Below are 144,179 nucleotides of genomic sequence, written 5' to 3' on the forward strand. Positions count from 1 at the left end.
ATTTTTCTTCTATTTGTGTTTATTGGAATTGTGTTACCTCATCAGTCATCATTATATTTGTATTTATTTCTACGAATTATGTCACCTAATTACTTTAATTTATCAATAATATTACTCTTCACCAAAGAGAACATGGTTGTATTGAAGGCTAGCAATGTTATAAAATAAATAAAATTATGTTCTTCAGTTTAAGATTCCACGTTTTATTGATTATTTTATCCACTTTCCGTAATAGTAAATAATTCTGTGTGTTATTTTTAAGTGTTTTAGGCAGCGCTTCGTGGAGCCCGTTTCTATTTTCTTTTTTTTTGCTTAGCTGCAGCGTTTAACTTTTACCTCACATGTTAATTTATTAGCTGTTAGTATTATAAATTATTTTATCAATTTTATTTCGTCTGTAATATATAACAACACTGAAAGTTAAATAGGCCTTTCATACAAAATAACTCCGCAAATAGTTGTAATCACGCAAGTGAAATTTGCAACCGCTATTTTGCAATGAAGAGAAGCACTTTTTCTCGTCAATTGGCAAAGCGAAATCACTTTACTACAACGCTTTTAAAACACTCTTGGTTTCACTTTCAAAGTACGTTCTAAAATCGACTCAATCTATCTAAATTTTAAATCTGCCGCCACAAATTTGTACTCGGTACTGTACTCGGTTCAACCGAGTAATGACGTCACAATAACTGCTCCGAACCGAACCGCTCCGTCCTCAGCCCTATTTACTACTTTAGCGCTTAGGCACAAATGACCAATTTTGCAGCTGAGCACCCCATAAACTAGAAATCAACCCAGAAGACCGCAGTGTGATATCGACTTCGCGATGCAACTGGCTTTAATTTACCTGAAATGCCTCAGAAGACATGTGTTTCCCGAGATAACGATGCCAGATTTCGCTTAGACCTGGGCAATCAAGCAAATTGTGAGGAAATGACTGAACCTCCATCCCATATTTCTTAGAAACTGGGTCATCACTAAGGTCCAAACTATGTAGGTGTTTATTTAGGCGGCAGTGTCAGGTCAAAATTAGATAATAATAATAATAATAATAATAATAATAATAATAATAATAATAATAATAATAATACTTCAGAAATTCTGATAAATATACAGTAAAAATGTCATGTATTTTGAAACTAAACTTCAAAATATGTTAAAATACATAGAATAAATTTATTGATATAAATGAAGTTGCGAAATAATTCACGTCTCATTGTACTAAGTTGTGCCAAAAGAAATTGTGTTTACAAGTTATCGTGTGAAGATAATTCAAATTAGCGAAACATGTACTGTAGAACGATCATCATATTATCAGAAATGTCTCCGTATTTTTTCTATAAAATGTATACATTTCAAAATCACAAAAAGTAAACATTAAACAGAAAACATAAAATATTTGAGATTTAAGGTTTCCACGATGGTTGTGTTTAGAAAAAGAATTTTGGTTTCTCACCGTATAAGATTTAATATCACCTAAGTTTCGATAAGCTATTGGTACTCTATCTCAATGAGAGGTGAGGACGATTGTGGCTCATTTATAGTACATTTATCTGTTTTTATACGTTGACGATGAAAGACGGAGAAATGGGAGAAACAATTAAAATGTAAGCGATCACTTGTCCTTGCAAAGCAATCTGAGGAAGTAATGAAAAATATATGAGCTCCAAGCCTGCTTGTTATTTGTCTCACTTCGTTTTCACCGTTCCGCTGATAGAACTTGAGGAAGCTTTGTTGGGGCAAAAGGAGAAAGTGACGCAACTTAATAGTTACCATATGAGGGGGAAGGAATGTCGTAAGCACAACTAAACAGCAGCAGGGCGACTGAATAGCAGCAGGGCGACTGAATAGCAGCAGGGCGATTGAATAGGAGCAGGGCGACTGAATAGCAGCAGGAGGCGACTGAATAGCAGCAGGAGGCGACTGAATAGCAGCAGGGCGACTGAATAGCAGCAGGAGGCGACTGAATAACAGCAGGACGACTGAATAGCAGCAGGGCGACTGAATAGCAGCAGGGCGACTGAATAGCAGCATGAATAGCAGCAGGACGACTGAATAGCAGCAGGGCGACTGAATAGCAGCAGGACGACTGAGTAGCAGCAGGACGACTGAGTAGCAGCAGGGCGACTGAGTAGCAGCAGGGCGACTGAATAGCAGCAGGGCGACTGAATAGTAGCAGGGCGACTGAATAGCAGCAGGGCGACTGAATAGCAGCAGGGCAGAGTCGCTTTAGATATTAAAAACCTGAGCAAAGAGAGTGCTGAAAGGAGGAGCGTGACTAAGCAAGAGATATGGATATCTGAAAAACAATAAAACATACTTATCATTTCTGAGGTATGTGGGAACGGTTTGTCTCTGTGGGATTAAAGTTAAGTCACGTTGCTAAGTATGATGTCGCTACACTCACTCGTTCTGAATTATATCAAAGTGTAAGAATTGAATGAAATAAGACCAGAGGCTCTGAAGATATTTTCGTTGTTTTGTGAACCAGAGGTCGGCGAGCAAGTTCGCGTATTGACGTCGACAGCCAAGTCCTCCCTGCTCTCGACCTTCGCTAGCGGAGGGCTTGAAAGGTGCTAATTTTCCCGATGTTCTGTCAAATGTTATTGATCACCGATCAGGATGGATGTCTGCGGCTCTGTGAATGCCATTTATCAGCACGCTGATGTTTGGCCGCGAATGTCGCTCTTTGCAGCACTAAGCACAAGTAATTATTACACCCGTGCTCGTAATTTTGAAGTTGCAAAACTGAATGGTGGCCCTCAAAACGGGGGCTGTGGCTACCGCCGCATCTCGCCTCTTCTGGGGAAGCTAATTTACAAATACCTTTGTGCGGCCATTAAGTGTGTTTACATAACTTGCAGCTCGTACAACCACAGGAAGCCTTGAAACTCATTACCGCACTTCTCTAATTGAGCCCGGACGACTGGAATGTCGGTATAAAAGTCGAAAGTCGTCTGTGATGACTCAATACAACGCCGCGAGGTACGAAAGTGGTTTGAGGAACACGTCTTCAGAACTTTGGAATTTCCTGTGCATGTATCGAACTTAGAACAGGATTATTCTCTAACTTTACGAGATAATCCAGCAAAACTCTGGGATACTTTCCTTCTAAACCACGGCCAATTAAAGAACACTCTTTTCAGTATATGTTTGGTGCATTCTCATTTTTGAGTAGACATAGTAGATTTTAGCAATCACAGTAATTGCGAAAATAGGTTGAGGAACATGTCTTCCTAACTTTGGACTTTCCTGCATGTATCGATCTTAGAACAGGATTATTCTCAAACTTTACGAGATAATTCAACAAAACTCTGTGATACTTTCCTTCTAAACCACGGCCAATTAAAGAACACTCTTTTCAGTATATGTTCGGTGCATTCTCATTTTTGAGTAGACATTGTAGATTTTAGCAATCATAGTAATTGCGAAAATAGTTTGAGGAACATGTCTTCCTAACTTTGGACTTCCTGCATTTATCGATTTTAGAACAGGATTATTCTCAAACTTTACGAGATAATTCAACAAAACTCTGTGATACTTTCCTTCTAAACCACGGCCAATTAAAGAACACTCTTTTCAGTATATGTTCGGTGCATTCTCATTTTTGAGTAGACATTGTAGATTTTAGCAATCACAATAAATGCGAAAATGGTTTGAGGAACATGTCTTCCTAACTTTGGAATTTCCTGCATGTATCGATCTTAGAACAGGATTATTCTCTAACTTTACGAGATAATTCAGCAAAACTCTATGATAACTTACTTTCCTTCTAAATCATGGCCAATTAAAGAACACTCTTTTCAGTATATGTTCGGTGCATTCTCATTTTTGAGTAGACATTGTAGATTTTAGCAATCACAATAAATGCAAAATATGCCCAAATGCTGACAGAATAAATAATTTTATGTTTAAAAGCATATTAAGGGCCGATTGTATAAACAATTTAATCTTAGATCAGAGGTTAAATTGATCCTCGTTCTAGCTGAACTTGGAATTTTGTGTTGTATAAAGTCTAATCTGAGATTAATTTGTCTCAAACTAAAGTCAACTTTGACTGAAGAAATTTCTCCCATTAAGTTAGATGATCCAAGTTGAGTTATTTCTTTTCTGTTTGAAATATACGAGTGATAGATTGTGTAAATGGATATGGTAGGTACATATATATTTTTTTTTCAATTTCTTGCCTTAATATACAAACATTCTTATATTTTATAAGGCTCTGTCGTGTTCAGCAGTAGGAAATAACATAACCTATAATTACATTATGTTTATAACAACCATTAATTATTCATGGATATGATAAATTTAGTAACTGTATTACTAAACGAAAATTGTCGTTTTATAAAGCTTTTTGTTATGTTTAGCAGTATCAAGCACCATAACATGATAACAATTTGGAGAACAGTCAATCTTCTTCTTATTGTCTGCCAATATTTACAATGCACAAAACAAACCAATGTCTCCAACAGAGTGTACGGAAAGTCGCCAAAAAGTAGTTGGAAAGTAGCTAGATTTCTCATTATTAACAAAGAAAGATTAAATTTTGTCACTATGGGGTGCTAAAAAGGTCGCTAAATCCCTATTTAAGCAATATAAAAGTTAAAGGAAATTGTAGTTGAAAAGGAGTTAAAGTCGCTAGATTGGCAACAATGAACAAGCCTGTACAACATGGTCCGCGCATCACATACTTCACCTGTTTATGCGATGTTGCCAAATCCTTTTCACGTGAGCTTAGATTGCATTTGAACCAAGGTAATTTGATCGCAGGAAAGTTTTATGCAATAGAAGAAGTGTCTGAACTCGGTTCACTTTCCGATCTTCGATCAAAATTGACCTTTAGTCAGGGAGTTTTATAAAATTGTTCCTAAGTATATCAGTGTAGTTTTTTAATCCACTAAAAATACGAAACTTATTATAAAATGCGAAATTATGTGTTTCTGCGAAATAAGAACGAAATTACACTTTATGAGACATTTTTGTGTCTTTTTAATCATAATCTGTTATACAGATTCTTAATTTTTTTTTTTCAAATAGTTTTGTCAATCTCCCCCCCCCCCCAGCCACCTCGAGTATTGAACTAATCTGGTTGACGCTGGTGGTAGAATATTGGCTGCCTATGCGATGTACTTGGTCTAAATCTAGTGTTCACTCACAAACAAGTTGTTGAGTAAAAGGTGGATCGAGTCCACAGTTGTGGAGTAACGGTTAGGATGCCTGACCGTGAAACGAGGGGGTCCGGGTTCTAACCCTAATTGGACCAAGTTACCTGGATGAGGTTTTTTCTGGGGTTTTCCCTCAACCCAATAAGAGCAAATGCTGGATAACTTTCGGAGCTGTACAACAACAGTTGACAAAGCATCGTGGAATAACCCATTAAAAATGATATGTCGAGATAAAATCAGATCATATCTTTTAGCATGTTTCTTAATGTTCACAATTTCACTGTACAGTAGAGCGTCTCGTTTAGGCACAGTGAAAAAGTAAACTAAGTGCAGGTAACGTGTGGAGGGAGCACGAGCCGTACGATAAACACGAGGGATGCACAAGGTTTTAGTTACAACATTTTTATGATGGAGCAAGACATTGGATCTCTACCGTAAACTTTTCCATAAAAAATATTCCACCCAAAAACGCTAAGAAATACTAAATTCTAACATTCAAAATTCCGTAACATGCTAAATTTTCAATTTGAAGTTACTGAAATCTTCCATATCTATTGATGAGTTATGTTATAAGTAGCACGATCAGAAACATCAATTTTCGAAGTATTCACACAAATATTTATAATGTAAAATAACCTACGCTTACCTAGTTTTAACATAATTTATTTAACAATAGATTTTATGCTCGACCATGCCGAAATGTAGTAATTATACACCTGGTAGCAGACCTTTAATGCATGTCATTAAAGTACACCTACTCATTAAAGGTCAGGTGTTTCAGCCAATGACGACTCAGGTTACAACTGTTCAGCCAATGACAGGTCGGCTTTCTACCGTTATAAAACCGCAAGTATCGATTATTCTCGGATATGCAATCGAAAGAGAATTAGCGAAAAGTCACGGAGGCTGGAAATCCAATACTGTCGCAGAAGGTTATGTTCTGTTACTATAATAATTAGCGTTAATTGTAAATAATATTCAAATAAATTCAATTTGTCATCTTGGTTTTTCAATGTCTAATTTTATTTCAATGTTATCTCTGTAGGTTCTTATGGCCTAGCAGGGTCAATGTGGACATCTGTTCCTCGGAAAAAATCAATACTTTCGCGTCTGCGCACATCTCACAACATACGGGACATTGTTCCAGGTCAGATACAATAAAATTAATAATATCAAGTTAGAAATATGGTCGAGCATAAAAAGTCGTATTAAACTCGCCTATAATGGTAATTAAAAAGCTCGTATGAAAATTATGAAACTCGCTTGCGCTCGTTTCATAAATATCCATACTCACTTCTTAATTACCTTCATTATAGGCTCGTTGTATAATGTACTATTATAATTCAGTATAAATATTCGTCTGTTAGAACAAGAAATAATAATACTAATAATATAATAATAATAATAATAATAATAATAATAATAATAATAGTAATAATAATAATTTTGTTTTATTTTCTGGCAGAGTTAAGGCCGCAAGGCCTCCTCTTCCATTCAAATAGAGGGAGGAAAAATACATAATACGATATTTAAAAAATATATATTACATGCGAAATAATGAAGCAAAATATCTGTAAGTTAGAAGAATAAAAAGTAATGTAACGAACTCATATATCCCTAAAGTCAATGAGGAGGCAAAATAAATTACACAATACTTACTTACTTACTTACTTACAAATGGCTTTTAAGGAACCCGAAGGTTCATTGCCGCCCTCACATAAGCCCGCCAGCGGTCCCTATCCTGTGCAAGATTAATCCAGTCTCTATCATCATACCCCACCTCCCTCAAATCCATTTTAATATTATCTTCCCATCTACGTCTCGGCCTCCCTAAAGGTCTTTTTCCCTCCGGTCTCCCAACTAACACTCTATATGCATTTCTGGATTCGCCCATACGTGCTACATGCCCTGCCCATCTCAAACGTCTGGATTTAATATTCCTAATTATGTCAGGTGAAGAATACAATGCGTGCAATTCTGTGTTGTGTAACTTTCTCCATTCTCCTGTAACTTCATCCCGCTTAGCCCCAAATATTTTCCTAAGCACCTTATTCTCAAACACCCTGAACCTATGTTCCTCTCTCAGAGTGAGAGTCCAAGTTTCACAACCATACAGAAGAACTGGTAATATAACTGTTTTATAAATTCTAACTTTCAGATTTTTGGACAGCAGACTGGATGATAAGAGCTTCTCAACCGAATAATAACAGGCATTTCCCATATTTATTCTGCGTTTAATTTCCTCCCGAGTGTCATTTATATTTGTTACTGTTGCTCCAAGATATTTGAATTTTTCCACCTCTTCGAAGGATAAATCTCCAATTTTTATATTTCCATTTCGTACAATATTCTGGTCACGAGACATAATCATATACTTTGTCTTTTCGGGATTTACTTCCAAACCGATCGCTCTACTTGCTTCAAATAAAATTTCTGTGTTTTCCCTAATCGTTTGTGTATTTTCTCCTAATATATTCACGTCATCCGCATAGACAAGAAGCTGATGTAACCCGTTCAATTCCAAACCCTGCCTGTTATCCTGAACTTTCCTAATGGCATATTCTAGCGCGAAGTTAAAAAGTAAAGGTGATAGTGCATCTCCCTGCTTTAGCCCGCAGTGAATTGGAAAAGCATCAGATAGAAACTGACCTATACGGACTCTGCTGTATGTTTCACTGAGACACATTTTAATTAATCGAACTAGTTTCTTGGGAATACCAAATTCAATAAGAATATCATATAATACTTCCCTCTTAACCGAGTCATATGCCTTTTTGAAATCTATGAATAACTGATGTACTGTACCCTTATACTCCCATTTTTTCTCCATTATCTGTCGAATACAAAAAATCTGATCAATAGTCGATCTATTACGCCGAAAACCGCACTGATGATCCCCAATAATTTCATCTACGTACGGAGTTAATCTTCTCAAAAGAATATTGGACAAAATTTTGTACGACGTCAACAAAAGTGATATTCCTCGAAAGTTACCACAGTTGGTTTTGTCCCCCTTTTTAAAAATAGGTACAATTACTTCATAAAACTAACTACAATCTTGGATCATATGTTCCTTGAGACACTTACTTACTTACAAATGGCTTTTAAGGAACCCGAAGGTTCATTGCCGCCCTCACATAAGCCCGCCAGCGGTCCCTATCCTGTGCAAGATTAATACAGTCTCTATCATCATACCCCACCTCCCTCAAATCCATTTTAATATTATCCTCCCATCTACGTCTCGGCCTCCCTAAAGGTCTTCTTCCCTCCGGTCTCCCAACTAACACTCTATATGCATTTCTGGATTCGCCCATACGTGTTACATGCCCTGCCCATCTCAAACGTCTGGATTTAATGTTCCTAATTATGTCAGGTGAAGAATACAATGCGTGCAGTTCTGTGTTGTGTAACTTTCTCCATTCTCTTGTAACTTCATCCCGCTTAGCCCCAAATATTTTCCTAAGCACCTTATTCTCAAACACCCTTAACCTATGTTCCTGTCTCAGAGTGAGAGTCCAAATTGCACAACCATACAGAAGAACCGGTAATATAACTGTTTTATAAATTCTAACTTTCAGATTTTTGGACAGCAGACTGCATGATAAGAGCTTCACAACCGAATAATAACACGCATTTCCCATATTTATTCTGCGTTTAATTTCCTCCCGAGTGTCATTTATATTTGTTACTGTTGCTCCAAGATATTTGAATTTTTCCACCTCTTCGAAGGATAAATCTCCAATTTCTATACTTCCATTTCGTAAAATATTCTGGTCACGAGACATAATCAGATACTTTGTCTTTTCGGGATTTACTTCCAAACAGATCGCTTTACTTGCTTCAAGTAAATTACCGTGTTTTCCCTAATCGTTTGTGTATTTTCTCCTAACATATTCACGTCATGCGCATAGACAAGAAGCTGATGTAACCCGTTCAATTCCAAACCCTGCCTGTTATCCTGAACTTTCCTAATGGCGTATTCTAGAGCGAAGTTAAAAAGTAAAGGTGATAGTGCGTCTCCCTGCTTCAGCCTTCAGTGAATTGGAAAAGCATCAGATAGAATCTGACCTATACGGACTCTACGCTATGTAAAATAAGATTTTGCATTTTTTTTACTTCAAGACGTTTAAGGTCGAATACCCCTAATATCTGTAGGTAATGAATTCCAGGAACGGATAGTGTCCATTGTTAAATATGTTCTGTGAAGAGAACTTCGCAAAACTGTAGCACTGTGCCCGGGTATGCAGATATGATGTGCGGAAGGATTACGGAATCGTGAAGCAAGGAATTCAGGGGTTGATATATGCAAAATCTGATACAGAAAGAGAAAGAGGATGCAAGCTGCGTCTGTCACCCAATGCCAAGACGACCATAGAGACATACAAACCGAACGCAGGCATTGTGGACAGAGAACGTCGTATTAGTAGAACTATGGCACGTTAAGTGTCTGGACTAAGATTTATTTTAATTTCGGAGAGGGAAAATGTTGTTTAGGCGTCGAAATGAGACCAATATAGAAAATTCTAGTTTATACAGGGACACTATTTTATTTTACTAATATTTTTAATATTAACCTGGCTATACCTTTGGATCAACGCCGTTTGCTACCTCCTTCCACGACTGGAGTTCGATGATAATGGCGTAATATACAAACAAATCACTTTACTAGGTATAGAAGGGAAGAAAAGTAGTTCATCTATTTACGTAAACTAGGAAATATCGCGATTTTGAGTTTGATCATTTTCATTAGGTTTTTGTTTAATCAAAATACAGTACAGTATAACAATAAGTGTTTTTACTCACGAACTGAGCTATTCATTTGGACGTATTCATTATGCAGTGTATATTATACTGTCTACAGCACATTAGCGTACAATATAGAGAATGAAGTTAAATGGAAAAATAATCATAATATGGATATTTAAACACATTTTTGAAAATGGTGGCCGTTCATTTCGATACAGGCTTCAGTTCTAATGTGCATATTATCGCACTATAGACTATTGTACCTAATCCCAATTACCAGTTTCGTCCTTCGTACTAGTAACTCAGGTTGAAATAATTCTGTACCTACTCTGTAAAAGATTAACTTACGTAATGTAAATTCAATCTTCACTTCCGCCCGATCCGAAAAGATAAAATTACTCAGACATGCTATCTACTGTCCGTGCAAGTGATTATGTCGTAGGGTCGTAGAAAGGGAGGAAATCACATGACAGTTAATTACTTAACGAGGCCCTTTTATTTAAGTTATTTTAAACAGTTGTATAATATTACGTAGTCGTCCAATTCCTAACACAAATTAATGTTCTCAGAAAAGAGCTAAGACAGCCCAGCCACTAGCTGGCGAATAAAAGCTGGTGGGGGAAACCGGGATACGACGTAGGCAAATGGACGACAGTACCTGTGCGAAAATGATTCAATATTGAAAGCTCTTTCGTCACTGGAAAACGCGAACATATTGTTTGAACGTACTGTTTACTACGACCGTAAGGCTACTATGTCTGTATATGCGGTCTTGGATCTGTGTGCAGGACGGTTGAACTTCATTAGTAAAAGGGGTGGGAGTGAAGTACATTCAGAAACTCAGGTACAATAAAAATTGAAGTAAAAATAAAATGATGTCCCTGTAGAAGGCCTACATCTTTATTCTGTGGCCATTTTAAGTACTCATCGATATGAACAGTCAGATTTTGTCACACTTGCAATAAACGGGATTTCAGTGTTACTTACAACTACGGCAGGGACAACAGATATTTTTTTCTTTTTCACTTTCAATAGAAGTCTTTGATTCCCCGGTAAGATAGTATTTGATTTTTCATAGTTCAGAATGAATTCAAATTTATGTGATAAGGAGTTTAGGGATTTTAAATCTGACTTTTATTTAGTTATGTAGTCATTCACTGAACCGGGACTGGCGTGGAGATAGTGTTTTAAGTCGTCCGCATAAAGATGATAGTGTTGTAATGTTTCTGAGACAGCGTTTATATTGAAAACAGTGGCGTAACGTCAATGTAAGCTAAAAAGCTTAGCTTCCCCTGTTAATAATAATTTCATAACAAACCGGCAGTTTATGGAGAAAATTATTTATTAATTTGAATAGAATTTTTATTTACGCGTTAAATATTGTGATGCGGCAGCGCAGGATGATTTGTGATGCAGCAGTAAACAAGAAGCCTGCACACACCAGCTTCCAAGCAGACCGGTTTCTTCTGTGTAATCCACCCCGCAGATTTTCCATCCCTTTCTAACTAAACTACCCTGGTCTCAAGGCAACAAGAAGCTAGCTTTAACATTTAAAATAAGTAGTTTCCGAGTTATCCCTTTTCGTCAGTTGTGTTCAGTTGAAGTGTTAGTGTGCATTGTGGCTGATATAATAAATAATGAGCGAAATAACAGTTCCTGACACTAATTTATTTGATTTTTTTTTAGGACAATTTTATTACCAAGACTGACTTACGAACAAAAGTGTGATTTAAAAAACAAATGACCGACTCCCTTGCTGTCAATAAAGGACACAACCAAAAGACAGACGCATACTTACGTAATGATACTAATATTGTGATTTCTCTAAGTATGACAGGGAGTGAGCTAATCTTATACGTATACGTGTCTATTTGTTAAGAGATATGTGTAAACCGTGAAATCATATTTTACTACGTATCATTTGAGGTCATGCCTTATTGGTGTTACGATGTCCCAACCAATCTTCGACTGCTGACTTGAAATTGACTACTATTTATTTTAAGACTGTATTTTTGTAATACGTTTTCTCATATTGCATGAAAGACAAATTGAGTTAGCTTCCCCTGCTTAAAATTTCATGCTACGCCACTGATTGAAAATAGGAGAAACAAAAAAAATGTCCAGCGGCAGAAGTTGCCCGAAAGGCAAATTGGAAATGCTCCTGTAAGTGTTCCTATTAGGCCTGTGAACTGAAACATAATAATAATAATAATAATAATAATAATAATAATGATAATAGTATTATAACTTATTAGTAGTAATATATTATTATTATTGTTATTATTATTATTATTATTATTATTATTATTATTATTATTCAGTGAATATTTGTTAGATTTCTACCATCACGTGTAGATGCCAGGTGCTGATTCTAGAATCTCCATTGAATCAATAGTAATTACTTGATTCTAATAAATCCGACATCAGCATGGACAACAATTATTTTCGCTGAGGAAAATAGATTATGAGCATGAAATCTGCTTCAAAGTGAGGTGATATTTGAAATCCGGCATCAAGTAAGTATTTCAGTCTACACCAGAAATATTCGTACGCTGGGTAACTTCCGGACCCCGGAGTCATTTCACCGGCATTATCACCTTCATCTCATTCATACTCTAAATAACCCAAGATGTTGATAAAGCGTCGTAAAATAAATATTAAATATTCGTACGCTGTGTCAAATGGAAAGTTCTCTGCTTAAAATTCGATCTGGTACGAAATAACATTCTAGGCTTCTTGCGATCAAATCCTCGGGTTTAAATAGCTTATAAAAGTCACCATAGCATTTCTCAATTTTGTTTAATGCGCCAATCTTTGTGCTTAACTTAATTTAAAGTCACTTCCTAAAAATTATTCGTTAAGTGTTCTTAAATAAAGTAGTGGTCCATAAGTCGAGAAGGCATTGTGATGATCACTTTTGCAGTGTGTACGATATTATGGGATGCTCGTTAACAGATTGAAAGCAAGGGAATCGAGGCGAAGTGTTAATGTTTGAGCGAAGATCAGAGCAGTCGCGACTCCTGATGAAGAAGGAACATTGCATTTGCGATGAAAAGAGTTTGATTACAACAACAGCGGGTTCGGGGTGGAGTTGTTTGGGAGTCTTGAAGGATGCTGGTTGGTTCTGAAGGAAGATGCTGCGTCTGGGTACTTGGTGGGACCCGATAATGACATTATCCGAGTAGAGCCTACTTCTTTGTTTGCTTGTCTATCTCGCCACCCCAGTCAGCCCCAAAACCTGGCCTCTCCCTCCTCCCCTTCCTTGAACTCCTGAAGAAGACAGTGGCAAGCCGAGGCAAAAGGAAAAGGCAGACGTGGGGGCAACAGAGAGATTAATAAGATAATGCGAGCTGCAGTCGGCTCGATGCTACAATGGCGTCACAGTAATTAAAGGTGTGGTTGTGTGTATGTGTGTGTGGTTTGAGCGCCCCTTACCTATTAAATTCTCCAGGCTACAAATTCAATAAACTCGTTGTTAGTGGAAGAACAAAAATATTTGCCAATACCTTCCAACCCAGTAGCACCATCCGTAGCTGTTTTCATTTATCTACCCTCCGCGCTGCGACCCCTTGTCATCGGGGTGGCATGCCCCCGGGAGTTCCCATCTCCTCCCGTAATGTTATGTTTCAAGTTTGGTACACTCAAGTCACACATCATCTCAATCACTTGTTTAATCTAGAGCAGAAACTGTGCAGCTCGTAGTTTGATTCTTGTGACACAGACTTTAAAATATTACTAAAATATTAGAAAAAAATGCTCTCATAGTAAGACACGGCTCCTTTGTTCAGAAGAAGAATTTTGGATTTTCCTCCGTGCGCCGGGTCTTCAATACCTACTTAGTTTAGCACAGATCTTACCACTATTGATTCTTTTGACAGCTCAGAACCAACTAGTTGTATGCTGCACATTTCATAAAAAACGTGTACCGTAGAAGAGGGTAAAGTCGATCAAAATTTTGCCATTTTTTATGATATTGAGGTTATGCAATGGAGCGAAGTTCCTCAGAAAATAGCATCTTGTCGTCATATCCTTCACTTATGAAGGCACGATTCTAGAATTGAAATACAATCTATCAAAAACTGATTTTTTTTTTTGACTTGTGATCCAAGTTACCTGCTTAAATAGGGTAAAGTCGATCACCATTGAATTTTTAGTTTAAGATCGATTTTAAAATATGGCGGAGTAAAGTCGATCACTGTTTATGTTAAAAAAAAAAACAAATTAAGTATATTGCATATATTTTATTTGTTATAAGGGGTGTAAAAACAATAATAATCTTCAATATATGCCTATAACATTATATAATGTATCTTTTGTTACTGTGATCATGCTATTCGATACAATTAGGCCTATAGGTCTCCACTGTACAAACGTGACTATGATTGCTAACTTATAAAACATAAAAACACATTTTAATACTTCACATACCAACAAACAAAGATTTAAAATTTCAAAATTTACATTGAAATAACACCATTCAATTATAATGTAGAATGCAATTCAACATTATTTAGGTTTATATCAGATGTTATTTGAAATCTTCCCCTCCTCATGTCACTTTAGAAATTACATTGTTCCCATAGTTAGGTACAGAGGGGTGTACAAAATGTGTTCCTTTGGCAGTGCTTCTCTTACGCAAGAAATTCACCATAATTTCGTCTTCCTCTTTCCCCACTATCCCATCAATATAAGCTATACTATGACACTTTTCTGTTTATAAGTGTTAGTTCGAGGTATTCCGATGAGCAATTTATTCTTCCTGCTGGTCCTATCTGTTTCGAGTAGGTCGATGGCATGATCGACTTAACCCTACAAAGGTACAAGTTTTCTTAAAATAATACGTTTCAATACTAACATTTACGAACTGCAAAACTATTAATTCAGGATACAATCTCAACGAAAATTACTTACGTATACTTCCTGCCTCCTTTCACTGCTGACGATAATTTAGAGTTTGTAACACTTTGTTTTCATTTAAGAGAAAAAGTTGAAAATAACAATTTTCACTTCAACGGTAATTACACTGCGTTCCCATTCTTGGCATTCGCAGGCTTTTTGTTGTCCCTCTCGCTTACATTTGCAATGTCAGGCAATGAAGTCAGCATAACAAAATTTTAACAAGTAACTGAGAAAAATGTATAATTTTCAATAAAAATCGCAAATGATCGATTTTACACCCACTGATTGACTTTACCCACTTCTACGGTAACTCAATTGTTACAGGTTATAACTTTCTGTTCTGAAATTTGTGAAATTCACAAATTTATTATGTTAACTGTATAAAAGAACAAAAATGTTAGCTATTATATGACTCAAATAAATATACATTTTTATATTTAGAAAATGGTTCTGAAAGACCCAACCCGTGCAGATACATAACTTTTCATGACCCGTTCACTGGCGGGTTAATAATAATAATAATAATAATAATAATAATAATAATAATAATAATAGGCTAACAAGAACGACAAATGTTAATAGTGAAAATAAACATAGATCGTAAGTCGGACGTTTAAGTGACGCACTCGAGTAGATGTTGCAACGCTGTCGCGAGTCGAGTTGTGTAACAAGAACCACTGCTTCGGTAGCTTACTCGTTGCATTGCAACTCTTTCTCCGAGCGACCGTACAATATCTCGAAAAGTCTCGAGTTCAGTTGTTTAGACTGTGCAAACCAAACTGATCTGACAGTGGGCAATCCTTTTGATGAAGGAGGATTGTCATATATATATATATATATATATATATATATATATATATAGGTATATAACTAAATTGAATTATTTAAGATCACTATTTTAAAAAATTATTAGTTGTCTGTTTTACGTTGGTTGTTGAACACACAGTCAGTATTGACACAACTGAAAGTTGCGTGTGAAGGTCAATGATTCCTGTAGGGTTTAGGAAGGAAAGGGTCAAATATTTCAACTCCTGAAATTAATTATCAAGACCTTAATTTCTTGTAAAATTATCTCTTTCCTTTTTAAAATTTAATGAGTTAATATAAACGTTATAGTTGTTCAGTTTCTTCATCTTGAAATTAGTTAAAAGTTTTAACATCTCTTATCAGTAAATTTATTACGTGGTGTACCTATTATTTTGAAAGCAACGGTTTTTCGAAATCAACACATAATGGTAAAATGACATGTACTAGGATTTTTTTTTTTTTTTTTGGTGTGTTAGGGAATATTATTGAAAGCTCAAATTAGTGAATCTGTGAAGGAAAGAATATGTGAGCCGTTGCGCCGAAAGGGACCTGAAGTCGTAAAAGGAAATTTTACAGGAGAACAAAATAACTAATTTGCGGTGTAAAAGCTGCATTTCTATTTTTTGACATCTTGCGCTACCTGTAGGCTTTTTTTACACACTAAACTAGGACGTAGTTTTACACAGTGCTTCTTAAATACCGAAACCTTTCTTATAGTTGCTACGAAAACAAATGAAAACTTTAATTGCATTTTTCTTGAAAAGTACATAATTTAATATCAGCATTCAACAACTAATACAGTATATTAAAAACTATAACACCTAGAACCGTGATTTTTTTGTAAATGTTCAGCATTTCATCCTCTTTTTGAAACCACTAAAAACAAAAAATAATTAAAAATCCGACTTTAGATCCCATTTCCTGCAAATAGTCACATATTCTATTGAATTCTCAAATTCGGTTACTCGTATATTAAACCCACGTTTTGCCCTAAATCTGATCCCAAGGCATTTATTCACATAAGCTTAATAGCACTCTGCTAAACCTCTGTTAAAAATTTAATACCAGATTTAACGATTATATTGAAAACAAATCGTTATTCCAAATCGAAAACCATTGGGATGTTAGACTACGGAAAATTACGAAAAACTGAAATTGGTATCTTGGTGCAAGAAGCAATAAATTCTACTCCATTGGTGTCAAACTCAGTCACTCGCCCATTAGGCCCACGTTTTGTCCTCAACCTAATCCCAGTTCAACACTTCTGCATTTATTGACATAAACATCTTCTTCGAAATCAACAAGTAATGAAACAATTTTCGGACTATGTATGATAAGAATTCCTTGTGTTAAATTCTAATGTACCGTGTTTATATGTTTCGACCTATTATGGGTCATCTTCAAAACTGGTCGTTGCTGGTCTTGGCGCCCCTTGTTTTGTTTCCTGTGAGGGTGTGTTCGTGTGGTGTAAAGTGGCAACACACCCCAATGAAATTCTCAACACACAACTCAATTTCAGAACACACACACTCTTTGACTCCACTTTACACCACACGAACACACCCTCACAGGGAACAAAACAAGAGGCGCTAAGACCAGCAACGACCAGTTCTGAAGATGACCCATAATAGGTCGAAACATGTAAACAAGGTACGTTAGAATTTAACACAAGAAAGTCTTATCATACATATTCCGAAGTGATACAGTGTTAAAATCAAGATGTAGAAAAATTTTTTTCTACTAGTCAGTTGGGATGTTACGGAAAATTAGGGAAATCTCAATTGCAATATTCGGTTGTACTGGCGTTAAATTCGGTCACTAGGACATACGGCACAAGTTTTGCCATAAATCTGGTCCCAAGGCATTTCGCGCTTCTACCTGCAGCCCAATACTTCTACAATTGTTCACATAATAGCACAACACAAACAACCTAAATCTGTTTGAGATGTACTGAATCTATTTAATTTCTCTACTTTATAATCTGTCCGGAGAAAATATATTAGGCCTATATTCTTAAGCAGTAGTAGTAGTATTTATTCCATATTTATAAACCCTATTTTACATATAGCATATTAGGGTTATAATTTAAACTATTCATAACAAATTGAAACTTACAGACTACCATACAATAAATATACACTTGTAAGCGTATAACATATATAAATTAATTAGATTAAGGCCTTGAAATTACAATCGAAAAACATAGAGAATATAACATGAATAGACATGTTGCACTTATAGAAAATATTAAGGCAATTCGCTAACATACATACATACTTACTTACGTAGACACATAACATATAGATACATACGGTAGATAGGCCTATACATTAATTTGATTGAAGGCTTGAAATTATAATCGAAAAAACCTAGACAATTTAACATGAATAGACATGTTGAACTTGTAGATCATATTAGGACATGTCGACCTGGTTGGCGAGTTGGTATAGCGCTGGCCTTCTATGCCCAAGGTTGCGGGTTCGATCCCGGGCCAGGTCGATGGCATTTAAGTGTGCTTAAATGCGACAGGCTCATGAGAGTAGATTTACTGGCACGTAAAAGAACTCCTGTGGGACAAAATTCCGGCACATCCGGCGACGCTGATATAACCTCTGCAGTTGCGAGCGTCGTTAAATAAAACATGACATTAACACATTTTTAGGACATTTCGCTAATATATGTACATCTGTAGACATATAACATGTAGACATATATTTATACATATACACAAGCATGCATGCATGCATGCATGCATACAACAGAATAACAGATCTACATACGCCTAGAGAGTGACAGAAACGAGACATAATGTGTTATATTGCAAACATACAGGTAGCAAGGCATGTAGTATTACCTTTATTGTAATGGGACATGCCGTTCAACTAATATTAAAAAAAAATACATACATACATACATACATAGACTCACACACATACAGATATATACGTATACATACACAGCGAGATGTACCTCAGTAACAAATAATTAGAAAGAATGAACAATATTAAATATCCTGGATATTCATTATCATTTACACATGACTTTGATATACAAAATAAATTTACCAAATTTATAAAAACATAATGCAGTGATGTAAACTGCTTAATGTCAAAGTAGTTTTTCATTATATAAATTTAAATTTAAGAAATATTCTAAGACAATACACCAAACAGAATTCTTATTGTATAAGTCTGTAAATGGCTCTGGCACTTAAAGGTCAAGAGCGCGACAACATATGTTACAAGCGAAATAGAAATAAATTATTTTAATATCTGTCAGCTCACTGACGGTGGGTGGAGGGGCATCGGATCGCATGATTGATGCTGCTAACGTTCCCAGTTTGTGAGGCATATTATAGTCGACATGAATTTTCGCGGACATGAGTCCCGTGTGTTGCCTTCCCTCATCTCCCATAAGTCTTTCTCGATCTGGCAGAATACTTCAGCTTTTAACTCGCGAGGGGTGAGGGAAGTGTGAAGGGGGCGGTGAATGGACGGTCTCCCACACTGGTGCTGGCACGTTTACCCACTCCTTCACACAAACAGCAATTTGATTGGCCTTTTATATGAAATCTACATTATCCTAGCACTGCATTCAGCCTGTCATCCCATGATTCTTAAAATGCGTCCAAACTAGCAAGACAGGCACTCTACCCTCTACTGTTGCGTAAAACGTAATGCGTGTTGACATTTTGTTGAAAGCCAGTACTGAAATGTGTGGACACTTGAAACTTTTCGCTTCCCTTTTCTTTCCCCAGTTCACTTTAAAAATCTTGCATATAAATCCCACAGATTTATATTCCAGCTATATATCATAGGCGTAGGATAGGCGGTAACTCTGATCTAGGACTACACTCGGGCGTGGGTTCGATTCCTGCTTGGACTGATTATTTGGTAGGGATTTTTCCTAGAGTTTCTCCAACTGCACGGCAAATATCAGATGATCTACGTCAATGATGTCAAAGAAAGCGCATTTTTCTGACCTTGACGTCGTGCGCGGACATAAAGCTCTAGGTATGCTAGGAGGAATAAGCAGCCTGTTGGATGCACAAACTTCAAACGGAATGTGAAATTTTATGTCGTTATTTTTATATGGCTTCTTTCTGTTTGTTATTTTCTATATTGTCTGTAAAACAAAAGTACTAACACCTATTTCTTAGCCTAATATTGCAGTTGTGTTTTAAACGTTAATAACATAATAAAGAGTAAAGAAGGAATATTCACATAAATTTCATTATAACTACAACTATACCCTACTAAGTGAATTAAACACATCATTCATAAAGAAAGTGTTATCCCAAAGAAAGACATTGAATATGACATGATAAGTTGAAATTGATATTGATGGTATCTTTAGCCTTATAAAAGTAATCAAAACAATATTATAGTACAAAGCAAAGTTCTGTAGGTATATGTTTTAACTGTAACTAATATTACATAATAAAACTCTTATCGCATTATGCTTTTAGGTGATATTGGTGCGCAACTTTCTGTTATCAGGATATTAAATTATCTCGAAATCTGCTGAAGCTATAGAGCTGACGTTTTACCAACTCATAGGCACATATCTTTTGTTTGTGATGTAACAGTATTTGCTTTGTTAATTCATTTCCTTACAAACATTTTCCATGCGAATATTTTCAAACATGTTAATACACTATCTTCTGTAATACGTAGGCCTATTTACGATATATTAGATTTACAAAACATTGTTTTAGTACCTGTAAGGCTACTAAACAAACATATCTGAAAATTTCACATTTCTGTAAAAAAAAAGTATATTCAATATTTAACAGCAGTTCAGATTTGGTTCATAGTTGAAATAATGAATGTGCAACTCAATTGGATTGTTTGATGAGGTGAAAATGTTCACAAAAAACTTTCTTTCCGGCGCTACCTTAATAACAAAATGTTTATAGTTCTGCTAGAGAAAGAATCTTAATAACGATGATAATTTAAAAAGATAAAATTGAGTAGTGACAATAAATGGAGCGGCAGTGAAATAGAAATCCCTGCATCCGTATACAAATCTCAGATTTTCTGAATGTTCCCTTTAGTTAAAATTTGCGATAAAATTGACTGACATACAGTTAGGCCGTTCTCTCATAGTTTCCGGCATTAACACCATGCTATATTTGTGTAAGTAACTAGAATCATTGATGCATTTGAGCACTTTCAAATTTCTAAAAAAAAAATGTTTCAAATTAAGTTGAAAGCAGTGACAAAGTTTTGAGGTTACCGTTGTTTTGTCTACCAACCGAAGACCTGAACATCGCTTACCGTAGTGAATTTAAAACAAGGCTGAGTTATAATATTAAAAATAATTTTATTGAAATAAGTGCGCTTTTGCAACGTGCTACGATCTGCTAGTTGATTGACTCGTACTAAGAGATTTCTATTTCAAGAAATTGAACAGGTGATTGTTAATAGTTCTGCTAGAGAAAGAACCTTAATAACGATGATAATTTAAAAAGATAAAATCGAGACGTGACAATAAATGGAGCGGCAGTGAAATAGTAGTTGAAGAAATAGAAATCCCTGCATCCGTAGAGAAATAGGCCTATCAGATTTTCTGAATGTTTCCTTTAGTTAAAATTTGCGATAAAATTGACTGACCTACAGTTAGGCCGTTCTCTCATAGTTTCCGGTATTAACACCATGCTACGTTTATGTAAGTAACTAGAATCATTGAAGCATTTGAGTACTTACAAATTTCTAAAAAATTTGTTTCAAATTAAGTTCAAAGCAGTGACAAAGTTTTGAGGTTACCGTAGAAGAGGGTAAAGTCGATCAAAATTTTGCCATTTTTTAATGATATTGAGGTTATGCAATGGAATGAAGTTCCTCAGAAAATACAATTTTGTCGTCATATCCTTCACTTATGAACACACGTTACAAGAATTGAATTACAATCTATAAAAAACTTATTTTTTTATTTTACTTGTGATCGAAGTTACCTGCTTAAATAGGGTAAAGTCGATCACCATTGAATTTTTAGTTTAAGACCGATTTTAAAATATTGCGGAGCAAAGTCGATCACTGTTTATGTTTTTAAAAAACAAATTAAGTGTATTACATATATTTTATTTGTTATATGGGGTGTAAAAACAATAATAATCTTCAATATATGCCTATAGCATTATATAGTTACTGTGATCATACTATTCTATACAATTACGCCTATAGGTCTCCACTGTGCAATCGTGACTATGATTGCCAACTTATAAAACATTAAAAAAAACATTTTAATACTTCACATACCAACAAACAAAGATTTAAAAATTCAAAATTTACATTGAAATACCACCCTTCAATTATAATCTAAAATGCAATTCAACATTGCTTAAGTTTATATCAGATGTTATTTGAAATCTTCCCCTCCTCATGTCACTTCAGAAACTACGTTGTTCCCATAGTCAGGTACAGAGGTGTGCACAAAATATGTTCCTTTGGCAGTGCTTCTCTTACGCAAGAAATTCACCATAATTTCGTCTTCCTCTTTCCCCACTATCCCATCAATATATGCTATACTATGACACTTTTCTGTTTGTAAGTGTTAGTTGGAGGTATTTCGGTGAACAATTTATTCTTCCTACTGGTCCTATCTGTTTCGAGTGGGTCGATGGCATGATCGACTTAACCCTACAAAGGTACAGGTTTTCTTTATTTTTTTTATTTTAGTTGGTTATTTAAGGACGCTGTATCAACTACTAGGTTATTTAGCGTCAATGAGATTGGTGATACCGAAATGATATTTGGCGAGATGAGGCCGAGGATTCGCCATAGGTTACCTTGCATTCACATTACGGTTGGGGAAACCCTCGGAAAAAACCCAACCAGGTAATCAGCCCAAGCGGGGATACAAGTTTTCTTAAAATAATAAGTTTCAATACTAACATTTACGAACTGCAAAACTATTATTTCAGGATACAATCTCAACGAAAAATACTTACGTATACTTCCTGCTTCCTTTCACTGCTGACTATAATTTAGAGTTTGTAAGACTTTGTTTCCATTGAAGAGAAAAATTTGAGAATAACAATTTTCACTTCAACGGTAATTACACAGTGTTCCCATTGTTGGAATTCGCAGGCTTTTTGTTGTCCATCTCGCTTACATTTACAATGTCAGGCAATGAAGTCAGCATAACAAAATTTTAACAAGTAACTGAGAAAATATATAATTTTCAATAAAAATCGAAAATGATCGATTTTACACCCACTGATTGACTTTACCCACTTCTACGGTACTGTTGTTGTTTTGTCAACCATCCGAAGACAGGTCTGAACCTCGCTTACCGTAGTGAACTTAAAACAAGGCTGAGTTATAATATTAAAAATAATTTTATTGAAATAAGTGCGCTTTTGCAACGTGCTACGATCTGCTAAAGATTTCAATTTCAAGAAACTGAACAGGTGATTGTGCGTTCTTAGGGAAGACGGGCGATCAGAAATAGCTGATTACACTTAATGCCAGGCGCCGCGTCTCGTTCATCTACGTGTCATCCGCTCCTCTCCGTGTAATTGCGTGGGGTGGGGCACGTCAAGTGTTCCTCGTGTCACGCCGCCGCGGCGGAGGCGAGGCGCCCGCGCTCGCTCGGATTGGCCTAATTGTGTAGCGTCTGTCAGAACCCGACGCCGGTCCTCGTTCCGCCGGCACCCTCTCGTTCAACTTGAGTCGCTGCCGCCGGCAAGTCAACCAAATCCGCTTCTTGACACAAAGAAGTCTTTCCTTTCCTTGCCCCACTCACCTCTGACCTGTTCGACTCGACCCTAACGAAAGGAATAGTTAGTTTCAATTTTTACAAATGCTTACTTGACAAGCAGCCCGGCTCCGCGGTCGGGTTTTGGTAACAAGGTGTCTCCGACGAAACAAGGGTAGGAATCGGAAAAGAAAGCTAAGGAAGACGGGCGGAGCGGGGGGACAGGGCAGGAAGAAGAGTCGGTGGTTGTTTTATATTGACTGGGAGTGAGCGAGGGAGGGTGTTCGCCACTCAGAGTTGGATGCAGCAGCAGCCACAGCTGTACCAACTTTATTGAAACGCATTAACCCGGCCAAGGAACGTAGGACCAATCTATATGATAATGAAGATTGTTGCAACACGGCTTATGCAACTAGATACAGAAAAAAATAACTCAGCTTCATGTTACCCGAATTGATGATGGGCTCCCAACATTTTGTTTCATCTTGAAACAGACTGATCTTTCTCTCCCTCTAGTCGAGACTTGGGGTGTTCCCTGACAGCGCAACGCAACGCTTTCTAATTATTTATACAATCAATTTGACTCGCTACTTCTAATGGAATATCTCGCTCTGGAATTGATTAATTTGTTTGAAGCAATATGCGGATAATTTTCTTCGACCCTCACACCTGGATGCCCGAACTCTTCCTTCTTGTGCGAACTTTAATTTCAGCCATTCTTGAGGACTCGAAGTTTCGTTGGTAACATTTTCTGGAAGAAATTGCGATCTTCTTATGAAGATTTTTCCTTAGTGCAAACGAGATATCCAGTAATAATTTGACTTGTTTTTATCAACGTTACTGATGAACGCTTAATTTTTCTTTCTATAATAATAACACCACATAAAAAACTTTACATCTGAAACACTTCTGAAAGATTCGTGTACCTTGTCTTAATTGGCATCTTCATTGCATCGTGATCATTCAAAGGCACTTGCATTTTTTGCTTCCATATGAATTAACACGTCTCACGTTCGTAGCAGCTCTGTTCGCATCGTTCTCTTCTCGCTCCTTAGAAAGTGTTGAGAAACTGGTTACTGCCCTGCAGTGTCTTTTCCATGAAAGGATGTGTTCTATTTCGTCTTCATTGTCTCCATAAATTCTGCTATCACTGTTCAGTATTTCAGATGAAAGTGACTTTGAATGTTTCGAAGAAATTTGATATTACTTTCGGATGTGTCACCCTATACTCAGTCTTCACGCGCTATTTCACTACACAATACAAGAGGTTCTGCTTCCCCTCGCTACATTTCAAACAAGTGTTTTATGCCTGTTATCCCTACATCTGTAATTACTAATCATACATTGCTTCTTCTGATTTTCTCCGTTTTCCCAGACTAGTAGCTGTGTATACACAGAATCTAATGACTAAGGGCCGACAGCGGTGACATATCCATTTCCACGTCTTTTGGGTCGAGTTGTGCTTCAATTGACGGCCGGGACTGGAATGGACAGCACAAGCGATCTCTCCATTCCTGCAATGCATTCTGTCTGTCATGGCAACATGACAAATCTAACAACTACCTCCATAAAAGCCTCAAGGATCTCTCCTTCCCCTCGATGATATGGACAGAATAGCCTAGCAAGCAAGGGGAGAGGGAGAAATATGGAGGCGGCTTGGAGCAGTAGCGAACAAGATAGAGTCCTTCTTGCATCTGATATCTTGTTTGCGGTCGGCACCATTCACTCGCCACAAAAGAAGATAAGTATTACTTTAGGCTGCTGTGAAGCCCCTCTCTAGACATTGTTGATATATGTCTTACATTTTTGCATAAAGAGGTACATTACTGAAGCGTTCTAGCGCTAATCCAAATGTAATCAAAACAAGACAGACAGACAGACAGGCAGGCAGGCAAGAGGGTGAAGGATAATATATTGGTAGATGCTGCATCACTTGACACATTTCCGAGCCTGGCCTGTGGTTGGCATTTGGAAGTTATCTCGCTGGCAAGAGGAAGATGGAAACGGGGATTTAATGGGGGAATCTATCAGCTATGTCAGCCCGAGTGCGGGTGGGGGGGGTGCCTCATCCGGGCTCACTGGCGGGGTGCATTGAATGAGCAATGGCACGGGCATAATGCACAGGTGCAAGTGATGCGGTAGTGCCGTGTTGTTGCCTGTCTGTTCAAGTTTCCTAAACAAAAGGACAATTTATTAGGAAAATTTGCAATTCCAGCGCGGCTAGAGTAAAGTCTGAAAACACAGAGCTAGCTGACCTATTCTTGTCTAAATTTTGACTACTCTCTGTTTTCATTGCAGACTGCCAGATGCGCAATGTTAACGTGAGAGCAGTCAACTCGAAACGAAGGAAAACACCCTCCTCTTCGTGCTTGTGAGTCTCTTGAGTTGCCACAACTCTCTCTCTCTCTCTTCTCTCTCTCTCATAGTCTGGTTGCGCTTAGTACCCCAGTCCCTTAGCAACAGTTTTGACTTGACATGCCTTGATGTCCAGTGGCTTTTTACTTTTGCATGAGCAATCCCTTACGTTCCTCATGTGTTACCCTTCGTGGCGTGTTGCATCGTGGTGGTGGTCGTACAGCTCGAGCTGGTGTTCTGTCGTGCGTGGGGCGCATCCCTCTGCATCCCAAGACGCCGTTGTTCCGGATGCGTGTAGGCCGACCCTGCGCCGCGCTCCTCACTGGTCGATCCTTCCCAAACGATCGCCGCCGTGCTATCGCGTGTGTTCTGCGCTGCGGAGCGGACGGGCGGGGAGGTGCTGCTTGTTTATCGATAACCCGCACCCCCGCCCCTCCATTCTATACGGGGGGGAGCAACGGAATCGGTGTAATAAATTTTTTCGACATGAATTTTGGCTGGTACCGGTAATCAATCTAATTCCTGGAGGGTCTCCTCGTTGTTGCTGTTGTTGTTGTTGATGTTGGCTGTGTATGGTAGTTCTACCCGCCCCCCTCCACCCAATTATAACTTGAAAACAAGAAAAGTGTTGGCGGTCCAGCGCGCTCAAAGCCCAGCAAATTAAACATCACGGACAGCTGGTGGCAGGCGCCCCAAGCGAGCACTTTGTGCTACAAGACCTGCCCACCTGCCCACCCGCTCGCCCGCCTGCCTGCCTGCTTGCCTGCCTGCCTACCTCAATGCCCCATATACTAGACCTCTCGTAATTGTCTTGGGGGCAGATAAATATTGACAGCTAAATTAGTCGTGTAAAAATGCGATATGCCTATCGAAACTCCCGAACGACCAAACGAGTTGTTGCAACACGACGCAGTGAGCGCTTGGTGCGTCCGATCCATGTGCCCTCTTGCACTCTTTTCCGCATCTTACTCTGTATTTCTATCTGTCTCGCTTCCCTTTCCAGTCTCTTGCTCTTTCTTTGACTCACAATCCAAAAGAGGAAGGGGAGTAATTGACTTTATTGAATCTCAGAGCTATCATATGTATTTTACGTTGTGGGATTTCAAGCAGAAGGTAGGTGTGGACGTGCAGTTCTGGTTCTCTTGTTGCTTACATACAAACAGGACAGTCCTCAGCCTAATTAAAATCTAATTAACCGACCGACCTCATTACCTTCACATTTATTTTGAACATATTTCTTATATTCTTTTCGTTTGTTTGACGTTGATTTGTAGATGTGTCGCAGACGCAAAAGGCTTATGGAGACGTATAAATTGCGACGGGTTTTAAAGACAAGTATATAGGGCTACAATAATACTTAATTTATTTTGGAATTATTCTGAAAATATTATCTGTGCTAAGGACACAGTAACTTTTCCATACGAATGCGATAATATCTTGCACAGATCTCAAAGTAATTTCTAACCACATAAGGAAGGAAATACCGTGGCATAATTAAAAAATAATTCGATGGAATAAATACATTTGATTGCAAATGTTAGTTTTTAGATTAATTCCAAATTATTAACGAGTGTTCAGATTTGAAACTGCTTGTGACGCAGAATTGCTTTCCTATGTGCAAATAATACAAAAATAAATGTGATTATATAATTATACCTTAGGTAATTACTTCTTTGTTGCTATAAATTCATTAATTTTAAATTAATTTCACAGTAAATCATTCTAGTTCCTTTTTTAATTCTTGGAACTGAATAAAAAGCCAAATTGACAAATCGTAACAAGCAGGTCTTATGTACAATTACTGTATTTAAAGTCCATATTTTACATGAGCTAGCTATCGCCCGTAAGCTTAAAAATGGATAGGTCTACAGCGACACGCCCATTTTCAGCCTCTGATATTTTCGGCGATTTTGACGCATGTATTTTTTGTTTATTTTATGTATTTCTTATTTCTTAAATTACATTATTATTATTATTATTATTATTATTATTATTATTATTATTATTATTATTATTATGCTATTAGCGGTGTAATGATACGTTCAATTGCTTATGACATTATCTCTGGAGCTAGAGTACGTGCTTTTAATTTAATTTATCCCTTTGAATCACGGTGATTTTAACGTCATGTACTAATTTAAAAATCATTTTCTGACCGTCTGAGGGCTCAAGATAATTTTGAAATAGTTTTCTATATTATAATACCTTGAGCTATTTAATTTAAGATTATTTTGCATCTCACGTGCTCAGAAAATGAGTTACACTCCGGACAACGTTAGGAATGACATCGCGAACACGGTGGAAGGACCTTCATTTCTCGCCCCCTCCATGTACATTTGATAGTGAGCTAGTGTAGTGTTCGTGCACAGACAATAGTCCTTAGGAGTTATACATGTGTGTGTCGTACGTGATGGTTGGTTGGCAGTTAGCTGGAGCTATGTTTAATGTGTATGTCATGTTAGATAATGTCCGATGTTTTTGAAAAGACTTGTTTTCTGTGTTAAAGTAGTTTGATAATTATTTTTGTTGTTTTTTTCTGTATTGCAACTGTGTGATGGGACTTTAGCCGATGGACGATTTGTTTGTTTTCTTTCAGCTGCACAGATTCCACAACGAGGAAGTAAGTACCCTTCATTTTTCATTATTATACGTAAAAGTTCTGCTTCAAGTAAGTTGAAAGGTATATGTTGTCTTGTAAATAGAATGCTAGCAACATTTACAAAAATATCTGCAATTTTACAGATAGTTTCTGACGTTTCTATGGTGATGGTGAAATATAACTGGACTGAGATTTTTGCAAAACAAAGGTTCTATAAAAATAATAATTTTACATTAAATTAAAAGTATTTTTCAACGTATCCTTGTGTTTATGTTAAACCTGTTGTTAATCGAATATTTTTTAAGTCTTTAGTTTTGTAGTAAACTATATGAGGACATTGCACACAATAAATAGCATTAATCACACAAATATACGTTACTACAGTTATAATTGTGATTTCAAACAACTAAACCTTCAGGTAATTACTGAAAAATGGTACCGAAATTTTTAGGATAAATTATGGATTGAGCTCCGAAATATTTCTATTAAATCTGATAACATAAGACATGTATGATATTACAGCGACTTCATTGGATTGTTCTTCACGGACAGATCTTATTTATACTCTAACAGTCTTACCAATAAACCATGTATAGTTTTTATACGAGACTTAGGCAGAGTTGAGACAGAAAACGTTACTAATAAACCGTGAATAAGCTATGGACGTATAAACAGGCTGTAACTATACAATGGGAATTGCTTTGCAGTAGTTATATACACGAAACCCCTTGTTTAAGCGTTGTATATAGGGAAAAAATGACCGCCCCTTTAACAGCTGTTCGTATCGACTGTCATTTTATGATGATGTTTACCTTGTAACCACAGAAGAACAAACCAAAGATCATAGAATTATTAGAATAATATTGCTGTAGCTTGTACTCTTTGACCAAAATGTAGTGTGGTAATCGATTAGAGCCAGTTGTACTATCGATATTTAACACGCCACACTAAAGCGCTCTATCGGATCCAGTAGAGAACCTCAGATATTCTATTACCTTTCGTAACGAAGTAATGACGAAACTATGACGTAGCTGTGTAACAGTTATACTGTTTTACACGACGTATGTAGTGATTATCAGTAAGGAATTTACACACGACTTATAAACGAGCTACTCATTGTATAAGTATAAGACAGTTAAATGTCTGTATATAGAGTTTTTATTAGTAAGGCCGTAATGGTCTTACTAATAAAAACTCTATATAAGCTTATACACGTTTAACTGTCTTATACTTATACAATGATTAGCTCGTTTATGTCATATGTAAATTCCTTACTAATAATCACTACATACGTCGTGTATAAAAGTATAACCAAAGAGTATGTTACAAAGCAACGTCATAGTTTCGTCATTACTTCGTTACGAAAGATAATAGAATATCTGAGGTTCTCTATTGCAGCGCTCTAGTGTGGCGTGTTAAGTATCGATAGTACAACTGGCTCTAATCGATTACCACAATATATTTTGGTCAAAGAGTACAAGCTACAGCAATATTATTGTAATTATTCTGTGCTCTTTGGTTTGTTCTTCTGTGGTTACAAGGCAACCATCACCATAAAATGACAGTCGATACGAACAGCTGTTAGAGGGGCGGCCATTTTTTCTCTACATACAACCCTGAAACAAGGGATTTCGTGTATACAACTGCAAAGCAATTCCCATTGTAGCTATAATTATAGCCTGTTTATACATTTATTGCCTATGCAAAGTTTTCTGTCTCAACTCTGCATAAGTATCGTATAAAAACTATACATGGTTTATTAGTAAGACTGTAACATTATAATTAAAATTAAACAGGATGATGGCGTAATTATATGAAGCTATTTAAATTTTGTAAGACCAACAAGTATTAAGCTGCGATAGGAATTACTGTCTTAGTCTCGAATATTGATGCCCGAAATCAACACTAGGCCTAAATCCCCTTTCATAATCTATATCTGTGATTTGAAATCTTTCGAAAAATGTTACGACTATATTAGTTACATTTCTATTTTCGAAACTAGAACTCATCATTGATATTTTAAAACCAAGGGCGCAAATAGCCAGAGTATCTGACGCGCCCCACTAACAATTTAAAAATTGATTGCTCTGTATTTTATTTAAAAACGCCAACCTATTTCATATAGCCTACTACTGATATATACAACATGAAAATACTAATTTCATGTGCAGTATAGGATGTGTAGTGAGCGTGGTTTTATTCGCAATTCGCTGGAAAATAGTGAAGTCTTGGTTTTTCTGAACCGTCGGATCCGACGTGCGAGATGGAGGCCCACCTCGCACGTCGCATGCGTCGGTTCAGAAAAACCAAGACTTTAAAGCTACTAACAAGAACGGTTCCCGTATTGTCTACTTACATCCGATATAGGCTCTGCGTTTATCGTGTCAGTACACCTCATTGGTTCCATTTCTGAGGGAACGGGTATAAAATTATTCATGTGTGAGCGATATAAACGGCTACTTCAATCACTTAAGAGAAATTATGGTTCGTTACAATAAGCTATCTTTAAAAATAATAAGATATTAACTTGTTAGGATACAGATAGAGGTAGTAGTTGCAAGAAAAATATCAAGAAGTATGTAGAAACAATATTCGTATCAAATATTATGTAATATAAATTTTAAAAATTACAATTGTAGGTTATGTTGATAAAGGTAACTTAGAAATTTACTTAGTGTTCCTCAAAAGATAGTACGAAGAGACTCTAGCTTCTTTTCTACAAAAATCAATTATTATATAATGTAGAATTATGTTTCAAATTGAAAACCCCACTTAAAGCAAATTTTAGATCTTATCACTCGGATGAGTATGTAAAGTTCACATAATTATAGAGCGGAATGAAATAACTTCATCCTCTGTAAAATATCACTTTTGTGAGTAACTGACTTTCTCGACACAAATAAGTCAAACAAGATCACAAGGGGCCATATCTCAAAAGGAATATTGAATGTAACTTACATTCAAAAAATGTAACAGATCCTACTCTGCCAAGTCAAAATCTGTAAGACATTCTTCGTAAAAAAGAAGAACGAGATAGTATTTTTCTCTCACAATAATAATCCCAGTCTTAGATATTTGTCATGTCGATAATATGGCAATCTCATTATAAAATTAAAAAAATATATATTTTAATATATCTATAAAATTAAAAATGTTCTGATGTTTGCAGATGAAGAAATAATATTAGGAGCGGTTCCAATATAGTATATGAATTTCTGCAACAATTAAATAAGTGTAGTACATATATTTAAACCGTAAAATTTGCAGATATAGTAAAGATATCTTGATTTTTAAATTGAAATACCTGTGCGGTACGAAAGAATTGAATTGAATTGAAAGAGGTGAATTGGGAGGACAAATTTAAGAGGTACGCAAAACGCGTCCTTGCAAGGGGTTCGGGGCTGCAAGAAACTAAATATGTGAGCTCCAAGCCTGTTGGCCACTAGTCTCACTCCGGGTTACGCTGCTCCACCGGAGCTCTAGAAAATTTTGAAGGGGAAAATCGAAAATGAATGTAACGTCTTAGGTATCACATACGCGAGGGGACGGAAATGTGATCAAAGTGATCACAGGACGGGACGAGGAAGAAATGGCTGGTGCAAATCTGCACATTGAAATGAACTATTTCATATCGCAGTGCAGGAGGGGTCGAGAAGACTCTGTCGTCTGTTGTTCGATGACAAGGCAGGTGAAGACCGCCAGGACAGACGCCGTGAATTCTGAATCTGCAAATTGAAAGGTTCCCTGTCCTTCCGCATTGCGACTACATGAGTGACGTTGCACATGTACGTCATAATTTTATATACTCTGAACTAGGGCATTAAGTTGTTTGTTAGAAAAAAAAGGGGGGAGGGAACTTATGGGGAAGGGCATATAGGTCCATGGCCCATTTCTCTTAGGACTCATCCCGACATTTGTCTTAACGCCTTAGGGGTACGAAAGAGAAAGTTTGGTCTTATTTGAGCAAATATAAAACATTCTGACTTTAGGTGCCTTGTTAATCAAAATTTAATACAAATTACAAATAAAAATGATACTGGTAACGTGATAATGAAAAAAAAATACTGTATTTTATATTTGCAATCGAAATTAATATTGTTTTGTTACTGAAGTATTACTTCAGTACGTCTTGACATAAACAATCACTCTATTTGGAAACATTAAAAAACTGTAGATAAAAGACGGTTTTCTAAGCTTTCGTGACGTCACATCGTGTCTCCACGCAATCCTGGTGGCCGTCAAATTAGTTACACAACCTGGAGGAATCCTCTCCAAGCTAGGATTTCCAATTGATTTCATTCCTTACAAATGATATTCCATGGAGAGCAAAGGAAGTTTTTTCCTCCCCTTCCTTTTAATACATTTTTAGTTATCATGCGATTCGTAAAGCTACTACTTCGGACACATTTTATCTCTTAATTGACTATAATTTGCTTCTATTCGGTTAGAAACGGATGTAGAGGAAATGATTTCAAGTGTAAAGAACTTGTAACCAACCTCTTATCGGCTGCCAAATTCCAAACTTTTGCTAACGCCAGACTACAGGGAATCTACCGCCACCCCATTCAACCCCTCCCTAACTCCATTTTCCATTCGACTTCACATAGAGTGAGGATAAACCTCTCCATCGTGCACAGACCTGGGCATTGTGCGATGTTTCACATAGGAGCAACTCTCTGCGGTATGCAGATCACAGTCTATGGAATAAATTCAATTAGCAAAAACAAACAGTTGTCTGGAAACGTAATATAGTCCATTACACATAGTAGGCCTATATATTCCACGTTTCATAAATAGGTATTTAGTTCTTTATCATCCCATCACTGGTGTTCTCGAATTAGCTTTTTCAGGTTACAAGAAAATGAAGTCATTCCCGTGCGTCCAAACAATTCCTGCGGTTGCTCTGTGGTATAGACCATCAGTCTGTGACACAGGCGGTCTGGATTCGAGTCACAGTTATCCTAGGATTTATTTATTTATTTATTTATTTATTTATTTATTTATTTATTTATTTATTTATTTATTTATTTATTTATTTATTTATAAGTATGATAGAAGATAACTCATAAGTTAATCTCTCAATTAATACCGGTAACTTCGGTTTATTAATATTAAATAACAAAAAAGAAGACTGGGAAGTTACTTTATATTTAAAAATAGTGGTAACTTCCCATAACGACATGTAGATCGCAGGATAATAATAATAATAATAATAATAATAATAATAATAATAATAATACTAATGAGAATAATGAGAATAATGAGAATAATAAAAATTATAAATCGATATTCGAACAGTAGGCTTTCGGATCGATAAATGCCACATTTAGGTGATAAAAGCCAAAATATTTGCTATGACTAATCAAAATATCAATTCAAATACGCCTCTTGAATGAGTGGTCAACTCTCCCGGAAAATTGTATGGTCATCTCTTCCATTTGTAGGGGTGAGATGGCCATAGCGATTAGTAAAAATACGAGAGGGATTATAGAAGACTGACACTTGAAATGAAACACACATGGTTCATTTACTCAACAGAGTACATTTCCATTAAATCTCACACAAGAACATAGGACTTCTGCTCATTTCCCTCACAAGACACAAAATAACTGACCGGTCACAGACAATGAGGAAAAACTCCGGAATTTGTAACATCTGTTCAACACTTGACGCTATGTTCAAAAGAATGCCGTCTACGGAGCTCTATGCGCAATCGGTCAGTCCTAGAAGAAATACAGACCATGGCGATCTCCCCCGGGCTTACCCTAGAGCTGAAGCAGGTGGGGGATACACACGTAATCTCGAAAAGGGGGAGAAAAAAAGTTTTTTTTTTCTGTGGACATTCGAACCTGGTTTCTATGAATTTGTATGTGGAAATGCTACCGATCGAGCCATAGGTGAGGAACTATTGTTGTAAGTTGAAAAATTTTTTATATAGAAATGTCAGTCAAATAAATGTGAAGTTCGTTTCTCTACCGCTCATTAATATCCCCTACAACCGCCTATACAAGACCTTAAATTCAACAGCAAATACTGTAATGGTTTATACAAGCACTAACTGGTGAAATTTATCGTAGTTTTGTCTACGGAAAATTCTAATTGACGTTATGTTATATCGGAGTTAATGTGATATTTTAGTTAACATTTTTAAATTAAGTTCTGTTGTCGTTGATTTTGATGTGATTAGGACAAGATGAAATCCCAAAATTGAACCGACTGTTGAAAACTGTAATATTAATCATAATAATAACTTTAATTGCATCCTCGATGTTGTAGTTAATTTGCCTAGCTGTGAACCAAGAGGTACCGGATTCGATTTCCAGGTATACCCGAAAAATTTTTCAGAGGTAGTGTTTCAGGAACGGAACGTGGTCCACCCACACTCGTGATCGAAAAATAGGGATGGGAAACCAAAATGGCGGCAAAGACCTATTAATAGTCCGTGTGAGAATTCGTAACGCTGTCCATGCAGCACCCCTGTCCCAAGGTGCGGTTTGGCCCTTACCCGTAGAGTGACAGTTGCGACATGAAATAATGTAACTCTTATTAATTTTTAAAAATTAAAAAGATGCATGTAAAATTGCAGTTAGATCATACCCAGTTTCACATTACGTAGGCCTACACTTTATTACGGTGTACAGAGAGGTAATATGACATTTAAAAATTCTAGTCTTACATTTTATTTAAATAAATGTTTTATTCGTTAAACGATAAAATTCTTCTTACTATTAGCGTACTATATTTATGTTCGTCCGTTAGTGTAGAGATATATAATTAACCTATTGAAGAATTTTATTCACCTTCATTAAAAACGAATAATTTGCACTAAATATAACAGTTCCCATTAAAATAATAATTAACCAAGTATTTAAGAACGTCCTGTGCCGTACTTGTGTGGTCTGAGGCATGATGCTTTGGACTGGCGACACGGAATGCACTCTGATTCGAATCTTGATATGAGAAGACATTTTTACTAGAAGTTTGGATAGTTAATCGTACTGATGCCCTCCAGCATTCTGATAGAAAATGGGTAAATACAATGAGTAGCAAATCACGTCTAGCGAACCAACTTCAATAGTTGGTGGGGATGAATATGACGACCACACCTTACCCAAGTACTTCTACATCTAGTAAGCCTTGTGGACGTAAAGCCTGCAGAAGGCTGGAGAGCTTTGGCCCTCCATGGGCTGTAAATCCACTAATTTTAAATTAAATAACACCCACTTTTCGATAATAGGTTAGGTTATTTACTGAAGAGAACGTTTAACGTCACTGAATGAGATGTTACGATTATTTGAATTTAATATCGAATTAGTAACTAATATGTATTATTATTATTAGCCAAGTTTTGAGAATGGGCACAGTTACACAGGTATACATTAACAACTTCAGCTATGTAAAAAAACTGAGAGAGTTAATAGAATACAATTTCAACTACGAAATAAAGGAAACTTTCCAGGGAATTTAAAGAATGACACGAGCAATTATTTAAAATTTCAACTGATTATAACATGAAAAATCCAGAATAGAAAGACATGAGAACTTATTTATACAATTTCAATTACGTAATAATATGACAAATTCAGAGTTAATAGAATGACACGAGAAATGTATTGAAGGGAGAGTTGGGTAGTATCGGACTTCGGGTAATATTGGACAGTGAGTTTCTTTCATCTACCACCAGATAATAGCTGAATAACATGGTTACGTTTCTGTGGTGTCGCATACAGAAACGTAACCATGTCAATCAGGTACTACCATCTGGTGGTAGATGAAAGAAACGCACTGTCCGATATTACCCGATGTCCGATACTACCCAACTCTTCCCTACTATTCTAAGTACGTACATAACAAGACTAAACATCCAGAAAGTTAATAGAATGGCAAGATAATTTATTAAAAATTTCTACTACGTAACTGTATGAAACATTCAGGGACTTCCTAGAGTGACACAAGAATTTATTTACAGTTTCAAGACAGTAAATAGAATAGCAGTAGAATTTATTTATAGTTTTAAGTACATAACAAGATGAAAAACCCAGAATTTCAATTGTGCTGATATTGTTTTCCGAGATAGTATTTTTATTGAACCATTCATTCTCTGAAATTTATTTATTTTGTTAGTGACGTTTTATAGTGTATTATATATTGCAACTCATATAATTAAAGTCGACCTGGTTGGCGAGTTGGTATAGCTCTGGCCTTCTATGCCCAAGGTTGCGGGTTCGATCCCGGGCCAGGTCGATGGCATTTAAGTGTGCTTAAATGCGACAGGCTCATGTCAGTAGATTTACTGGCATGTAAAAGAACTCCTGCGGGACAAAATTCCGGCACATCCGGCGACGCTGATATAACCTCTGCAGTTGCGAGCGTCGTTAAATAAAAACATAACATTAACATATAATTAAAATTACTCACTTGTCCGATTATTTCATCATATATTACAATATTCGTTCTCAAATTTCTTCCCTCCCTGAAATCCTTTTGTTTTGGTTTATGTTGTGGAAATTTCCGAATTAAACAATCCCCCGAAGCGCTAGAAATCACGAGAGGACTATTTCATAAACGCTAAGGGCTGTATTCACAGACATTCTTAGCGCGGGCTTCCGGTGGATGATCAGCGAACTAACGTTTATCGTATTCATAAACCAGTGTTAGCGACATGCATCCTGTACAAGTAACCAGTCGATAGCCGGGGCTAGTTTAGCACGCTCGTAGTGCGGTCTAGCGAAATGTCTATGAATAGCACCCTACTAGTCTTATAATACCAATGCCTGACTTGGTATCTTGGTTAGTTTTACGAGATTGTTTTTCATAAAACTACTGCTGTACATTACAAGTAGGCTAACAAGTTGCATCAGCTAATGTCACAAATATTTTCAGGCCAGATTACAAGTAAATAACTACTACTTGTAAGAAGTAATGATAATAATAGTGAAAGCGTACAAGTCCGAAGTTGGGTGTCAAAGTAGATACAAGTTCGCTTTAATTTCTGAATGTGGTCTAGTGTTTCAGAAAGCGGTAGGGAGTTTGATGTTATTCAAGTGCGACGTGGAAGAGTGTATAGATTAAAAAAAAGCTTTGGATTCGTTACTTAAGTTATATGAATTTAATGAATGAACGATTTGTCTTCTTTTGTAAAAAGTTGTGACTTGGGGTGTTTTCTACAAGCCATATTTAATTTTCTGAAATTTGTATAATAATAATAATAATAATAATAATAATAATAATAATAATAATAATGACGATAACAATAAATTTACAACAAACCTCTCAATGTGATTATCAAAGTCAAATGTAATAAATCAATATATATTAACCATGTCAGTATAAAATTAATTCAGACATGTATAGGGTAAAACATAGCCCACATTTTGCCTGTGATAATTCGCACTTTGCGTTGCAGGCCTAGGAGGATATGTACGTTTGCTGCTTGAGTGAGATATTGCAGTAGGTTCTGTATCTTGAACGTCAACATTATTTTCGTTGTCAACAATTAATTCCAAGGAATCAGGCATCCTCAACCCCTTTTACTGATTGCGAACTTTTCCCCACAAGGTTCGAAACCAAATTTTAAATTTCATTCCACAGTTTTCTATTCCGTTTTATGTTTATAAATTTATTGTTGTAAGGATAAGCTGTTTTACATATCTCGGCCTCAAAGCATCTCTACGGTATTGCCAGTCTTTATTCCTTGGAACCAGTTCTTTACTTGAAGTCAGTTCATAGACCTCTTTCCACTTCGTTATGGCCATATTACAGGCCTCAAAAAGAATGTTTATAATTTCATTTACTTTGTGTAGTAATTCAACATTCACTAGTTTTGAAGCGATGTTGGTATGGGATGGAATTTTCGGCTAACCTTCAAGCTAGGTGCATTCCCAAACCCATACCGGTTGACTAAATTAAAGCTTTAGTTTTTCTGAACCGACGCATGGGAGTTGCGAGGCCCGCCTCGCACAAACCCGGACTACGCGAGAGATAGTGAGTGGTTTCTATAACTGCGAGGTACGCAGACCTCGCACCTCCCAGCCATAGAAACCACTCACTATCTCTCGTGTAGTCCGGATTTGTGCGAGGCGGGCCTCGCAACTCGCATGCGTCGGTTCAGAAAAACCAAGGCTTCAGTTTTGCTGCGTACTCAGGTTTCGAGCAGCAACTCCACTCGTCCCTAGGCCAGCCCTCTCCTTGCGTCATCGGCCGGCGTTCGGGAAATGCTGTGGAATGATGACGAAATGGAGAAATGTTGACGGAATAATGTTTATGTCTAAAATGGGGAAACTGAAGAACTCTGAGGAAAACTCCAATTGCGAATTTGCCCCCCACGAGTGTCACTATGGATTTTCCAAAGATAAATCTCGGACCGCCTGTGCGACAGGCTGAAGGTCTGCCCACCGCTGAGGATTGCAGCCATGTTAATTCGGGTTCCATGACGTCACGGTTGTTGTAATACTGCTGTAGTCATACGAAATTACGGTGAATGTTTATGAAATAGAAATTACAAGAACGTGTTGCTTGTATCCCTTACACTTGTGCTTAAATGCTATCAACAAATTGGGGTAAAAGTAAATAAAGTAAATCCATGGCGCAACAGTCCTGAAGGGCCAAGATCGACCAGCCGGCTGTTGGCCTCACGTCCACATGCCGAAGCAGAAGAGGACGATCATCCAACCAGGATGGAGGTATCGTGTGGTTAGCACAATGATCCCCCTAGCCGTTATAGCTGGTTTGAGAAACCGGATTTTCGTTACCTATCGTAGCTCCCCAAGTGCATCACGATGCTGGGTGAGCACCGATCCCATACATTGGCCGAAATTCCATGAGAAAATTTCTTCCCCCATGAGGACTCGAACGAAAGATGATGTAGGTACAATGTTGCCAAAATGATCTGAGAAAAAACTAACCGGTTGTGTGTTCCAATGGTCAGCAGTAGATAGTTGAAACCTTCTTCTCAATGTCCCGAATCGGTGAAGGGCCTGAAAAGTGGGGGTACGTCATTCCCCCGCAGAAAAAAAAAGTAGAGGTACGGTGTGTACCAGCGTTCACCCTCGATTTTAGCCCTCCCTTACAGGCTTACACTATTAACTTGTTGCTTATAACTTTGTACTTTTATGAAACAGACACCTGATTGTCAGTAAATAAAAGATTATTTATATTTACGTCTGTAACTTCAAAATTTTCTGTTAAAATATTTTGCCGTTCTTGGATGGTAGGTGAAAATGAACACAGTTGATTTACTCCTTGATTTATCATCCCCTTTTTTTACTGTAAACATATTTAAACTGCCTCTGTAAGCTTGCATGGCTTGAGGAGAGAGAGACCTGTCAATTGCATTTTCAAAGCTGTAATTAAATTTTGAAGTTATGAGCGGTTGGTTACACAAATTCATCTATTTATTTATGACGATACGCGTAGTATTTGAGGACACCCTCCTTGGGCGCGAGAGAATGATTATGTACCGATGCTGGTGAGGGAGCATCGGGGTTGAGAACCGCCATCCACTGTCTCAAGTGGGAGAGAGTCTGATCGTGGCTGTGGAGATGCGGGCAGGAAAATGATGTGAGGGGTGGAATTATGCAGTATTCCTTACCTCAAGCCGAGGACGCGGCCAACCGGAAGAGAAGCTCGAAGAGCGCGTCAAGTTGCTGATTCATATTCGGTAAAATAGTGTAATGAAACCGAGACTTCCTTTACCCGCTTCGAAGTGTTCCCTCTAGGTTCGCAACTCCCACAAACCCATATTCTAAATCCGTCCTTTTGAGATTTGTATGCTTCATTATGCCATATGGGCTGCACCATCCAGTGATACGGGGTCCCCACATCGAATTCCGAGCTCAATTTCACAGTCCCTGACGTGTGAGAAGGAATTAAAGAATAGATCAAAGGGAATGAACACTGACAAGAATTGGGTGAAAAATAACCATGAAACGCATGTCTTATACAGTCCGCATTTCACGAGAAGATCCGAGCAAGGAATGCGAGTTTCCCCCCCACTCTTATAACCTGAACCGGCCGGCCATTGACCGAGCCTTGTTTGTACCAGCCGGCCAATGATATCACTCCCATCCACCTGCTCCTTCAAGAACGCGGAGTTACTGGCTTACTTTCCTCTTACCCCGCAAGGACCATACTCCCCTCGCAGGGATCTTCTCTTGAAATTTGGACAATACTTCGTATTTGCAAGAAGTCTTGTTACTTACTAGATGTCCGCGTACGTTGCAAGACATTTAGACACTTGTCTCAGTCTATAATACCCAGCAATACTGTATTCAATATCTACTTGGAGTATTTAGTAAAGAACTGTTTTCAGAATAATATGGGAGGAGTGATCGTAGGAGGAAGAATGAAGTGCATAAGATTTGCTGATGATATGGCATTGTTAGCAGAAGAGAAGATGATACTAAAGGATATGCTACTGGAGCTAAATGACAGCTTCTAAGCAGTGGGATGAAGATAAATGTAAATAAGACGAAGAGCAATGTCATAGGAAGAAAACTACAGAAGATAAACTTGAGAATTATAAATGAGGCAGTAGAGCAAGTGGACAGCTTCAAATACTTGGGATTTACTGTAAGCAATAACATGAGCTGCCGCCAGGAAGCCAAAAGAAGGATAGCAATGGCCATGGAAACTTTTCATAGGAAAAGGAGCATCTTCTGCGGACCTCCGGAAAAAGAACTAAAGGAAAGACTATTGAAGTGTTTTGTATGGAGTATGGAATTGTATGGGGCAGAGACATGGACATTACGACAAAGTGAAGAGAAGCGAAAAGAAGCATTTGAAATGTGGAGAAGACTGGAACGTGTGAAGTGGACAGACAGAATAAGAAATGAAGCTATGTTGGAAAAAGTGAATGAAGAAAGAATGATGTTGAAACTGGTCAGAAAGAATTGGTTGGGTCACTGGCTGAGAAGAAACTGCCTACTGAAGGGTGCACTGGAAGGAATGGTGAACGGGAGAAGAGTTCAGGGCAGAAGAAGATATCAGATGATAGACGACATTAAGATATAGAGATCATATGAGGAGACAAAATGGAAGGCAGAAAGTAGAAAAGATTGGAGAAAGCTGGGTTTCCAGTGAAAGACATGCCCTTGGGCAGAACACTAAATGAAATGAACTGTAATGACTTTGATAATTTTTTTAATGCAAAAGTCAGAATAACGCAAACACGAGTCACAAATTGGACACCATGCAACTAAGGTTAAGACACTGCAAACACAACATACCAAACCGTAAAACCGTGCCGAAATGAGCGACTGTATTTCTCTCTCTTTGAAAATTTCCATCATTGACATTCTTTGCTATTTGGGCCAGAGGACTAGAAAGAAAAAAATTGCAAGTATCTTCTTTATAAAGGGCTGTGATTCTGATTATCCCTGTGTGAGCGCCAAGCCAAGTGATCATTTGTCTCACTCAAATCTTTGCTATTCCATTCCAAAAGAAAGTTTGAGGAGAAATGAGAAAGAACAGATCGTGAAAGTATCTGATGTAACTGCTGAATTCGATGTTGAACACTTTTTCTGTTTTAAAATCAATTCTATGTCCCTTATTGAATCATGTGTTCAAAAATGTCTGTGCTAAATAAAATGTCGTTTACTATATTATCTGTGAGCCATATGAAAACTGGTATCACGTCACAGTACAAATAAGACTTTGCAGGAACAGTCGAACAGAATCTGGGTTCCAGTTCATCGTGATCCAATCTGTATTACTGTAGCGTTCGAGTGTTCATTATTTTTTTTATCCAAAACTTAACCGAAGTTTCTGAAGGATACTCGATGGCATATTTTATTAGTCCACCACGGGTTATTCATTTGTGGCAGCTTCCTTCGTAAGAGAGAAAGACATTTTCTTCAGAGCCACAATTTGCGGCGTCTGCATAGGCTATTCCTCAGCCTTAATTGTGTCTGTAATAAAATGCGATTAAACACGTTTTCCTGTAATTTTGTTAATAGTCCTGGTCGACAAAATTGTGTACTGTGAAGTGTGAAATGTAGCTTGATCGCAAATGAAAAGAGCGATGAGTTTTATGTACATTGCCACAATATTCCCGCTGTTATAACGTCTGACAAACAAGCAACAGGCAAGAATTCAACTCTTAAGCAGTTACGCCTGACTTTGTAACATTAAAGCCTTGGTTTTTCTGAACCGACGCATGCGATGTGCGAGGTGCGAGGCCCGCCTCGCACAAATCCGGACTATACGAGAGATAGTGAGTGGTTTCTATAACTACGAGGTACGCAGACTTCGCACCTCGCAGCTATAGAAACCACTCACTGTCTCTCGAGTTGTCCGGATTTGTGTGAGGCGGGCCTTGCACCTCGCACGTCGCATGCGTCGGTTCAGAAAAAACAAAGGCTTAAGAGTCGCGCTCGGAGTTGCTGACATCCCAATATAAAATGGGTTCTGATGGGCTATTTTTGTAGTGAACAATTAAAATATCACTCCTTTTTATTTATATAACTATATTAAATACTTTAATACCTATCACAAGTGTTGTAATTAATGTACAGAAATGGTAAAATATTCATATATTTGTTGACATGTAATACAAGAACATCAATTCACTCCTAATCATAATTTACTTTTTATCTTCTTCCCAGGCCACTTTCTTGATATTTCTTTGCGTACAGTCACTACTTAACATCCATTGTTATTATACAGGGTGTTTCACGAGGATTTACCGTCCCTTACGCAGCTTTTTTTAAAAGACATTCTGAGCAAAAAATGGCATATAAACATTTGCACATGATCTCAATATTTTCAGAGTTACACTAATTTGAAATTGTTTGTAAAATACCATTACTCTTAGAGTTTTAAGGCTAAAAGAAAATTAGAGATAAAGAATGAACTATTCAGGAGTATAATTTCTTTAATTAGCTGATATGCTGAAGCTAAAAATGTGTTGTGAATTCCATAGTTGTTTCGTACAGAATATATATATATATATATTTTTTTTTTTTCGATTTTAACTACAAAATTACATTTTCTTAAGAATCTATCACATCAATTGTTACAAATAACTCCACTCTTGTAAATTCTTTAAGACTGTACACTAGGGTGCATAATTAAACAGTAAAGAATCAAGTTCCTAAAACCGTTGCATAAGTGCGTATGATGTCTAATTAAAAATTGTGAAGACAAAATATCTGTACAAAGCAACTGATAACACATTTTTAGTTTCAGAGCACTAGCCAATTAAAGAAATGATACTTCTGAATAGTTCATTCTCTATTTGTAATATTCTTTTACCCTTAAAACTATAGAAAGAAAGGTATTTTACAAACAACTTCAAATTAGTGTATATCTGAAAATATTGAGATTAGGAGAAATGTTTATAATGACATATTTTGCTCAGGTCTTCGGAAATAAGCTCAGTAAGTGACGGTAAATCCTCGTGGATCATCCTGTATGTTACTCAAGTATGATAAGTTTACAGTAGACCATTGTTTTAACATGTCATCCCACATTACTTAATTATCTCGAGTATGGGAATTCTGATTTCAAACATGTTTACGGTTATTGCTACCTTACCAATTCTAAGAAAGGTACTGAAAGTTTCAGAAGTACAGGCTTAATCAATATGTAGTTAAGTGCTCCGTATATGTGACTGGGGTGTTGACAACACCTAGCGCGACTGCTTAAGCGTTACATACGAAGGCTAGAAAAGATTCACCACATAGGCTATGCATTGCATAAAGTGCTGTTGAAGAAGCCTAATGTTTATTTTGACGCCACACCGATGAAATGGTTTTCTCAGATCACTCGGCATTTTACCTATTTCCTGTATTTGTTTAGGTTATATATTAATTGAAATAGAAACATTATTCAAAATCTTCCTAACTAATAGTTTTTATTGTATCGTAATTCCTTCTAAGAGAACCACTCATGTTCCTTACTTAATGCTTCAAAGTGAGTTTCTTCTTTATGTGTAATTCGAACTAAAGACATATTATGAGTGACAAAATTCCCCGAGAAATCACATATTTACGTCACGTTTCTCATTTGCATTGATCGAGATTGGTTCTGGCGCCTTTAGGGTAAAGATTCCAAACTTGTTGAGTTTGTAACTGTACCGTCCACAGTATAATGTTGAAGCCCTCATTAAACATTTGTGCAGATGTAAGCCCAAGGAAAAAATTATCAAAGAAAAAAGAAGCTTTTACAGTTTTTGCTGTCACTAAAGGCTAAGCGTTGTACTTTTTAACACCGGATAAACTTCTTTAAGTGCGAACATATGCAAAATGAACTTGTAATGAAGACGTTGTTGTGGCAGATCTCAACGGTATATTTTCATTTCCTTCTGCCCCAGAATCATAATGTGTCCTCTGAATTAAATTGTAATATATCGTGATTATAACTCGACCGAGGCCAGTGGAGTCCTGCAGTCCGGAGCGCCACTTGTAATTCTCCTGCGTTCGTATAGCGTCATCGCGTTAGTTCACATTACGGCCGCGTCTCCACTCGCCTCGGTCGAGTAATACCGACATCGTTATGTGTGCCTGTCTCGAATTCATCTTTTGTTGTCATAAGCCATAGACTTACATTGCACTAACCACATAGCCTGTGAAACTCCCTACATGTAGGTCTGTCTATATTGTTTTCGCTGTAAGAAAAATCCTAATGTAAACATAAGCACGTTGCTGTCATACCCGTGATTGGCTCCCAGTCGAAACACTCACATGATGCAGGAAAATAGTTCGTATTTGGAAACTACAATCTTGTATTATTTCAAAATAAAAAAAAATGAATTCTAGTTGTTAAATACGATGAAACGTTTAACTTCACTCGTATGTAAAACGCTATGCAAAAGAAAAGCTACTTTTATATTTTGTTATGTACTGAGAACGCGGATGAATACCAACAGTAATACCGAGGTAGTCTGTTCTTGTAACAAGCTGGCGTCATTTCAGCTTGTAGTTGTGTATTTAAGCACGTGGTACTGAAGTATTGCTTCTGCATCCTCAACTGTCCATTGTGAAGACGTAAGACTTAAAAATAATTTAATTACAGTAATTATAAAGTAAATATTTCCTAAGAAAACGAATGCATGATAGTGAGGTTAGACCTACTTGACGAGTAACGGAAAATGTTTAACATGAAACAGAATGTACAACAGTAGGCGGGAACACGTACTGAGAATCTATGGCGCCAAACAGCGGCCAATGAAGCCTCACTTCAGTCACGTGCTATTGTTTACATTAGGATTTTTCTTACAGCGAAAAGATTATAGCTGTGATTAAAATCTCTCACAAAAGTGCAGACAAAAGCGGTCAATAGATTCGTCCATTGAAGTAGAAATTGGGCCGATAAATTGATGGAATTTTGGCAGTCGATCTCATCAGGTTTCTTAACTCGTATTTACGATTGTAATTAAAAGTGAAATTCATTATGTTTTCCTACACTGATTTTTTTAGAAATAATTTATTTATCTGCTACATTAATTCTTTACTTTACTGTTAATTTTTTATTCGAAAACTGTTATATGTAGAATTTTTGTAATACAGGCCTTGCGTAGCATTGTTGCAAATAGGCCTACGACAAAGGGACTCTGGAACGAATTACAAATTGTAAAGTAGTAATGTTATAATTGTTTATATTTTTCATTCATTTTGAAAATAGCATATTTCGGATAAAGTTTTAACTTACTTGAAATTGTGAAGAGAAAGCCTACTGAATTCTGATTTACTATTTACACTTTATAGGACACGTGGATTATAATTTCGAATGTTTTAGTAGCATCATTTTAGCAACGGGAGTTTTCTATACCGTTCTGAAAGGAAAAATGTACTATAATTCATTAATTTTCTTGTAATCAGTAATTAATTATAAATTTGTAAACAATACTGGTCTAAGAATAAAACTAGATTTTTTTTTACAAAAGTAACAATTTTTTTTACAGAAGTAACAAAGATATTTATTATTATTCTGAAATTTAAAATTTAACTTACAAGCAATAATGAATAAGGGCTATGGTAAACAATTTAGAACATTCATCCGCTCGGGTAACCAGAACTTCAAAGAGTATTTTACCGCAAAGACGTTTGTGCAGTTCACTGACCTTACCAAGAGCATTTTACGCTTTGGCTGTTCGAATGCGTCGCTGTGTACATAGAAATTATGCACTGGATTTGATTACAGTCCAAGGGACTCAATAAAAACTGCGGTTATTTCATAATAAAATTATCTTCTTTTGTTTTCTGTTTCAAAACAATCGCTAAGTTAGGATTTTAAATATTACAGCGTTTTATATTACACCTCACTTACCCAGGCGAATATAACGCTGTTCCTTAGAGCTAAGTAGATTTATTATTCATGATGGTATAGCCTACCCACGCATTCTTATTGTTTAGAATAGCTTATATAATATTAACGATGCGAAGTGAGTCACTGATAAAACACTAGACGACTAGACTCGCATTCGGAAAGTCCCGAGTTCAAATCCCGAAGTCAATTTGATCGTGGCTTGCAGTATTATCCTCCGTCATAAATAACTGGAAATCTAGTTCAGAATGACAAATTCTGTATTGATTCTCACTTTCACTAGAAACAAAGACACAGATATTGATTCCCAAAATCTGAATAGGTAGTTGTGCACGGTGGACATATCTGCAGACCCTTCAGGTATGACCAATATATGACAATACGAGAATGGCGGTTCATGAAATGTAACTCCGAGTACATAATACCGGTAGATGTGTTGACGTGTCTGCTGACTGTCCGATAGATGGCAGCAAAATAGAAAATGAATCTGACAACAATATACAATTTCCAACAGACATTCGCGATATCACCTCGCAGTTAAAGGCGCTATAAATAAAACCTTAAAAAAGAAAGTTTTGTCACAAAACGTCTGAATTATATTTGAAATCATCAAAGCATTCAAGTGATTATCAGTTGGTTCAGTTTCCTTGTTTCTTATTTTGGTAGACAATGGAGCAAATTTGATATATGATATGATGTGATATGATATGATATGATATGATATGATATGATATGATATGATATGATATGATATGATATGATATGATACGATACGATACGATACGATACGATACGATACGATATTATATATAATATATATATACATATATATGATATGCATTATAGGTGGAAGTAAAGAAAAGCCCACGTGAATTTGGGCGACTTGTATGGACCCATTGTACTACTTTCAAATTTCGACACGAAGTATAAATGGTATAAAATATTGTCAGCAATCCTCTATCAGAGACAAAATTTTTACGTACCTTACATCTACGTCATGGATGGATATCCCACCTTTGTTTCCCCTCCGGATGAAACCGTGAAAAGAAGTTTATCACCCGTTAAGAACCATTGCGTTAGACAGGGTTTGTTTTCCCGAATTTCGATTCAGACGGCTACTGCGGTAATCGCTAGAATCTTAGACGACCTAGCACAAGTTTAATTTATGATCAGTTATATCTTTACAAGAAATTATGTTTGAAGTTACTTTGGAATATAGGAGCCTAAAGAGAAACATAATATAAATTTAATGTAATATAATGCCGAAATTTAGTACTCCGCAAGATTTGAAATATAATTAGGCACTAGTTCGTAATACTACGTAAAATTGCAGTATAATTACTCCTTGAAAATACTGAAGTATTTACTCAGTTAAAGCTATTTTAAGACTTAACTTGTATTTTTATGAGAACATAATTCGAAATATTACGCTAAAATATATGCAAATAAGTTATGTTACGTTATTTCACAAAAAGAAGGTAATCGTTCGTTTTATTCACACCTAATGTTACTTTAAAATTGTTTAGAAGCGATATAAATATAAAAAAATATCAGCAATGTATGACGATAATCTGAGTGCATTACTTGCTTGTCAAATAACCAGCAGCATTGTGAAAGTACATCAATGCAGGGCAAGTTGCAAAAATATATGTTAAATATATTCCGTTCACAACTCCGGGAATCGATAAACAGACTGCTTATACGGAAACCATGTTCGCTATCCACGGAGCGAAGGCATAGTGTTATTGATTTGTGTATAAATGGATTAATAAATGTACGAGAGGTTATAAGATGAGTGATATTAACTCCAAATTTACAGTTTCATTTACGTTGGCCTATTCAGAGTGGAAATGAAATAATCCTGCAAATTGAAAGTGACGATAGGATACACTTAAATGAATAGAAAACCTATATTACGTTTTATGATTCAATGAAAATTAAGTTGAAAGTTTCAGCAGTCTAACAACATCGCCGCTAACACATTGCTGTTTCTTATCGTAATACAGATGTAAGAGGTCAACGAACTCAGGTCTGTCTCCCTAGACGAACCTCTCCCTCTCAACGTTGCAATCTGTTCACATCGCTGGAAATTAGTAGTTTTAAAATTAAATTTACACGAAAACCGTCCACGCTATTGAAATACGCCAGAGGGATAAATTATTCGCTATTAAATTTCCTATCGATATGGACAAAACTCACGATTTTACTCCCAGTAGTTACCGAATAAGAGGGTGTTAAACATTTGGGGAAAAAATTCTGAGAAAACTATGAACTTCCCACCAATATGGTATTACACTTTTTTGTTGCATACAAAATGAGCTATTGGCTTTGAAATTCTGCAGGGCTATTTCATTTCCACTCTGAATATTTCGTAATAACTTTTATGTTTTCCTTTGGTATGATGACATTACACACGATGACTGTCACTAACAGATAGGTCGGCCTTATAGGCTTTGACGTTAACAACTTTTGTCAGGTTTACTACGCTGCCATCTAGTTGTTACATAAGGAGTCACGTCATAATTCCCATTTGAATTGCATTAGCGACTGTACTGCCATCTCGTGTTCGTTTACGCCGGACGGGTGGCGATCCTGGCGGTTGTTCACTTCAAAGTGCTGCCGATTTTAACATAGCGATGAGTTATCTGTTACATATATGATCTAGGCCAGAGTTGGGCAGAATTATGCACTCTGTGCTTGCACGGTGTACTACGAGAGAAGTGTGCTTATAGAGTGCACGAAAACCAGTTTATTCAAGTTGCGGTACATACTGTATGTTTCAAAAGAAAATGTTATTCTGCCAAACTAAATAAGAACACAAAGTAATGAAACACTTCCTTAAACACAAAACAAAACATTTCTTTGCACATTAATTCATATTACTCAATTTCTCAAGATTTGGAGAAACTGTATTAGCACAAGCTGTGCGAAGAACTGCCGTTAAAAGTCCATCATTTCTTGCTTGACATTTGTTTATTTTCGTAATAGAAAATAACTGTTCACATCTATAAGTGAAACCAAATAAACACAAAATTTTCTCACACAGCTTATGCATATTGGGAAAGCGTCCTCTTCGGAATCCGTCATAAAACTGCATAAGACTCGACCTTGAATCATATTTCGCTCGCATCTCTCGATCACATCGCAGGTCAATCAATTCACACTATAATGAAGGGGGGACGTTATCAATAATCAGTTGGAATCAGAACATGTAGCAAAAATACGCAAATCTATTTCCAGGCAATCTAAATCGTGGAAACTTGATGTAAATTCCTCTAATAGACCGGATAGAATACATGCGTACATTTGGAAATTTTCATTCAAAATTCTATGCCAGGGATGTCAAAGCGCCTGCACTGGGTGCTCTCAAGAACCTGCAAAACATTTCCTTAAGATCGATAATTGCACTTTATCTAGCTGAAAAGTGAACATTGTTGGATTTGTATTGCTTGTAGTATCAGCACGTAATGCAGGCGATTTAACATCCCTGTTCTATGCGCTTGGATAAGGATGGGAAATGATATATTTCGCCCTTTTGCAATTTCTCCTTAAAAGCTGCAATTCTATCTGCAAATTGTTTATTAAGAATTTCTTTTCCCTGAAGTCCTAAATTTAGCTCATTTAAAAGCTGTAAGATCCGTTATAGCTGCTGGCACACTACAGCACTTGGAATTCCCCGTGCGCACGGAGGGCAAATGCACTCAAATGCCCATCGCTGATCTAGGCTGTCACGTAGGGAATATAAAAAAAATAATTATTTCCTTGAAGGCTTATCTATTCAGGAACGTCTTCTGAAATTACGTTCTGTGTGAATATTTCCTTCAATTTAAAATGCTACGTCGTAAAATTCTCGTACTTTCCGTTGATAGAAATAACAGAATCTGACTGTATAGTGCATGACGTTTGAACGTTCCACGGCTGTTATTAAGTAAACAATCCCTCCAGAGGCAGTCCATCTGCCACATTGGTATCGGTGGAACAATTTGGGATTGTGGGGTGTTCAAGTCAATATCTGGCCTTCTGATGGGCAGACTTCCTCCTACAGTCTTCTTATTTTTTTCTCCTTCCCTTTTCCTTCCCTCGGAAATCACTCAGAAAGCTATTATGGAAATCAGTGTAAGATATATAGAACACTGCCTAATGGGTGTCCAGTGATGGCTTGCCCTCTGCACACGTGTTCTGAACAGGTGGCGCCCTCCCGCCCGGCACACGTCGTGTCACTCTGTGGTACTTTTGATTTGTTACACAAAATTGTAAAATGATGGCCATAAAATAAGAGTGAGTTCTTCTCGGCGAAATATGCTGCTGAGACATTACACTCAATTCCGCTTTTGTATTACTCTACTCGTATGTTTAGCATTTTATTTAACGACGCGTTTGACTATGAACGTAAAACCTACACAACAGGTAGTGGGAAAGTACTCATGTCCTCTTTGCGATTATAACTCTATCTGCCATTATCATGCTGAGACGTTATGGATTGGCAATTAATAATAATAATAATAATAATAATAATAATAATAATAATAGTTTTATTTTCCCTGGCAGAGTTAAGGCCATCAGGTCTTCTCTTCCACTCAATCAAGATCAAATCACATACAGAAAAATACAGGGACATCATTTTATTTTTACTAACATGTTCAATATTAACCTGGCTATACCTTTGAATTAATGATTGAGACCCGGAAACACCGTTTGCTACCTCCTTCCACGACTGGAGTTCGATGATACTGGCGTAAATAAAAACAAATCACTTTACTAGGCACAGCAGGGAAGAAAAGTAGTTCATCCATTTACGGAAATTAGGAAATATCGCGATTTTGAGTGTGATAATTTTCATTAGGTTTTGTTTAATCAAAATACAGGACAGTATTAACAATAAGTATTTTTACTTACGAACTGAGTTATCCATGCGAACGTATTCATTATGCAGTGTATATTATACTCTCTACAGCACATTAGCGTACGATATAGAGAATGAAGTTAAAATGAAAAATAATCATAATATGGATATTTAAACACATTTTTGAAAATGGTGGCCGTTCATTTCGATACAGGCTTCAGTTCTTTTGTGCCTATTATCGCACTATAGACTATTGCATCTAATTCCAATTACCAGTTTCGTCCTTCATACTTAGTAACTCATGTTGAAATAATTCTGTACCTACTCTATAAAAGAGTATCTTACGTACTGTAAATTCAGTCTTCACTTCTCCCGACCCGCACAGATAAAATTACTCAGACATGCTATCTACTGGCCGTCCAAGTGGTTATGTCGCAGGATCGTAGAAAGGGGGGGGGGAGTCACGTGATATTTAATTACTTAACGAGGCCCTTTTATTTAAGTTATTTTAAACAGTTGCATAATATCACGTAGACGTCCAATTAATTCCTAACAGAAATTAATGTTTTCAGAAAAGAACTAAGAAAGCTCAGCCACTAGTCTTTACAGTGGAGCGAGCAGAAGCAAGTGGGGGAAATCGGGATGCGACGTAGGCAAACGGACGACAGTACCTGTGCGAAAATATGATTCAATATTGGAAGTTTTCGTCACTGGAGAACGCGAACATATTTCTGAAACGTACTATAATCACTAACTCAGTACTGCGGCATTGGTTCTGTCTGGAGGACAGCTGGAACTTCGTTAGTAGAAGGGGTGGGAGTGAAGTACATTCAAAAATTCAGGTACAATAAAAGTTGAAGTAAAAATAAAATGATATCCCTGTACATACCAGCATACAATTACGGAGTTGTTTTGATAGAATGACTATCCTGAAAATTACCTTAGGGCGAACAAATCAGGTCCGGCAAGTTTACCTACTACTCGGTTTTTCACTGTCACTATAGTAGTATAGCTTCATTATTGCCCTATTCCACGTAAACTCTATAGACCTACCTGAAACAACAGGCTACGTTATAAAGAAGGAATAGTATTAGAGACACCGATTTTTTGACCCGTACGAAATATGTGATCACAGACACTTCTGCCGATTTCTTCCTCATATGTAACGTGATGAATAATTTTCAAATTGGTTTTTTGCTTCTCTAATGCAGCTGATCATTTCTTTGATATGAATGATTAATTACACAGAAGTCATAAAATTTGGGACAGTTACTCTGAAGAATAGATTTTGTTTAAGAACTGCTTTCTTTGTTAAAAGCATTCGGATTAATTTTAATCAGTTCTTCTTTAGTAGGCCTAATTGATGTAAATAATTTAAATCACAAGATTACCATAATAAATAGTCCATTCCCACACCAATTGGTTATGTAGGTTGTTGTTGTTTAGTCAATTGTCCGAAGACAGGTCAGATACCAACAAGGCATCACTTATGAGGCAACTAGGCCAGAAGATAATGGGGGTAGGGTGCCAGTTTCTTTCCCCCTTCATTGCATACATCGCCGAATAGCTACATGTTACACTAATCAGATGTCAGATGCTTACAAACAATTGTTCTTCCTTTGACACATATCGTCAAGTGAGATGTAGTGCCTGATAATATATGTACTTATCAGCCAGAACCTCAATCAGAAGTGTGGTTATGTATAAAGAGTTGAAATATTTATCTAAGCCAAATTGTTAAATATTGAAAGTTTCCCTTTCATAAAGTCACTTTGTGATCCCGTAGGTCATGCGAACTAATTGCAAGGATAAGGTGATATAAAGCCATAAATAGCAGCGATGAACTTCGTTACAATACAGTGCGTGCCACAATAAAACTTGAAAAAAAAATCATAGAATTGTATGAGATGCCAGGACAATACAATAAATCTGAGGAAGGATCCAACGGCGGCAACCAACAATTTTGCGCCTTTGGATGTTATATCGAAGGAACTGATAAACGTGTAATATATTATGTGTGGTGTATGCGACTACAATTTTAGTTGGTGGTCAGTAGTAAACTTGTAATGTTTGGGACCGATTACAAATGTTGACTGCAGCATGGTAAATAGGCCGGAGACGTGAGCTAGTACGAGGACATTGACTTTGTTCTGCAATCGATTACGGGAATAACAATGTGAACATAAACAAATCTGGACAGCTCTAAAAGTAAATATAAGCTACATAACATTACAAACATATATTTTTACCTACCTTTCGTTATGTGCAGAAGAATTATCACAGAAGTATTCGTGGATTTGAGTTTCCTCCTTTCCTTCAGGATCCGTACAATTACAATACACAACTTCTCACATCTTCAGTGCCTCACCAAATTCCGCTGCAAAAATATACGACTGAGAACCTTTAGCTTTCGGCACTATTATTCAGCAGGTACACTGTTTACGCGTGCTACAGTAGTGACTGGCGAACGGACAGTAAACTTGAAGTCACCGTAACGCACCCTATCGGTCCCTAGTAATCAGGCTGGGCTTCCTATACCTGAAGAAAACAATCCTGAATCGTCGAGTAAGGTGATTGTGGTGGCCTTGGACAACTGTTGTATATCATTTTAGACAGATGTTGAGGGACTGCCTATATGCAGGCGCCGCCGAAAGGACGCCAATGATGTTTCAGTGGCACGAAAATCGATCATTTTGTCAAATGTTCAAATATTATTTCGACACTCCCAACAGCTCTATAAAGTTGCAAACGTTTGTTCTGTTACGCCTTAAATATTATGTAGATTAAAATCATTTCATATTTTAAAATGTAGTAAATATGTGTTATACAGGGACATCACTTTATTTTTACCAACATTTTTAACATTAACCTGGCTATACTCGGAAACACTGTTTCCCCCTTCCATTACAGGAGTTTGATGTTACTAGTGCAATATGTAAACAAATCATTTTACTAGGTATAGGAGGAGAGAAAAGTAGTGTATCCATTTATGTTGTAGGGAAATACGATATTACGATTTTCAGTTTGATCATCACTTTAACGGAATTTATCAAAATACAGTAGAGTAGTAACATTTTTTTTTTCAAAAACACAACTTTTCAGGCGGCTATGCTCGTTATGTAATGTCTACTTTATTTAGCATATTAATTATTGATGTTATCATACAATATAGAGAGTGCATTTAAATTGAGGGGGTCATAAGTAACGGGCTGTAAGTGCACTTAAGTTACTTTTGAGAAAATGGGGTTTAAATATTTAAGCTTTCGTAAAATCGGTGAAATTTTTTATTTAAATTTTGATGTGTGATGCGATTAAAATATCCCTTTGCCACTAAAATTTTAGATACTTTTGCTTACACTGGATGCACTTAACTCATGTTATTACAAATGTCACTAGCATTCCTTTGCTTCTAGCCACCTCAATTGAAAAAAAGCTAATCTGAATTTTTAAACAAGTTGCTGAAAATGGTTGCCGTTCATTACAATGCAGGCTTCAATTCAGTACGTATATTATTAAAAACATTTTGAAGCATATTCTCTGAAATTGAATTTATCGTTTCTTGAATATAATTTTTTAGTACGAGGTTCTTTCTTCTATAGAAAACGCAATCATATTTATGAAACACACTATACACTGCAGTGTTTACTTCACTGCTTGAAGACTTCGAATGCAACAGCGGCCGTAAGTTTGTGTGTCTGACGGGAGCAAGGACATTAGTGAAGGGGTGAGAGTTAAGTACATTCAGAAATGCAGGTACAATAAAAATGCAAGTAAAAATAAAATGATGTCCCTGTACAACATAACGGAAGCAATAGACCCTATTGATTTTTATCGTATAGATCGACCTGATCGATGAATTGAAACTTACACTGAGAACATAAGTTTTGATATAGGCCTCATTTATTATGAACCTATTAGTGTAACACACTTTGTGCGCTCGGGCGTGTGGTTAGGTTGATTTGGTTAGAATTTTTCTAGGATTTCCCAACTGTTAAGTGAATGTCAGGTAATCTACGGCGAATCCATGATCTCATGACGAAAAAAAATTAATCTATCAACAAATTTCACCGACACTAGATAACGTGGGCGTAAATCTCACTAGACCCTTCTGAGATCGAAAATGGTATGCCTATTTTTCAGTGAGAATGCATCAGCTGATGAAGCGACTACAGTCTACGAAATTATGAGAACTGTTTAAAAAAAATAACAGTTAAACTAGTGTAATATTTATTTCCATATCTGGGGAAGAAAATAGTGGTCTAACATAAAAGTATTATAGCTTAAAGTGGAATTGTATATGTGAAGCTGCTTGTGAAACCCCACCTTAAGTCAGCAAATATCAATTTTCTGTTTTTTTTTTTTTACTGTATTGGAAAGAGGAGAAAATGCTGAACATTTTTAACAAAATATTACATTTTTATTGAATTCTGAATACTTCACCTTTAAGATACACATTTTGAGTAAATTGTATTTAAAGTTTAACTTGCAAAATTGGATGCTAATATAACATGTTTCGATATCGTTGGCATCATTGGAGCTGTATTTTATACGTAGTTCATGAAACAATCTAACAGAACTCAAAATCGAATTCTTTGTCCTGATTTGTTTTATTTTGCTGTACTGAAAAATTATGTCTGTCGATTTAAGGTGGGGTTTTCCAGGAAGCCTCACATATTATATGAAAATTGAGATAGGATATAAATATCTTTTAAATTGGAAGAAATTGAGAAATAATACCTCTGAGGATGACGCGATCCTTCAAGGGCCCTCTCTCCATATTTTGAGAAACCTTGCTGTAGGCTTCGATAGACAGCTTTGTAAAATTTTGTGAATTACATGCCAGTTTGTCATCAAATAATTAGGCCTACCGTAAAAATCTAATCTGTGTTATCTTTCCTTGTAATATTGCATTGTACTAATTTGTGACCTTTTCTTTGGCAGTCCATTTAAAATAACACAATCTAATTGAAGTAGAATTATTGATAACATTAGAATTGTATGTTCAGTGGCCCGGTTGTTGCATTTTTATCTGATGAATTCTCACCGGAAGAACACACTTGACATGTGAATTTCCGGTGCACAAAAGTAACCACGACACAGATTTTGTCTTAGTACTCAATTTCTTAAGAATCTGTCAGTTCATCGTTACTTAATTATCAACTTAAAATATAGAATTAGCTACTTTAAGAGTCTCGAAAACAGAAAAAAAGAACGAAATGTATTGGGAATTCGTAGGTCGCGCATCGGAGGAGAATAGGACGACGATGGCTCTGCTACAGAAGTTCAAATACAGGGATTCGATTAATTGTTTTGATTCTAAAAATCTAAAAATTGAATTGTGTTTGATGTGTTTTGTCTCGGGTAACTTTACCCCAAAATACTTCCCTCTTAAAGATAAGCCTACCATAATTTAGGTAGGCCTACTATGAGAAACTTCCGTTTTTGTTTAAATCCTTATTTAAAATATGTGGAATGATTATTTAGATAGTGGGATGAATACATTACAATCTTAAGAAAGAGATATAACTTATGGCATATGATTTGAAAATATGAAGTTAGATTCTCTGTAAAACATTGGACCCACTCCCTCAGATGGAAGTGGGTATGTAATTATAGTTGGAGCCAGTAAAGCGCTAACTGAGGAAGTACAGAAATAGAGTGACATGGGAAGTTAAAATAACCAGCAACACAGAACTTTTATGTGCAATAAAATTCTCAGAGGCTATATAGGGTAATGAACCCCGCTTCTTTTGGTGGGAATCCGACCGAATTGGAGTTAGTACTGCTAGTTAGAATATAGGAATATAATAATCAATATCAGCTGGCAGTCTGCGAAGGAAGGTAGTAGAACAAGGAAATACATCACTTGTCACAGCACGCAAGAATTAGTAAGCTGATAGTTAAATAATCGATGAATATCGAGATCGAAACCCGAATTCTTTGTTGGAAATCCTTCACGGCCCCACGACTAGCACGATTTTATCAAAAATCAAAATATAATTATGATGACTGATTATTCCGAAAGAAGAGCAGTGGCTCGCCACTCTCAGCACGCAAGGCGTTGCAAGTTGATGTAGCGTTGTTAAATAATCCATGAGTGTACTGGCTGCCCTTGTTCCCGGCTCCCTTCGCGTGCTCAGCGGCACTCATTCTGCTTCCTTGCTGTAGTGTGAAACTTTAGCCATTGCCCTCTTCTCATAACGAGCAGCCGGGAAAAATACGTACGAGTAGGTCTAATGGGAAAGTAGATTACTTTCTTCCCGTAATTCCATTTCCGGACCAAGATTAATTGGTAGACTTTACTTACATCCCTTTATTTTACGTGAAAATCAATAGAATGTCTTGTATTCTACGTAGAATGTATGTAAGCTTACATATGGTAACAGAACGATCACTTCAACATGTTATTCTTTAGTGTCGAAACTGAGTTTCGTCTGAAATCAATTTACTCGAATGAATTCATAATAATGAGACATATAACAACAAGAGACATGTAAAATATGAAATTTAATTTAATTTAATATTTGATGTTCTAAACCATCCCTGTTAGTGGTTTGGGAACAAAGATTTCCACGAGTCACGATGTGTAAAATACAATTAACGCCAACGATTTTTCATATTCCATAATATGTTGGTAAAATTTTAATATTTCACATTATGTATAATTTCCCCCACTCCGTTAACATTTCTATAACTACTACCAAACCGGTTTTCCAGTTTAATATTTCACATTCTGTATAATTTCCCCCACTCCATTAACATTTCTATAACTATTACCAAACCGGTTTTCCAGTTTAATAGTTCACATTCTGTATAATTTCCCCCACTCCGTTAACACATCTGTATCTACTACCAAACCGGTTTTCCAGTTGTTATAAGGAGACAACAGAGGTGTTTTCTAGGAAACGATCGAAAGACCAAGCTACTCCGACATCATTCCGGGATACTAATTGTAAGTGAAACCTGCAAATTCTCCGTCAGAACCATTAAATCTCAATGAATTTGTGGAGACAGAACAGAATAAGTGGTTCGTATTTCACCTTTGCTTATTTGTCGAATTCAATGAAAGTCTTTCCAGTGTTGCAATGCTTTACTATACGTGTAAATTAATATTTTAAACGGGCTTCAACCATCTATTTAATTTATATTTTTGCAGCTTCATGGATTTTTCATCGTACAAAACAATATAACCGACGAAAGGTGTAATCCTTTGCCACAAAACATAGTAAAGTCACGTGTAGTTTTGTATCTTGTGTGGAACCCAGATAATATAACTTTTTTGTGTTCAGTTTAAAAATAATTGTTACCTAGTTCTTGCATCCAGGAAAGCATTTGATCATACTAAAAAACTGTTTACATATGCAGATTTATTTGGTAAAATATTAAATATAAGCAAAACTGTTAATCTCTAAAGGTTTATTTTGTAAATAAAGATGTAAACCTGCTGCAAATAGTATAGGAACGAAAATATTTAGGATTTACGTATATATTTATTTATTTTCACATTTTGACAACATTTTCTTCATATTCTGTCGGTCTCTACTTATCACGTAACATCAGTCGATATGCTAGATCGCAAGATATTATGCAACGAGCCTATAATGGTAGTAATTAAGACGCGAGTATGTTTGTTTATGAAACGAGCGCAAGCGAGTTTCATAATTTTCACACGAGCGTCTTAATTACCATTATAGGCAAGTTTCATACGACTTTTTATGCTCGACCATATTTCTAACTTGAAATTATTCATAAGTATTCATGTTATGGTTATGTAAGTAAGGAGCGGAACTGGCCTTCTAAATTGTGAGATGTGCGCAGGCGCGAAAGTATTGATTTTTTTTTCCGAGGCACGAATGTCATTGACCTTGATATAATCTAGAGAATAACATGAACATTAGGCTTGATATAACCTGGAAATTGATTTAGAATTGAAAAACGAGATGAGAAATTGAATTTATTTGAATATTATTTACAATTAACGCTAATTATTATAGTAACAGAACATAACCTTCTGCGACAGTATTGAATTTCCAGCCTCCGTGACTTTTCGCTAATTGTCTTTCGATTGCATATCCGAGAATAATCGATACTTGCGGTTTTATAATGGTACAATGGTGATTTCTCATTGGCTGAACATCTGAATTGTAATGAATAGGTGTACTTTAATGAGGTGCATTAAAGGGCTACTACCAAATGTATAATTACTACATTTCGGCATGGTCGAGCATAAAGTATTTATAAAGAGTAAAAGCATTAAGCTTACACATTTATCACAATACCTTAAAGCAAATGTTCTTAATTTTAATAATGGATGACGAATAAAATCGTTGTAGTCCATCCACTAGGGTACGCAACGAGCATCTTCGATGCAGTGTAAAAGCAACAACGTCCACGAGCTGAAATTCCGCCTAGGACAGGGATGATTGTCTGTTGTCAATTGTGATCATGTGTTGTTCCGCGAGGAGGTCTGCCATCGAGTGGAACTTACGTGATGTGATAAGACAATTACGGGCAGACGTGGTATGTTTTAATTAGACAGTTACCGACAGATGTGGTGTAATTAACATGGCCACAGAAGCCGGCTATTTGTGAACGTTCAGTTTTGATTCAATCCTCATGAGAATACGAAAGAACGAAAGAATTAAGGTTGCTTTTAAATAGATGATGATGATGATGATGTGCCTGTATAGTGTGAGATTAGAATAGGGAAAATAATATATTGTAGTCTAAAACCTGCTGAGATATCGAGAAATATTTGTAAGTATTGTTCGATCATTTTTAAGAAAACATAGTGTAGTCTATTCTTTCACAAAAGAAAAATCTCGCCAATTTTTTTTCAAACAGCTCAGTCCACTACATTTGAAGTTGGAGCAACAATATATACTGTTCAAAATTAGCTTGTCTTAATTTCACTTAATAAGAAATTACTTTAGGTTACATCAAGTGGCTTCAAGATCATTTTCAGTCATATATACCATCATCAGCGCCACCTTTAGTGTACTAAGTCGATTGAGTTATTAAATTATCATATACTAAATTCATTCTTTCAATTTTCTCGACAAAAGCTCTTGCAACGACTACCGTCCAAACAGAGATTGTGTTATTAATTGAGTCTTAGAATTCTGGTGTAGGAATATCAAGTTGTGCGAAAATTCTGTAGATATTTGAACAAATAAAGTATTATATTTCCGCAACGGCTATAATTGGAATCAAATTAGAGTAAAAAAATAATTTTGTGTTATCTTTTAAAATCAAAAACATATTAACCTTTCACAAAAACAAATACAATTTATACTTGCTACTGAACTGACTTGTGGATATGAAGCAAGAACAAAATCCGTTTGATAATTTAGGAGACATCGCTGTTCATAAAGTCACGTTATCTGGTTGAGGTTTTTTCCGGGGTTTTCCCTCAACCCAATATGAGCAAATGCTGGGTAACTTTCGGTGCTGGACCCCGGAATCATTTCACTGGCATTATCACCTTCATCTCATTCAGACGCTAAATAACCTAAGATGTTGATAAAGCGTCGTAAAAAACCTACTAAAAATAAAAAAATAAAGTCACGGACAAAAAATAGCATGCCGAAAATTTTTATTTCCGTCAAAATCTCGGGGAAAAAAAACTTGCAATGTGACACTACTTTCCCTTTATAGCTACTTCGTGCAATAAAAAATTAAAAAGATCAACTTCAGCTCATGGGAATGAGAACACAGATCTCCGACTTTGAAATGGATGCTCTAGTAAGTCTTAAAATTTTCAACAAATCTGTTCGTGATTATTCTTGTATTCCATATCATTACGTAATGTTCATTATTCCTTAAGTACAGTATATGTTACACAAATGTTTTCTATAATTTTGTTGTAATAAATGGATCAATCACTTCGCTGCATTAATTCGAAAGCGAATCTTCTTAAAGCAGTGGTCGTCAGCACTCGCTGAAATATGCAAAGGGTAAGCGGAGCCGTCCCGTGTGCCCCGTCGTGCAACAGGAAGAGTTAGAGAGCATACCCGCTAGCAGCTACGAGTGCACCATGGTACACTGTTTTCTCCGCGGGTAAGAAACGCTAGCTCCAGGGCGCTCTGTGCTGACGACCGGTTTTAAAGGGATTAAGCCTACTTCACTGCAGAATATTTTCCGTAAATGATGTAGAATTTAGCCCACTAATCCTGAGGTTTCCCAGAATAATATCTGCGACATGACTAATGTACTTCTAGGTTAAGTGCCTTAAAGCTGTACCAACATGGATAAATTATACAGAACTTAATTACTTACAAAATGTGAAATTATTATGTCCAGTATTCACCATCGCCAGTTACAAAATATATTACAAGATACTCTAAACATGACATTTTAGAAATCAAATTGCAATACACTGGAATATTTAAGAATTTTCAAAATTCATATTATTCCCTGCTTGTTTGTAGATGTCACTGTCTGATGCTGCTTTTGTTTTAAAATGCTTTGATGTTTAACGATTACTGAATCCGTGTAGAATGCTCATAAGTTTTTTTGATGCTACATTTCTGCATGCTTGAATATGACTGCACGATATTTCCTTGCATGAATAAATTTGTGATATTTACATGCAGTGTGTCATTGTTTAGTGTCTTGTTCACATGTTAAAAATAAGTGTTCTTATTTCTGATGTCAATAACTTGCAGTTGTGCTACATGAAAATAGTTCCTTTTTTGCGCGATCCGTCACAATTACCTGTCATTTCGACTTACACAAAAGGGACTGATAATTAAAATTCATGGAAGGCAGTGAAATAACCATGACATTAACAGAAATTTGTGTGAGTCTAGAAATTATTTTAGTAGCGGTAACAATACTAACACAATAAAATGTCAGATCAAGTAACTTCAGTTTCAGGGATTTAAATATTGGGCAGTATTTGTTGCAATATTAGAACGATCTTTAAAAGATACTGTCTGATTGAAAGAAACAAAAAATTTACGTCTCGGAAAGTATTAATTTTACCCAGTTCCCATTTATGATATTGCAATGGGAATCTCTCAAAGTCTTATCCAGACTCTTTTTCATTTCGAGTAGCAATTGATAACATTCATCCGGACACACTCTATTCTTTATCAGTATATTGATGGTGTTTTTTGTATCTAATAAAAACTCTTTAATAGGTTTATAAGATCATTATGTACAACACTGAAATTTACACTTCTACGAAGGATAAAAGACAAACTGTATAGGGTATATGTAAATTGGTGTCAAATATTTTAGGACGTGTTCCTAACAAAGCATTTAAAAACTTTCATAAAACATCTTCCTAAAAATGCTCAGTTCCACATTTAGTAAGGCATTTTTCCTTAAGTTGACTACTGAAGAATAGCCAACATAAATAATTTTCTTGATCTAACTTTTTTTCTGGTATAGGTCATGAGATTAGTTGTTCTATGTTTCACTGCCATCTTGTTGGTCCCTATTTCTTACATCTGACTGAAGCCAGATATCGCCGGTTTCTCAGAAACGAATTGCACCATTTAGTGGATGATATACTTCTGGTCGTTTTCCGCCGAATGTAGTACCTACATGATGGAGCTTCAGCTCACTTTAGTCTGAGAGTTCATCGTCATTTGAATTGCCGTTTTCCGCAAAGATGGATTGGTCGAGGGGAATCCATTGAATGGCCTGTCCGATCGCCAGATTTAAATCTAATGAATTTTTATCTCTTGGGACTTTTAAAGTCCATAGCTTATGCAATTTATTTACCTAATGTTGACGTTCTGTGAGAGAGAGCGAATCCTAAATGGATTTGAACAAACACGAAACATTCCAAGAGTACGAGAAATCATTGAGTAGACGCTCAGGGGATATATTGACAGTTGAGGTCACCTTGAGCGATTTTTGTAATAAGTTGCTTAGTTTCAATGTACTATGGGCTTGTTTGTTAGCAATAAAGTAGCGTAACTCTGAAGCTAAGCATTTTCAGTACCATGTGTATACGAATGTTTTTCAATGTTTCATTTTTAGGAACACGTCCCCAAAATATTTGATATCAATTTGCATACACCCTGTATTGAGCGTGAAGTAGAGCACAGAAATCTTGTTCAAGAATTTTCGACATAGTTTTCTTGTATTGAGTAGTCAAAAATTAACCGGGAACCTTTCACAGCATCATCGCGTAAATACTGTTACAAAATAGTTACTTGTAAAACGAAGCTGTCGTTATAAATGTTAGATAAAAATTTTCGAGTTAAGAGTGAAATGTTACATTTTAGTAGTACTTGATTGTCTTTACACAGATGTAAGTTGTATCATACAAGCAGATTGGTAACATAATTCACAATTAAAACCAAATCAGCGTCTGCTAACAACTCAATGTTATACCGTCTGATCCAGTAATCCAGGGTGATAAACAATGTCCAAGACAGAGTGCTTATAATTGGATTTAGAGCAGGTGTTTTCAATCTTGTGAAGATTTTCCAAGTTTCGCCACGTTAGGTGAATTCGTAAAAATAAATTGATATGTGTAGGACTACGGCTTCCTCGAAAAGAACAATAACTATACTGTGACCAATCCGTATTTCACAACAGAAATAGTTTCGGTTGTGGCACAACTGCATGTTAGTCAATATTTGTCTAATTATCGTTTCATCTTTTCAGCACTTTAAATTATAACAATTTTCCTTTATGCATACAAGGTTTGGAAATGCAATTTATCTCATTTTAAATTAAAATTCATCTACTGTACACCAATAGGGATCTATGCAATAAACGTTTAGATTAACGTAAACTGAATTATATTTCTTGTTCAAGTAAGTATTCTTTAATGTTATACAAAATGCACAGCGTGTATAATGTTCACAGCTAACTTCTTTGATTTATTGTATCATTGGGTTAATTCAGTTTTGAAGTTCCGTGTCATGAAAAAATGATTTTGAAAAATTGAGGATTATTTCAAACCACTGCTTTTTAAATCTTAATACACAAACCTAAAGAATATTCAACGGAAATGTCTCTTACTGTCTGTTACTTTAAACTGAAAAGTGTTCTGGTATTCACTTTGTGGTTAGTGTATTAGTCATTGAATTTGCACAATTTTTTCTCGGAATTGCGTTAGTAAGAATTTCTATTTGACCAATTCAGACCTGTATAAGAACAACGGCTCGATGCTAAATCAATTTCTCCAGACAGAAATCTGTATAACTTTCAGCCCAAATTTGAGAGAAACGTTTCCCTTAATTGCCATTGTGCCTCTTCCAATTTTCGAAATTACAAATTCAGGTGAGATCAGAGGCCCTTAAACACCTTTATCACAGAAAGTATTATAGATATTCTATTAAAATTTTACTCCTCATTCCTCTTGATCTTAAAAGTGCTCGCCCTTGTTTACTAAATGTAATTTGTGAAATAATAAGCTATGATTTTCTTTGTAATCAAAATTAATTTACCTTAAAGTTCACGCACAACAATATTTTACCCAAATGGTCTGAAACAGCAATCAGTGTAATACTGTAGGTAAGCTGTAAAAATGTCATGCTTCTACCTGTCTTTGTTTCAGAGAAAATGGGACATATGTTGTGAATTTTTAAGTTCCCAGAATTTGAGCGACGGAGTAAACATTAGATATGTTGTGAATTTTTAAGTTTCCAGAATTTGAGCGACGGAGTAAACATTAGAAATACTTAGATTTCAAAGCAAGTAATGCTAAATTTGTTTTGAAAATTCAGAAAAAAAATCGGCCATTATAGTCTTCAACAGTGCCGCCAATTTATGAAACAAATATTCAACTACGAAATACGCCAAACCACAACTATTTTTACCAAAGAGTTTGACATATTTATGTTTTCATGTAACATTGTGGCATGGAAATAAAAAGTAGCTTGGTACATAAAACTTATCAGTAATTAAAAGTAGTTACAATTAGAATTTTTCAATAAATTATATACCAATTACTGCAGAAAATTCCAAATAATGAATTTGGGACAAGTCCAAATTTTGAATTTTTTTAAATTTTATATCTGATCCCACCGTAAACTATTGTTTAAGCACTGTTCATTCATCGTGTTAATAAACATTTAATTTAAAAATGCCCATTAATTAAAATTACACGCGAAAAGGCTTGCTGTATTTAGGGGAGAGTTGGGTAGTATCGGACATCGGGTAATATCGGACAGTGTGTTTCTTTCATCTACCACAGATGGTAGTACTGTCCGCATTTCACGAGAAGATCCGAGCGAGGAATGCAAGTTTTCCCCCCAGTCTTATAACCTACTCCCAACACGGAACCGGCTGGCCATTGACTGAGTTTTGTTTGTCCCAGCCGGCCAATGACATCACCCCCATCCACCTGCTCCTTCAAGATAGATAGATAGATTTATTCGTTCTATAATATTCTTACATTTGCTTTATAGCATGGAATAAAGAACATGTCCAATTCTTATGTTTAACAATAAGATGCAATACATATAAAATGCAAATATGAAATATGTACAGAATTAATACCTTAATAATAGTAATATTTTGCACAATGTAGTATGTTTACCATTTAATAGTATTATAATATTTACACAGTACTGTGAAATGTCAAGATTTCATCTACAGAATAGAAACTGTGAGATATTAAGTATTTTTTTAGTTTTACGCTGAGTTACTGGCTTACCCTCTCCTCTTACCCCGCAAGGACCGTACTCCCATCGCAGGGATCCTCTCGTGAAATTTGGACAGTACCTGAATGACGTGGTTACTTAACTGTATGCGACATCACAGAAACGTAACCATGTCATTCAGGTACTATCATCTGGTTGTAGATGAACGAAACTCACTGTCCGAAATTACCCGATGTCCGATATTACCCAACTCTCCACTAGATTTTGAAAATTGATATGTAATAGTAATTTTTTAAACGTTAAAGTATGTTAGAGATGTTTGTTTATTCATTTAAAACTTTAATGAAATATGTTGTCTTGTTTTTCAGCCTGCAAGAGGAAAGAAGACCCCCAGAACCAACCCGAGCACACGCCCGCGCCCAAGAAGCCCCGATTGGTTTTCACAGACCTGCAGCGCCGTACTCTACAGGCTATTTTTAAGGTGGCCCAAAGCGTTATACGTATTGTTTTGCCTGCAGTCGCCCTCTTTTCTAGAAAGACTATAATCAGAGTAACCGAGAAAGAAAAAAATGATACACATAAATATAAGTTTTATAAAAATTCAACAATGGAACAAGACTCACAGGAAACTTGTTGGGAGTTGAAAACGATGAGATAATGCAGCGGCTCCGTGGAGGAGAAGGTCAGGTCAGGTCACAGAGTTCGGTATCTCCAGCATGTCGCTGAAGAGGCCTTCGGTGAAGAATGTCCTTCCCTATAAAAACAAAGAAACAAAGATATGTCAAGCACTGGACTATTTCGATATCGAAAATTAATTCCGAAATAAGTAACGTAGGTTGCATATATATATAGGTTGAGCACAACTTTTCATTAAAAATAAAGAAGCACAACTCAAGATACTTGGAATTCTCCAAAACTTCATTAAAAGATCGTTTGTAAGAAAGAAAAAAATAAAAGCACCTGAGAGCAGGGGTTTAGAAACGAATGGAAGAGTATCTCACATTATTTTCGAAGGTATTAAATCATTTTATCTCTTAAGTAATGTATGGAAAAATTGTTTGTCTTGAACGTGAAACGTCCCACCAGGTTTTGTTTCTATAATCTACTAGAAGTGAAATTCATGACCAGTTTTCATATTTTTCGTAATTCTGGAATGGATTACATAATACACACATGAATAGAAAAATTGAAGTATATAATGGAACAGTAAGCACAGTGAATATACGAATGTTGACATGCATCCCTAAAGGATATGAATCAATAAAAAATGTGGCCATGGGCGAGAATTAAAATACAAATAAATATACCTCACCGTCTTTACAATGCAGTACAAAAAAAAGTATCGAATTGCCCATTCTATATTTAATTAAATGTAAACCAAACTTTAACCCCTCTTGAAGTGTTGTCAATCAAATTTCAAAACCGAATTTAACAAAAGCGAATTACTTTCATTTAACAACGATTGAAACGTATCTCAGTTGCCTTTAAGCAATATTAAAGGGAAATGTATATTCTATATTCTATTTAGCAACAATTCAAATATATTTCGGTTGAATTTCAGCGTTATCGTGATCTGTTTGTGAGTACTGGAACAGTAATTTTCTGACTAAGTAACCTTTATTGAATATAATATTATTGCAAAGGATAGATCAAAACAAAGTTCACATCGTAAGCAAAGTCTGGATTGGAATAACATAAGAGGAAATGCCAAGACAAAGTTACAAATTCGTATGTTGCACACCAAAACAACGTTGTACGCATTTTTGAAGTTAGTATTCAGTGAATTTAGTTTGATGTAGCGTCATTAAAGTTAATTTCACACACGATTTGGTTTGAAATATGTGGATGTGTAGACGTAATATTCAAAGCAAATCAGAACAAGGGAAAATACGGAGAAATATAATTTTTAATAGAGTATTATACAGATTTCAAAGCAGCGTAACTTCCAATGTCAATATGGAAGTTTTACATTTTCGATGTGGTGCGTGATCAAATTTAATATTCTGAATGTTTTTTTCAGTGTTGATATCTTGAATTTCGGCAAACCGAGTGATGTATATACAGTGAATCAACGTTTGAGTTACTGACCCTTGGTTCAAAAAATAACTACTAGTAATTATTACAAATATTTAACAGCGGTGAAGTAGGATTGATTAATTAATAATTTTAATACTTAATATTTTATGGTAAACATTTAGCTTACATCCTTCCGACTCTAATTCCACGTCAATTCTGAAGGCAAATACAAACTGAAGGAAATGTGTGAAGATTGAATTGTTATGATAGGACACTGACGCTCGAAGAAGATTAGTGGTAAGTTTGTGACGATATTTGATTGTTCAACACGGAAAATATATGGTGTGAAAACATTCAGCCACCCCTTGAATACTTTAGTGAAAATATTTGAGAAATACTTCATATATTGGATACAATAAAATATAACATGATGGACTCTCATATCACAAGGAATATTGCAACGTCGAATATTCAGTTCTAATTTTAGTGAACGCCTCACACAGAAGGAAGACGTTTCAGACGCACAAGATATAAATGTCAATTTAAGTATGTGCCTTAGAAAATCTGTGATTAATTTGTGATACAATAAAGCAGTGCTCTGATAATATAGCTTGAAGTTGGTACCTTGCTACACTTGTCACGTAATTAAGAATTTATTAAATGAGTTGCAAATGCAGAAATGTTTATTGGAAACTCTTAAGCCATGAAGATTAACCTCTTATATGGAAGATGTTGAAACAACGAATTTTCTTTTCCAATAACACTTAACGACAACAATAGTGAATTATAAATAAGAACTCTTATGGAAGAGAGTTCTGGCAAAACGTTCGACTTTGAAGATGTATGTATACTGTACAATATTCAGTACCGTCCAACCAATTCGCTTTATGAAAATGATAACGTCGAATACAAATAATGATTAATTAATTGTTTATTATGTTCGTAATACATTTAAAGTGATGGAAAGAGTGTAAAAAGTGTTTCCTATACATATACATCAGTTAAATTCATCTGTGAGAAGATCAATGATTAATCTCCTAATATTATCTAGTAACCTATTTATGTTTTGACTAAAATAATTGAACAGTGGAAAAATTTACATGAATTTGACTGTAAGCAAAACAGATGTGTCGTTTGGAAACTCAAGAACCTTTGAATTTGTTTATGAATACAGCAAAACTTAAGCGACGTAATAATTTCATTTCCATAAGTATTTAATTCACAAGTCAGAGATATTTTGGAACTCGAAACTCAAGATGCTTGCTGTTTACTAGAAAAAAATAATGCTCCGTTTCATATTTTGTGGTGCAAGTAAGAAGTGACAAATTTTACTTACAAAATTTCTGTAGGAGGATTTTTGAATTGAGAAAACCACTTTTGTTATGATCATCAAACTTAAGTTTATATTGACAATTTGGAAATATGTTCTTAAAAGTAATTTTGTGAAGAGTGAAGATCATAAGTCAAAACCAAAAGCAACAGTGATGTTATTAATTTGAATGAAGAAACAAGACTTTTATATATTTATGAAGTTCTTGTTTTAAATTTAACAAGAACAGAATCGAAGGTGAGGTACGTTCTTCGTAAAATCCAATACAGTATTTTGGCTCCTTTGGAGAAGTGAAGTACACAGAGAAATCACGATATACAGCGTTCACGTCAATATGTAGAGATATGCGCTATCACAACTGACAGTTCCGGTATACGAGAAAGAAAGTAAATATAATTTCAACGCACGCTGTTGTATTCAACAAATGGAATGATTGAATGTTTCCGTTTCGTTGGCAATTCAAATCAATTCACATCAAATCAATAGACATGTTGGTTCGCTGTAAGTGTTCCACACTAATAAACACTTGAATAATACAGAAAACAGAGAATGGACAATTTGCCGTCACTTGGATCCAGTTTTAATAAATTTGTTCCAATACAATAAAGTCCGTACATTTACAGAATAGTTTGGAAAAAGCCTCTGGTTTTGTTCTCAAAATATACACTCTAAAGTACACTGTGATATTTAAGTTAAAGTTCCGATTTCATCAAGTAGCAATTCAAATTGAATTGGATGTAATAGATGGACCAAATCATAAACAGCAATTGGCGGAACAAAATCATAAGCATTGTTACATAATCTTCTAGAAGAGGTGTACATAACATTAAATTACTCTACTACATTTTGGACATAAAAATTAATTCGAGAGCAACTGAGAAGTGAATAAAATTACTGTGAAACTTTCACCGCACAGAGAAACATTAAACGTAGAAATCTGCGCGTTTTAACAAGTTCTCTGACCTTTGTTAAAGACGGAAAAAATTCTTCATGCAGGAAGCAGAATTATTTGTACAATTTAATTCATTGTGTTGCTTCGACAAACGATATATTAAAGAACTTTTCTCAGTTAACTACATCAGAGGAAAGTAAATGTTCGTGACATAACAGAAACATAATATGCATCAGAAAGAATGGACAAGCTAGTGTCATGCCTAATGGAGAACTGCTTCGTCATACAGGTTTTCTTCAGTGATTCAAGAAATATTCGTGTACATCAGAAAATTAACCTTTTTATCAAGAAACATGGAGTGATCTGTAAAGTCAGTAAATGATAATGTAGTATTATGTTAAAATCAGTAATCATATTATATGCAAAGCAGAGAAACGACTATTTTCTTCATCAGAGAGTGAAATATGGTTTCAAAATATTTATGCGTAATGAGGTGAAATTCTTTACATCTGTCATGAAATAAAAATTCATTTTGCTTTCTTAATATAAACACAAGATAATTGATCAAGAAACAAAACGTCATTAAAATTGACTAATTACAGTATAGATTTCTACCTAGAAGAAACATGTGGACGAGTATGTGATATGAAAATTAATTTTACAGAAGCTGTGAGGAGTTCAACGTCACGAAATATTGCAAGAATTTATATGTAACATTATTTTTCTTTTCGCACAAGAATGTTATTTTCTACATCAAACTTGAACGGCAGATAAAATGTTTTGTGTAACAGTTATTGTCTACGTCAAAAATTCAGCGGGTAAATAAAATGAGATTTGTGTAACAGGAAATATAAAATATGACTCTTTGCAAATGACGAACACGAAGCACATTACTGAATTGCATCAGGATCTTCTATCAAGCCTCAACGAAAATAAATAAAAGAAAATAACGTAAAGCGAGAGCAATAATTCGGAATCCTGGATATTGGACATAATTTCATTGATAATTTACAATTTTTCCATAATCATTCAGGTAGATTATGATAAAAGCGTCAGGATAGTCAGAATATCGTCGAGTTATACCAGCTAACCCAAGGAAGTCTTCTGGGAAGAATGTTATATTTACTCCTACAAATATAATTGCAATTGTGCTTTCAATCATTTTGGGGTTTATAGTTAAACCAGTAAATAGTGGATATCATTGTATGAATCCTGCTATAATAGCAAAAACTGCGAGAAATATGAAAGTCTGGCTCAATTTTTAAGATAAAAGATTCAGAGACAGCTACTTACACGCATTACGCCATAACTGAAATTAAATTCTCTCTTTGTTCGTAATTAATATTGAAGAAAATTCAAACACCGAGCAAAGCGTCGAGGGAGCAAATGACGAAGAAGACACTGAACAAATCAAATTTAAACTCTGCTAAATGTACAAGCCTCGTCGAATCCGTAATTGCTGTGTATGAATATTCCGTTTCTAAACTGATTAGAAGACTTCTACAAGAATTGCAAATGTCATCGATGTGTTGTGGAAGTTCTTCCCCCCCGACAGTCTCAGTCTCTCGCAGCGGACTTAATGAAAACCTCCACGATACTTTTGAGCCGCTCAATGTTTATTCATAATAAAAATAAACTAGATGTGTTTCTGTTGGAATAACTTGACTTGGAGATGATGCAAGTAACATGGACCAAGATTCTTGCACAGTTCAAATCAAATAAAGTGACAAACGCGCGAAGACAAAATACATTTAGTGCAAGGCCTCTGAAATAATGTTGCTTGTGTTTATTTCAATTGTGTCATATTCGAATGAATACAGGAGGTTCATGTGTTCCTACAAGTTATCACTCTTCAAGAGATACGTCTTTCAGGATTACAGACTACAATTCATTCATCGTGAAGCGGGAAAGACATTGTCTTCACTGAACATAGGAATCGACTCATTCGCATTCTTGCAATTATTTATTTTATGTTGCATTATAAGTAATTGATTACTGGAAAATATTGGAATTGTACGTTATCAAAGTCATTGCAAACATGTATAACCAAGGATTACACCTAATTTATCTGGATAACTGGGTAACATGAAGAATTTTCACATGTGTAATCGGTAAGCGCGACTATATGCAACATCACAAAGGCACAGGAGCATTGGATAACGTGGAAATTTGGTAATTGAAAGGAACAAGAAGCAAGAAATGCGTGTAAGACGGAGTATCACATTGAGTCGCGCACTCTTAGAGACAGACTCTAATACCGGTAAGATGTATCGGACTCTTTGGTCTATTATTCAAGTCTGAGAGATTTTAAAATAGTTCATATTTTTATTATCGCAGTCTTTTTTAATGACTGTGAGTGTAATATTTATTTTTGTACTATTAATAAATACTGATATTTAATCGAAGCTGAGGTTTGAAGAGTCTTATGCAAAAGGAGAGGTTGATAGCATTAACGCAAAACAAACGTGTTTTTATGCAATGTGTGCATGGTTGAAGGCACTTCTTGGGTGGTGATAGTTCTGAGATCTTCCTCTCGTTGCAGAGGACTCTTCAACCAGTGTCCACAAGCTGTGTCAACGACCACCGCCGTCTCCTGGAGATACCGAACTCTACACCTGAATTCCAAACTCTTGGACTCTGGGTGCCGATTTCAAAATCGCGAGTTCCTCGGTTACCACGATTATCAGAACGTAGCAATTCTGTCTGCTTTGTTCTCTAATTGGGCAAGTCAGTGCCGGATACAGGGTGCTACTCCAACAACTCGTCCGAAACGTGGACAACATTCACACAACCACGTGAATATTTTAACTCAGTGCTTGACATTTCATGTTCAGAAAAATATATGCATAAGCATTTCAAAGACGAAATCCACGGTCGTAACGCTAGGTTATCTTTTAAACCAAGATCTAAGAAGAACTATCATAGTAAGTATAAGACTTTTCGTTTCAGTTCAGAAACATCACTGTGTGTGTTATACTTTCAAAACAACCTGACTAAGCCAGAGGTATAGATGAACAAAATTTGCCAATATCCCTATTTACGGAAGGTTTTTATCCCTGGATCTGGCACTGAACTCGCTTACTTTCAAGTATTTACGTGAGAGGCCAAATCAAGATGAAGAATCCACAGTTCACGTGCACTGGAACTCAGGTGAAGAGTTTGTGACGGTGGTTCAGGCCAACATAGTTACATTCCAATTATTTTGAGCATTGCACAGCATCATTGTATGACACATCCAAACGTCATTACAATTTGAATATTAAAAATTTAAATTTACAAGGGCTTTCGATGAAATTATACATATTTTCTTTCGTCCAGAAGAACGTACAGGAGATTGAGTACGAAGAAGTTGAATATATGCTGAAAATTTATAATATACCTTAAGCCAGATCTAGGAACAGTTACAAAATATTTACTTATATTGGTAGATCGATGACAAACCATAAACTTCTTGACGCTGAATTCAGTTATAGATTCCGAAGTGTAACAGTGCCTCTATAGTTCGTCGCTTTAATTTAAAATCAATCTTTTCATAAAATTATTCATATTTTTCTAATGTATTTGTTTCAATTCAATTTTACTTATGAGTATTGAATATTTCGAACACTAAAATACTTACTGATGAAAAATTTATAGAAAGAAAAAATATACAATATTTGAGTCGTTGCCAAACGCAAATTATTGACGTAAAAATATATTGTCAAAGTATATAGTGGAAATGTTAAATATAAAAGTAAATCTTTTTATAGTTGATTGTCTTTATATGGAACTAGAAAGCAATGACTTCTAAGAATTTGCATTGCAATACGCTTCGAAATACTTAATATAATTTTAAAATAAATCTTACATCGTTCATCAAGTTCCACAAAATTCTATCGGCTCTACTTTAATATATACATGATTGTTAGTAAAGGAACAGTATAATCGTAAGCAAATGAAGCATGCATAAGTTTGTAATGACGAATAGCATAAATGTTGCTATTGCAGAAAAAAGAAAGATGACATCCTGTGTTTGCAACTATGTAACGTTTCGCAACTCAGTACAAGTGTCTGTAACATTATTCCTATGTGCTTCTCTGACTTTTCATTACAAAATGAAATCTCCCTAAACAAAATAGATCGTATGGCCACTTATTTCTTTTAATTGTCCGCAGCAAGTCAGTGCAATTACAACCACCGCAAAATCGGTAAGCCATCACTTAGTACTTATTTCCTTACATTCATCGTGTACATTTCAGTACACAAACCATAAAAATCTTTACATATTTTTAATATCCTTCATGTATACAATATGTTATAGATAATGTAACAAGATACTTTATTATTTAATATTCTTGAAAATATTCCGTTACTTCAACATTTCCATATAAAGACGCTAAATTTTTAGTCTCTACTGTAATGTTATAATGTTTTGAATGACGAAACCTATATAAAAGGAATAGGCGAAATATGCGCCTTTGTCTACTAGCACGAATGTTTTACAAAGGTTCGAAATCCTCAAAAGAGTAAGGTCCCAAAATTTGAATCCGACAACTAATAATGATGATGGTTGTCGTGTTGGTGGTGGTATTAAGTACAAAGTAATTGTAATATAATAATATGCTTGTGATAGTGATGGTGAATATGGACTACTGAAGAATTATGTTGGTAAAGAGTTGTATTGAACTTATTGAATTTATGTCTGAATTCCACATAAACTTTTAAGACGTGAGGTACTGTTTAAGGAGAACATAGTATGAAATGTATTTCCGAAGTTCAAGGTTCGATTAATTTCAGGGAAATAATATTGTTTCCTTAAACTGGGGTTACTTTGAACATAGAGGAAACTTTGACCATTTTTTTTTCAGAAAATCATATTTAGGTTTCTACGTGCTGCACTTGTTATAGATGGAGGTAAATTTGGTATGAGAATGATTTTATGATAATTTACCTCCATCTATTACAAATGCAGCATGTAGAAACCTAAATATGATTTTCTGAAAAAATGGTCAAAGTTTCCTCTGTGTTCAAAGTAACCCCAGTTTACGGTTCTCATTAAAGAACGGAACGATATTCAGCTCTAAATTCTCATCCTGAAAACTTAGTTGAGTTCTTTTATGTAAATCTTCAAGTCGGATTAAAATTCTATCAATATTGTACATGCCTGAAATAAAGATAATTATTGTAACAATTAAAACATTTATAACTGAATAATTTGTTCAAGAATGAACATGATATTCTCCTTTATGATCTTTGAAAAATAAAGACATTCTTAAGGCGTTCATGAGTTATACAACTTCTAATATATAATTCAGAAGAGAGTAATGGCTTGAAGTAACACAAGAATAGCAAACATCGATCAAATAGTGGCCTGCAAAATAGGCCTAAACAATTCTAGACGGCGTCTTCGATGAAACTTTACTATAATATAATCACAACTTAATTTCAACACTGTAAATGTATTGAAGACACTTAATTATTTAAGAAAAAAAAAAGTTATAATTAAATGTAATTGTTAAGGAAGACTCTGTAATGCGCATTTGTATCTGTGAAAGACAATGCTCAAATTATCTGAAGCATTTGCGAGTTTCTTCATCATATATTCAACTTCGGAGAAAGATAAGTACCACATACAGTCCACGTTGAGAAGAATTTTCTATCTCTCTCGGAAGTAGCCTATACGATATTGATTTCTCTGAAATTATCTTGAGGGAGTTTGTTTTAACATTACCCAGCCCTTGTACAATCTACCGAAATTACTCGTGCATGCAGTGATGTTGTGTCTAACCATGTTGACTAGGATGTCTGGAAATGCGAGTTCATGTTACAGCAGTCTGAATTATTTACACATGTGAGACCTACCCCAATAACATTAACGTGATAAAATTAATTCAATATTATAGTCATAAAAGAAGCGCTTCGAATTTTTACCACGCAATACAACTTAATCATACTTTTTTAGTCAATTTCGTTGTCAGTTCGGTAGAGTTATGTTTCATTCACAGCTATTAAATAATTTATACCAGAACAGTCATATTACATTTACATGGAACCTGATACTTACAGAAAATTACTGATTCCAAAATTGGCCTTCCAATTCAGTGATATAGAGGCATTTTAATTTCTGAATTGGTTATAATTGTTTATTAATCGATCAGTTTAAACATAATTATTTTCACTGACATCATAGTATGTAATATTTCATCTCTCAATATAATTTCCGCTCCTCATGGGAACCCTGACTCGCTAGTACTCCTATATGGTTGGCTATATGAGGGGTTCACAACCATAGTGGACCAAGTCCTTCTGGAATAATTTTGAGAAATTGAGTCTTAAAAGTTCCTGGCCCATGCTTAGCAACCTTCACCTTCCATAGTGTTTTCCCTCAACCCAATATGAGCAAATGCTGGGTAACTTTCGGTGCTGGACCCCGGACTCATTTCACCGGCATTATCACCTTCATCTCATTCAGACGCTACATAACCTAAGATGTTGATAAAGCGTCGTAAAAAAACCTACTAAAAATTCACCTTCCATAGGAAATACTGCCCTCTGTGGTGTAACAAATGAGTTATGGACTTGGTTTGTTATGGCAGTTTTCTTCATCTGAGATTGTATTAATCCACGAACTGACCACTGGTGGACTCTGTCCGCTCTGTTCGTGAGCCCCTCATATATCACTGAACACAATTTCTGACTAGTAATGAGTCATTAATAATTATTTTACCCAAATGTATTAATCTTACTGACCTGGGAAATATGGCACAGATCGTTAAAAGTAAACAGGACAATCCACTGCTCGATAGCAATCCCAAAGCAGTAATTTACTGCCCTCATTTTTCTCAGAGAGTACAACAAATTTCCCATCAAAATCTCGCAAAGTCCTCATAGTGTTCGGATATTTCGAGTGTCTTCATCGTGGGAAGGAATAAAATGCTTACATTCATTATTATCAGAACGACATTTCGACTAACGACTTGCATTACATGGTGCAAATAACCATGATATTCGTGCCAGGTACACTAATCTATGGTAAAAAAAATCAATTCGTTATTTTTGTTTGCGCGCATTTGTGACTAATAAAGATATAATAATTATCTATCTGTCATCTCGTATAATGGTTGGTTTTGCAAGCATGAGTGACGTCACGCGGTGGGTAGAAGCAGTACTATAGTACATGCTCGCGCATGCGCACTCTCTGTTTTACAGACGAAGCTAACGGCCGCTATGATTTCAGCAGGGTTGCCATACGTACGCATACGACTATAACTGTACGAGGTACGACCGGACTCTGTGTCGTACGCAATTTTGTACGACTATTTCACTGAAAGAAAAAATAATTGGGAACTTATAATGTTGGTTTATAATTAAAATAAAATTGATAGTTAATTCGTACATTTTAGACAAATTTTCATTAGTATGTCCTGGATTAATATGAAAGAAACATGCTTTTAAGGGGGGGGGGAAGCTTTGAAAATCGATCTGGTAACTATGCTTGTCATGCGAGTCAATAATTTGTCATCTTTAGCTCTAGGTTTAACGTATACGGCGCGGTTATATCAAAGTAATACAGGTTCAATTTGATTAACTTCCTTATTTCTTCGATAAAGGAAATCTTTTATCAATTAAATAGTACCGCAGTAGGATTAAGAAGGCTAAACGCGGCGACATTACAGAGGTGTCAGGTTTGAGTCGACTGTAGATGAATTAATTTGATATAATTTTCAGCCGCCGCATTGATTGCCCTATCTGCCGCCTCGCCGGCCAAAGATCAAATTCAGCTGACTTTAAATATAAGAAAGTTGTTTCTAACCAAGCTTCATCGTGCACGCCTTACTGCTATAACAATGTTGATGATGAAGAAATGGGTGGTGATTTGTTTCAATGCTGAATGTCATTGTGGATGTGAACTATAATTAGTAGTATTTTTATTTGGAACTAAAATTTACTGGTATATATATTTATTTTGCGATTCTTTATCAACTGCGTAATGACATGAAGGTGATAATGTCAACGAAATGACTCCAGCGCAAAGTTAACCAGCATTTGCTCTTAATGGGTTGAGGGAAAGCCCGGAAACAACGTCAACCAGATAACTCGTCTCACCCGGGATTTCAACTATGGCCCACTCGTTTCAAAGTCAGACGTGCTAACCATTACTACACATCGGTGGACTAGAAGTATATTAGGAAGTTGAGAAATGTACGACAATTTTATGCTGAAGTACGACAATTTTCATAAGTTAGTACGACGGTTTCGATTCCTTTATCTGGCAACCCTGGCTTTCAGATTCCAGACGACTAGTGTACTTGGTCTCCTGAGAAAAGCTTCTAGTCTCTACTACACCCATTGTTGCTTTTCGTATCAACAGAAAAAAAAACATTTCATATCTACTGTAACTGCTTCATATGATGAGGCTTTGATACATATAAGTTCCAAGCGCTCATACACATTTCGAATCGTTACAGTTCTTATAGTGCACGGATTAGAATGTATACGAATTTGTCTTACGTTGAAATTTGAAAGAAAGGACTTAATATTTACACATTCAATCTCACAAAACTCTCACAGATTCAGCTGCTGTTAGCATAACTTTCGCAACGTTATATTTCTGAAGACATGGATAATTTTATACAGTCAATTAGAGTAATCATATCGCTAACACGTCATTTCATCTTTAAAAACAATTAATTCACATCTATAAGTTCAGTTAGATAAGTACATGGCTTTGCTGTTATTTTAAAATTGGATGTTCATTAAACGACACGACAAACATTTCCTGAATTTGCTTACGGTAACAGTGAATTTAAAACATACAAAACTACACTTTTTCTATTCACTTTCTTCAATTAAAATATATTTAATTTCCCTATTATATATTGTTCATGACCATCGCATTATCCAGGCTCAGTATCATGTTTACTTGAGGTTAGGATTGTATCTATTGTGCAATGTTTCAGTAGGCAAGGAAGGAAAAGGGAAGCAAAATTATTATTTTCTAAATATCAAGAGATAAAATTGACAAAGTTGGAGATTGTATTATATTTCGTAAGTATATATACAAGTGGCCTCTGTCAAATCTTCATCGGTGTATGGAAGAAGTAAGTATCTATAATTAAGGACAAGAAGACTTCATCTGTGGCCACCCGCTGGGACACTGGCTCATTTCAAGAAAGTGAGTATACATATTTGTGGGAAACAGTTGTACACTAGAGTTACGTAAGTTGTAGGCCTATGGAGTTGGCGAGAAAGTGGAATTGGGGACAGAAGTTATCGATCCAACATCCGCTTCAAAAATATTCTCGTCCTCGCTTTGTAGCTACATCACGTGGTGCTTCTCCAAATTAACTGACGTTACCATTATTTTCTGTCTAGTACAATTTTGTTTTGTTGCTGTTAGTATAGAAGTGTCGATAAATTATGGTTTTATCCAAGGTGATCCACGAGTATTTACCGTTACTTACGGAACTTATTTCCGAAGACATTCTGAGCAAGAAATGTCATATAAACATGTCCTAATCGCAACACTTTCAAAGTTACATTAATTTGAAGTTGTTAGTAAAATATCTTTTTTCTTTATTTTTACGGGTAAAAACATTACAAATAGAGAATTAACTATTCAAAAGTGTCATTCCTTTAATTGGCTAGTGTTCTGAATCAACATAAAACAACCTAACATTGAAAAATATTTTTGGACACTAAGGCCCGATTGTATAAACCATTTAATCGTAGATCAGAGGTTAAATTGATCCTTGTTTCAGCTGAACTTGGAATTTTGTGTTGTATAAAGTCTAATCTGAGATTAATTTGTCTCAAACTAAAGTCAACTTTGACTGAAGAAATTTCTCCGATTAAGTTAGATGATCCAAGTTCAGTTATTTTTTTTTCTGTTTGAAATAACGAGTGACAGATTGTGAAAATAAAATATCCATTATTATTAATATTAATAGATATGTTAGGTACATTTATATATATTTCTTTCAATTTCTTGCCTTAATACACAAACAGTCTTTTATTTTATAAGGCTCTATCGTGTTCAGCAGTATCAAATAACATAACCTATGTTTATAACAGCCATTAATTATTAATGGATATGATAGGTACATTCATAAATGTTCAATTAACTGTATTACTAAACGAAAATTGTCGTTTTATAAAGCTTTATTATGTTTAGCAGTATCAAACACCATAACATGATAACAACTTGGAGAACAGTCAACCTTCTTCTTATTGTCCGCCATTATTTACATTGCACAAAAAACCCAGTGTCTCCAACAGAGTGTAATACGGAAAGTCCCCAAAAAGTAGTTGTAAAGTCGCTAGATTTCTCATTATTAACAAAGAAAGATTAAATTTGGTCACTATGGGGTGCTAAAAAGGTCACTAAATCCCTATTTAAGCAATATAAAAGTTAAAAGCAATTGTTGTTGAAAAAGAGTTAAAGTCGCTAGATTGGCAACACTGAACAACCTGTATAACATGGTCCGCGCATCACGTATTTCACCTGTTTATGCGATGTTGCCAAATCCTTTTCACGTGAACTTAGATTGCATTTGAACAAATATAATTTGATCGCAGGAAAGTTTCATACAATAGAAGTGTCTGAAATCGGTTCACTTTTCATCTTCGATCAAAGTTGATCTTTAGTCAGGGAGTTTTATAAAACTGGGCCTAAGACATCCATAATACAGTAATTTTGAACAAGCACTCAAGGCAAACCTACAAGATATACACCACGATGCACACATTCTGGACAGTGGAAAGCCGTGCATCAAAAAGAATATAAGAACACGAACATAAACAAATTCACTAAAATAGTTCAAATACTGTAATTGCAGCTCTTCACATTTTACAATATGCAATTCATTCCATTTTTATTTTTTATTTTACTTGTGAAGACTTGCAAACACACACACACAGATATATATATATATATATATATATATATATATATATATATATATATATATATATATATATATATATATTGTAATTTACATGTGTACTTTTAACTATTTGATAATAAGGGCAGTCACACAAGAACAACTTTTGTATCCTAATTATGTTGGTTTTAGTATGTTTTATTACTCTGTATGCGATTTAATATGCATTGTATATGTAGAGACTAATGATATTGCTAGAGTGGATGTCGTATCTGATGATGTTGGCTTAGTCCAACGAAAAATTCATACGATTTTTAAAACATGTAACGTAAAGGTTTTGTACCTTACATATATTGCAGTAAAGTCAGTGACTGAAAAATAAATATTCCTAATATTCCTAATATAGTGTTCTGAAGCTAAAAATGTGCTTTTAATTGCTTTATACAGATTTTATTTTTAAATTTTTAACTAAAATGATATCATTCTTACGCATTTATCACAAAAATTGTTACAAATCATACGACTTTAGTAACTTGATTCTTTACAGTATAATTATGAACCCTAATGAAGAGTCTTAAAGAATTTACAAGAGTGGCGTGATTTGTGACAATTGTTGTGATAAATGCGTAAGAAAATGTAATTTTGTAGTTAAAAATCGAAAAAAAATCTGTACGAAGCAACTACGGAATTCACAACACATTTTTACCTTCAGAATACCAGCTAATTAAAGAAATGATACTCTTGAACAGTTCATTCTTTATCTGTAATATTCTTTTACTCTTAAAACTCAAGAATAATAGTATTTTACAAACAATTTAAAATTAGTGTAATTCTGAAAATATTGAGAGTAGGACAAATGTTTATATGACATTTTTTGCTGAAATTGTCTTCAGAAATAAGCTCCGTAAGTGACGCTAAATTCTCGTGAAACACCCTGTATTACATTTATTAGATTCTATCTTAAAATATTGTTGTTGTTTAGTCAACTGTCCGAAGACAGGTCTGAACCCCACAAGTGATACCAATAAGGCAACACTTATGAGGCAACTAGGCCAGGAAATAATGGGGTAGGAGGGTCAGTTCCTTTCCCCCTCCATTGCATACATTGCCGATTAGCTGCATATAAGTTATATTCATATATTGGCTAGGCAGGAAGCACTGTGTGCCAGGTTAGCGTAATACTACTGGGTAGCAAGGACAACGATGATGTGTAAATGGTGTGTTTGTGTCAAGGGAAATAGATGTAGGAAACTTAGATGTAATCAGAAAAATTATTTTCCAACAACGTTTCTTCCCAACAGAAATTGAATTTGGACTTAACGGGTTTTCACTCTAGGACTCGGACATGGAAACAATGCGTTTGAAGCTAGGTGTAATCTCTATTGCTAGGTACAAGGTCATAATTTATAAGACTAAATAAATTAATCATATTTAACATCCAGTTATTATCCCATCTACTTTCCCTTCGGAATCAAGGTTTCACTATTCATTTCGTTGAATCTTTTTACATAATACTCTTAATGTCTCGATTTTTACAAAGAGCTGGATTGTTTTACCCACCACTTTCAGAATACTGAATATTGATTCTATTCCTGACATGTGGACATGGGGTTATACTTTATTTCCAAGGAATATTTTTAGTAAAACTCGGATTTCTAAATTGTCTTCTGAAGAAATTCAATGGACGAAACGATCATTGCACGTCCGTAATTCATAACAGACAATTCCGGAAATAATAAAGCTGTTTTCTTGACTAAGACATATTTAAATATTGTTGCTCTCTCCATTGCCTTTCACTTCACTGTAATTCTGATTTATATCTGGTATGTGTATATGGGGTTGTATTTTATTTCAAGAGAAAATTTTCAGAAAAGTTTGGAGCCCTGAAATTCGATTCTGAAGGAATTAAGTGAACTCAAACGATCACCACATGTCCTCTATTCATAACAGAAAATTCCCGCTATAATCAAGCAGATTTCTTGCCTGGGAATATTTAAAAATTATTTTTCCTTTTCATAGGGTTAGTTTAAAGGGAAATCTTGAGTTTTTGCTAAGTATTCAAGTCTGTAAAGCATGTGACACTGAAAGTTCTCAAGAACCTCTGTATCATCTTCTGAGAAGGTATGTATGTAAAATTATGAACCTACATATAATTGTTAGGTTTAACGATATTTTTAGTTTTCTTGTTTTTTGTTGTTTTAAATGTCCTATGAGAATATCTTTCGTTTTATAACTGTAATAACGTATTTTTTCTAATCATGTTGGCATTTCACATTTCTTTGCAGTCTGAAATACAGTATATCACCTCGCGAATTCCTTATGCTCCACCTGTATTCACAATTCAATTACGTTTTTTTGGATTGAATCGTGTGCTCTTGTTATTATTTTCAAATGCATTTACCGTAATAAAATTATTGTTTTCGCCTTTTCTTAATTTGATCGTTTTAAAACGAAAATCTTTTGTTGGAAATAGCATTCGTAGACCTGTGTTTAAGTAAAAATAATACTTATTTCGTAACAACATTTAATATATTTACAGCGGAACTCTGTGTAAAATCTTTTTCTTTTAAGCAACAATTCCTTTCCTGATACATTGATCAAATTTATCTCACAAACTTGAATTTTGTTTACAGTGCACACTTATTGCTGGTACTGTGTAATTCAAGTACACTTACATGTTTTTCAAGTCACATTACAATAAATTATAATAGTGGAATTCTCATAATTATGCTAAGTCAAACTCAGAATACAAATTTAATTTTCAAAATAGAGGTTTTTAAAGAAACGTCTTCATAAATCTGCATTAGACTGAGATAAATTGATTTAAAACTAATGAAGTCTTGATCATGTGTTTCGTATATTAGATTAAACTTCAGTTTTTAATTTCTCAATAAATCAAAAATATGTTTAAAACCGCCCTTGTCACATATAATTTTAACCTTTGTCTGTAATATTCTGTTTAGTTTTTCATTTTCCTTCAGTGAGTGACTTGCCAACATTTTTGTAGAATATATTTTAAGGGCCCACTGCAAGAATGATGGATGTCATTTGGAATACATTTTGCAGGAGAAGCAATTGAAAGTTTCAAATGCTTAGCGCTCAAAGCTTAACTATGATTTTCCCATCATTACTGGACAATGACTATCAGTGTTAATGCCATGTAACTCTCTATGTACATTGTATATGTCTTAAGCTATGCACTGACAGTCTTGGTTCATTTTCGACAAGAAAGTGACCTCCATCATTCTTGCAGTGGACTCTTCATTTTATTACGTTCCTTAAGTTGAAATTTATCGGAGTGAAATGACGTTGTCAGTTGAAAAAATCAGGTAGAGGATCTTTCTTTTTGGAGAACGCTAAGGTATATATGAGTTTATAGGTAAATTGACAAAAAGTATACATTCTTTCCCAAATATTTCCCTTTTTGGTGCATGCGTTTTGGATAACTTTGTGACTAAATTAAGAATGTTGTTTTGTTTGGTGACCATAAGTCTTTGGATTAAGATTTATTTTTTAATACTGCAGACTCTTTGAGTCCCTCTTATGTATGCCATTTGCGAGCTATTAAAGTCTCACACAACTGACAAGTCGTTGAACTCGAGAGGACGCGTCCAGCTGGGACTCTGTGTTATTTGGAACTGTTGTTTTCGCAGGAAACAAAACGACCATCGAAGGAAATGCAAGTGACCATCGCGCGACAGCTGGGCTTAGAGCCCACGACGGTAGGCAATTTCTTCATGAATGCGCGTCGTCGCTCCATGGACAAATGGAAAGACGAGGACCCGAACAAAACGACAGTAGTACCGCACGAGCCATCGGAGCACTCCCCTGGCACCGCCAGTGTAGTGGCCAGCCACGGTCAGGCGCTCCCGCAACAACAACAACAGCAGCAACAGCAACAACAACAGCAGCAGCAACAACAGCAACAGCAACAGCAGCAGCAGCCTCAGCAGCAACAGCAGTCGGACGTATTGTGACATCATGCGAGTTACCCCATGCGAGAACAACAGCATCACCACTTGGTGTTTCTGTGAGAACAACCGCAACAGCGGTTCTGGATTCATAACCTGATCTCGGTAATTTGCTTCACATGGGGGAAGGCAAGTAGCATCTGTGTTGTGTTGTGGGACAGATCTGTTATCAGGAACCGATGTTCATAGCAATTTTGATATCGATCGAAGACTCCCACCCCTCCTAGTATACATGGAGTAACTAGACGTTTTATGACAATTAGTGAGAGTTGTTCGCTTTGGTAGCGAACGGGCGGAACGGGGCGTGGGCCGCGGCGGAGGGCGGTCGTCCTGCGCTCGCGAGGAGACATCATCCTCGAGGACACGAGGCCGACACGAAAAGTTTTAATTTCTACTCTCGGTGAGAGATTCGTGACAGCTGTCGGTTTCCATACACAACTTTGATGATGGAGAAGTTTTGTTTCTTGGAGGTAAAAGAAAAACTCGGCGGAGGACGCGCAAGTTTTCTCCGGAGCAGATGTTGATTTAAACAAGTAAACAAAATAACTTTGATCTCAGGGGTTTGGATGCAAAGGGACACCCCCGCACGGCCTCCAGGAACCAACACTCGAGTTTTATTAGGGAAATCAACTTAGCCTGAGTGTATGTTAAACAGTGGTGGTAGCAGGGGAGTAGGGATATTTTGTAATACCCGTATTCTTGACCAATTGACCATTCCACGATCTCAGCTTGGAAACATGTTCAAATAGTAGTCTAGTCAATTCAAAGAGTCTTTCTTACTTATATTCTAGTCCTGTTTTCTTTTGCTGTGTTCATGTTAACCAGAGTAGGTTGAGTAGGTTCCTTTCATCGAGTTACGTTTGTTGTGATTTGTTACCTAGATCTAGTCTCGCGTCTACATTCCAAACAAGTACTGTTGCGTTCACACGATATGATGATTTGTTGTTATTTTCACGACTGTCAAGTCTTTGCTCACTTGTGCTATGGATCGGCGCGCCAACTCTCTGAGCAATAGCCAGCCTTTCTTGTGTGTTGCTGTTTGTCTTGGTGTTTAGTGAAGTTGCACTCGTACCTCGATCTGCTCTTGACATTCCAGGCCGCTGGAGAGGTCTTTTCGTTCGGTTCTTAATTTATTCCGTTGTTTAACTTGTCGATGTACAGTAATTTATTTGTAATTTATTGAGTTGCGCGTGGTTTGGCGGTAGCAGAATATCTATTAGCGTGTGATTGCTTTGGATTGACCCATCTCTTCTTCTGCGTCTCCTGTGTTGTAGGCTAGCTCGAGTTTTTCTAGGTTGTACATAAAGTGTCGGGTGGACGGGCCCGTTCTCACAATCTCGACCCCTTTCCAATGACTTGCTCTCAACGGACTACATCTCTTGCAATATTTCGAAGGACTAGATCACGATTATTGAGTCAAGCTAGTGATTTGTCTAATAGATATGCACAGTTTTTACATTTTTATAGAATACTTCATTTGTAGCAAGACAACTATATTCTTCTTTTCTACTCATTACAGAAGGGCTCAATGTGTAAAGTAAAAGATTGATTTCGATTGCCGTCTTTTGTTGAACTGTGTTCTACCTTGTAGGCCTAGGCACCGGTGCCAGTTGGCGGACCAATGAGCTAATCCGTTCTGTTTAGCTGTTCCTTCTACCGTTCAATCAAGAGTTATTGAGTAATGGTGTTAACTAATTTAGTACTGTACTATGTTAATAAGTGCACAACTGTACAAGCGTTCCTACAGTGGCAAGCACCGAAAGCACAGCAGAGAGGTCTAGTCAGTCAATACTCCACACAGAATCCCGCCTTCCGGTCCTTGCCATGTGCATTAAGTCTGTACTGTGCAATAATTCTATTGGGTTTTGGTGTGAATTGTATCTTGATAACATATCATTGTGAATTTTTGTATGTGTTAAAGTAAGATGCCGACGCTTCCCTCTGGGCCCCGTCTCGCTGTGACGTCCCACGGGGTAGTCGCCAGCGTCTTACGGATCACACCCGCTCTCGTGAAGTGCATTTAGTAATTAAGTGATACATTCCTTTTAGTGACAGGAAGTTGTGAATAAAAAAACAGGTACAAGTGCAGACAGTGTTGTAGGAAGATAATTTCTTCAACCTAAGTAATAAAACTAAATGATTATGATTACTATTATTATGATTATGATTATTATTACAAACTCCACTTTGAAATTGCCGGAGCAGTCATTGTGATCACACATACATTTATAAACTGTAATGAGACAAATAATAATGTTTAGTGACATTTTGGTGGGAGATAACTGCAGATGGTTAATTTCAGTCGGATGCATTAGTTGTTCAAGCAGCCCTCCACCCAGTAAGTAGTTCGATACTATGCAAACAAACTCGCGCTGTACGTCGGTCGCCGTCGTCGTCGTCGTCCTCGTGCCGTCGCGGCGGCGGCGGCGACCGACGGCCAGAGTGCGGTGCGTCTGTGATCTTGGACGTTTCGGGAGAGCAAGGGGCCAGCAGTCCAACTCCACTGCCCCGAGCTGGTTGGAACACATACCTAAGACTGTAAAGGCAATCAATAATTAATTTGTGTATAATATTACAAGACAGGGTCGCGGGAGTCAGAGTTGACTGCTGCTCGCTTGCTAACTAGGCACTGTACCACTCTGCTATCTGCGTCTCGCATCACACCTGTAAAATACATTTCGTTGTGACAGTGAATAGAACCATAGAGTTAATGAATAGCAGTTTCTGTGTGTTCATTATTAACTCCTTCCCCTCTACGCACGTCCTTGTCCCTATCCTTGCAGCGGTTAAGTTCGTCGAGATCCAGGTAAGCGTTTGAGGGTGAATTACCCAAAAGTGTCAAATTCAGATTATACACCAGGGATGTCGAACAGCGCTCTCGAGCTGTGAACTGCAGAGCCTTCACTCCTCCCTTACCGTGCAACGGTTGAACACAGGTAGCAGGCAGTCCGGGCGAATGATAGTAAACAAAAGCGAAACTGCGGCGGCTGGTACTTGGATAACTTTTATACATCTTACCAAGTGATTAGGAACTCCGTTTAGATTTGCACTTGATGAACTCTGATAAACAAAGAATGTAGCCTACACGAGGATGAATGATTATGCTGATGATGATGATGATGATGATAATAATAATAATAATAATAATAATAATAATAATAATAATAAAAGCCACCGGCGTGGCTCAGTCGGTTAAGGCGCTTGCCTGCCGGTCTGAAGTTGCGTTCGGGCGCAGGTTCGAACCCCGCTTGGGCTGATTACCTGGTTGTGTTTTTTCCGAGGTTTTCCCTAGCCGTAATGTGAATGCAAGGTAATCTATGGCGAATCCTCGGCCTCATCTCGTCAAATATCATCTCGCTATCACTAATATCATCGACGCTAAATAACCTAGTAGTTGATACAGCGTCGTTAAATAACCAAATAAAATAATAATAATAATAATAATAATAATAATAATAATAATAATAATAATGTTGTTAATATAATGTTTAAAATATCAACTTTTTTGTGTATGTGTTGTAGCAGATTAACTTCAAGTTCAGAAACGTAAACTGCTTTGATGTATAAAATTAATTACTTTTAGTGTGACCTGAAATTTCTTCATAGTTTTTGTTACAGATTCAAAAATATCTCCTCCTCGAGTTCGATCCTTTAGTGAAATGACATCTACAAGATCCCCATGAACATTGAAATCTGAATCGACACTCCTTATGAATATACTATAGCTAGCTGCGCCGTAGCTTTCCGGTCGGTACTTTCATCAATAGCTATAGTGAGTGACAAGTGAAAGTTTTTATTCTTGCTATCAGTTGTTCCTCCAAGTTATCCCCCATTTCTGATACGCGCTCTGCAACAATATTACGAGACAAACATATAGATTTAAAATCATTAACGTATACCGGACATATCCCTTTTGCAAGAGCTATGAGACAGCCTATCACAAATTCTCCGTCAGTAAATTGCTTTGAAGCCGTTGCAATAATTTCACAAATTTTGTAGCTAGCACAAACTAAGCTTATTATACTAATACCCGATGATGATGGAAGGTTTTCTGAATTCAATCTTGATTTTAATTCTTCTACGGCCTTTTCACGAGTGAAATCGGATAAATTTTCTGGTCCATAAGCTTCAGCATGACGTGTAGAATTAAAATGTCTTTTAATATTATGATGGCCAATGTATCCAAGTTCTTTTCTACATATTAAGCAATGTGCCTTTCCGTCCTTTAAGATAAATAGATATTTATCTGTCCACTCACTATTGAATCGTCGTTCCACATCCATACCAGCCGCCACAGTTGATCAACACACTGCGTACAGAACACTGCTACAGCGAGCTGACTGACTGTCGTTTCAGCTCAGCTACGGTAGGAAACAGTATTAATCGTTTCACAGTTTGAGAGCGCTGTTCGACATCCCTGTTATACACGATGGAAGTAAAATAACTTTGCACATTGAAAGGAGCGATAGGGTACACTTAAATTAATAGAAAACTTATATTACGTTTTGTGATTAAATGGACTGTTAATTAGAAAATGAAGTTTGAAGTTTGAATGTTATTATTAGGGACCTGACTTTTATGTAATATCAACGTATGAAATATGTACATATTTATGTAAGAAAAATAAGCTGAATATGTACCAAAATATGTAAAATCATGAAAATAATTAATATCAATATCTGGCAGGTATAGCAGTAGTGTCAGAGTTGTAAGCTCCGAAACCGGTTGTGGAGTAGAGACGTCCAGTCGGAGCGTGAACTTGCTTATGTCTGTGGAAGCACCGGAGCACGCAACGAGTTACAGTGGAGCGCTCCACTCCGTTTAGGCTCTGTCTGACAACGCTGAGGTATAGGATAGGTAAGACTCTCCAGTTGTGATTTCATAGAGCACCCAACTTTTTTTAACGCACACTTGACATATTACTGTTTTTCCATCTGTAGTGAAAGCTTCGTCCATCGCAATCCAAGATTTTATTTATTTTTTTTCGTTAGGGTTGAAGATACAGGGGTCATTTTGTTAGTTAAAAGCAGCAGATAAACTCACTTGCACTTTATACTGTAAGTACTAAAACTTGAGAACTAAGTGAAGTGAATGACACAACAGTAATGCAAGCACTGTTTCGCTTTACTGGATTAGGAGAAAATAAGAGGAGATGTGAGACACATGCATTTTAGCTCCCCCCTGTAAGAAATAAAGTACCTACTAATACCTGAAACTATAGGCATTTACAAACTGTTGTTTGAAAAGTGACATTCCTGTCTCATTCAGAAAGGTAGAATTATTCCAGCCGAGAACCATACTTTCTAATAGCTCGGAAAATCCCATTTCCGTATAGGTCTACTAAATTTGAAGTAAAGAGGTCAAGCAATAACCTGAAAAGCCACTTATTTTAATCTTTCAACATATTTCCAGTTTGTTCCTTTACTCCAGCTTCTTTTCAAATGTCTGCTACTTTATTGCAGCTCATGGAAACGGCTTGTTAAGACGTGTGCAGAACAATTGTATTTCGAGAAAAATCATGTCGTCCTCGTTCCACTCTACTGCATAAAGGCAACGATACTTTCAGAGTGATTTTTACAATATAAGGTAGTTGTATGAGAAAGGTTGCCTTTTCTTCGCTCATATTTACAATGGGCGGTATAGGGTGAGTGCTTTTATTACTTCCTGGAACTAAGGATGTTATGTTTCGTCCCGAAATATATATTCTTCCTTGGGTAGGTAAAAAGGTTTTTTAAATCTGTGCATTTCAAATTGTAAACTTCCCCAACAGAAGTGTCCCCCCCCCCTTTTAGAGAAGTAAAAATGAATAAAACCCCTACATGTGTATATTTATGTAATACCAAGCCATAATATGTAATGTGGGGTATATATGTAGAAATATGTATCAAATTTTAATATATTAATGGTAATTACAAGATTCGCAAAGATACGGTTAGGTTGAAAGGAATATGTGTAATTACATAAAATCCGGTCCCTAATTATTATTATTATTATTATTATTATTATTATTATTATTATTATTATAAAAATTCTAGTAATTTACTGATATATTTTAGAGCAAAATCCCACAGTAAATGTCGTTTCCATGTTTAGAAAGAACCATATAAGTATCAGTTACATACAATGTAATTTATGGCGCAAGGATTTTTTTTACATACGAGTAAAACGATACAATATTTCATTGAGATATTAATGAAATGCAAACCACATATCATAGAATGATGAAATTTTAAACATTTCTCATTATTAACCCGATATACTAGTGACCACAATTTGGTGACTCTGTCTTTACAAATAGGCCTATGGAAATAATTTATTTCACTAATGAAATGGGCGCAGTCGGTAGAGTGCTGGCCGTCTGTGCCCGAGGTTGCGGGTTCTATCCCGGCCCAGGTCGATGGCATTTAATTGTTAAATGAGACAGGCTTATGTCAGTAGATTTACTGGAATGTAAAAGAACTCCTAAAGGACAAAATTCCGGCACACCGGCGACGCTGATATAACCTCGAAAATTGCGAGCGTCGCTAGATAAAACATAATTTACAATTTTACTCTACAGTGGGTCCTTAAAAATATGGAACATGGAATTTTCTGTGTCCCTTTACGCGATTATCACTGGGATGGAAATGTAGTTTGTCAGACATCCACAAAGTTTCAATAATGTCTTCATCTTCATCTATAATATTTAAAATCTCCCTTCTGTTGAGAATATCGCGATGTTTTAATTGATGTGCCACATGATTGAAAACTTAAATCTTACCAGCAGATGCGAGGGCATGACGGCGCCATGAATTAAAATGACTAAATTCACGCCAAATAGCCTCAAAACTATCCTTGTTCTTGTAAAAGCTTTTGTGCGAGATCGTGCGTATTTGCTTGGTTTCCGCACAAAACCAATCTGCGGAAAGTCTACAATTCCACATTCAGTATTCCCAACCTCACACACATAACAATTTCCCTCTTCTTACCGCTGAAGTAACATATTGATTTTACTGCTTTAGGCTTTTAACATATTATTTTTAGAGACGTTCAATATAGTAATAATTATAAATTGGAAACTTATCACTGCACTTTCACCTAAATTGCACTGTTAATTATTGTTTTTAAATATTTGCAAAAATTAAGTAAACTCTACAACTCCACTAAAGTTACTGCATTCATAATGCAAGTAACATTAAGGAAGCCGTGAAAAAATCAACAAGATTCCAGACGCATCATAGACTTGGGGGGGGGAAGACAGACGTATATCACGGCCTGCTGGAGTATAGTAAACACAGAAAACATTTTAAAGCAACAATGTTGAAGATAGATATTTTTGTTTTGCAAATTTGCCGTCATTGAACAGAAACCAAGATGGAGACTTCATTGCAACTAATTAGAAATTCCTCTTTCAGGTATGTAATAAACGATCTTCGCACAAAATAATGTACGATACACGAGCGGTATGTTTTCTTTCAATTTTCTGAAATTAAAAAAGCTCAACTACGTTTCGCTTTTTCAAACTTTTCCTCGAACATGAAAACTTCAACATACCGCTCTTTAACGCATATTACTATTACTTGGAAAAACAAGTTGTGCACCGTTCCACTCTTCCATGATGACTAAATGACATTGTATTAAAAGATTTATTAAACACAATGTGTACAGATTAGTATGAGGTTTCGTCCTTTGCATAATGTGAGATCGGCAGATTTTTTACTATGCACTCGAATATGTGATATGAACACTCGAGGCCACAAATTCTAACGCGCATATGTGGTGATGTAAAACCTTATATTCCACACGTGTAGAGGTGGCGTAGATCGCAGTTGGCTGCTTTCCATTTCTCGCTATCGTAACTGGCCTGTGGAAAAATTTTGAGTCTATTTCTGAGTTTTTCTGAGAAACTTTTTACTGGCTGGAGCTGGTGTTAAGTTGCATGTTAGCATCAGGTCTTCCATGAAAGACGTTTTTTCGGCCTACTCGCATACAAGCCTGGTTGGAGCAAACTTTGATGTGCATAATGTTCTTTTTATGTATCAAGCTTTGACTCGGTCTAATGGCATTGTGTTGGCAAAGGAATGTGCGCGCAGTTTATCGCCTCTCAACTGTGCTGTAAAAGTTATGCGCTCCTCAAAATTGCCCGTTCCTTTGCCGGACCTTCTATTTGTGTATTTGATGGACTACTTAAATTTTTAAAAATTCTTGGTAATGACTGAATGCTTCTAAAGTAATAGGCATCTAGGAATAAAGGAAATTAGGTTCAGAATTTTAATTTTGAGGATAAAAAATGGAACATTAAGTACTTTGATGTCCAATCAAGATAATTATCCGAATTACACATTTAAATTAATCACCATGCCAAAGAAAATTCCTGTTAATCTAACTCTAAGTATTTAGAACAGAAAAACGTCATATGAAATGTCAAAACGTGAGTTCCTGTCAGATTTTTATAACATCTTAATGATGAGCTTGATAATGAAGAAAGGTGAGGTTATAGGAAATGATATGGAAGGAGTTGTAACTGAGGCTAAGATTTAATTCTTAGACTATGAAATTATCAACAAACTACATAATCTATATCTGTTAAAACCTCTTTCCTATTAGGTGCTGTATAAGTGTTTGGTAATGATGAATTCAAATGCTACACTTGTGATTCAGTGTCTTGTACGAACAGTGAAACATCACAGGGACACTTTCCCTAATGCCTGTTGAGCATGAGTCGTCAGTTTAAATAGACTGTTTAATAAAATGTCCCATTACCCTTCCGATAATGTCAAAATAGGTAAAAAAAAAAATACTGACTGATGTTATACAAATGAATAAACATAAAATTGCATAAAAACTCCAATAGATTAATAACAGTACTACTAGCAATGTGATACTTACAAATGGCTTTTAAGGAACCAGGAGGTTCATTGCCGCCCTCACATAAGCCCGCCATTGGTTCCTATCCTGAGGAAGATTAATCCAGTCTCTATCATCGTATCCCACCTCCCTCAAATCCATTTTAATATTATCCTCACATCTACGTCTCGGCCTCCCTAAAAATCTTTTCCCCTCCGGTCTCCCAAGTAACACTCAATATGCATTTCTGGATTCACCCATACGTGCTGCATGACCTACCCATCTGAAACGTCTGGATTTAATGTTCCTAATTGTGTCAGGTGAAGAATACAATGCGTGCAGTTCTGCGTTGTGTAACTTTCTCCATTCTCCTGGAACTTCATCCCTCTTAGCCTCAAATATTTTCCTAAGAACCTTATTCTCAAACAACCTTAATCTCTGTTCCTCTTTCAAATTTCACAGCCATACAGAACAACAGGTAATATAACTGTTTTATAGATTCTAACTTTCAGATTTTTTGACAGCAGACTAGATGACAATAGCAATGTGATAATTAACTTAATTAGCAAACGAATTTTCGTTTTAGTTTACAAAGAGATAGCTGCAAATAAACCGACACTTTAAACCGACACTTAGCTGTCATTCTGACAGACTTTGTTCTTCATTCTAACTAATTTTACTTTTCATTCAGTTCATATTTGGCGCTGTTATGTAGGAGGAAAATGTGTGTGGTAGACCTGTATAGGTAGTAAGGATATCGATAGCACAGTCTACTATATACAGTCACGAAGCTTGAGTTTTGAGGGTGCTAGAAACAATAGACTGTGATGGTACTATTTTGCATTGCCTGTAATGAGGCGATATTAGCGATCCTAGTGGTGAGCAACTATCTAATGTTTGCATGTTTACTACGTATTGAGCTTCGCGACTGTATATACTAGACTGTGTCGATAGTATGTATCATATGCATGCTGTACTTGATACTCGTCTCGATTTTCCAATTTTCAACATTTAGTTACATTCAAAGTGCTCAAATGAATGCAGTTTTCCTCCAATTTCAGTGAAATTTTGCACAGAAGTCCACAAAACAATGTGAAGTAAACTGACACATGTGTTTTCTTCTGCTATTGAAAGTATTCAAATCACCATGTGTTGAGTATGTGATGAGTTTTAAAAAATTGAAAAATTAACAACTGAAAGGGTAAATATTTTTTTCTCAAAAGTAATTAGAAAAATATGGAAAGCATGTGTCATATTTTACATACATATATCGGAATATATTACATATAAATTTAAAGAAAAATTTGTAAACTTTGAAAATTGGGAAAATTATAATTCAGTTAAAAATATCAACAATAATTAATTATAAGTAAACTAATTGGAATATCAAGGTGAAAATTTGTGTATTACATGCGCACATTGTAAGAAATATGTGTTAAAAGTTTCAGATTAATTGGCGTAAATATGTAGAAGTTAATAATTTCAAAGTTCCATATCCTTAAATGCAACAGGTTAAGAAACGAGCAGATGAGCGAAACACCCTGTTTTGAAAAAGCCAAACAGTTCTGAACAGACATGAAAGTGGTTGTAGAGCAGACTTCACCTCGAATGTGATAATTGTAGTAGTAGTAATTTATTTAACGACGCTTTCAATAGCAGAAATATTTCAGCGCCAAAATTCATACTGAACGAGAAATTACAGAAATTTTGCCTGACGTCCTCCATCAGTTGTGTGCCGTAAATCTAGTATATGGGCTTCCCAGCTCTATTTGCCTCCCACAGAAAGCCTGCTAAGGATTTATACCCCTCGGCTAGCAAACCTCGCAGTCAACGAGCAACATGGTATTTTCTTTTTATGCGCAATATTCAAACAACTGTATTTCCAAACACACTGAAAACTGGACACATGTTTATATTGACTTTTTTTACTCAGAAAAGTCCATAGTAACATAACCTAAAATAGTTACTGAACGCTCTGTATATTAGGACTGTCCTTAAATGTATATTGTGGAAGAGAACGTAAAAGCGCGCCCATAGGTACGAATGTGGCTGAAATCGATTCTGCGCATCACATGATCTCTTGAATCAAACAGGTTTAGAGCACCGCCGTCTGGATCCCCTCGCCTAGCTTATCGAGAAAGAGACGGATCCAGGCGGCGGTGGTTTAGAGTGATTCACATTATACGTAACATTTCCTTTCCGTTTCGCTTCCATTCCTGTACGTTGAAGTTTCTAATTTTAAATAAAGTTATGTAACTGACGTATGCGGAACGCAAAGTGTGTAAACATGCATTTTTAAAACTCTAAAAACTAAAACTTACGGATATGTAATGGAAGGTAAATGTAACGTGGATCAACCCCTATTCGACAGCAGGATTTTCAAGTTGCCACATCAGTTGGCTTGTGCTTCATTATAAGTTTGTAATACTCTTTTAATTAATATTCTTATTGGCGTGGACAAACAATAAAATGGCATTCAATAACTTAAGGTGGAAATTGCATCCGATTTAACCACACGAGACTACATAAACAAGATGACGTGATCAGGCATGCGCACAAGCTCGAATCTGATCGTCTCCCTTGCTGACAGTACAGCGACTATCATGGTATCGCTACTACGACTGCTAATGCAGTAAATGTGTATTTACAATCTTCCAACATCTGTTCCAGACGTCGAACGTCATGTAGCTGATACAACAAAGGTAAGAGAAGCGCCAGATATTAATATTTTAAACTCATATACTCATGTAAATATTTGCATCATGATTTCGGGCCAATCTTCGATATCGTCCTACACCACACACGGGAATGACGTCTGATTTAAGCTTATTTATGGGTTAGATTAGGGGATAGCTATAAGTCGAGGTATGTGACACAGTGGGTTAGTTGAGGGGATTATTTAAGTGACATGAGACTAAGGAATGTGAAAATTATTTAAGTACGGTTTCTCTCCCGTGTGTAATGCGAGGGGATGCCGAAGTTTCACCTGATTTCGTGTTTTCCAAGTGTATGAGATGAGATATGTTCCATATTTCAGAAGAAAATTGCATTTAAAATCATGTATATTATACTTATGGTGGACAGCTTGTTAAATTAAGTAAAGTACCACTAATCTTAAAATGAAATTACCTACCGAATAAGGGTTTAATGTTTACATCGGCGGATTATTAACAGACGAACCTAATCTTGCCTTTAGTTTTACTATATCAGACAGAAGTAAAAAATGATAAGTTTAAATATTAGGGATTGAAACGTCAATCATAAACTTGCGTGCTTTCCAACTGTGTGATTAGGCCTATATATGATCTTTCTCAATATTTCAGAAGAAAATTGATACACGAAGAGCAACAGGGCAACTTGTAACAATAGATTATCATCTAATGTCTTGATAGTTGGCGTCAGGGTATTAAAAAGCATTACAAACTTTTGCTATCTCTCTTCCCCCTCACCGTATTCTTTATCTCCCCACACTACAAACGGGACTGACGATTAGACGAGTTAAATGAGGGGATAGCTAAGTGACATAAGGCCAAGGTATTTGACAAGGATAGGTGGGTTAGTTGTGGGGATATCCAAGTAGAGTGAAGCCGAGGAATGTAACAAGGCTTCAATTATTGTGGAGAGATATCGAAGTTTCACCATGTCGCATTAGACTAAAGTCAGAGTATAAGTAAATGTTGGAGATTAGAACGTCTATCATAAACAATTGCTTTCCAAATGCATGATTGTATATGACATTTCCGACAATTCACAATAAAATTTCAGTATTACATACATGATACAATCTATTATCAACTCCGAAATTGTATAATTAGAAGAAAAGTATTACAAAATATGATATAATTACCACTTTTCTTGTAATCCTGGCATCAGGAACCATGACAATACTGTTCTCCAACCAGGAGATCAACCGTGAAAGAAATGTGCTTACTATTGCGTCATCTATTGGAGCGAAGTAGATAGATAATATTATCGTTATAACTTCAGTTTAAAAACCATGCGCTCTCCTGCATTTGTTATTTTCTATATGGAGGGATTAAAAGACCACGAGATTAACAGTGATCTAATTTTGTAACTAGGGTAGTATAAATATGTGTGTAACAATGTTATTGTTTGTGCTGTGAGAGCAAGCCAATAGAGATAAGAGTACCCACGTGGGAACCTTATGACATCAACATTCATTCACAGCATTACCCCGCTCCGTTTCATTCCGCAAAGACTTTCTCGTGGTTGGAGCACAGTAACTACCAACTAATGGTTTGGCGTTTACATCGACGGATTCTGAACAGAAGAAACTGGTGGAACATACTGTCGTCTTTCATTTTATTGTACCAGACCGAAGTCAGCGAATTATGAGTAAAAATTAGTGCTTAAAACTTCCATCATGAAACTACGTATTTTCCAACTGCATGATTATACATTATAATTTGTCCGATATTTTAGAAACAAAGGAACAGTTAATGTAATATATTTATGAAAGAAAATTCGATAAAATCAATTAACATCCCAAAGTTTAAGATTAGAAGAAAGCATCGGTACCCGTAATATTACTCTTAATTATTGGCACCAGAAAAAAATGAACATTAACGATTAATGTCGTCATGTTTACATCGACGTGTTCTCAACAGACGAAGCTGATGGAACATTTTTAATTAATTATTTTATGACGCTTTTTCAACTGCTGTAGTTATATATCGTCTGAACGAGATGAAGGCGATAATGCCAGCGAAATAAGTCCAGGGTCCAGCGCCGAAAGTTACCCAGGATTTGCTCTTGATTGGTTGAGAGAAATCTCCGGGAAAAACCTCAACCAGGCAACTTATCCCAACCAGGATTGATGGAAGATTCCCTCCACTTTAGTTTTATTGTCATATGAGACCAAAGTAAGCGAATTATAGATAAACAATAGATTAAAACGTCCATCATACGCTAAAATTTCTGTGTAAGCATGTAAACTGGAACTGTTGTTACTCGTTACCGTGAGCTCTAAAGCACGGATGCGCAACCGCAGTTGCAAGAGGGGAGGATGAGTTTACCTCTTTCCACCAGCTGCGAAGTTGTTTTGATCGCGTACTGTGCTGAGTTTCAGTGGTGGCTTGTATGCACTATGATATTCTTCAACGAAATTTAATTCAATTATCTCAGTATGAACGCTGAACATTGTACATTTCGTGACGCTTGTACTTTTATCTTGGTGACTCTTCTGGCAACTCTTATTTTTAACAAATTTATCTGTATTTGACACAAATGATGACGTACAAAGTCTTAAAAGATATAACAAGTGATCGTCGTGTATCCTATTATGATACTGGATTTTAATATAATTCATTTCAGAAAAGGTTTGCTCGCAAATGTAGACCTATTTATACCTGGTAAGGTTTATCTTGTCTCAGTAGCAATAAAACTAAGTCCCATCAAATGAAGGTGGAGATTATAGGAAGGTTGTAAATTTTCAGGATTCCTTTCAAAACCTTGATATTGTGCAGGCTACCGGAACTCAGTTTCTTGAAAGACAAGCTCAGTGACGGAACTACACAGTACGAAGAGAGATATTTTGTAATTTTATTTTGCGCTACAGAATGTATCAGCTGGTCCTTTCCGCCACTGGATGGACGGAAGGCATCGCTCCATTCCCCCATTGCCATAACAATACAGACGAAGTAAGACATATCTCCTTTCTCTCTCTTTTCACAGTGAGACAAGATACATCACACAGACTTTAGCTCCGAAGATTGCCATTACATATGTTACAAACACAGGCAACCGTGGAAATCTATCTACGTATTGAGACGTAAACTTTAAATATTTAGAGCAAATGAGAACTTTACTTGACAGTTTTCTTTGACACAAAAATATTGCAATTCCCATGATTCCTGAAATATCTATCTGGACGTCTTTGCATATGTCGTCCACCAGAGGTCTGCATCGGACGTTTTCGCTCGAGCGCCATGTAGTTCATAGCATAATCCGATAGGTAGCGCACATGCATGATGGGTATAATTGTCATGGGCGATAAATCCTCGAACGATATAAGCCGAGCGTTAGACATTCGTTCTTGTTACAGTGATGAACTGTGTAGTAACTTCATAGATGTTTATCATTTCAGAACTTTGCAGTGTTTAACTAACCTCTCCATAGTACAACTACAAAACTTGCTTTAAAGTGTAATATAAATGTTGTAGGTAAATGTTTCCCCCCCCCCCACATAGGAGTGATTTTGTTTTTGCCACATCTGATAGATGTTATTGGGTGTAAATGTAATTATTATAAACGGAGAACACAATCACGATAATGCAAGAACTGTATCAAGTTTTCTAGTAATAGTAATAATAATAATAATAATAGTAATAATAATAATCTCTAATAATTAGTGTATCAATCTTTCCGTCTGTAACAGTTGTGCAGCATGATTATTCGTTTTATTATATTTTCTGTGACGTTATCTCTGTACCAAGATTGTTATTAATCTACTCCTATATTAATAATATTTTGTAAAACGTTTCTACATTGTTGCAATATATAGGCGGAACACTACGTATGGACCTATCATATTATATATGTGGTAACTCAAATATTGAATGATTATTAATTAACAATAATAACTGTATATCGAAGTTTTTCATACTATTTTATTTATAACTTCATGTTCCTGTTTTGGTACGTTCCAATGACTGTTCCATTAAACGTTTGTCATAAACGCAGAAAATAAAGCCTTATTTTTACCGTGTGAGCAGAACATATGTGTATCTTATCTGCCGCCTTCCATAGAAGATAAGACATGTCAGTGAGATGACCTTGTACTGTGCTTCTATTTATTACGAGCGTATCACGACCGATCGTATCTCAATCGAGGGTGCGACACTCGACCGAGTTCAAGAGAGCGATTTAACTCCAATGCAGCACTCTGTCGTCCACACCTGTGGCGTCTGACCGCGAACTCAGGTGGCTCGGGTTCGAATCCTGGTCGGGGCAAGTTACCCGGTTGAAGATTTTTTCCGGTGTTTTCCTTCAACCCAATACGAGTAAATGCTGGTTAACTTTCGGTGCTGGACCCCGGACTCATTTCACCGGCATTATCATCTTCATCTCATTCAGACGCTAAATAACCTGAGATGTTGATACAGCATCGTAAAATAACCTAGTAGTAGTAATAATTAATAATAATTGGATAAGCCATTGAAAATTACAATAACTCTCACGGTCGCCGTCACTGTGAATGTTGTATTAACGGACGCAGGGTTGCCAGATTTGTATAACTGAAAGTAGCAAAAGCTCGCTGGAAAAGTAGCCAAAATTCAGAAAAAGTAGCCCAATATAAATGGCAAATTTGTATTTCGCGGATTATATATATTTAACTGAATCGAAATGTTTTTTTTTTCAAGTCTCTTATATCAGCCCTAATTTGAACTTTATGAACTTTACAATCACCTTTATTGCTGTCGTCTTTCACATCCTGAAGACAGTTTGAGAATGAAGTAGCATTTAACCACTGCCTATTAAACGTTTTGGTATACTTCTCCTATTTTCAGCAATTACAGAACGAAATAATAAATATTTCCATTTTCAGTATAATCACAAAACAAAATAAATATATAAAAAAATTATTCACTATCACAATTTAAAAATTTTACTGTATATCACTTCTACAGGGACATAATTTTATTTTTACTAACATTTTTAATATTAACCTGTCTATACCTTTAGAGAACCGGAAACACCGCTTGCTCCCCCCTCCATGACTGGAGTTCGATGATACTGGCGTAAAACACAAATCACTCTACTAGGTATAGGAAGGAAGAAAAGTAGTTCATCCATTTCCGTAAACTAGGAAATATCGCGATTTTGAGTTTGATAATTTTCATTAGGTTTTTCTTTAATCAAAGTACAGTACTGTATCAAGAATACGTGTTTTTACTCACGAAGTGAGTTATCCATGCGAACGTATTCATTATACTGTCTACAGCACATTAGCGTACAATATAGAGAAAGAAGTTAAATTGAAAAATAATCATAATATGAATATTTAAACACAATTTTGAAAATGGTGGCCGTTCATTTCGATACAGGCTTCAGTTCTTTTGTGCATATTATCGCACTATAGACTATTGCAACTAATTCCAATTGCCAGTTTCGTCCTTCGTACTAGTAACTCATGTTGAAATTATTCTGTACGTACTCTACGTACTGTAAATTCAATCTTCACTTCTGCCCGACCCGAAAATATAAAATTACTCAGACATGCTATCTACTGTCCGTCCAAGTGGTTATGCCGCAGGATTGTAGAAAGGGAGGAAATCACGTGACAGTTAATTACTTATCGAGGCCCTTTTGTTTAAGTTAAATTAAACAGCTGTATAATATTGCGCAAACTTCCAATTCCTAAGAGAAATGAATGTTTTCAGAAAAGAGCTAAGACAGCCCAGCTATTACAGAGGGGCGAGCAGAAGCAGGTGGGGGAAATCGGGATGAGACGTAGGCAAACGGACAGTACCTGTGCGAAAATATGATTCAATATTGAAAGCTCTTTCGTCACTGGAATACGCGAACATATTTCTGGAACGTACTATACTCAGTAACTCAGGACTGCTTACTATCTGCGGTCTTGGTTCTGTGTGGAGTTGGAACTTCCTTAGTAGAAGGGGTGGGAGTGAAGTGCATTAAAAAAATTAGGTACAATAAAAATTGAAGTAAAAATAAAATGATGTCCCTGTATAAGAAACACAGTTCTCTTAAAATTATTTCACTATAGGACTCAGAATTGAATAATTAGCCTACATTATAATTAGGATACAAAAAAGTAAAAAAATTAATTCTCTAATATAACTTAAAAACTGTATATCACTTTTACAAAAGATCCTAGTTCCTAATTTAAGATCATTGAAATAAACTACATCGGCATTCACAAAAATACTAACGCTTGAATTGGAGGACAAAGAGCAATTGATTATTATGTGCCTGCAGGCTGCACGTCGCCACTGCATTTCTGCTGGCACTGGTCATGGTAAAAGGAGAAAATCCCCTTACACTGGATTGGTCATGTGACATGTACAATAAATATATATTTCGCATAGGTACGTCGTTTCTCGTGGTTAAGGTGGTGGTGAAATAAAGCGAGACGTACGCTGTAACAGATTTTTTCATGGAGAGGAAGACTGTTACTACACCTTACTTACTTACTTACTTACTTACAAATGGCTTTCAAGGAACCCGAAGGTTCATTGCCGCCCTCACATAAGCCCGCCATCGGTCCCTATCCTGTGCAAGATTAATCCAGTCTCTATCATCATACCCCACCTCCCTCAAATCCATTTTAATATTATCCTCCCATCTACGTCTCGGCCTCCCTAAAGGTCTTTTTCCCTCCGGTCTCACAACTAACACTCTATATGCATTTCTGGATTCGCCCATACGTGCTACATGCCCTGCCCATCTCGAACTTCTGGATTTAATGTTCCTAATTATGTCAGGTGAAGAATACAATGCGTGCAGTTCTGTGTTGTGTAACTTTCTCCATTCTCCTGTAATTTCATCCCGCTTAGCCCCAAATATTTTCCTAAGCACCTTATTCTCAAACACCCTTAACCAATGTTCCTCTCTCAGAGTGAGAGTCCAAGTTTCACAACCATACAGAACAACCGGTAATATAACTGTTTTATAAATTCTAACTTTCAGATTTTTGGACAGCAGACTGGGTGATAAGAGCTTCTCAACCGAATAATAACACGAATTACCCATATTTATTCTGCGTTTAATTTCCTCCCGAGTGTCATTTATATTTGTTACTGTTGCTCCAAGATATTTGAATTTTTCCACCTGTTCGAAGGATAAATCTCTAATTTTTATATTTCCATTTCGTACAATATTCTGGTCACGAGACATAATCATATACTTTGTCTTTTCGGGATTTACTTCCAAACCGATCGCTTTACTTGCTTCAAGTAAAATTTCCGTGTTTTCCCTAATCGTTTGTGTATTTTCTCCTAACATATTCACGTCATCCGCATAGACAAGAAGCTGATGTAACCCGTTCAATTCCAAACCCTGCCTGTTATCCTGAACTTTCCTAATGGCATATTCTAGACTGTTAATATACCTATTATTATTAATTTTCCACAAATTCAAATCAGAAAAGAATAGCCCAAAAAGGCCCCGAAAATTTTTGAGTAGCCCAAAAAGTCGCAAGTAGCCCAATGGTAAAAATCAATAGCCAATTAAAATTTTAAGTAGCCCAATTGGCTACTTGTAGCCCAATCCGGCAACTCTGAACGGAGGGACAGCTGAAAAGTCATTTCCCCTTCAAGTCAAGGAGGTGGGGGTGCCCATAGCTGAAATGCCACTAACACGTACGAGTTGCGGTTGAACATGGCCGCTCTAACCCAAAGCATGTGTTCGGACAATCTGAAACTCGTAACGGTACAGGAACAAGACCACCGCAGCCGGATGAAGTCTTTGCATTGAGACCCTTGTAAAGAAATTGTACTGCAGTGATTTCTGTCTAATTGGGCACGTTGTCATACGTAGATGACACAGCTTTTTCACGGGGCCTTTAATAAAATTCTAGGTATTAATTCCACTATTACTACACCTTATTGCAGTGACGTCAACAAAATAGCGCGGCAGTGACCTTCAATGCCCCGCGCGGATATATGCTACAGTTAGAAGACTGTACAAGCAGGTTGAAACTCGTAACAGGAGTGACAGAACATTAACGCAGTCTCGTTTCCCTATTCTTTTAACTTACTTACTTACTGGCTTTTAAGGAACCCAGAGGTTCATTGCCGCCCTCACATAAGCCCGGCATCGGTTCCTATCCTGAGCAAGATTAATACAGTCTCTATCATGATATCTCACCTCCCTCAAATTCATTTTAATATTATCTTCCCATCTACGTCTCGTCCTCCTCAAAGGTATTTTTCCCTCCGGCCTCCCAACTAACACTCTATATGCATTTCTGGATTCGCCCATACGTGCTACATGCCCTGCCCATCTCAAACGTCTGGATTTAATGTTCCTAATTATGTCAGGTGAAGAATACAATGCGTGCAGTTCTGTGTTGTGTAACTTTCTCCATTCTCCTGTAACTTCATCCCTCTTAGCCCCAAATATTTTCCTAAGAACCTTATTCTCAAACAAACTTAATCTCTGTTCCTCTCTCAAAGTGAGAGTCCAAGTTTCACAGCCATACAGAACAACCGGTAATTTAACTGTTTTATAAATTCTAACTTTCAGATTTTTTGACAGCAGACTGGATGACAAAAGCTTCTCAACCGAATGATAACACGCATTTCCCATATTTATTCTGCGTCTAATTTCCTCCCGAGTGTCATTTAGATTTGTTACTGTTGCGCCAAGATATTTGAATTTTTCCACCTCTTCGAAGAATAAAGTCGACCTGGTTGGCAAGTTGGTATAGCGCTGGCCTTCTATGCCCAAGTTTGCGGGTTCGATCCCGGACCAGGTCGATGGCATTTAAGTGTGCTTAAATGCGACAGGCTCATGTCAGTAGATTTACTAGCATGTAAATAACTCCTGTGGGACAAAATTCCGGCACATCCGGCGACGCTGATATAACCTCTGCAGTTGCGAGCGTCGTTAAATAAAACATAACATTAACATTAACATTAACATTCGAAAGATAAATCTTCAGTTTTTATAGTTCCATTTCGTACAATATTCTGGTCACGAGACATAATCATATACTTAGTCGTTTCGGGATTTAATTCCATCCCTATCGCTTTATGTGCTTCAAGTAGAATTTCCGCGTTTCCCCTAATCATTTGTGGATTTTCTCCTAACATATTCACGTCATCCGCATAGACAAGAAGCTGATGTAACCCGTTCAATTCCAAACCCTCTGTGTTATCCTGAACTTTCCTAATGGCAAATACTAGAGCGAAGTTAAAAAGTTATAACAATAATAATAATAATAATAATAATAATAATAATAATATTAATAATTAGTGGTTTGTAAGACAGAAGAGTATTTTAAATTAATTTTCAGTATTCAATAAATATTAATGCAAAGGGTTGTCATTCAATTTTGTTTACCATAGGAGTAACAGGATTAGGTGGCCTCTCCGTACATTCAGTGACAATAGTTTAAATTTATGTCAGCAATGCTGACAATGCTGACACCTGGAATGTATTCGAATTTTTCGAAATTCTTATTACTCAGATTAAAGCACCATGGTCTTACTTTGCTAACAATTAGTGATTGTAAATTCTTTCGAAAAGGCGAGAATATCAATAATTAATGCACACTTCTGCATTATGTGTTGCTTTTGAATAAAAGGGACCACAAAAATTCATTCCAACTTAGATATTACCAAATACAAGATTGAGATAGCTTTGCAAGCCGCATTATTCTCATTACGTCAGAATCCAGGAAGCTTGTTGCTCAGACTGGGGCTATTTTTCTTTGGTATGGATTTCTGAATAATAAGCTTACTTTAAAGGATGCAACACCTGCGCCCATTTATAAAATTAGCCGCGTCCCCTATTATTTCGCAACATTCCACCCTACATAGCATTCCTCCAGGTTTGAATTCACTTTATACAGGGTGATTGAGGAAGAATACTGAGCATTTTAAGGAGTGGTAATATGGGCTGAGTACAAAACTACTAGTATTAAATTTCATATAAAAATTTGTCTTACGTTTTACTCCTTTGAAAAGAATTGTTCGCATTTACAGTAGGTGTACACTGGTGTTCAAAAGATATCTGACCCAGGACTGTCTTATTATTAGGGCTAGGATTTTGATGGCCTATAAATCATAAAAAAATGTCTTCAATACAATGCATTGATGACCTAAAAATCATTCAAAAATATCCTTAAAAATGACCCAAATATTGATCTTACATTCTAAAACTGGCTTAGTAGGAAAAGGAGTTTCGTGCTGCTTAATAGGCAAAACACGGGAATTTTACTGGAAGCAAGTAAAGAGATAGGTTTGGAAGTAAATCCCGAGAAGACTAAGTATATGATTATGTCTCGTGACCACAATATTGTACGAAATGGAAATATAAAAATTTGAAATTTATCTTTTGAAGAGGTGGACAAGTTCAAATACCTTGGAGCAACAGTAACAAATATAAATGATACTCGGGAGGAAATTAAACAGAGAATAACTATGGGAAATGCATGTTATTATTCGGTTGAGAAACTTTTATCATCCAGTCTGCTGTCGAAAAATCTGAAAGTTAGGATTTATAAAACAGTTATATTACCGGTTGTTCTGTATGGCTGTGAAACTTGGACTCTCACTCTGAGAGAGGAACATAGGTTAAGGGTGTTTGAGAATAAGGTGCTTAGGAAAATATTTGGGGCTAAGCGGGATGAAGTTACAGGAGAATGGAGAAAGTTACACAACGCAGAACTGCACGCATTGTATTCTTCACCTGACATAATTAGGAACATTAAATCCAGACACGTTTGAGATGGGCAGGGCATGTAGCACGTATGGGCGAATCCAGAAATGCATATAGAGTGTTAGTTGAGAGGTCGGAGAGAAAAAGACCTTCAGGGAGGCCGAGACGTAGATGGGAGGATAATATTAAAATGGATTTGAGGGAGGTGGGATATGATGATAGAGAATGGATTAATTTTGCTCAGGATAGGGACCAATGGCGGGCTTATGTGTGGGCGGCAATGAACCTCCGCGTTCCTAAAAAGCCAGTAATTAAGTATGTAAGTAATTTTGCATAATTTTTTCTAAGTGGTACACTTTAATTAATTATTTTACATGATGTAGTTTCCATGTAGTCCACCACAAGGCCACTCTTATACGGAATTAGCAAGTATAGAGGAGTCTATATTACAGGGATGGTTGGATTGATCCATTACATGGGGTGTACTACGTTAAAAGGGCAATATTTGTTTAGAAAAACGATTAAAATATTATACAAAATAATGGGTATTAGCCACCGGCGTAGCTCGGTCGGCTAAGGCGCTTGCCTGACGATCCGGAGTTGCGCTCGGGCGCGGGTTCGATTCCCGCTGGGGCTGGTTATCTGGTTGGGTTTTTCCGAGGTTTTTCCCAACCGTAAGGGTAATGTCAGGTAATCTTTGGCGAAGCCTCATCTCGCCAAATACCATATCACTATCACCAACTCCATCGACGCTAAATAACCTCGTAGTTGGTACAGCGTCGTTAAATAACCAAGTAAAAAATAAAGGGTATTAATGGACAAAATATGTAGACAAAATATCAAAGGAAATAAACATTTTATATTAATAATGCGGATTTGTGGCCAAATTTAAATGGAAATGCCTAATAAAAGTCTGAATAGCACAAAAGATGCTCTTATGAGTTGAAACAGACAAAAAATGCAAAAAGTGCCCTAACAAATTTGTCTTAAAACACTCAGTTTATCACATAACATATAAATACTAAAGCGACTATGTTTCTGGCTTACTAGAAAAAAGATGCAATTTCATCAAAATCCTAGCACTACATACTTATTATATAAGCGAACGTTTTAACCACGAAACAAATAAAAAAAAACAAACAAACAAATATTATATAGAAATGAACACATTTTTAAATATTTCCGCTGGTTCTCGATAGGTGTCACTATTATACATTCGATATTTAGCTCTGAAACAAATTATAGAATTAGAACGCATCCTCAAAATAGTGTATTTCCGCATATCTAAAATTTTTAAATACGCTTCATAAATAAAGTAACAAAAATAAATTGATTGATTTACTCGTATCATAATCTATTTTACACACACACACACACACACACACACACACATATATATATATATATATATATATATATATATATATATATATATATACACACACACACTAACCAGATGTCTGCATTGGACGTTTTCGCTCGAGCGCCATGTAGTTCATAGCATAATCCGATAGGTAGCGCACATGCATGATAGGTAAAATTGTCGCGAGCGATAAATCCTCGAACGGCATAAGCCGAGCGTTAGACATTCGTTCTTGTTACAGTGATGAACTGTGTAGTAACATCATAGATGTTTATCGTTTCAAAACTTTGCAGGATTTAACTAACCTCTCCATAGTAGGCCTACAACTACAAAACTTGCTTTAAAATGTAATATAAATGTTGTAGGTAAATGTTTTTTCCCCCCCACATAGGAGTGATTTTGTTTTTGCCATATCTGATAGATGTTATTGGATGTAAATGTAATTATTATAAATGGAGAACACAATCACGATAATGCAAGAAATGTATCAAGTTTTCTAGTAGTAATAATAATAAATAATAATAATGATAATAATAATAATAATAATAATAATAAACTCTAATAATTAGTGTATCAATCTTTGCGTCTGTAACAGTTGTGCAGCATGATTATTCGTTTTATTATATTTTCTGTGACGTTACCTCTGTACTAATATTATTAATTTACTGCTATATAATAATATTTTGTAAAACGTTTCCACATTTTCGCAGTATATAGGCGGAACACTATGTAAGTTATGGACCTATCATATTACATATGTGGTAAATAAAATATTGAATAATTATTAATTAGGAATAATAACTGTATATCGAAGTTTTTCATACTATTTTATTTATAACTTCATGTTACTGTTTTGGTACGTTCCATTGACTGTTCCGTTAGACGTTTGTCATAAACGCAGAAAATAAAGCCTTATTTTTATGGTGTGAGCAAAACATATGTGTATCTTATCTGTCGCCTTCCATACAAGATAAGACATGTCAGTGAGATGACGTTGTACTGTGATTCTATTTATAAAGAGCGTATCACGACCGATCTTATCTCACTCGAGCGTGCGACATTCGACCGAGTTCAAGCGAGCGATTTAACTCCAATGTAGCACTCTGATATATATAACAAACCTAGGTCTACCCGCGTAAAGATTTGCGAAGAGGAAGAAAGGATGGGAGATGTTTCAAAAAGTGAAAGAATAAATGACCTCATGTCAACAGAACAAAATAAATAATAAAACAAATGTTTCAATACATCCGTGCACAATCCATTTTAATAAAAACCCACTGCCAAACTGAATGTCTTATCTTATCAACTTAGGCAAGAACCGAGTGGCAGCCATAACTCCCCCCCCCCCACCTTCCAGTTTAGTTGTCGACCATATCATGATTTTTTTACTTCATTATCTAACGACGCTATTTAGTATTTATTTATTTAACCTGGTAGAGATAAGGCCGTCAGGCCTTCTCTGCCCCTCTACCAGGAGATTCCAACTATAATATGAAGAATAAAACTACAATTAGTATTAAATTTACAATTACAATTACAATAATAATGAAAGTACGAAAAGATTACCTGACTAATTAAAGCTAGAACATTTATCAACAGTAATCTCACTAGACGTTTTGATTTATCTAGAGAAAATCAAAACTCGAGTGGGATTTAATTGACTATTACACGATTAGAACAAAGTATATAAAGATTACAAGTAACAAAGTACTCCAATACAATAAAATATTAATTGACTTACGAAAATACAACTGTCTTCAAAATGTATTATTGTACCATCTCAGCATTACAAATATTACGCTAGATGCATGCTAGATGGCAGTAGTGTCTTTATAGAGACACTGTAATGATTACTATTCAATAAATCTTAATATTAAACAATCTCTGATACGTGACTAGCCATAATATCATATAGCAGAAGTTCTTTTTATCCTCTCAGAGCAGAAGCTATAACATAACCTAACTAATATACACAAGTGTTAGAAAAGTTTTAATTAACGACGATGACATAAAAACTAAACATGAATAATTTTAAAAGGAATAATTATTGAATGTACAATTTTCAAATTTTAATGCGGTTGGTGGTTCAATTGATGTTATATTGGACGTGTGCGTAATAGAAGTTGAACGCGTTGATTTAGGCCTACATGGTGTATTCAACTTATTCAGAATTTCCGAATTAATAATTTTAAAAGGAATAATTATTGAATGTACAATTTTCAAATTTGAATGTGGTTGGTGGTTCAATTGATGTTATATTGGACGTGTGCGTAATAGAAGTGGAACTCGTTGATTTAGGCCTACATGGTGTATTCAACTTATTCAGGATTTCCGAATGGTGCTCTTCATTTATTTGTAAATCGGATTTCAGAAGATGCACAGGTATGATCAGTGATTTTTATTAATTATTGTTCTTGAATGCCAATGCGAGTCATATTTGAAACTGCTGTGCATCGACTGGAGTGGTTTGTAATTTTATATATATTTTTGTCGTCCATACCAGCGCAGTTTCAAATGTTGGCAAACAAAGAAACAAATGCTAGGGACGCGATAAAATTAAACAAATGCTAGGGACGCGATAAAATTGTGCGATAAGCAGCCATGATTGGTTGAAATACGTCCTTTCGTACCGTTTTATTGGTCAAAAGTAGTATAACGTAGTAAGAGTGTAATAGTCATAGAAAAACAAATAATATTTTATATTTACTGAACTACAAATTAAACCTAGAATAACAAAATTGTATAGTGATGAAATTACTGGATATTGAAATATTTGTGATAGATTAAGGAAACTATTTACAAGAAATCAATTACTGACCAAGTGCCTAGTAAGTTTGCGTTTCAATTCAATTTTATTTCGACAGTCCCTGATGCTAGCATGTAGTCAATTCTAGAGTCTTGGCAGGGCTATTGTGAAAGAGGATGAGTATGAGGAGGTGCGATGGGGTGCTATTGTTAGTATTGTTTCATGACGAGAGCGTGCTGGGATATTTTGCGTTGACGGAATTGGTGATAGCGAGATGAGGCGAAGGATTCGCCATAGATTACCTGACATTCGTCTTACGGTTGGGGAAACCTCGGAAAAATCCCAACCAGACAATCAGCCCAAGCGGGAATCGAACCCACGCCTGAGCGCAATTCCGGGTCAGCACGTAAACATGCCACCGCCTGAGATATATAGGTGGCTATCTGACAGTCATACGAGCGGGTCCGGGTTCTAATCGTGGTTGGGACAGTTTACCTGGTTGATAATATCTCCAGGGTTTTTCGCCAACGCATTGAGAGTAAATGCAAGGTAACTTTCGGCAAAGGACCCTGGACTAAATTCGCTGGCATTGTCACCTTAGCTAGGTAACTATCGCAGTTGACAAAGCGCCGTAAAATAAACCAATAAAAAATAAAATATTTTCGAAAAAGTACGTAGTTCTCTAATGCTCGGAGCTTTTTACATAGGCCTACGGTACATTTTAAGCAGTAGTGTACTCATATTATGCCATTAGGAAAGTTCAGGATAACAGGCAGGGTTTGGAATTGAACGGGTTACATCAGCTTCTTGTCTATGCGGATGACGTGAATATGTTAGGAGAAAATACACAAACGATTAGGGAAAACACGGGAATTATACTGGAAGCAAGTAAAGCGATCGGTTTGGAAGTAAATCCCGAAAAGACAAAGTATATGATTATGTCTCGTGATCAGAATATTGTAAGAAATGGAAATATAAAAATTGGAGATTTATCCTTCGAAGGGGTGGAAAAATTCAAATATCTTGGAGCAACAGTAACAAATATAAATGACACTCGGGAGGAAATTAAACGCACAATAAATATGGGAAATGCGTGTTATTATTCGGTTGAGAAGCTTTTATCATCCAGTCTGCTGTCAAAAAATCTGAAAGTTAGAATTTATAAAACAGTTATATTACTGGTTGTTCTGTATGGTTGTGAAACTTGGACTCTCACTCTGAGAGAAGAACATAAGTTAAGGGTGTTTGAGAATAAGGTGCTTAGGAAAATATTTGGGGCTAAGAGGGATGAAGTTACAGGAGAATGGAGAAAGTTACACAACGCAGAACTGCACGCATTGTATTCTTCACCTGACATAATTAGGAACATTAAATCCAGAAATGCATATAGTGTGTTAGTTGGGAGACCGGAGGGAAAAAGACCTTTGGGGAGGCCGAGACGTAGATGGGAGGATAATATTAAAATGGATTTGAGGGAGGTGGGGTATGATGATAGAGACTGGATTAATCTTGCACAGGATAGGGACCGATGGCGGGCTTATGTGAGGGCGGCGATGAACCTTCGGGTTCCTTAAAAGCCATTTGTAAGTAAGTGTACTCATATTGTGTCCACAATTATCCGTAATTAACCTATTTATTTGCAATATTAATTAAAGTACAAGAAAAAAATAAATAAATCCATATCCGACATATGTTCAAATACAGTTCTCTTAGTAACAAGCACATAGCAACAAGGGTTCCCGGACCACGTAGGAAATGTACGTTCAAGCAATTGTTTACGTGCACAATGGCTCATGTTGTGCGATAAGAGTACAATGCTTTATTCTTTGATGTCTTTTTTACTTGTGCATTGCAATGCGTTTTTTTATTAACAACGGCTCACTACTGAAGCCTAGACGTCATAAAAATGTTATAGCCTTAAGAAACAACGGTCCAGTGTAAATTGAGTCGTAGCTCATTCGTAAGGGATAATCAAAACAACGGTCGCTGGAAATCGCTTTGAAGCAAGGTTATGGGGGTCACATGCCTTTCTTGCAAAGTTCACGTCCCTTCTGGACCCTGAGAAAAGAATTTGGTTGAGGTCTGCCTGCAGCGGCTGAGGAGCCTTTAGGGTTAACAGTTTTGCAGTGAACTCTGTCTAAAAGCTGTAGAAGACACGACTGCAATTTTCATTTTCTAACTGATAAAGTAGTTCAGTCAATTATAATGAACAAGTCCTCCATTTTGAATCTTGCGTACACCACTTTTAACACTTGGATATAATTAATTGATGAACTAGTGGACTTACTCGTGTTAAATATGAAATATCTGTCCGGCTTACAGCTGTTTCAGTGCTTCACGCACCATCATCAGAGCCTACTAGATCGCGGCGTCATCTCGAACTTCTCTGCCTGTTAGGAGGGTGTGTTTTATTGTTGGAAGGTGTTGAATTGTGGAGTAAGCTGTGAAACAGCTGTAAGCCAGACAGATATTTCATATTTAACACAAGTCCACTAGTTCATCAATTAATGAACAAGTATTCATATTAAAGTTACAGATGTTCTGAGTCTAGATTTGATCAGTCCAGGTCTTTAAAAGGTTTAATATGAAAGTTCACTACATTCATTTCAAACAATTAACATATTTAAAAAATAAACCTATTTATTTTTGCAAATCAAGATTTCAGGTACAACTCCCTGTAAAGTTGATTTGAATAATTTCGAGGGAAAAATTGTTCCGGAGCCGGGTATCGAACCCGGGACCTTTGGTGTAACGTACCAACGCTCTACCACTGAGCTACCCGGGAACTCTAACCGACACCGATCCAATTTTTCCCTCTATATCCACAGACCTCAAAGTGGGCTGACAACCGTCAAGCAACCAACTTCGAGTGCACACTAACTCCGTGTGACTTAAATTGTGGTTTTCTGTTAACGAACAGTAACGTGTATTATGCAAATCAAGATTTCAGGTACAACTCCCTGTAAAGTTGATTTGAAGTTGGTTGCTTGACGGTTGTCAGCCCACTTTCAGGTCTGTGGATATAGAGGGAAAAATTGGATCGGTGTCGGTTAGAGTTCCCGGGTAGCTCAGTGGTAGAGCGTTGGTACGTTACACCAAAGGTCCCGGGTTCGATACCCGGCTCCGGAACAATTTTTCCCTCGAAATTATTCTCTTTATTTTTGTTATCGTTAAAACCCGAAATCCGACAAAACCAGTTTTAACTACTGCCGGAGAGAATTTTTCTCCGTTCCACTCATCCTTCATCATATGATGACGCAGAATTTCTGCACAGATATATCATATGTACTTCGGTACATCGTAATAATATACGATATGCGAAAAATAATCACTTAGTGATTTAAGACGGCGCTTATTCCGTCGGATCCCGGCCACTTAGTCACTCATAACGAGTGCACCTCTGCACATGTGTGGACATTGTGCCACTGTCATACGTCTATGACGCAGTACATGTGGGTAGGACACTAGAGGAACCCAAGAGGTTGAACTTAAACTGAGAGGATTCGACCCGACATGGGATGGGAATCCGGTGTGGCTCAGTGGATAGAGCGTCAGCACATAAAGCTGAAAACCCGGGTTCAAATCCCGGTGCCGGAAAGAATTTTTCTCCGTTCCACTCATCCTTCATCATATGATGACGCAGAATTTCTGCACGTAAATATCATATGTACTTCGGTACAGCGTAATAATATATAGTAAAAACTAGTTTTAAAAGTTTAGATAGATGGAAAGCGAGTTTTCGTCAGATCTAGAATCAACGACAGGTTTGGTTTGTTTAGGTTTTTGGTTTGATTAGGCTTTTACCAAACAAAAATCTGAACAAACCAAACCTAACCTGTCACTGCTTTTAGATCTTACGGAAACTGGTTTTCTATCTACCTACATTGGCTTAGATAATTTTTTACTACGTAGTTGAAACTGGTTTTGACTGATTTCGGGTTTTAATGGTAACATTTTCACGGAGAATTACTTGCCTTTGTTCGGAATTATAACAAATAAACAAAATTAGTCTTCACTTCTACTACAGTTCTTCTGTATAAGAGAGCAATGCAAATATCGCTGAAGAGTGAAAGACCTATTAAACCGCCTCGATACTGTGAGTATTAGACGCTTTATCGCTCGCCAATAAACTACTGTCAGAGCTAGTGATGCTCGAGATGAGCGACACGCACTCGTGAGTTTTTAAGCCAACCATGCCTGAGGAGGGACTCGAACCCATGACCCTTCAGAGCGCACCCATAAGGGGAACACGACTTAGACCGTGCAGCAACCCGACCAGGCTAACGGCTAACTTTCGTATGTTGTTGTTTGGTCGACTGTCCGAAAACAGGTTGCAACCCCACAACTGACACCAGTAAGACATCACTCATGAAGCGAATAAGATACATATAGAGGGACATCATTTTATTTTTACTTCATTTTTTATTGCACCTGAGTTTTTTAATGTACTTCACGCCCACCCCTTCTACTAATGAAGTTCAGCTGTCCTCCACACAGAACCAAGACCGCATATACAGTCATAGTAGCGTTACGGTCATAGTAAACAGTACGTTCCAAAAATATGTTCACGTTCTGCAGTGACGAAAGGGCTTTCGTTATTGAATCATTTTCACACAGGTACTGCTGTCCATTTGCCTACGTCACATCCCGGTTTCCCCCATCCGCTTCTATTCGCCTCTCTGTAAAGGCTAGTGGCTGAGCTGTCTTAGCTGTTTTCTGAAAACATTAATTTCTGTTAGGAATTGGACGTCTACGTAATATTATACAACTGTTTAAAATAAATGAAAGCGTCTCGTTAAGTAATTAACTGTCACGTGATTTCCCCCATTTTTACGACCCTGCGACGTGACCACTTGGACGGACAGTAGATAGCATTGAGTAATTTATCTTTTCGGATCGGGCAGAAGTGAAGATTGAATTTACAGTACGTAAGGTACTCTTTTATAGAGTAGGTACAGAATTATTTCAACATGAGTTACTAGTACGAAGGACGAAACTGGTAATTGGAATTAGGTACAATCGTCTATAGTGCGATAATATGCACATTAGAACTGAAGCCTGTATCGAAATGAACGGCTACCATTTTCAAAAATGTGTTTAAATATCCATATTATCATTATTTCTCAATTTAACTTCATTCTCTATAGTGTATGCTAATGTGCTGTAGACAGTATAATATACACTGCATAATGAATACGTCCACATGGATAGCTCAGTTCGTGAATAAAAACACTTATTGTTAATACTGTACTCTATTTTGATTAAGAAAAACCTAACGAAAATTATCAAACTCAAAATCGCGATATTTCCTAGTTTACGTAAATGGATGCACTACTTTTCTTCCCTTCTATACCTAGTAAAGTGATTTGTTTGTATTTTACGGCAGTATCATCGAACTCCAGTCGTGGAAGTGGGTAGCAAACGGTGTTTCCGGTTCTCAGCCGATCCAAAGGTATAGCCAGGTTAATATTAGAAATGTTAGTAAAAATAAAATGATGTCCCTGTATCAATAAAATTTATTTTCAGTTAATTTAGAATGCATATTTAATATTTCGTCTCATACTTTTGCCTTTAATACAAAAACTGCAACCACTGGCCCTCTAGTAGTCAATGAAGAATGTAAAAAAGTGACTTGTGCTTATCTTAACAGCTCTGCACTAACTGTTACTCTTGGTTGCAAAGTACTGTGGCCTCCGGAATATCAGGAAGACGACGAATGTATGATTCATGTATTGATACTGCTTTGGGAAAATCTTGTGGGCGTTCGTGACCATGACACAGAGAAATACCAGCTGCGTGACGGGTTGCCTCGCTCCTAACAGACGCAAGAAAACTTTAATCTAGCATTTCGTCTGTTTCGCTACTTACACAACTTAACTGCAAAGCAGCGAGTATGTAGAAACTTCGACGACGTTTAACTACAAGTAATCTACTTACAAGTTGTAAGTTACAACTGGGTTTTAGAGGACCTGGAGGTTCATTGCCGCCCTCACGTAAGCCCGCCATCGGTCCCTATCATAAGCAACATTAATCCAGTCTCTACCATCATATCTCACCTCCCTCAAGTCCATTTTAATATTATCCTCCCAACTACGTTTCGGCCCTCCCAAAGGTCTTTTCCCTGATGTATTCCATCTAACACTCCATATGCATTTGTGGATTCACTCTTACAGACCGATTATTTAGTCCTCACAACTCAGCGACGCGAAAGAGGGGAAGTAATCGGAGGAGTGGGGAGAGTTCCGGAGTAGAGATAAGGACGAGCAGTCGGTAAAGGCAAGCGAGTGAATAAACCAAACACCCCTTGGCGTAACTAAATGTACTCGCCTGTCCCACGCGCACATCTCCGGCGACTGTCAGGACTAAATAATCGTACTGTACGTGCTACATGCCCTGCCCATCTCAAACGTCTGGATTTAACGTTCCAAATTATGTCAGGTGAAGAACACAATACTTGCAATTCTGCGTTGTGTAACTTCCTCCATTCTCCTGTAACTTCATCCTTCTTAGCCCCAAATATTTTCCTAAGAACCTTATTCTCAAACACCCTTAACCTCTGATCCTCTCTCAAAGTGGGAGTCCAAGTTTCACAACCATACAGAACAACCGATAATACGTATAACTGTTTTATAAATTCTAACTTTCAGCTTTTTTTTTAGAGCAAACTGGATGATAAAAGCTTCTCAACCGAATAATGGCAGGCACTTCCCATATTTATTCTGGGTTTAATTTCCTACCGAGTGTCATTTTTATTTGTTACTGATACTACAAAATATTTGAATTTTAAACGATAAATTTCCAATCTTTATATTTCCATTTCCTACTATGTTCTCGTCACGAGACATAATCCTATACCTTATCTCTTCGGGATTTACTTCCAAACTTATCGCTTTACTTGCTTCAAGTAAAATTTCCGTGTTTTCCTCAAGAGTTTGTGGATTTTCTCTTAACATATTCAAATCTTCCGTATAGACAAGCAGCTGATAAATTAGAGCCTACATATAATCATAAGAATTAGACTGTTATATTTTAGTGTTAAATTAAGACAATGAGAATAGAGAGAACGATTAAAATAATGTAAGAAAAATCATATTCTACAAAAAAAAATATAGACGAGAAGCAGTCTACTTGCCATCGGCTTTTGAAAGTAGTTGGTGTCCAAGAGCTCCTTTGGGTGTGATGTGAGGAATTCCAATGACGAGCAACTGAACCGTGAACGATGAATAACAAATCAATTTTAGCTGACGGAATGAAATTTAAAATATTAAAATACATGTCTTATTCGTGAAGATGAAGTTTTCCAAAAGTGGCTTTACTTTTGTTATTTATTATCCGTAATTAACCATTGTATTGTCAGTATGGGCTATTCCATCTCAAATAGAACGAAATATAGAGAAAATTGGCCTCGCAATTTTTAAATACAATGAAACTTTTTCTGTCCGTAGAAAACTATGATACAATGCTTTGTGCAAAGTTTGAGGCATCAGAACTTCATAGTTTTTAAATTAAAAATATTTTAATTTATCGTATTTTCATAAAATTACTTACTTACTTACTTACTTACTTACAAATGGCTTTTAAGGAACCCGAAGGTTCATTGCCGCCCTCACATAAGCCCGCCAGCGGTCCCTATCCTGTGCAAGATTAATCCAGTCTCTATCATCATACCCCACCTCCCTCAAATCCATTTTAATATTATCCTCCCATTTACGTCTCGGCCTCCCTAAAGGTCTTTTTCCCTCCGGTCTCCCAACTAACACTCTATATGCATTTCTGGATTCGCCCATACGTGCTACATGCCCTGCCCATCTCAAACGTCTGGATTTAATGTTCCTAATTATGTCAGGTGAAGAATACAATGCGTGCAGTTCTGTGTTGTGTAACTTTCTCCATTCTTCTGTAACTTCATCCCGCTTAGGCCCAAATATTTTCCTTAGCACCTTATTCTCAAACACCCTGAAACTATGTTCCTCTCTCAGAGTGAGAGTCCAAGTTTCACAACCATACAGAAGAACCGGTAATATAACTGTTTTATAAATTCTAACTTTCAGATTTTTCGACAGCAGACTGGATGATAAGAGCTTCTCAACCGAATAACACCACGCATTTCCCATATTTATTCTGAGTTTAATTTCCTCCCGAGTGTCATTTATATTTGTTTTCATAAAATTAGAAACTTTAAACTGTTGTGGCTCAGAAACCCTTTCACCCAATGATCAAAATCATGGATTATTTTGATGCTGAAAAGTTAAAAGTTTATATTGATATGTAAACAGTTTTTCTTACTTTTTATGGAAATTGAGAAATTTAGATTTTTCTTAATTAAAACACCTTTGCCCAGGAAAAATTATTTTAAAAATATATGGTTAGATTCCACATTGAGTGTACAAATAAACAGGTATTTTTACTGGTGCAACGTTAATAATAAAGTATTGAAAATATCAAATAAAGAAAATAAATAGTAAACGCGTGAACTAACCAGCTGACTGTGAGGCGGTAGCTAGCCGAGGTAAGCAAGGCCAGGAGACATAAACACGTGATGTGTCGTCTAGCAGTCATGGCTGTGCTAACTTTATCACAGGTTTTCATAAACAAAGGAGTAAAATGACGCCCAACGCTCGCTTATCTTCAGCTCTTGGCCAGTGCTTGCGGTACTGCGCCGTTCAAGTCTAGGCGTGTGAAAATAATCTATTTAATACCCTCGAAACTTATTGCCGTGACACTAAGCAAACAATGCCGAATCCCTTTTAATAATGCAAGGTTTTTTCTCAATATTTTTTTACATTTTTACAAATTGTCACAAAGCCTAAAAGTAAGTAAAATTAGATTATCTGTCTCTCTGTATACAATAAAAATAAGGATTACTTCTTAACATAACCTACCAAATGTCAGCTTCAAAATTAGCTCTCGTTCAATGTTCTACAGTAAATGGTTCCAGAGTTCTGAGCGCTGAAAAAGGCTTTTTTTTTTCTAAAATGCGCTAAATTTGTCGCTCAATAATACGAAAACCGTTTGACTTTCGATAGTATATTTTTGAAAATGCACTCTCCTCAGCACCTTGTATAAATAGGGAAAAAATTAGAGTATAAAAAATGCGAGGTTTTTTACTGATCGATTTCATATGGAATAGCGCACATATTTAATTGCCGTGCATAGAAATGAAAACCAAATTAATTAAAATCAGACTTGTGTTCAATATTATACCCTAAGCAACAAAACTTGTTAGAAACAAGCAGTAACGTGTGCTTTATGCAATTAATTTTTAATACTAGTAATGATTCTTACTGCGTTTTAAGTTTACAATGCTCTATTGTTTTAAATCGCTCACTGCAACAACTAGAATTAGTTGTACATAGGGTCCTGAAGTCTGGAAGTCTTAAAATTTTATAGCCTTATTGTGACATACGTTGAGGTATGCTGGACTACGAGTCAGGACTCGAGTTTCATGCTATGTGCCGCGACATTAAAAGACGTCTGCGAGAGAATTGTGTACTCTGGTGACCTGAGCTGGACGCATTCCTAGGCCACAAAACATGCGACTTGCATCATGGGAAACTTGTATCGTGACATACCTCTGCTTGTGTGGCCTGTTAAAACAAACAATGGATGTATGATCTTGTTACTCACCAGGCATACATCGACCCTAGATATCAGATTTCTTAAAAAGTTTGGTAAATAATATTTTCGCCTCAACTGGAAGCTCATTCTAACTTAGGGCTATTCCATATGAAATCGATCAGTAAAAAACCTGGCTTTTTTATACTCTAATTTTTTCCCTATTTATACAAGGTGCTGAGGAGAGTACATTTTAAAAAATATACTATCGAAAGTCAAACGGTTTTCGTATTATTGAGCGACAAATTTAGCGTATTTTAGAAAAACAAGCCTCTTTCAGCGCTCAGAACTCTGGAATCATTTACGGCAGAACATTGAACGAGAGCTCATTTTGAAGCTGACATTTGGTAGGTTATTGTACACACAGAGACAGATAATCTGACTTTACTTACTTTTAGGCTTTTTGCCAATTTGTAAAAATGTAAAAATAATATTGAGAAAAAAAACTTGCATTATTAAGAGGGATTCGGCATTGTTTGCTTAGTGGCAAGGCAATAAGTTTCGAGGGTATTAAATAAATTATTTTCACACGCCTAGACTTGAACGGCGCAGTACCGCACGCACTGGGCGAGAGCTGAAGATAAGCGAGCGTTGGGCGTCATTTTACTCCTGTGTTTATGAAAACCTGTGATAAAGCTAGCACAGCCATGACTGCTAGACGACACATCACGTGTTTATGTCTCCTGGCCTTGCTTACCTCGGCTAGCTCCCGCCTCACAGTCAGCTGGTTAGTTCACGTGCGTACTATTTATTTTCTTTGTTTGATATTTTCAATACTTTCTTATCAACGTACCATCAGTAAAAAATATGTGTTTATTTGCACTTTCAGTGCGGAATCTAACTATACATTTTTTAAATATGTTTTCCTTGGGAAAGGCGTCTTGCGAGCGTACTAAGCTAGCCCCGGCTATCCACTGGTTACTAGTACATAATTCAAATCATATCCTATCACTAACACTGATTTATGAATACGAAAAACGCTGATCATCCACCGGAAGCCCGCGCTAAAAATGGCTATGAATACGGCCCTTAATTTCTCCATTTCCATAAAAAGTAAGAAAATCTGTTTATATGTCAATATAAACTCTAACTTCTCAGCATCAAAATAAACCATGATATTTGATCATTGGGTGAAAGGGTTTCTGAGCTACAACAGTTTAAAGTTGCAAATTTTATGAAAATAAGATAAATTTAAATATTTTTAATTTAAACACTATGAAGTTCTGATGCTTCAAAGTTTGCACAAAGCACTGTATCACAGTTCCCAACGTACAAAAAAAAATATTGTATTTAGAAATTGTAATGTCAATTTCCTCTACATTTCGGTCGATTTGAGATGGAATAGCTCTTACTTACTTACTTACTTACTTACTTACTTACTTACTTACAAATGGCTTTTAAGGAACCTGGAGATTCATTGTCGCCCTCACATAAGCTCGCCATCGATCCCTATCCTGTGCAAGTTTAATCCAGTCTCTATCATCATATCGAGGCTTATTGTATGGTTTCGTAACAAGCTGTTTTTTACTGTGATGGGTTGTTAGCCCTTCACCCAACCCCCAAGCTGGAGGACCATCCCTTATCGGCTGTCCACAACTGCTTATTCAATATATTCGCAGTTGGGAGGTCGGAGGGAAAAAGACTTTTGAGGAGGTGGATACGTAGATGGGAGGATAAAACTAAAATGGATTTCAGGGAGGTGGGAAATGATAGTGGAGACTGGATTAATCTTGCTAAGAATAGAGACCGATGGCGGACTTACGTGAGGGCGTCAATAAACCTTCCTGTTCTCTGAAAGATGTAAATATTAAAATAATTAGTCCGAGAATGATGCATGTGAAATATGAACATTTCACAAAATCTTAGTGTCTGTCTTGGCAAGTAAAAATGAATACCTAAGTCTATTTTGCGCTTCGCAGCAATTTCAATCAATTGTACTGCATATCGGTTCAGGATAACAGGCAGGGCTTGGAATTGAACGGGTTACATCAGCTTCTTGTCTATGCGGATGTCGTGAATATGTTAGGAGAAAATCCACAAACGATTAGGGAAAACACGGAAATTTTACTTGAAGCAAGTAAAGCGATCGGTTTGGAAGTAAATCCCGAAAAGACAAAGTATATGATTATGTCTCGTGACCAGAATATTGTATGAAATGGAAATATAAAAATTGGAGATTTATCCTTCGAAGGAGTGGAAAAATTCAAATATCTTGGAGCAACAGTAACAAATATAAATGACACTCGGGAGGAAATTAAACGCAGAATAAATATGGGAAATGCGTGTTATTATTCGGTTGAGAAGCTTTTATCATCTAGTCTGCTGTCAAAAAATCTGAAAGTTAGAATTTATAAAACAGTTATATTACCGGTTGTTCTGTATGGTTATTAAACTTGGACTCTCACTCTGAGAGAAGAACATAGGTTAAGGGTGTTTGAGAATAAGATGCTTAGGAAAATATTTGGGGCTAAGATGGATGAAGTTACAGGAGAATGGAGAAAGTTACACAACGCAGAACTGCACGCATTGTATTCTTCACCTGGCATAATTGGGAACATTAAATCCAGACGTTTGCGATGGGCAGGGCATGTAGCACGTATGGGCGAATCCAGGAATGCATATAGAGTGTTAGTTGGGAGGCCGGAGGGAAAAAGACCTTTGGGGAGGCCGAGACGTAGATGGGAGGATAATATTAAAATGGATTTTAGGGAGGTGGAATATGATGATAGGGACTGGATTAATCTTGCACAGGATAGGGACCGCTGGCGGGCTTATGTGAGGGCGGCAATGAACCTTCCGGTTCCTTAAAAGCCATTTGTAAGTAAGTAAGTAAGTAAGTATGTACTGCATATCGAATTGTTGGTGCTGCAGGAATATTTCTATTTGACCAGTTCGAGGATTGAATTTTTTTAATGAAAGTAAATCGTAACTAAATGTCTTGACATGCCGAATTATCTCAATTGTAGAATTCCATTCTCTTCAGTAACTTCGTGACATCGTTTTGTGTCTGGCTATCGCTAAATTGGAAATGTGAAAACGTAAATAATAGTACTCTACTTTTGGAAAATAAGAGCCAAGTTCCAAAGATGCTCGCAAGTACTAATTTTCTGGCGGGCAACGTGACATTTTTGTGAATTTATCTGTTACACATGCTAGCGTATTAAACGCATTTGCTTTATAGTTCTTTGCATTTATTTATTAATATCTATGAATTAATTCATATCCAAACTGTGAGAACAGAGAAAGTTCCGCTTTAAAGTAGCAGATACATAATTTGTGTGGATAATTTCCTGCCGTACTACTATTACTGTCAGTTTCAAAAGTTTTTGAACAACTTCAGTACAAAGTTACTTATTCTTCACATATTTTCTACATTGTAATTCCTAACGGATTATGTCATACAATAACTTACATCTACTATGATATATCTACAACTATTATGGCATAGTCCCCCTCTGTAAGGCAAACTGTGTTTCTGTTATATTAGTAGTATTACCAGACATAGTTTGAAGTAAAACATAAATCATGAATTTTAACCTCGTCCGTTCAATTTTCTCTTCTTAGAACGTTCAGTTGAAATGGAAGTCGCTGCTGAGGTTTGATTCGTGCCCAGGAATTCCTTTCTGTGTTTTTAAGGCTTTCCTTCTGACTTTGTTCATTAAAGTAGTTTTCGCTTTTCTATCGTCTCTAGAGCTTGCTTTGGGTTGACTTGTCGAGGGTTTGCATTTAGACTTCAATCTTGTAGATTGAATGGGACGATAGCATACACTGAAATGAATAGAAAACCGTTATTACGTTTTGTGATTAAATGCACGGTTAATTAGAAAATTAAGTTTGAAGTTTCAGCAGTCCGGCAACATCGCCGCTAACACACTCGTCTCGTGATACAGATGTAAGATGTCAACGAAGAACTAGGAGAAGACAAGGAGAACTAGGAGAAGGCAAGGAGAACTAGCTGAAGACGAGTAGAACTAAGTGAAGACGAGAACGAGGACAACTAGGAGAAAACCAGGAGAACTAGGAGAAGGCAAGGAGAACTAGAAGACAAGGAAAACTAGGAGAAGACGAGGAGAACAAGATGAAGACGAGAACGAGGGAAACTATGAGAAGGCAAGGAGAACTAGAAGACAAGTAAAACTAGGAGAAGACGAGGAGAACTAGGTAAAGACGAGTAGAACTAGGTGAAGACGAGAACGGGGGGTCCACACCTGTGGAGTAACGGTCAGCGCGTCTGGCCGCGAAACCAGGTGGCCCGGGTTCGATTCCCGGTCGGGGCAAGTTACCTGGTTGAGGTTTTTTCCGAGGTTTTCCCTCAATCCAATATGAGCAAATGCTGGGTAACTTTCGGTGCTGGACCCCGGACTCATTTCACCGGCATTATCACCTTCATTTCATTCAGACGCTAAATAACCAAAGATGTTTATAAAGCGTCGTAAAATAACCTACTAAAAAAAGAGAACGAGGGCAACTAGGAGAAGGCAAGGAGAACTAGAAGACAAGTAAAAGTAGGAGAAGACGAGGAGAACTAGATGAAGACGAGAACGAGGGCAACTATGAGAAGGTAAGGAGAACTAGAAGACAAGTAAAACTAGGAGAAGACGAGGAGAACTAGGTAAAGACGAGTAGAACTAGGTGAAGACGAGAACGAGGGCAACTAGGAGAAGACAAGGAGAACTAGAAGACAGGGAAAACTAGGAGAAGACAAGGAGAACTAGGAGAAGACGAGTAGAACTATGTGAAGACGAGAACGAGGGCAACTAGGAGAAGACAAGGAGAACTAGGAGAAGACGAGTAGAACTATGTGAAGACGGTTTTTTCCGAGTTTTTCCCTCAATCCAATATGAGCAAATGCTGGGTAACTTTCGGTGCTGGACCCCGGACTCATTTCACCTGCATTATCACCTTCATTTCATTCAGACGCTAAATAACCAAAGATGTTGATACAGCGTCGTAAAATAACCTACTAAAAAAAGAGAACGAGGGCAACTAGGAGAAAACAAGGAGATCTAGGAGAAGGCAAGGAGAACTAGAAGACAAGGAAAAGAACTAGAGGAAGAAATAGCGACTAAGGAGACAACAAGGAAAATAAGGGGAATAAAACGTGAAAAGTGTGTAGAAGAGGAACGAGACAAGGAGAACAAGCGAAATAGAACAAGGGAAAGAGAAGGACAGAAGAGGAATACGAGGACTTCATGGAGAGCATGAGTACAAGAAGCAGAACAAGGGGAACACAAAGCGAATAAGTGGACCGATAAGAACAAGTGAAAATAAAGGAGAACAAGAGGATGCCAAAGAGAACGAGGGGAATGCGAGAAGACGAGGACGGCAAGAAGAACAGTAGGAATATAAGGACAAGGGAAAAAGTGAAATACAAGGATAAAAAAGAGAAAGCTAGGATAAGGAGAACAAGGGGAATACGAGAAAAAGAGGACGAGAAGGAGAAGTGGGGAAAAAAAGAACAAAGGGAATGGTAGGAGAATAAGGGGGACGACGAGAACAAGGGGATTACAAGAACACTGAAAATACGTGGGCGAGGAAAGGTTGCGTTTTTATGTCGGTGTGAAATCCCAGGTTACCTTCCTTCATACCGAGTGAGGAAGAAAACATAGTTACATGTTACATGAAGTAAAACAGTAAAAGTTCCAGCACGTTTCTGAACAGAAGCCTCCTGGAAAGTTAAAATCTTGTGATATCCTAGCAATTAATGACTAATGTTATACTGTATAGGTTTACATTAAGTCATTCGTGTCTTTGTTATTTCCTATTGACCGACAGGCACTTATATCTACTTTCCCAACAGCTCTCGTATTGTTTTTCCATTCTTTCCTAATCTTAAGTTATGAAATGACATGTAGCGTATTTTGTTTGCAAGACGACATGGATTCAATTAAAAGAAAATATAGTTTCGGACCTTGTTCTTGTTTGACGCGGGTTTAATTAGGAACGTAGATGAAATTGCACACTCAGCTTCATTAAAACAAAAAGCTTGCTTTCCACCTTTCTGATTTTTACTATCTTTTAGATATTTTAAAAACTTCAAATCCCAGAACAGTAATATTGTTACGTAGCACATTATTGCACCAAGGTCTTTAATTATATGAGTTATCTCTGCAAATAATATTGCTACACCGCAAACTGTTTTCCTTCGACCGGATTCATATTGTTTCTCTCTTATTATCCATGTTGAATCTTTCGTACACTACTTTTAACACATGAATATAAATAATTGATTGAATGGCGATCTTACTCGCGTTAATTGTGTAAGCATGTGCGGCTTACAGCTGTTTCGGTGCTTCTTCACACCATCCTCAGAGCCTACTAGATCTCGGCGTCATCTCAAACGTCGCTGCCTGTTGTGTTGGTGCGTTCGATTGTTGAAAAGTGTTGAAATGTGGTGTCAAATAGTGTGTGTTCTGAAATTGATCTGTGTGTTGAGAATTTGATCAGGGTGTGTTTTGGTGTGTCTGTATATTTCATATTGTTCTAGTGTGTTGAGTTTTTGGTTTTTGGGTTGTATGTGTAGGATTTTCATGTCTCTACAAGAACACATACAAAGAACACATTAAAGCAATAACCAGAGGACACAATACATCTACATATGCCGAACACATAACCAATGCTAACCACACATACAATAACATTAATACAGACATGGAAATCCTACACATATAACTCAAAAACCAAAAACTCAACACATTAGAACAATATGAAATATACAGACACACCAAAACACCCTGATCAAATTGTCAACACATAGATCAATTTCAGAACACACACACTATTTGACACCACATTTCAACACTTTTCAACAATCGAACGCACCCACACAACAGGCAGCGAAGTTCGAGATGACGCCGAGATCTAGTAGTCTCTGAGGATGGTGTGAAGAAACACCGAAACAGCTGTAAGCCGCACATGCTTACACAATTAACACGAGTAAGATCGCCATTCAATCAATTATTATTATTATTATCCCTTCAGCTGAAGTCACTGGATTGATGTGAAGTGTCTAATATTTTCGTTAATATGCCACAACGATTGGTGATATCAATAAGAGAAAGCATTTTGTGTTGGTGCGAAGATATTTTAGAATGTATCCATAGTGCAGGCTCGCGGGAGGTGAAGGCTCCCAAAGGGCAAACCACTGGCACTCCTTTCTGTTTAGTCTTCGGTGCAGCCGAAATGATGTCAATTGGAAAAATTCACAACCACATACAGAATCGAACCAGGAAAAATGGAGACGAACACGTGCACGATGACGTGGAATTCCAACACGTGACCAAGAGGGATGAATGCGAGCACGAAAAAACGACATTTAGAATTGGGAGCAACGAAGGCTGAGTAAAATGTGTAGGTATTTTGTGAAGAACAGGTGTTCCAGCTGACGCTATCCACAATGTAACTAAATGTATCAATCTCCCGTGATGTTCCTTATTGAATTACTTGAAGGGTTATTTTATGTAAGAAGCTGTTTGAAGTTCAAAGTTTACAACATTAAATATAGTCTACTTACTTACTTGCGTTTAAGGAACCCGGAGGTTCATTGCCGCCCTCACATAAGCCCGCCATTGGTCCGTATCCTGAGCAAGATTAATCCATTCTCTATCATATCCCACCTCCCTAAAATCCATTTTCATATTATCTTCCCATCTACGTCTCGGCCTCCCTAAAGGTCTTTTTCCCTCCGGCCCACAGTGGTCTAGAATACAAATTTAGCGGGACATATTAATAACTTTTCAGCTACCTAACAGATTTTTATGAAATTTTACACAGTAGTTACACGTAGCATATATGTTTTGTATGCAAGCTCTCGTTACGTTGGTATAAGGGGAACTACCCGTTATAGGGGGGCGCATTTAGACAAAATTAGAAACTTTTCTCCTATCTGACAGATTTTTATGAAATTTTACAAAACTGTTACAAGTAGCATATATGTTTTGTATACAAGCTCTGATTACGTTGGTATAAGGAGAACTACCCCTTATAGGGGGCACAATTAGACAAAATTAGTAACTTTTCTCCTATTTAACAGACCTTTATGAAATTTTGCAAAGTAGTTACAGGTAGCATGTATGTTTTGTATACAAGCTCTCATTACGTTGGTCTAAGTGTAACTGCCCCTTATAGGGGGGCGCAATTAGACAAAATTAGTAACTTTTGTCCTATCTAACAGATTTTTATGAAATCGTATACAGTAGTTACACTCAGTACATTTGTTTTGTGTACAAACTCTGCTTACGTTGGTATAAGCAGAAGTGCCCCTTAGGGGGGGATGCATTTAGACAAAATCTTGTGGAGGGGAAAATGTAACATTTTAGGTATTATTGCACCTTTTGGACACTCGGGAAGCTTATTTGGTACATAATTAACAAGATGTCATCTTGAGGTCCCTGAATTATACTGCAGAAGCAGATTCGGTTCACAGATATTGAAATAACTGCAACCGAGAAAAATTGCACTACTGCAACTCGAAAGAATAGTGCTCATAAATTATTACTTCCGCAAATCTGCGCACCTTAAGACTAGATTTAAAATAGAGGTAAATAGTGGAGGAAGTGAAAAAAAATCATTTTTGGACAAACCAAAGGGTTTTTTTCTCTACCTTAGCAAAGTCTGCACTCAATGGTTATATTTATATTTTGTCCCGTGTCCATTCATGCTAATTTTACATACTATAATAACATTAAATGTAACAAAAACAAACGGTGTTACATACCTAAAGAACTACTTGACATGTTGATACCAAATATGAATGGAATCGACCACTTACAACAGAGTTACAGCACAAGGAAAACGGCAGACTCGCGGCGCTTGCTGAGTAAGAATGCTAGGTGGCGAAATGTGGCATGTTACCGGCTTATCTCGCTATGCAGCCACCTCCGCTGATTAAGATAATCAATTGAGTGTTACTCAGTTATATAGGAAAAATAATTTAAGGGTTTAATTTAATTTTTTTACATGTCATTTTTCTGCATTTGACCTCTTAATATTGATTTTAGACCTCTGTGCGGCCTCCCAACTAACACTCTATATGCATTTATGGATTCGCCCATACGTGCTACTTGCCCTGCCCATCTCAAACGTCTGGATTTAATGTTCCTAATTATGTCAGTTGAAGAATACAATGCCTGCAGTTCTGTGTTGTGTAACTTTCTCCATTCTCCTGTAACTTCATCCCCCTTAGCCCCAAATATTTTCCTAAGCACCTTATTCTCAAATACCCTTAACCTATGTTCCTCTCTCAAAGTGAGAGTCCAATTTTCACAACCATAAAGAACAACCGGTAATATAATTGTTTTATAAATTCTAACTTTCACATTCTTTGACAGCAGACTGGATGATAAAAGCATCTCAACCGAATAATAACAGGTATTTCCCATATTTATTCTGTGTTTAATTTCCTCCCGAGTATCATTTATAATTGTTACTGTTGCTCCAAGATATGTGAACTTCTCCACCTCTTCTAAAGATAAATTTTCAATTTTTATATTTCCATTTCGTACAATATTCTCGTCACGAGACATAATCATTTACTTTGTCTTTTCGGGATTTACTTCCAAACCTATCTCTTTACTTGCTTCCAGTAAAATTCCCGTGTTTTCCCTAATCGTTTGTGGATTTTCTCGTAACATATTCACGTCATCCGCATAGACAAGCAGCTGATGTAACCCGTTCAATTCCAAACCCCCTCTGTTATCCTCGACTTTCCTAATGGCATATTCTAGAGCAATGTCAAAAAGTAAAGGTGATAGTGCATCTCCTTGCTTAAGCCCACAGTGAATTGGAAACGCATCTGACAGAAACTGACCTATACGAACTCTGCTGTACTTTTCACTGAGACACATTTTAATTAATCGAACTAATTTCTTGGGAATACCAAATTCAATAAGAATATCATATAAAACTTCTCTCTTAACCGAGTCATATGCCTTTTTGAAATCTATGAATAACTGATGCACTGTTCCCTTATACTCCCATTTTTCTCCATTATCTGTCGAATACAAAATATCTGGCCAATAGTTGATCTATTGCGCCTAAAACCACACTGATGATCCCCAATAATTTCATCTACATAATATGGAGTTAATCTTCTCAAAAGAATATTGGACAAAATTTTGTACGACGTCAACAAAAGTGATATTCCTCGAAAGTTACTACAGTTAGTTAAATATAGAAATATAAAAAAAAGAAAAACAAAAAAAAAAGTATTTCAAGCTTGTCTTTGAATTAAACAAGACAAAGATGTTGTGCCTTACAAAATGTTCAACTACAGTTAACTAAACGATGAAGTCGCAAATAAAATCTCAGATATGCACGAAATCCAGAATGGAAGTTTGTTAGACGTTTTATAAACACATATACAGAGTACAGAGAAACCAGTAAGTTCAAAATAAAAATTATATCATAATTTTCTGTCGCTGTAGTAAATATTACTATACCCTATATTAGGCCTAGTATATTCGTTTCCCTTTCATTTTCATTTTTACCTTTACGTCTTGCATTTATATCTGTATTTATCTCATTTACCATCTTTTTATTTATTTTCTTTTCATTTTCATGTATAAGTGACTATAATTTTGTACTGCCTGTTGTAATTTGGGTTTTTCCGTGTTATAGATACCTAAACAAATAATAAAAAAATAATAAATTCTTATACGCAAATTCATCTATGGAAATTTTACTTGAAGCAAGTAAACAGACAGATCTGGAAGTAAATCACGAAAAGACAAAGTATATGAGTATGTCTCGTAGCCAGAACGGAGTATGAAATGGAAATATAAATACCGGAATTTGAAGAGGTGGAAAAATTCAAATATCTTGGAGCAACAGTAACAAATATAAAGATACTCGGGAGGAAATTAAACGCAGAGTAAATGTGAGAAATGCCTGTTATTATTCGATTGAGAAGCTTTTGTCATCCGGTCTGCTATCAAAAAAGTTGAAAGTTAGAAATTGTAAAAGTTATATTACTGGTTGTTCAATACGGTTGTGAAACTTGGACTCTCACTTTGAGAGAGGAACAGAGGTTAAGGGTGTTTGGGAATAAATTGCTTAGGAAAATATTTAGTGCTAAGGAGAAAGTTACACAACGCAGAACTGCACGCATTGTATTCTTCACCTGACATTAATTAGGAACATTAAATCCAGACGTTTGAGATGGGCAGGGCATGTAGCACGTATGGACAACTCCACAAATGCATATGGAGTGTTAGTTGGGAGGTCGAGGGAAAAATACCTTTGGGGAGGCCGAGACGTAGATGGGAGGATAATATTGAAATGGATTGGAGGGAGGTGAGATATGATGGTGGGAAATGGATTAATCTTGCACAGGATAGGAAACGATGGCGAGCTTATGTGAGGGCGGCAATGAACCTCCGGGTTCTCTAAAAAGCCATAAGTAGTCTACGTGACTTCATGGAAAAGGCGACATCATTATAGCAGCTCGTTTCATTAATCAATAAATACTAGACCTCTGGATATGGTAAGTTACAAGATCACGTCTATTGTTTTTGCCATAGGTTTTTCAATTTCTACATTTTAAAAATTCCATAAAAAAATCGTACGGTTTGAAAGACAACCACGAAATGAAGCTTGTGCTTCTTGAAGAATATACTAGTTTTTATAATTTAATGAAAATTCCATTTGAAAAATTGTATGATCTGAAAAGACAGCCACGAAATGAAGCTTGTTCTTCTTGAAGAATATACTAGTTTTTATAATTTAATTATGATATGATGGTGGTGGTGGTGGTGGTGGTGGTGGTTGTAATAAAGTAATAATATGTTTTTATTATTATTATTATTTTTTATTGAGTTATTTTACGATGCTGTATCAACATCTCAGGTTATTTAGCGTCTGAATGAAATGAAGGTGATAATGCCGGTGAAATGAATCCGGGGTCCAGCACTGAAAGTTACCAAGCATTTGTTCGTACTGGGTTGAGGGAAAACCCCGGAAAAAACCTCAACCTGGTAACTTGCCCCGACCGGGATTCGAACCCGGGCCACCTGAAATATGCTTGATCTGAAGCTGAAACACCAGACGGATTAGGAAAATATGTTTTCCGGTAATTTCTTACTTTCAAAAAAAAAAAAGAGACGAGACAAAAAGTTATAATCACAAAATCATTAACCTTAGTTAAATTTGAATGTTTTCCATAAATAAAAAAAAATTAAGAGTTTGATAAGGAATTGAACCAATATTATCACTGTGCACATTTTGAACATTTGTAAGTTGAAAGATTAGTGTTTTTCCTTACGTTTCCACACTTACCATGTAAATACCTCTTACAATATGAATATAAAAGCAATGTAAGTACTATTAAAAAACTGAGGACTATCGTTAAACAAATGAGTACCGTATTAACATAACTTCAAATTTTATCTGGCGTTAAAGTGCTACTGAGTACTAGATAATATTACACGCTTGTTTCTCTAACATTTTCAAATTTTATAGATAGCAAATATTTTCGTGTTTAAGGATCACGAAAATATATAGTTTAGTATAGTTATTATTTGCTCAACACCCAAAATAAAATATTTTTCTCTTATCTTGATATAAGAACAACCTTTCACTATCAACACATAACAGCAAAATGGTGGAATATCATGTCACTCGTAAATGTCAGCGGACAGCTAGTAACTCATTTCATCACTACATGGCAAGCGAATGCAGGCTAAAGTAGTGCACTACCGTAATCAGGTGTCGTTAACAAGAATTAATAGAGTGGCGTTAAAGATATACATGGCGTTATTTGTCTCAGGGATCTTATAGTATTTCATTTGATAATTGAGAGTGTGGATATTAAAACATGTGCATATCAAAGATCAAAACATATAATCTTCAGTTTTTTAATGCACATTTCTTCCATAGAATCAAATGAAAGCCAAAAATTCATCAGAAGTCTTGCATTTTCTTCAAATCCTCAAAAGTTCCCTCTTTTTTAGAATATTTCTCTAATCTGGCAACTCTGCTTCCAGCATAGCATTCTCTCGCAAACGTAAGAGATGCGTGTCCCGTCTACGGTCTTTTGATGTCGCAGTACATGTCTCAAAACGTAGGATGAAATCTGAACATACCTCAGAGTTTATGCCACTCTGAGGCTATAAAATTTTACGACTTTAAAGTTTCAAGTAGCCTACAGCACAGCTGCATGCAGTATGATGCAACGAATAATTCAAACAATAGAGCACTGTAACCTTATTACGCAACACAAGTAATTTTGAATATGAAAGATGAATGTCTTGAAAGTACCCGTTCCTGCTTGTGTCAGGCAAGCTTCGAGCAACCTTTTGGCTAAGTGTACAATATTTAAATACACTATTTGTCTAATGAAAGTGGTTGTATTTTTTAAGCATGGGAATTTGAAGTATTGCCAATAAAATGGTTAATTATGGATAATAAATGGACACAATTCAGAGTTCACTACTTAAAAATTGGATTTCACGAAGGCGAAACGTATTTTCATATTGTAAATTTCACTTCTGCAAAAACTAAGAATAAATTTCCTTAATATTAATATTAAGTTTATTTTTCTCGTGTTAGTTTTGGGTTGTATACGTGATTTCTTGTATAGATTTGCTTTTGTTTTCTCAGAATAGTTTTAATTTCTTTAGGTTAGTTTCGTTTTGTAGATGAAATTATAGGTAGAGGAGCAACGAAAAGAAGAAAATAATATGGACATACATCATGTAGCGTCCACACCTGTGGAGTAACGGTCAGCGCGTCTGGCCGCGAAACCAGGTGGCCCGAGTTCGAATCTCGGTCGGGGCAAGTTACCTGGTTGAGGTTTTTTCCGGGGTTTTCCCTCAACCCAATACGAACAAATGCTGGGTAACTTTCGGTGTTGGACCCCGGACTCATTTCACCGGCATTATCACCTTCATATCATTCAGACGCTAAATAACCTAGATGTTGATACAGCGTCGTAAAATAACGCAATAAAATAAAAATACATCATGTAACTCATATCAACTACTTACCTACTAACACTCAAGATAATAATTTGATCTCTTCTCAATGCGAATTACTAATTATTGAGTATTAAAATTATTTCAAATTTGTTATACAGGCTGGAAGTGAAATAACCCTGCAGATTGAAAGGGCAGATAGGGTACACCTAAAGAAATAGAAAACCTATGTTACGTGATTAAATTCACTGTTAATTAGAAAATTAAGTTGGAAGTTTCAGCTGTCTGGCAACATCGCTGTCTTTTTTCTGTAATACAGATATTAGAGGTCAACGAACTCAGATCTGTCTCTGTACGCGAGCCTCGCTCTCTCACTACGACGTTGCAATCTGCTCGCATCGTTCAGTGGCTTGAAATTGGTTTTAAAATTGAATTTACACGAAAACCGTCCAAGCTATTGAAATACGCCAGAGGGAGTAATAATTCTTTAATACATTTTCTATCGATATGGACAAAATTCACGATCGTACTCGCAATAGTTACCGAATAAGAGGGTGTTAAATATTTGAAAAGAAAAAAATTCTCAGAAAACTATGAACTTTCTACTAATATGGTATTACACATTTTTGTTACATACAACATGAGCTACTCCCTCTGAAAATATGCAGGTTCATTTCACTTCCACCCGGTATAGTTTTCTGTAACACAAACATTAATCTATATTTTCTCGAGTGGTTCATTTGCCTCCTCTAGTCTCTATAACTACAGGGACATCATTTTATTTTTACTTCAATTTTTATTGTACCTGAGTTTTTTAATGTACTTCACTTCCACCCCCTCTACTAATGAAGTACAACCGTCCTCCACACAGATCCAAAGCCGCATATACAGTCATAGTAGCCTTACGATCATAGTGAATAGTACGTTCCAAAAATATGTTCGCGTTTTCCAGTGACGGAAGAGCTTTCAATATTGCATCATTTTATATTTGCTTACGTCGCATCCCGGTTTCCCCCACCTGCTTCTATTCGCCTCTCTATAAATGCTAGTGGCTGGGCTGTCTTAGCTCTTTTCTTTTTTTTTTTAGTTGGTTATTTAACGACGCTGTATCAACTACTAGGTTATTTAGCGTCGATGAGATTAGTGATAGTGAGATGATATTTGGCGAGATGAGGCCGAGGATTCGCCATAGATTACCTTGCATTCACATTACGGATGGGGAAAACCTCGGAAAAAACCCAACCAGGTAATCAGCCCAAGCGGGGATCGAACCCGCGCCCGAACGCAACTTCAGACCGGCAGGCAAGCGCCTTAACCGACTGAGCCACGCCGGTGGCCTTAGCTCTTTTCTGGGAACATTAATTTCTGTTAGGAATTGGACGTCTACGTAATATTATACCCATACAATTGTTTAAAATAACTTAAATAAAAGGGCCTCTTTAAGTAATTCACTGTCACGTGATTTCCTCCCTTTTTACGACCCTACGACATAACCACTTGGACGGACAGTGGATAGCATGTCTGAGTAATTTTATCTTTTCGGATCGGGGAGAAGTGAAGATTGAATTTACAGTACATAAGGTACTCTTTTATAGAGTAGGTACAGAATTATTTCAACATGAGTTACTGATACGAAGTACGAACCTGGTAATTGGAATTACGTACAATAGTCTATAGTGCGGTAATATGCACACTAGAACTGAAGCCTGTATCGAAATGAACGGCCACCATTTTCAAAAATGTGTTTAAATATCCATATTATGATTATTTTTCAATTTAAGTTCATTCTCTCTAGTGTACGCTAATTTGTTGTAGACAATATAATATACACTGCATAATGAATACGTTCGCATGAAAAGCTCAGTTCGTAAGTAAAACACTTATTGTTAATACTGTACTGTATTTTGATTAAACAAAAACCTAATGAAAATTATCAAACTCAAAATCGCGATATTTCCTAGTTTACGTAAATGGATGAAGTACTTTTCTTCCCTCCTATACCTAGTAAAGCAATTTGTTTGTATATTACGCCAGTATCATCGAACTTCAGCCTTGGAAGGGGGTAGCAAACGGTGTTTCCGGTTCTTAATCGTTGATCCAAATGTATAGCCAGATTAATATTAGAAATGTTAGTAAAAATAAAATGATGTCCCTGTATGTGTGTCCCAACACAAGATCGCTGACTAGATGGGCAAAATCATTAGTTTTACATGACTGGAACATTTTTGGGCAACTGAAATGCTTGGGAATTTTTGTGCGATACGAGTTTCATTGCGTTAGTAGAATTTAATATTTCAACGTGACGCGCGCCTTGAAGTGTCTCTCAGTTCGTGTAGTTAGCGCTCTTGTATTGAAACACATCGAGAATTTAAAAAATCGACTACTCGTTTCGTCTCCGTTTATGATGTGACGCCTTCGATATCATACCGCCGCGACGTTCCTAGTTCTGAGCGTCCTCGGAAGATGTCTCTTGGTTTAGATAATGCAGCCCCTGACTTACCGACCAAGTATACTACCGGAAATACATGTGTAGTACGAAAATCAATGAAACTGTTATTCGTTGCCCTCTAGTAACAAAAGGTGCAAACAGCACTAGTTGAACTCTGACACGTGACATTCCTTACGTAAAATAATTGAAGTGTGATTTAATTTGAAGACGCAGACTTTTTTTTTTCAACATTCCAGGGAAAATAAATAGTGACGAATTGCTAGTAAAGTAGCAAGTTGAAGTGTAAATGTGGTTTAATTTCATAATGTTGCATTTTTAGTTGTCTTTATTATAAAATGGTTCTATTTGAACATAATCGTTCAGATTGTAAAGAATTATTCCTCTTAAACTGTTAAATCTATACTAATAATAAATCTGTAGCCGAAATGTTTCTGGTAATTTTAGATTTTCCAACCATAATTGGTCCTAACATATATAATTAACCACCCTGAAACCGAAAATCGCTTTTTTGAAACTGTTGTTTGTATGTTTGTCTGTCTGTCTGTCTGGATGTTTGTTACCTTTTCACGCGATAATGGCTGAACTGATTTCGATGAAAATTAGAATATAAATTAAGTTTGTTGTAACTTAGATTTTAGGCTATATGGCATTCAAAATACGTTATTTAAAAGGGGAGTTATAAGGGGCCCTGAATTAAATAAATCGAAATATCTCGCTTATTATTGATTTTTGTGAAAAATGTTACATAACAAATGTTCCTTTAAAAATCATTTCCGATAAGTTTTATTCTTTGAAAAAATTTGATAGGACTGATATTTAATGAGATAAATGAGTTTTAAAATTAAAATAACTGCCATCTAAGACGGTGTAATGAATTAAAAAACAAATGACTTCGTCTATAAGGGGCCTTGGACAACAACAATCGAAAGCTATGAAACATAGCCTACAGATAATGTTTCTGTGTTTGTATGAAGTAATATCGGAAGCTAAATTAACCGATTTGTATAATTAATTATTATTTCACAATTTGAAAGTGTAGTTTCTCTAGATGGACATAATGCTATAATGTTATTACAGTAACTTCTGAGTGAATTGAGGACAGGTAAGATTAAAATAGCTTCTTATGCACAGAAAACTTGATTGGCTATTCTGTATATTCGTTTCCTGTATTTCTTAAAATAATGTTTATGTAAGTTGCACATTCATTTTAATCTCAGAGAATTAACGAACAACGAGAGTGTATTAATTTAGTATGCAGTAATAATATGTTAGCTTAGCATTCCATTTTATAATCCAAATTTTAACTATGCTCAATTGAATCGTGATAAAATACATATGCATTAAATGCAATGCAAAAAAAATTGGGTAATGAGCCAAGCAGATTATGTTGCGCTGTTGTAAAAGTTGTTCCTACTGAGATTCAAGAGCCCCCATAACAAATTAAAAACTTACTTATCGGAGTACATCTGTTATCAACACACTTTTTATATAATATAATATAATATAATATAATATAATATAATATAATATAATATAATATAATAATATAATATAATATAATATAATATAATATAATATAATATAATATAATATAATATAATATAATATAATATAATATAATACAATATAATCTAATATAATGATATAATAATATGATATACTGTAATTTAAATCATATAAGTTATTTGAAGGGTTCAGAACCATAATGGACCAAGCGGCATTTACTGAATACGTAGAAAACAAGGGTTAAAATTAAGTTATTACCATAATTCAATGGAAACATATAGCAAGTAAAATAAAGTATACACATTAAATCTAAATGATGTCAATGTTCATTAAACTATGGTTGCATGTAATAAAAATTAAGAAACATGTTAAAGGAATTGTCATTGCACCAAATGAGTGGTCTCTGGACCAAAACGATCGCATTTTAATTATTTAAATACAATTTAAATTAAGTAACATATTAAACGATTTATCCTTGTATCAAACACGAATGTTCCCTGGACCAAATGTCCTATTTTAATTATGTAATTACTTTATATTTACTCCTAACGGGTGCAGCGGAGCGCACGGGTACGGCTAGTATGAAATAAAATGACAACCAACGGTTTTATTAAAAATTATTCTCTCTTTAAACAAGTTATTCGATGTTGTAAGTAAAAGTAGCATTATTTACTGTATTACTTTCATAATCACAAGCCATAATAATGGGTCACCAGCGAACATTAAACAAAATAGATCTAGCCACTGTATCAAATACAAAAATAAATAATACCATAGTAAGACAGTAAAAATTGTAGGAGTATATTTAGATTCAAATTTAAATTTTCAAAGTCAAGTGACCTACATATGTAAGAAAACTTTTTCCATAATTCATTCCCTCAGACACTTAACCAACGTTTTACCTCTCAGCCTTAAAAAGAACCTGATCCAAACTTTAGTGATGCCCCACTTCGATTATTGCGATTCTCTATTCACGAATCTAAATACTGATCTTGCCCATAGACTACAGCGTGTTCACAATATCTGCGTTCGTTTCGTTTGTAACATTAAAACATTCGATCATGTAACACCGTCAATAGAATTGTTGTCTTGGAGTCCACTTAAAGAAGATTCCTCAACTCCCTCTTATTACTATTTAAAATCATCCACACCCTCTTACCTAGCATCTCGTTTTGTATACCTTTCACTACCTCGAACCCGGAACATGTACCTTCTTTCTATTCCTCTGAACAGAATCTGGCGAATCCTCGGACCTCACCTACATCTCGGCAAAATGTAAAAAATTGCACAAAATTGTAAAAATTGTAGAAAATTACTAAATTGTAAAACTATAAAAATTTGTAAACATTGTAATTGTAATATTGTAAAATTTTGACTTCTTCCACATCTTAAAGCTTCATTGCTCATGTAAGATTTATGGAATGGATGGATGAATGAATGAATGAATGAATGAATGAATGAATGAATGAATGAATGAATGAATGAATGAATGAATGGATGAACATCCTTCTACTCATCTTTCAGCATATAGATTCCACGCCTCTGGAATTCTCTCCCTGACCATGTCAGACTGTCGGACAATATCAAAATTCAAATTTAAATTTAAAAATCACATTCTAGTTCATGGAATTGCTTGTTGAACACCTGTCAGGTTGCGCAACTTCAGCTTAACCCATGACATACAGTAAATATTGTAACTATGCTGTTGTAAAATTGACACTATGTAATGTATTTATTATTATTATTATTATTATTATTATTATTATTATTATTATTATTATTATTATTATTAGTTATCACTATCATTGCTATCTCTGTTTTTCTTTCTTTTTTTTTTTTTTTTTCGTGTATTAGCTCGATGAGAGCTCTATAGTGTTCTTTTGACCTGTTGACCCTCTATAGGGGTTTAATTTAATTTGTATTACTTTCATCAGTGTTAGTATTTCTTTTTTGTATTTTATGTACTATCTGGTAGGATGGAAAAGAAGGCCTTATGGCCTTAATCCTGTCAGATTAAATAAATAAATAATATTATTGCCGTGCTACCTATTATATATTATTGTCAGGATCTGTTTTTTATTATAAACGCGAAATGTGACGAAGAGATGCACCAGATGAGGAATTGCGCTCGGGCGTGGGTTCGATTCCCGCTTGGGCTGATTACCTGGTTCAGTTTTTCCGAGGTTTTACTCTACCGTAAGGCGAACGTCAGGTACCTTATGGCGAATCCTCGGCTCGTCTCGTCAAATACCATCCCTCCAGTCCTATCGACGCGCGACGCTAAATAACCCAGTAGTTGATATAGCGTTGTTAAATAACCAACTATAAAGAGGAGGAAAAATCACAATATCAACACTTAAATCGTCTCCTTCCTATGCATTCATTTATACACGATGTTTTCCCTTTTCTTTCATGGGTGAAACCATACTTCTGTTGCCACAAAATCGTCTTTTCGCATTTTCTTAGCAAGATCCTCAGCTTTTTGTTGCATGTGGGGTCTATCAACAGAAACATCTTGTTCACGATCATTGGTAAACCATAGATTTAAAGCTGACTCCACCTGACTGACTTTCCCATCTCGATTCCGCTTATATTTTAAATTTCCATATTCCTTTGCAGCTCTTAGGACAGTCTCGGTTTTTTAACCGTTTGCACAAAAGATGCTGTGAAATTTGAACTGTACTGTTGCATTGTGTTGACTCATTTTCAGTAAATTGTCATAGCGTTCAGTAATTGAAAGTTTATTTTTAATGTTCAAGTCTTTACGTATATTTTGCACACTTGCCATAGTTTCACTGTACGAATATGACCATCAAAAATCCAAAACTGAAGCTATACTCTTAATATATTTTGTTTCACAGCTGTTAGCACACTATTTCAAAAAGGGAAAGCGACCGTAGCGTCCATAAAATTATTAGGGTGTTCGAGAAAGAAAGCGAATGTGAATGTATTGTGTTTAAATCACCGTCCATTCTTTTCTTGAAAGCTTGTACAGCCATGGAAAAACATTTAATAGGATGCGAAACTTACTGAGTTTCCCGTAACCCATACTAGAGGCGCTGTTGTAGAAATTGATCTTGCTGCCACCTGTTGGCAGGAGGGGCGTTATTATATCTAGCAGCGCACCAAGTAGTGCAAAGAGTAACTAATTACTCCATGCATTTAGCAGCGCACCTAGTGACGAAAATGTCAAACTGTGCAGAAAGTATTTCCTCCTACCCTCATCGATATTCAAAACTAACCCAATTTAAAATAAAACATTTACATTTTTATTCCTCACAACATCTTCTACTGAAAATTCTTACCGGAGCAAACAGGAAGATAAAAGAGACGATCTATTTTACACTCCCAGTTAAAATATTACCAGACAGAGACAAAAAATAAAGCAAAAGATTAGATAATTGGGGTTGTATTCTTTGTTTATTTATTGTACAGCGCAATGGAAAAGTCTGTAAGAACTACTTAGATAGTTCAATTTATTATATTACTATTACTTTGCAATACATTCAACAACACTATTTTTACAACGTCCATAAACATCACTGTTTATACACACACGTAGTATCACTTTATGTTCACTTATTAACAAGTTTCTGTCTGCCATCTTGTTCCTCGAGCAATATCTCGAATGGATAAATAGAGAACTCTGGGTAATGTACCCAACACGTAGTTCTAATGTTCACCACCTACGACGTTGGGCGCTGATCATCTTATTTCAGCCCCCTGCCGCCAGATGGTGCTGACCGCAGTTTCGCATCCTATTATATATTTATCCATGGTACAGCCCAGACAATGTGCATTTTATTATTTGAGTGGGAAAAGCACCTCTTCAACTGGTGATTGTCCTTGACAGTTTGTAACATTGACCAGAGACGTGTATTCATGGAAAAAATACATAAATTCCAAAAAGCGGTAAGATAAACTGAATTATTGATTGCATTAAACAATATTTTTTGCAAAATTTTGGTATCTCTCCGTACGGAAATTCATAAAAGTGATAACATTATCCATGATTACAATAAGCGGCGTGTATTTGTGTCACGATAAGACAGTTTCACTACGAAGTATAGGGCTTAGCGGTGAGCTCTTCCTCCTCGTTCCAAAGACCGGGTTCGACTTTCTCTAGGAATGATTAAAATTTTAAGATATATTTTAATATATTCGCATGCAGAGTTATTGGTTTTAATTCAGATTTAAGTGTGCACTTTTGTAATTCAACTTAATAATTAATAATATTTCAATATTTATAAGTTATATTAATGTTATAAGAACGTCCTTATTTCAAAATATCATCAGATGAAATCAAGAAAAAAAGTATATGAATTGTTTTACATTATTCGGGACTCGAATTCATGGTGGCAACACAACTAGTCATGCAATTTACCATTTATACACAACTGATGGATAACATCACAAGGTATATGATTATGTCTCGTGACCAGAACATAATACGAAATGGAAATATAAAAATTTGAAATTTATCCTTTGAAAAGTTGAAAGGTCGAGAGGAAATTCAACTCAGAATAAATATGGAAAATGCCTGTTATTATTATTATTCTGTTGAGAAGCTTTAGTCATCCAGTCTGCTCTAAAAAAAAGCTGAAAGAATTTATAAAACAGTCATATTACTGGTTGTTCTGTTTGGTTGTGAAACTTGGACTTTCACTTAGAAAGACGAACAGAGGTTAAGGGTGTTTGAGAATAAAGTGCTTAAGAAAATATTTTGGGCTAAGAGGGATGAAGTTACAGGAGAATGGGAGAAAGTTACACAACGCAGAACTGCACGCATTGTATTCTTCACCTGACATCATTAGGAACATTAAATCCAGACGTTTGAGATGGGCAGGGCATGTAGCACGCATGGGCGAATTTATATAATGTTAGTTGAGAGGCCGGAGGGAAAATGGCCTTTGGGGAGGCCGAGACGTGGATGGGAGGATAATATAAAATGGATTTGAGGGAGGTGGGATATGATGGTAGGGACTGGATTAATCTTGCTCACGATAGGAACCGATGGCAGGGTGCGTGAAGGCGGCAGTGAACCTCCGGGTTCCCTAAAAGCCATAAGTGTCTGTTTATGAACAGCGTTATGAATAAAAGTTGTGAAGCAACTGCTAAGAAAAAAATCGTATTCAATTTGCTCACCACATAAAAGGGAAATAAAATTAAACAAGCCTAGAGTTAAGTTTAAGACTTCCTTTAACAATTATGGCCACTGTCGGTTTTGAAACAGGCGTGAGTATAAAAGCTAGGCAGCATTTGCTAAGAATAACCTCGTTAGAGTATGAGTCACTTGGGTTATAACTAAAAATAAGGTCAAGTGCACTTTTGCAGGTTTATGTTCTGTGGGTGAGGCTGAAATGTGCGAACGGA

General features: G+C 36.2%; 1 protein-coding gene and 1 non-coding gene across 3 annotated transcripts; both read left to right on the forward strand.

Moving 5' to 3' along the window:
• The first annotated feature begins 25,593 nt into the window (after nt 1–25,593).
• On the forward strand, nt 25,594–87,737 carry LOC138708152 (homeobox protein onecut-like). 2 transcript variants are annotated; one of them, XM_069838405.1, is made up of 4 exons: nt 25,595–25,689; nt 28,270–28,293; nt 66,321–66,433; nt 84,706–87,737. In XM_069838405.1, the coding sequence occupies exon 4, from the start codon at nt 84,730–84,732 to the stop codon at nt 85,027–85,029; it is 300 nt and encodes a 99-aa protein (XP_069694506.1). In that variant the 5' UTR covers nt 25,595–25,689; nt 28,270–28,293; nt 66,321–66,433; nt 84,706–84,729; the 3' UTR covers nt 85,030–87,737. The 2 variants fall into 2 exon arrangements, with proteins under 2 accessions (XP_069694507.1, XP_069694506.1); XM_069838406.1 differs by lacking the exon at nt 28,270–28,293 and having other exon boundaries at nt 25,594–25,689.
• A 27,114-nt stretch (nt 87,738–114,851) lies between these two features.
• On the forward strand, nt 114,852–114,923 carry TRNAY-AUA (transfer RNA tyrosine (anticodon AUA)). Its single transcript has one exon. It is a non-coding gene; the product is annotated as a tRNA-Tyr (tRNA).
• Nucleotides 114,924–144,179: the final 29,256 nt, after the last annotated feature.

This window comes from Periplaneta americana, chromosome 10 (genome assembly GCF_040183065.1).
Source record: "Periplaneta americana isolate PAMFEO1 chromosome 10, P.americana_PAMFEO1_priV1, whole genome shotgun sequence".
NCBI classification, from domain to species: Eukaryota; Metazoa; Arthropoda; class Insecta; order Blattodea; family Blattidae; genus Periplaneta; species Periplaneta americana.

What these genes read in the sequence shown, in the direction of transcription:
- LOC138708152 (XM_069838406.1), top strand. Translation starts at nt 84,730, where the DNA reads ATGCAAGTGACCATCGCGCGACAGCTGGGCTTAGAGCCCACGACGGTA.